The sequence below is a fragment of the Barbus barbus genome (assembly GCF_936440315.1).
Source record: "Barbus barbus genome assembly, chromosome: 18".
Lineage (NCBI taxonomy): Eukaryota > Metazoa > Chordata > Actinopteri > Cypriniformes > Cyprinidae > Barbus > Barbus barbus.
In genome coordinates this window covers 8994442-9138620 of record NC_136746.1, presented here as the reverse complement: position 1 = coordinate 9138620, position 144179 = coordinate 8994442, and the positions used below count along the sequence as shown (strand labels likewise).

The window sequence follows — 144179 nt, the reverse complement described above, 5'->3', positions numbered from 1 at the left end:
TCAGTTTCTGCAGAAGTTTTTATTGGCAACACAAATGCAATTCAGCAATTGGCCTTAACTATATATTAACCCCCTGGGGTCTGAGTGGGTTTTAGGGCCAACACATTAACTGCTAAAGTCTGATTAGACTGTATTCAGCTCAAATTGTGCTACAATAATATGTGAGCGGAATGTATGCACAACAATAGACCAACTAAATAAAAAATGTTTTCTTATTTCACTCTATTTCTAAAATACTATTGACAAATAATGGGTCTCATTGTGTAAGTACACAAAGATTTGTGTTAGAAATCTGTGTATAAACATTTTCAAGAATGAATCTTGATTCACCAATAACTTTTGTACTAACATTTATTCTAAATTTATTGAAAACTGTGCAACGGACACCACACAAATGCAAAAATCGCCTACTCAGGGTAGCCTTATAATTGTGTTAAGATTAAATTTATACATACTGATATAATTTGAGTGAGGTTTGTAAAAAAGAGTCACAAAAGGCTGTAAAGGAATGGCGGTTGCTCATTTCAAGTACTTCAATTCATTAAAACATTGTATTATAATCAACTGGTCAGTAATTTGTTTGGGAAATTAGACTACACACGTTGTTTATTTTTGTATTTATTATATTTTTTTCATTCACTAAAGTCAACCAATTAATTCGAGTATAAGACTACACTGCTTGTGCAGTCTATTATTGCACATTGTAGATTAGACTTTTGTGGCACCCAAATACTGTTAATGCACATTTACAATTGCTCTGCGAAATTTTGTGGGCAAAATCCAGTAATTTACTTAAAAATCCATGCAATCGGAAGTTCTGTGTGGAAAAGGTCAGAAAAGTTGCTCACGCAGATTTTGCTCACATTTAAGTTGGTCAAGCAAATCCAACAGGAAGCTGCTTGGTTTAAAAGTAACTTCGGTGTGAGCTGTGATTTATACTTACTCTACTGACAATAGAAATTTGACTTTTTGTCTGTGAAGTTGCTCCTAAATTTGTATTCCTAAAAAGTATTCCAGGAAATTCAGACATAGTATTATAGAAGCATGTGCGGGAATTGTTAACGACTTCATAAAATGGAACCAGTTCTTGCCACTTTGGCATCACACATGGTTTGGCCTTCTTGTGTGAGATTTGTGTGATATTCTGTTTTAAGCTGAGGGACCAAGTTGAAAAAATTTCTGGTAATACTCATTATTTCACAAATGCTGTGGAATCGATAGAGCTTAATGTGGACTCCTATTATTCCCTTTAACTGTCAAACAAGGCCTTTCTCTTTCACCTCCTCTTTTTGTGTCACTTAAAAGAGCATGGGATCAGAGAGGATGTGGATGTTAGGTCAGCAGTGGGCGGGCGTATTGATAGCCTTCTCTGCTTACCGGAGGCAAGGCAATGACACGGCCAATCCCACAGTACATAAAACTGTCACACACCAGCTGATAGTGATGAATAGCACCGCCGCCTTGCAGATCACTGGACATTAAATAAATCCCTGAAATGAACATTATGTAGATGGCCCAGGTGTAATATCCTACAAACCATACAGGGAAGGTCAGAGCTCCTAAAAAAGGCTATTACTTAAGATTTTTACGACCTGTCCAATAAAACCACTATGGCATTTTAATGTGGACTTAATCTAATGAGAATGTGGCCCTGCATTCTGTGCGCTCAGGGATTGTTTTATACATGCAAGCCAAAAAGAATTAGGAATCTTCAAAACACTCTTTATACTCATTGACCTGTAATAAAAAGGTTCATGTCTGTTGTAATAATGACTTGAATCAGTAAGCAAATTAGGGAACATTGTAAAACATGTGCTTTTTTAGTTAACGGAGCACTTGAGAATAATTAGCCTTGGTGTTGATTCCAAAAACCCTTTGGCTCATGAAGTCACACTGCCATTAAGAACATGTTTATCATGAGATTCCACCATGATCAAGGCCCAACTTGCTTATTTCACTTAGAGGGCCTTTCACCTCAAAATGACTCATTAGACCCATGTGCTTAATGAATATGGAGGATTTTCGAGGATTCCTGCTCATATTGCACTCTTCATTTTTGCCCGCTGGGTCAGTTTTGTTTTTCATGGGCTTTCCTGGGTCAAAGGAAACAAAGATGTGTGTGATGGAATGGCAGCTTTGAATGAAATCTCCATCTCCATCTCCTGTCTTCATAAACTCATTGTCCCCTTGGGGGGTAAAGAGGTCCTCCTGAGGGCCAAAGTCCTAGTGCCCCCTATAAGTGCTTCTTAAGCTTCCTGCCACGGCCTGGCTTTGTTCTGCTGTTGTGAGAACAGGGGCTGCACACAGAGCGCAGTGCCTGCGAGCATATGTTCTTCTAATTTGCTTTGATAACTGCCAGATGATGAGGCCGGGGCCCCTCTGAGTCTGTGCCGCGATGGCCAGGATGGGCTTTGTCTGGAAAGAGGGTCGGTGGGGAGCCTAGATATCTGTTCCTGGAATGAGGTTCCACTTTCTCTTCCTGTGACACGGAGGCTGTTTCGGTCACTTGTCTGTTGGTGAACCTGCATCTGTTGAGGGAACGTTTCAAGAAACAAGAACAAAATGCTGATCCTGTAAAAGATCTGTAATGGATTGGGAAACCATAGTGGAATATAGAATTCTTACTATAGATATGCTAGTAAAAGTTAGGCGTCAGGAAAGTTTAGCATCACTTTCTGCAAAGATGCATTCAATTGATCAAAAGTACGATAAACACTTATAATATTGCAAAAGGTTTCTAGTTAAAATAAATGCTGTTTGTTTAACTTTCTATTAATCAGAGAATCCTGCGAAAAAAAAATGACTCACTGTTTCCACAAAAAATTGTTACAGAAGCAGACTCCACACACGGGATACAAAAACAGGTAAGGTTTATTTTAAGGCAGATGAGCAGAGACAGAAGAATGTACTGTTGAAGGCAGATGCAAGGATGGAGTATGATGCGATGGGACTTCTCACAGAACCGTGGTGTATTCCGACAGGAGCTCGTGGACAGATGGGAACCACACACCTCAATACTTCGGGGGAAGCTTCCAGGAAGGACAGACAGGGGTCCAGGACACGGATGGAGACAACACTCGGAGGAGACACAAGAGGTAAGTTCACAGGGATGTAGATCACAGGTAAATCACAGAGCTAACACTTAGGAGTCCACTACGTACAAACAAGACCAGACATTTGGCTGTTGTGAAGTGTGTGGTTATATGGGGTGTCTTGATGAGGTGCAGATGACGTGCAGGTGTGCTGATTAGTATTCCGGTGAGCGTGCTCGTTGTGATTGGCTGGATGGGGAGCCTGGCCGATCTGTGACAAAAATATTAAGCACAATTTTTTTTTCAACAATAATGATGTTTCTGGAGCAGCAAATCCGCATATTAGAAATTATTCCTTAAAATTCAGCTTTGCCATTACAGGAATAAAATACATTTAAAATATATTAAAATAGAAAAAAGTTATTTCAATTGTCCTATATAAATTCTAATAATATTTCTGCATTTTATAATTTAAATAATTACAGCCTTGGTCAGCATAAGAGACTTATTAATAATAAAACCTTACTGACCCCAAACATTTGAACTTTAGTGTATATATTTATATATTAAGTGCCTCAAAACTCTGAACATCTTCCAGTACCTAACAAACAATTAAATGCCATGCAAAGAGCATAACTTTGTTTAAAGACCATAACTTATGTTCTTACATAACAGGTAGATTGAAAATGGCTTTTACAAATTGCTTAAAGCCACCCAGTCAGATTGGAACTGGCTATTTTTATCCAGCTATCGCCATTTTTGAATGCAATATACATCAGACAGTCAGTGAACAGACAGTGGGTGGTCTGAAGAATGAGACTAGTTGACTCCACTCATTATGGAGAGAAAGTATTTGTTCACAAGTTATAAGAGCGATTACGATTGCAGAACTACTCTATTAGAGCAAATCATGAGAGCAAAACTACTCAGCGTTTTAATATAATTCTGGATTTTTAATACTAATTTTACTTATATAACGATTTTGATATCTGTAAATATGACAAATTACATAAATTTGACAATTTTACCCTCATAGACATTAGCTAATTTATATAATTACTACTGAAAGACTGATCTAACTACAAATGAACCCAGGGCGCTGAGAATCTCTGAATCAGATTTATGGGTCTGGTTGAATTAATATTAATATTTTATAATGTTTATTTCTTGCTGTGACCTGGGTTCAAATTAATTGCACACAAAATGTGTTTCTTATGTGTGTTATAGTTTTAGTTCCTTCACTGGTCATGAAACTATTGCTCCAATATATGTCCAATACATTCTACTGATTTGAAATCTGCGCTCTAAAGTCCATCCGCTCTACAGAGATGTTTATTTTATGTATGGTTGCTCTGTGCTCTAATGGTATCATTTGTAAAGCGTGTAGCTAGAGCTGCTGATGTTCTTATTTTGTGGAGAAACTGAGGTGCTTCTGAGTGTGTCCATAACTCACGGGGCTCATGGATCTCTTCACTCTCGCAGCTGTCTGGGCAATTATGTCCTGCACACCCTCACAGCTAGACATACACAGAGCAGAGATGAGATGGCAAATTTTAGCAATCAGTGACATGTCTCCACTATGTAATTTAGTGCTAATGTTTATTTCAGAACTGAGTCAATCTGCTAGAAGGCAAGGTCACGTCATCCAGAGATGAGAAACGGCAGACGCTCACTGCAATTTGAATTATCTGTTGTGCAATTGTATGTCTATTTTAGAGAATTCAATTGCAGATATTGTTTTGCTAGCATCATTTTATACTATAAGTAATATTCATGTTATCTGTGCTTTAGCAGCTTTTTGTTCTTTGTTTAATATTTAATCTAAACACTTAATCTTGCAATAAATTGTATTTATTTTTTATTGCCTTTCTTCAAGATCAAAATATCTTCTTGCTAGGGGATCATAGTTAACAAGAATCTCGTTCTTAAGTAATTTTTTGTCCTTAAGTTTCTTTTTTTTTTAATGAATTTCCTACTTTTATTCAGCAATATTTTTAAGTCGATTTTTTGAATGAAATAAACACTTATTTAGCAAGGAAGAATTCAATTGGTCAAAAGAGACAGTAAAAATAAGATGTCTGTTTTAATGCTATTCTTATTAAACTTTTTATTCCTCGAACACTGAAATAATTTAATGAAAGATTTCGAAAGGATCATGTGACACTGAAGACTGGAGTAATGATGCTGAAAATTCAGCATTTCATCACATGGAATAAATTACATTTTAAATATATATTCAAATAGAAAACAGTTATTTTAAATTGTAAAAATATTTCGCAATATTGCTGTTTTTACTGTATTTTTAAACAAATAAATGTAGCCTTGGTGAGCTTCAGAGACTTCCAAAACTATTTAAAATATCTTATACCACAAATTTTTGAATGGTAGTGTACATACTGTATAGAGTATAAATGGCAAATTGTATTAAATAATTCTTGAAAGCACAAAAAGTGGCATGTAATAATAGACAGCCATTAGATTTTCCACAGAAATGACCCTACAGATGAACCTCCTGTGCATGTGATCATTTGAAACCATGACCAGGAAGCAATTAGTTAGGGCTGGAAGTCTGGACTGCAGGTCACCCCGACAGATATTTCCACTGTCTCAGGAGTGAAGAGCTGCGGGTTTCGCGCAATGGGGTTTCTGTAGGGTGGCGAAAAACAAAAGATGCTATAAATATCCACTGAAACGGCCACACTGCCATAGATAAGCAGTAAAGGGAATCACTTAAAGTGTGATGTGTCACTGCTACTATGTAATGTCGCGTTCAGCTCTGCTTCTGCAGTCCTGAATGGGTCATACATTTTTTACACAGTAGTCTATAAATCTGTTTAGACTTGGTAGATTTAAGACACAGAAAACATTAAATATATTCAGTAAGCAGAGGTCATAATGTTAAAGATGTAAACGTTAAGCTGAATCTTGGGGAAAAAAGTTTCCGTCCGTAATTAAACGACAGAAGTAAAAACATAGTATTTTACAGGACTGAATATAGCTGTCAGCATGGTGATAAAATGTGAAACATTTCCCTTCTGTTCTTCTGTTCTCACAGGACTTCACTCAGCACTGATCCAGAGGTGGTCAGACAGTAGTGAACCAGGATATGGGAAACAAAAACGGAGGCAGCCAGATCCAGGCCATTAAATGCTCCATTAAATAAGTTTTACTGAGACTTATTGGGTAAACACTGCATGGAAGGGCAGTACACAGTTCTCTGCTGTGTTTTTATATATACATATATATATATACACATACATATATAGGCCTATATATATATATACTTACTGTAAACGTACATGCAGTTTCAAGTTGAAATGAACACTAGTGGTAGTAAATCACCAACAACCTTTGTCCCTTTTCATACAAATTTTGATTACAGGTGCATATTACCAATTTATAGACTCATTGTAGTGCGCAATACTATGTTATGTCCTTTTACCGTAGTGCTTATTTTGAAAACTAATACATTTGGACCTTTTCACCACATAACCAGCCCCGTATGGCTTTTCTGAAATAGTAAACTTGCTCGGTAGCTCACCTGGTACAGCATTGCACTTGCGTTGTGAAGTGCTTGGGTATGAGTTCTGTAAAACATGAGTCGTGACTGTCAATAAAATAGCTTGAAGCCTCATAGGAGGAAGCTTAAATGGCATAGTTGCTTCAGCAAATGCATTTTCATCTTATGTTTGCTTTTGCTCACACAGGTCGGTTAGGTTTAGTGTGTCATGACAGAGAATTAACATTTTAGCGCCACTCGCCAGGCATTTTGTTTCTGAACTACCATGATATGTGCATTCCCCAACATAATAAAATGTTGCCACGTGTGCTGTGATGTATACATAATATTTTGACAAATGTGATAATCAAGGTAATTCACACATAAAGAACATTTTCATAGTGTGCACAGTATACATACTGCAATATCAATAGTATACTAGTCTTCTATACTACATAGTCAAACAACTGAAATTGCTTATACCTTTAAATTGTCTTAAAACCAGAGAGAAAAACCAAGCTCAGAGTAGTGAAACAGTTGTATGGTGTGTGTGTGTGTGTGTGTGTGTGTTGGATAATAAAAAGAATGATGGGGGTTCATGGAGCTGATGTACTGATCTAAATGATCATATAATGTCTACAACAGGTGATAAACAGGCCTAACTTTATCCTCTCTACAATACCATCTTATCCTCTTTTATGTTTTTTATTAACCGTGAAAGACATCACGAGTGTCTTGATTGATTGGTGCTGTGTCAGATGTTTGTGTTTGTTTGGCACTTTGTTATCGGTTCCCACTGGATACAGATCATTTCCACTTGAACTGTTTGAATGTAGTTCAGCTGTGCTGCTGTCTGTACAACATCCATCTAGTTAAGATAACACAAACATCCCTTTAGATATTAAGAGGATAGAAAAGTGTGTTTGGCCTTTTCAAGAGTGTGTTCATCAATCTGTTCACATCTAGCTTCCTCTTTACGGATACTTGATGAAAATGATTCATATTAAGTGAAGAGCAGAGATAACTGTATTAGCTTAATGCATGATACATGGATCATATCAGGTTTCTTCTTAGTTGTTTCTTATCAGTTATGTTTATTAGGGTTGTATGTTACATCTAATGTTGTTAAATTAATGTTTATAGCATTTTTCAGTTTAATGAGTCTCACCATGATGGTGTTTAGTGCTTGTGTGAATGACACTGTGCACCTTCTGAATATTCTATTGTTTAAAAGTTGCTTGTGATGGGCTTTGACTCATCATGTGATATTCTCATCATCACCTGCATTTGGTGGTTATCAGTGTATTTCAAAGGAACAAAACAGATTTCAGTACTTTAATAGGTTGGTATATTAAGATTATATCAGTTAAAGAAATTACGGTATTTAACTGTAAATTTAAGTTAAAACGTAAAACCTAAAACATTGCTACCGTATTTTTTACGGTAGAATTCTGGTAACCACAGCTGCCAGTTTTTTACCGTAAATTTTACAGAATTTTTTTTACAGTGTAGCCTCAAACTCTTTCTGACAAAAATAATAGACTGTTTTAGTAAAAAAAAAAAAAAGAATGTTTAAGTGATCTTATGTTTCTTGAGCAGCAAATCAACATTTTAGAATGATTTCTGAAGGATCATGAGACACTGAAGACTGGAGTAATGATGCTGTAAATTCACCTTTGCATCACAGGAATAAATTACATTTTACAATGTATTCAAATAGAAAAATTCATTTGAAAATGCAATACTTTTTCCACAATATTACTATTTTTACTGTATTGATCAAATAAATGTAGCCTTTTTCAGTATAAGAGACTTTCAAAAACATTAAAACATCTTACCAAACCTAAACTGTAGTGAACACATGAACATATATACAAGCATGATTTTATTATCAATAATTTAATCATACAATTTAAAAAAAGTTATCTCTCCTTTCAAAATTTCATGTGTTTTGGACCTGATCTGATATCTACATTTTCAAAACCAATAATTAATGCCTGTGCTTCATAATTTGAAATGTGTGAATAATTGAGTTTAGTGTTTAAGGGTGTATTTTGTTTTGACTAAGTTTAGTATGTATACTTTTTCATCTACTTTTACATTTATCATCACATACTGAATGTTATGCATGTAACTTCATGTACTTCTGGTTTAACTGTATCATGCTTGATAAGTTTAAAATTCTTACAGATAATAAGTTGAAGTATTCTTGCAAAGGTTTTTCCTGTGATCATATCTGTAAGTCTGCTGGCGGTGCATGGAAATTCTGCAGTTTCTGAATTAATAAGATGTCATGCTCTAATGTAATAGACCAGTATTAATGTAAACCATCCATCATTAGTTTTTCACCTCTGCCTCGTTTCTGATGCTAACCATGCATGTGTGTTCAACTGAATGTGATGCACTGAGACTGGTATCTGCTGCCTGAGGCTGAAGCCAGATATTACAGTCTGCATTTAAAATATGTCTGTGTTCTGGCTTTGATGTCTTACCCTACCAGCTCAATACGCCAATGATTTCTCAGCAGGGCAGGAAAAGTTGGACTCTACAGATGAGAGAATCACTAAAGCAAGGACCCAGGCATGGGCAGTCATTAAAGACTACATAAGAGCTAATGTTTCCACCATATGCTTTGGATTGTAGCCCTTGGATAAATGGAAAATAATTAAAATTTCAATCTTTAATCCATATGAAATGTATCTTATTGCTTAAAAGTTTTAATGACAGATTTAAGGACAGCCGAACCATTATAAAACCAGCTACTCCAGACAAGATGCTCAGAATTAATAGTATTTACACCATGTCTACAGTAAATTGAGCTTTCATTAGGCCACGATGTCAGGAACATACGCAATCGTCCTTTTGATATGGTGGCATCTGCAGTCGGTCTTTGAGGAGATTTATCATCAGATGAAAAGGTTACTGCATATTTTTTTTTAACCAAGCTATGCCTCAATTCACTCAAACTGGGACAAAGAACTGCACACTTAAGTTACGCTAACAACTAACAATTGGACCGGTGATGTTCCAGAGTGCTAACACAATGGATAATACATCTGCTACTTTTTCAAAGTCACCAAAACTAGTCCCAGAGACCATGAGAAGCCCCTCAGAGATTTCAAAAGTCAAAGTTACAGTTTGGAAAACAGGCAAAAACATCAAAGAAGGCAATTAGTTGATGCACCAGCGAGCAATACAAGCAGACAGTAAAACCGGCTGCGGTGGATCTGCAGGGAAACGTTAGTGCTTCTCAAAAGACAAATGCGCTGTAATCTGGGAAGAAGGACTCGATATGCTTGTTTTAAATTCATCTTTTTGTGTGTAAAAGGAAAGTTGTAGGGTGTATAACAGTACAATATGATGTCGGATTGTTGTCTGAATGTCAAGGTTCTTTTGACAGTTTGATACTATTAATAATGCTTTTATTTTTTTCCTTCAAAGAAAGTGGTATTTCTATCAGCAGGATATCCCTCGTATCAACACGAGTGCCACGGAAACTCCATTGTTTGTTCATTACTTGTGCAAAACTGGAGATTATATTGTTTTAACCTGCGTCATGTCCAGTATCTCATATGTTTTCTTGACCTATTATCCTTGAACGATGGCTCTCAGCAGTCACTAGCAATTACATAACACTTCGTATAGTGTTTATAAAGGGGTGGTGAATATTATTTTTTTAGTCTGGACATTATTTGTATAGGCACTTCATGATCATTCCCTCACAAAGGTTCTCTATTCATCATGAAGTGGTGTGGATTAGGAAGTTCCCCTTGTTCCACCCTCTGTGCCAGATAACGTTTGTCTCTATGAAATTACAGTCAGTGCATGCGGTTTTATAGTATACATGGCAATCTGCGGTTATCACAAAACCACTGCTGGTTATGTCATTTACTCATTCATCAGTGGAATGCCATTAAGTGCTCTCCACTTACATGCAAGATTACATGCATTTTACAAAACACAATGAGACTGATCACACCGAACTCACTTGGAAATGAACCGTAGGTAATTTACCCTGAAGCATATGTGAAAGAAATGACTGCAGCCCCACTGAAAACATTTAACATCTCTGAAAATGTCACTCAGGTCCTGGTTGGGGGAAGAAACTGTGAACAACAAAGCAAACAAGAGCCTCAAACTCTTTGTTTCAAGTTTTACCTCTATGATAAAGAACAAATTGCTGAAGCTAGAATAACATTTCAGTCATCACTCTAAGAGAGATACATGCCGTCTGTCAGGTCGAGTAAGATTAAGATGAAAAGAATGACTTTGAATAAAATTGCCACCCACCAACTGCTGAAGTGGTCATTAATGATAACTCCAGCACCTGTGTCAACAGCCTCTGTGCCTGGCGTAATGAGCGTCTTTAGTTCAGGCGGTTCTGTCAAGTCAAGTGCAACATGACTGCAGTTACCTGCCATTGACGTTCATCTAATGGAACAGCCGCCTCCCCTATTTACGTTTTTCTCCAGGAGTTCAGTTTAATGAAACCCAACAAAAAAACTGATTTGGTCTTTTTCAGTCACACAATGAAACTGCATAAGTGCCTAAGGATTGCTGAACCATCATGGAATAGGTTCTGCAAAATGATATCAACCTTTGCATTAGGAGCAGACAGCCATTAGTCTAGTTTAAGTGCGAGTAAATAAGAAGATGTAAGGAAGATCTATTTCTGGAGTATGACAGAAGTGCAGTTACAGGAACAGAACAGCTGAAGTTTATGCTAAGCATTATAATCATGATATTGTCTGTTATTAAAAGACCAACTTCAGCTGGATTCACGGCAGCACATTCAAGACCAGCAAATGAAGAGTTAAGTGTCATCATGTGGGTTCAGTAATTTCACTTTAATGGCAATGAATACGTTCTTTTCATTGTCATTAAAGTGGAATAACTGAACATAAACATAGGAGCCTGAGAAAAATGCTAACTTTAGAAGAAAATTTCAGACTGCACTTAGTGGCTTTTGCATCTGAACTCTTCAAATATCACATTGCAAAGAATATATATATATTTTTTTCTAATCTATGTTTTTGTGTTATTTTCCATGAAACATCTAAAACAAAAAACAATGTATACACTTACTTTTCAAATGTTTGTGGTTGGTCAAGATTTTTAATGCAAGGCTACATTTGGCGGTATAAATGCAGTAAAAACAGTTTAAAACTATTTAAAATAACAGTTTTCTATTTTAAAAAGTTTATTTTTTTACAGAATCATTAATCCAGGCTTTGGTGTCACATGATCCTTAAGAAAATATTCTAATATGCTGATTTGCTGCTCAAGAAACTTTAAAAAAATTATTATTATCAATAATGAAAACAGTTGTTCTGCTTAATATTTTTATGTTTTTATTGATTGATTTTTTTGTGGGAACCATGATTCGATGTGTAGAAAGTTCAAATGAAAAGGATTTATTTGACATATAAATCTTCTGTATCATTGTAAAAGTCTTTAATGTCACTTTTGATTCATTTAATACATCTACTTGAATAAAAGTGTTATTTCTTTCTCACAAGTAGTAAACTTCACAAGGAAAATAGTTAAATAATTGTGAAGACAATGAAACTTAATAATTTAAATGTATTAATTTGCCATAATACATTTTTATTTTTTTTAATCACCATGTTGACAAATATTGTTTTTAGGGATAAATGTAAGAAAATGTATTTTAGGTTTAAAAACAAATAGTACTGAACTGAATTCAAGATATACACTGAAAAAAAAAACATATCTTAGAATTTTCAGGTAAATGTATTTTTAGGATGTCTAGACTATTTAAAACGGAAAAAAAAACATAAATACACAATAAAAAGTGACATAAGTGTCACATCATAAAACTTTTTTGTGCCATTGGAAGTTCTGTTGTGATCAAATATGTGATTTTTTCTCAACACTTTTTGTTTAATGTACACCTATGTTCAACATCAACAGGTATATCCTGAATTGAACTTGTGAACTTCTGCTGCACACAAACTGCTCTGTGTCCATGTTTTGACACTTCCCCCTACCCCGATGGTGTACCTATGATACAGCTCTTGCACTTCCTCCCTGTGTTGATTTGGGCCTCTTTCTTTCCTGTGCCCTTTGGGGTCCAATAAGTCACTGATTTTGGGGGTAGATTCTTAATATTTTCTTACCACTCGTTTCGTCTCTGCCCTGAGCTCTGTTTGGCTCTCTTGTATGCTTTCTTGGTGAAGTTGGCTCTCCTTGTGGTTAAACTGAATTAAAGATGAGGTAACCAGAGCTGCACAGTAGCACTGATGCTGCTTAGCTTTGGGAAAATTAAATCTTTGTGTTCCATTAAAATCCCATTATGTCTTGCCCCTAAACCCCAAACGCATCCCACCCACTTTGCCAAATGGGCCCCGTTGTGCACCACTCTGAAGGCACTGATGGAATGTGTAAATTCTTTGTTTATTGCCTTGAAAACTCTTAACCCTCTTTTTGACCCAGGTTGGGTACCACATCCATCCCTGAGGACATGCTGAGATTCAATGAGCCAAATACTGCAGCCAATTCAAATGGAGCGTCAGAGCAATTCAGAGCTGCACTGACTGCACTGTTCACCCCAATAGTGGCTTGATATAAATGAATTTGTCTCTTCATCACTGTGACAAATTGGTCAAAAATAATACACTCTGCTAATAGAGAAGTGACAGTCATTTTGTTTACTTATAAGATAGACTTAGCTTTTCATTTTGTAATGCTGTGATGTGCAAGACCATCATCAGTCATCAGTTTGTCCACACCCTTAAATAATCGGAGTGTAAAAGCCATCTGGGATGGGGAAAGTTCCTTCATATTGCCTGGTTAATCTGTTCCCTGTGTTTGCTGAAGGAATGTGACGATCCTCTTTGGTGTCTGTGGATCTAGACACCAAAGAGGAGTAAACGAGAGAATAACAGCAAGTCGAAACATTTGTAAATTTGTATTCATTCATTCATTCATTCACAGGTTCAGAGAAAGAATGATTTTGCAATAGTGTGAAGATCATGCAGTGTTGCATGCAAAATATGGGAGAGACAAAAATAATGTATTTGGTACTTATTTGTTTATATATTACAATATATTTTGCTACAAAAATTGACTCAGTTTGTCAAAATTAGTTTAGAGATCCATTCTCTCTATTAACTTATTATTAGCCTGCATATTACTAGCACATTGGCTTACTATCTAAATTACTAACTAAGCAGCAACTAGGATTTTATAGAGGCAAAAGTTAAAGTTAATAGTAAAAATAGAAAGCCTGATTTATTTTTAATGTATATAAATATATTTTTAGAGCTTGATTTTGTGAAATAAATGGTAATGACAGTTCATATCTCTATAGCCTTGAAGCATACAATGGATACAATTGGGAGTCCTCAGTAGGTTATCAAATAGGATGCAAAGGAAGAACCATCTTAGTAAAAGATACTGAAATGAACAGATTACTCAAATAAGCCTGGTCTGTTTCCCACGTTCTGGTCATTAATTTAAGTGCGAATGAAAAATAATTATTCTTTATAAGGGACAGAGGTAGAAATGTAATGCACTGTAAAATTGTGAAGTTAAAAGTTTTTCTTCATCAAAATGTTGCATTGAATTAAATGTTACCTCATGTGTCTTTGTAATTATTTGTAAAAATGTACTAGCAATTTGTGAATAAAAATGGATTCAAAGTAAATCATACACAAATTTTTTTTCAGTGTGTCAGTCTGTGACTCTAAAATATGGAAAGATGGCTTGGCAGGAGGGTGTTTTGAGTAATTACTGGACCAGACTTTACAGCAACATCAGTGTGTTGAGGAGGAACTTTATACTGAGAAACACCTCAAGAGCAGTAAAGCTCACAGCACCTGGGCTTTAATAGTGAAGCACTGTTTGCGCTGTGAACTACACAGCAGGTTGGATTTCTCTAGGCTACAAATTTATGACATTGCCCTTGTTTTGCCTTAACACTAAATATAAACAGTGACAGCTGAGGTGGGATAGAGAGAGTGTTTCGAGGAGTTTGTGTGGAATCTGATTTATGCCACGTGAAGACTAACAAAGCCTTTAATTGGGTGTTCTGAGGGCAAAGGAAATTTATAGAGCAGCTGCCTGTTACACAACAGAAGTGATTTCTTTTCTGAAAGTCATGATGGCATAAAGATGAAAACAAACAATCTACAATCTACACATCTGTTTCTCATTTAGCAAAATATGGATTGCAACAGAAGTGTCAGGGTATAGCGGTGTTAGACATATAAGAATCTTTTCCTTCATCAAACCTAATGGTTGTCATTGTGTTCAGTGCCAGTCGAGCCCATTTGATACAGCCGCAGTTCATTTTTCTATTGCATTATGAAATACAGTAGATTACCTAGCTGATGCAAGAGTTGGCGACAGTGTGATATTGAAGGTAAACATTGGTGCCACGGAGAATAATCACATCATATAGTGTGGTAAAAGTTTCCTGACAACAAAGCTACAAAGGACATTTATTGACATATTATTATGCATACTATACTGACACATTATATGAGTTTTAATGAGCTGGCTAGTATAATTTACCATGCTGATGAAAGAGGCATAGAAAAAAGAGGCAGAAAAAATGCGATAAAATACTATATATATATATAAATGAATGAGAATCAGAATCAGAATGAGCTTTATTGGCCAAGTATGTTTACACATACAAGGAATTTGTTGTAGTGACAGAAGCTCCACAGTGCAACAGAAAGACAGTAACAGGACAGGACACAGGTAATGAAACAAAATAACAGGAAATAGCCAATAACCAATGTACAAAGCAGCAAAAAAAAAAAAGCAAAAAAAAAATAAAAAATACACAATATATAATATATAATATAGGCGACTATGTATGTACAGGTCAAGTATGTGCAAATTAGAAATGAGAAAATAAAAATAAAATAAGTGAGTGTGGTGAATGGATAATGAATTAGTTGTGTGTTCCACGTTTATTTATTGAGTGTTCATGAGATGTATTGACTGAGGGAAGAAACTGTTCCTGTGTCTGGTCGTTCTGGTGCTCAGAGCTCTGTAGCGTCGACCAGACGGTAACAGTTCAAAGAGGTTGTGTGCTGGATGTGAGGGGTCCAGAGTGATTTTACCAGCCTTTTTGCTCACTCTGGAAAAGTACAGTTCTTGGAGAGTGGGGAGGGTTGTACCAATGATTCGCTCAGCAGACCGGACTACCCTCCGTAGTCTTCTGAGGTCAGATTTGGTAGCTGAGCTGAACCAGACAGTTATTGAGGTGCAGAGGATGGATTCAATGATGGCAGAATAGAACTGTTTCAGTAAGTCCTGTGGCAGGTTGAACTTTCTCAGCTGGCGAAGAAAGTACAACCTCTGCTGGGCCTTCCTGACAATGGAGTCAATGTGAATGTCCCACTTCAGGTCCTGAGAGATGGTGGTGCCCAGGAATCTGAATGACTCCACTGCAGTCACAGTGCTGTTCATGATGGTGAGTGGGGGGAGAGCAGGGGGGTTTCTCCTGAAGTCCACGATCATCTCCACAGTTTTGAGCGTGTTAAGCTCCAGGTTGTTGAGACTGCACCAGACAGCCAGCTCCTTAACCTCCTGTCTGTAGGCAGACTCGTCACCGTCCTGGATGAGGCCGATCAGTGTGGTGTCGTCTGCGAACTTCAGGAGCTTGACAGAGGGGTCTTTAGATGTGCAGTCGTTGGTGTAGAGGGAGAAGAGCAGTGGGGAGAGTACGCAGCCCTGAGGAGCTCCAGTGCTGATGGTTCGAGTGCTGGATGTGAATTTGCCAAGCTTTACTAACTGCTGTCTGTCTGTCAGGAAGCTGTTGATCCACTGGCAGACGGAGGTGGGGACGGAGAGCTGAGTTAGTTTATTTTGAAGGGTTTCCGGGATAATGGTGTTAAAAGCAGAGCTGAAGTCCACAAACAGGATCCTCACATAAGTCCCTGGTCTGTCCAGATGCTGCAGGATGAAGTGCAGTCCCATGTTGACTGCATCATCCACAGACCTGTTTGCTCTGGAGGCAAACTGCAGGGGGTCCAGTGATGTCCTTCAGATGAGCCAGAACCAGTCTTTCGAATGATTTCATGGCTACAGACGTTAGGGCCACAGGTCTGTAGTCATTAAGTCCAGTAATTTTGTGTTTCTTTGGAACGGGGATGATGGTGGAGCGTTTGAAGCATGAGGGGACTTCACACAGCTCCAGTGATCTATTGAAATCATTGTTTCCCTTCAGGCTAACATTCTGAAAAATACAAGCTGGATCATACGCCTGACATATAAAATAATAGTAGTCAGAAAAATCTGTCTCTCTCTCTTTTCTTTTAATGGAACAGTTAATTGAGCCTTTAGACAAAATCTAAAAAATAAAAATCTAAAAGAGCATCATATTTGATACATGAGGCTTTTATTATGATGAGGCTATGATGCTTGAGGAGGATAATGCTCCTCATTATTCAGAGGAGCATATTGAGGAAAAACATGCAATTTGCTGGAGTTACTGATCTTTATATGGCCAAAACGTAAGGTAAGATGAAAGCTCGTAAAGTAAATCAATGATATCTTTATACCAGTATAACAGACTACTTTCATAAAATACAAATAAATATCAGTCATCATCTACAGTATATCTCCCAATAATATGTCTTAGTAAGATGATATTTAAGTGCTTAGTTTATGCTCAAAGTTATGTAGTTTAATCAATTAAACCTAAGTTGCTTCAGTCCAGTAAGTGTTCCTCGGGCAGCCATTAGGATAGAGAGTCAGACTTGTAACCCGAAGGTTGTGGGTCAGAGTCTCAGGTCTGGCAGGGATTGTAGGTGGGAGGACTGAATAGCCAACACTCTCTCCACCCTCAATACCACGACTGAGGTGAGACCCTTGAGCAAGGCACCGAACTCCCAACTGCTCCCCGGGCGCCACGGCATTGGCTGCCCACTACTCCGGGTGTGTGTTCACAGTGTGTGTGTGTGTGTGTGTTTGTTCACTGCTCACTGCTGTGTGTGTGCACTTGGATGCGTGAAATGCAGAGCACAAATTTCAAGTATGGGACACCATACTTGGCCACATGTCACGTCCTTTCCTTTTTCCTTTCCTCATGAAATATTGGAATTACTAAAAGTTTCCTTTATATAAATCAGCAAAGGTTTCACATAAAAAAACCCCACAACTTGAATGTGGATGTTTTTAGAATTATACTAAAAGGCCTTTTACTTCTAAAACTACCAATTAAACAACAGACGGCATGTAGTTTCAAATATGAAAATTCTGTCATTATTTACTCTCCCTCATTACGGTCTGAACTCATGCTGTTTTGTATGGAACACAACGACAGTATTGTACAAAAACACTATTAAGTATCTTAAATGTGGCTTATGCCTTATGTGCTACATTACAAGTCATAAGATGTGTATTCATCAGTGGTACCAATGTGCTCTATAATAAATAGTTATAAGAACTCAAAGTGCTGCAGATTCTGAATGTGGTCAGGGTGAATGGCTATATGCTGGTATTTCACTGATCCTGCCAATCTAATTTGATCTGATTAGCCATTGAATTGCTGTGATTACGAGAAAAGCTCTCATGTTTTCTCAGCTGACAGTCAATCGTATCTAGCTGCAGGCGAGCAATTAGCCATCCTCTGCCCTCTAATAGTAAAAACATGGCCCGGCATTCGAGGACTGCATTTAACACGAATTATCTCTCTGTAAAAGGGCATGTTTACTTTGCATTGCAGAGTAACCTTACATTATAGATTACATTGAGTTAAATAGTGGAACAATATTTTTTTCTAATATATTCACTTTTCACTCTCAGTGTTAAACTTTACCCTATTCAAATATTTCTTTGTATTATTTTGGCAATCTTTTATGTTAATGTCACAACTTTCCTTTGTGACAACTAGCCCCAGACTCTTCAACTCTCCTGCGTTCGTCCTCCTCCTTCCCCAAAGTGATGAGCAAAAGCTTAGAGCAGGCCATGATCTCAAAACCAGCTGGGAACAAATGTGTCCTTTGTCTTTGCTGCTACAAAAGGTGGGTGAAAGTGGCCAGGACATTTGTTTATTTTTTTAACTGCAATAAAAATCTCTTTCTCCTCTGAAACACAAACATTGCTGTTCAGTAACCGTTAAAGGATGAGGTGGGTTTGCTATTTGGTTTCGAGAGCATTTAATTGTATATTGCCAAAACTGACTTACTTAAGTGTGCAGTGTGCACCTTTAAGTCTTATGTGTCAGTATATTGATGTGTGGACATTTATATTTCCCTTATATATCCTCATCTGACTACAGGGTGACCTCACATTGCCAAATGCAATTTGTATAACTTTGCATAAGGAAATATATTCTTCTGTGCAAATTTGTGGTGCTTTTTCATATAAATCCTGTGTGAGATCCCATTACCAGGCTCAGATTGATTCTTTTTACTTTCTTTGTGGCGCTTTTGGATGAAATCTGAGAAAAGTATTTGAAAAAAAATGATACTGACTACACTCTTATTGACTGCTAAAAAATAACTGAATTAGCCAAAATATGAACTAAATAACTAAATACATAACATGCATCGGGGATGTGCCCTAAAAGAAGTGCACTTTAGTATACTTTTGAAAGAAACACTTTTACAGAGGTAATATACTTTGAAAGAATATAAAGTGCAAACTGAATGTAATGAATGTATTTACAATAAAGTTAAATGTATTATATTTAAAACTAATAAATGCAATTAGTTAGCAATTATTTGACCACTTAAGTGGGACTTAAGTACATTTTATATGTATATTTCATGATTATCATTATTAAAACAGTGATTTAAAACCTTTAATTTGACATTATTTCTAAGTACACTATTTAAAAGTCTACTTAAGTGTGTTATGAAACATGAAGTTGTGAAAATTAACTCTCTTTAAGTACACTTTTCATTAATATATTATTTGCCATTACAGTTTTTAAAAACTATACTATTAAGATATGAAATGCACTGTGCATTCAACACATTTAAGCACACTTATTTTTCACAAGGGTGTGCATCTAAGTGAGTAATGGAAGTTTATGTGCAGATTACATGTGGTCCTTCATAATTTGACCAGCAAATCCAGATTAGCCTCTGTCACTAGCTTGATTGTCATTTTGAAAACAGAACTATATTTATTTTATTTCATAATATCAAAGAAATGCAAGGCCGAGCTGAATGAGACAGTAAAACATTGCTGTTTACAGTGCCATAGAGATCAAGGATCATAAATGCAAGCCGCTGAGGAAAGATTCACTCGTAATAAATTGCAACATCCTCAGAAGTACTTTTGCAGCTCACACAGAACATTTCCTCTAGACGGTGAGGAAAACAAAACAGCTGTCATCTGTGTATGAAAAGATAGATAAATAGATAGATAGATAGACAGACAGAGTTGCAGAGTTACAAAGCTTTCAGTGCCAATTCCAGCTGAACTTTGTTCAACTCACAGCTGCAAGCTCAGAAATGCAGAAAAGTCTTCACTTCAGCTTTGAAATATATTATCGCTCAAACGTGTCAGCTCTTGTGAAAGACACGGCAGGCCCATAGTGAGCCAGCACTCCTACGCTGGACCCATCTTCTTCCTTTAATGGGGTATACGATCGGTCACAATCTGAGGAATGACAGGCTGTCTGCTTCAAGTATCATGGAGTTTAATGTTGGAAGTGCCGGAAGCATCCATTTCTCTGTCCTCCCCCTCTCCACACCTGTTCAGACTGCTTCCTTTCTACAGCGCCGATGATTTGAGCAGCAGCAGGTTGATGGAAAGCAGCACACATGGTCAGACACTCACACACGCATGCACAGCTATGCTATCTGGAGGTCAGCTAATACATTGCATATGGACAGTGTACAGTGCACAGGAGAGGTTTGCAGAGTCTTCTCCTCTTCTTCTAATCCGTTCACTGATTGAAAACCAATGCATTTCACATCTGGTCATTAACATGGGTGGTTAGAAATGTGCTTGGCACACGGTTGAATATTTTAATACAGTATGGAAGAGACAATCCAATGTTTCCTTTGAGAAAATGTGTATTGCAAAGTCAACTGCTGTGGGAGTGAAGAACAGAAAAGAAGAGAAGAAATGTGATGACGACTTTTCCCAATAATGCTCAACATCTAGACTGTCATAAAAAGACTGGTCAGTTAAAAATGTTTGATTTTCATTACATTAGATATAAAATACCAAACCAACAGGCCTGTGCACATCCATCTCTTCTCCGAATTAATTAAATTTTTCTGAGGCCTTGGATGAGCCATTATTTCTTATTAAAAAAGAAAGAAAATTACAATACTTGGTTTAACTTTTTGTTTTCTATTGCAAAAATATCCATACATGTTTCATGTTTAGGGGCCATTGTACTTTGAGAGATACATCTATACAAAGATTTTATCTTTTTCTAGTGATCAGTTTAATAAAATGTAATATTTTACTGACCAAAATAAGACTGTTAAAGATCCTAACCCTAATTTTAATGCATTCCTGTGTTTTTAGAGGGGTTGGATGCTATAAGAATACAAAAACAGCACAGGGATCAGGCCAAAAACAGAAGCTAATGCAGCTCTTTACAGAGAAGTGATGACCTCACTCACCACAGCACAGTCAAGTCATGTTTGGCCTATATAAAAGTAATCTGGTTTATATATGAACACTCCAAATAAAATTTAAAGCAAACGGAACTAAATTGGGGTGGGGTGGTGATGGCGCAGTGAGAGACCCGGGTTCGAATCCACTGTGAGACACCAATGTGTCCCTGAGCAAGACACTTAACCCCTAGTTGCTCCAGAGGTGTGCGACCTCTGACATATATAGCAATTGTAAGTCGCTTTGGATAAAAGCGTCAGCTAAATGAATAAATGTAAATGTAAATTCGTCTCAATTTTCTGAAATAAACACTTGAGGCAGTAAAACAACTTTCATTCCTTTTCACACAAATTATGATTTCAGAGACAGATTATTAACTAATAAAGGCTTATTTTCATGTGGTCCCTGCAACCTGAATTCCGGAAAAGTTGGGATGTTTTGTAAATTTGAATAAAATGAAAACTAAAAGACTTTCAGATCACATGAGCTAATATTTTATTCACAATAGAACAACAAATGTTTAAACAGAGAAATTTTACACTTTTATCCAGTCAATGAGCTCATTTCAAATTTGATGCCTGCTACAGGTCTTAAAATAGTTGGGACGGGGCATGTTTACCATGGTGTAGCATCTCCTCTTCTTTTCAAAATAGTTTGAAGACATCTGGGCATCGAGGTTATGAGTTTCTAGAGTTTTAGTGTTGGAACTTGGTCCCATTCTTGTCTGATATAGGTTTGCAGCTGCGGAAGAGTTTGTGGGTATCTTTGATGGGTTTTTTTAATTTATTTTTTCAAAAAGGAAAAGGAAGCTAAAATGGAATGGTAAATACATTTTTTTCTCACATTTGCTTTTGCTCGTGTTAATTTCAAAAGTGATGTCCACCCAGTGGACATTTCATTTCTGAACTGTCGCATTATGTACAACAACCAACAATTTTTAAACTGCTTAAACTGCTAATAAAAGCAGACATGTTTTTATGTCATTACACTGGTCCTGCATCTGCAGGCGAGAGAGAGAGAAAAAAAGATATCGCTTATTGCACCTCTTGTGGGCATGTCATTGGAAAAGTGCTGTAAATCTTTATTTTATTTTTTTTACTTTGAAAAGAAAAATGTAGCCAGCCAGGTATTTCCAAAGAGGAGCATATTTGCTGGACCGAGGAGTAAATATAATTTTACTATTGTCAAACCCATGGTATAAGCGATCCACATGGTACATATACTTCATGGCTTTTAAAAACTAATTTAGACTTAATTTAAAGCTTTGTCAAGCCAACATTGTGTAATGAGACATATGCCAGGCAGAGTCTTTAAGATTGCCATTAAGATTGTCAGTTTTGCCAGAGCACATGTGATGACAACTTACATTTCCTGTTCTAGAACCCAAATTACCTGAAACATAATCAATCATCAACTTCAGTTCATAACGCCTACAGTATGTGTTTAGAATTGAGTAAACTGGCAATTTAGCTCCACAATAACATCAAGAAATGGACATGGACTCATGGTGAGAAGCTATGGGGTGAGAGAATACAGCTGTGAAAATAGACCATAGATCACATGTTACCAGACAAATAAACAGAGATTCAAAGGATGCACTTTGCCTTAATATAAAGGATACACAGTGTGAGGGATTTCAGCAGCATTAAACCAACACATTGATTGTGTTCAAATGATTTGCACTGCACTGTTTATTGTTCTTTCTTCATTAAAGTAACTCCACATCTGCTTGCAGTACCTGTTTCTAATTTGTTCTTCCACACACTTTATTAAAGACAACTAGACCTAAATAGACCCAACAGCACAAGTGCAAGAGGAATGGTGAGAAAACAGAACGACAATAAGTAAAAACGACTTGAGGCACAAGCGAAGATGAAGAAAGATCAACAGTTTCATTTAAATGGTCCTTAAAGTCACTCACTACAATAATATGATCTGACTGAATATGCATATGGTTATTAAAGTGCTTCAAATGAAAAGGAAGCAGTGAATGATGTGATTTTTCTTTTTCAGTAACTTTCAACATGATAGATGTGCCAATGAGGGTTTAGTCAAAACCTCCAGATGAGTTTTGAGTCCACCAATTAGTTATGCTGTCAACCCTCTTTTCTATTTTGCACAAAAGATGTTGGCAAATATTCAGAGCGCGCTCATTTGTACAGTAGATTAAGAGCAGACTGTATTAGGGATCATTATTTTTGGTCAGCTTGTGCCATAGGCAGACAGGTGCGTACATAGAGTAAAGTGCTGAAGAAAATGAACAAAATCCTCTCTCTAGCTTCCCTTCGAAAGAAAAAAAAAATGAAATTACCTGACCATAAGTGCTCTAGGCCTGTAATATCTAAAAAGAAAAGAAGTTTGAGGGTGGAGCCGGGGCCTAATTATAGAAGTGTGAGAGAACCATACAGAGGGGCCTGAGGCTTGAGCTAACCACTGTAACCCAGGACCAGCCATCCTTTGCACCTCATGTCATTTAAAAAAGAGGGCAGCTCTGCGTTTTGGCCACTATTCACTGCGGAGAGGCAGGGGGAAATGAAACGAAAGAGGCAGGCAAGAAAGCTTGCACTCATTAACATCTGCACAGGGATTAGGACACTCTTTTAACACATGCAACCCATAACAGTCCAAACATGTAATAATACAGAGCTGGAAGCCGAGGTAGTAATTTTGATATTTAAGAGCCGCAGCTGTTTGATAGGCTGGTTAGCAGACACGTTAAAACGCAGAGCCTGGAAGATTAAGATGTTTTGCATGATGGTTACTCAGCATCACGAGAAGTTCAAAGGGGTCACAAAGAATCGAATGTTCCTTGATCTTATGAGATAAGAGTTTGATGTACTATGAAAATATTCTGTACACATACTATAAAAAATAATCAAGCACCTAAAATGACAAAAGAAACCAAAGTACCACAACGTGATTCTGTGTGTGAGGACAGTCAAAGACAGCACTCAGCACTGCAGCTCATTTCTCACACAAAGGGAAAGTTTCTAAAGGTGCAGTTAAAATAGCAACATTTTACAGGAAAAAGCCTACACTGTAAAAAAAAAAAAAAAGTTGAGCCAACTTAAATTTTAAGGCAATCATCTTCAGCAGATTTTTGAGTTCTCTAAGTTGGCTCAACTTTTTTTTTTTTTTTTTTTAACAGTGTATTAAACCTGTTTCTGCCATGGAATACAGGAATGAAAAAGGTAATTGTGACTTCATCTCACAAGTCAGACATTTGTTTGTGCAATTCTGAGTTTGTGCAATTCACAATTCTGCCTTTTTTAATATAAGATATAATTCAGAATTGCAAGATATAAACTTTTTAAAACTGACATTCATTCTTACAGTTCCAAGATTACATTTCTTAATTCTACATTTACGTCACAATTCCGACTTTTTTTTTTCACAATTCTGTTTACATATCAAAATTCGGACTTATTTATCAGAATTCTGTTTACATTTCACAATTCTAACTTTTCTCTTAATTCTTTTTACATGTTTACAATTTTGATATTTTGCAATAATGTGAGTTATAAACTCACAGTTAACATCTCACAATTCTTTGTTTTTACCTTGCAATTCTGCATTTATTTCTTGTAATTCTGAGATTCTTGTAATTCTACTTTTTTGCTCAGAATTGCAAGAAAAATTGTGAGCATTGTGAGATAAAACCTCGCAATTACCTTTTTTCGCATGTAAGTAGTACTCACAGAAGTTACTTTCAAACCAAGCGACATTCTGTTGATCAACTTGGTGAATCTCCAGGACCCATCACAAAATCAGTGGGGGGAAAACTTTTGCCCTCACATGAAATTGCATGGATTCCTAGGCCTCAAGGGAATTTTTTTTTTTATTATTTTTATAAATCATAAATTAAGCCTTTTATTTTTGCTTTGCGTATTTTAGTCTGTATCATCATACAGAATATAAATAAATAAATTAATAAATGAAACAGATTATAAAAAAAGGAAAGATAAAACTCCTGCTGAGTAAAAATGTTCGATTTTAGTTTACCTGAAGACCTAATTTTCAAGGTCAACCATCTGGGCCATTAATTGTGTTTACAAAAAGCTATTCTTAACAGCGTAATAAGCGATTACATTTTAATAAGATATCATCAAATGCATATGTGGTTACTGAGCCGGAATTTGAAGGCATAAAAAACCTTTGAGAATCACTTCCAATAATATTTATCCTTCAGAACCATGGATCTCCAAACCATATGATAAATGCACCACAGTTCTGATTTCTCAATCATCACCAGGAGTGCTCTTGAAACTGACTGTTTAGCATTAAATATTAGTTTAGCAGGCAAACATGTTTTTAGAGAACTAAATATTTTATTCCCCATTCAAACAAACATAACTAAGACCAGAATACCTATTAAATAAAGGAACAACCTGTTCTATCACAAGAAGGATGAAATGAAAACGATTAATGAAACAATATTTCTCTTGTCTCCTTCAGAAAAGTTGCAGCAAATAATTGCAGTACATATGAGAAATCTAGAAAACATGTCTCCGTTTAGATGTACGTCTCCCTAAGCTGCTTTTCTTGTATACAGTAATGAAGTATAGACATAATAAAATATTCACTCAACAGATCATTAGTGCTGGAACATTTGCTGCACTCTCAAAAAACTGAGTAATTGCTTAAATGCTGTCACTCTTAAAAAAAATACAATACTGTATATAATAAGAAATAAAGTTATTTTTTTTCATTTTGGCTAGACAAAACCTGGACTAGAAGATTACAGCAGTTTGGAGCTTTGGCAGCTTTGAAGATTGAAGGTTATAAGCCTTGTGTAGTTAAGCTTGGACAGTATGATGAGAGATTTAAAGTGATGTAGGCCTTTCTCTGTGCTATATAAGGTTCAGAGCGACTGCTAGTCAGTTGCTAGGGTGTTAAAGGAGGTTGCTCCAGTGTTTCATTTTCACTGTTTCCATCCATTTTATTTCATAATATTGAACAAATGCTGCAGAACCGAGCTGAATGCAAAACACTAAAACATTCTTCTTTAAGTGGCCATTAAATTCTGGGTCATAAATGAACACAGCTGAGAAAAGATTCACTTGTAATACACTGCATCATCCTCAGAAGTACTTTTACAGCTCTATTGTCTTTATCAGACAATAAACCACATTAAGACACAAAACAAAAGGGTTGCTGCTTCCATGCACAAATATCCAAACATAGATAGATAGATAGATAGATAGATAGATAGATAGATAGATAGATAGATAGATAGATAGATAGATAGATAGATAGATAGATAGATAGATAGATAGATAGAGGTCAGTCTATAATTTCAATGGTAGGTTTATTTTAACAGTGAGAGACTGAATAACAACAAAAAAATCCAGAAAAACACATTTAAAAAATGTATAAATTGATTTGCATTTTAATGAGTAAAATAAGTATTTGACCCCTTTGCAAAACATGACTTAGTACTTGGTGGCAAAACCCTTGTTAGCAATCACAGAGGTCAGACGTTTCTTGTAGTTGGCCACCAGGTTTGCACACATCTCAGGAGGGATTTTGTCCCACTTCTCTTTGCAGATCCTCTCCAAGTCATTAAGCTTTTGAGGCTGACGTTTGGCAACTCGAACCTTCAGCTCCCTCTACAGATTTTCTATGGGATTAAGGTCTGGAGACTGACTAGGCCACTCCAGGATTTTAATGTGCTTCTTCTTGAGCCACTCCTTTGTTGCCTTGGCCGTGTGTTTAGGAGCACGCCCTTTAAGAGAGTGCTCCTAATCTCAGCTCCTTATCTGTATAAAAGACACCTGGGAGCCAGAAATCTTGCTGATTGATAGGGGATCAAATATTTATTTCACTCATTAAAATGCAAATCAAAATATAACTTTTTTGAAATGTGTTTTTTCTGCATGTTTTTTTTGTTGTTATTCTGTCTCTCACTGTTCAAATAAACCTACCATTAAAATTATAGGCCGATCATTTCTTTGTCAGTGGGCAAACGTACAAAATCAGCAGGGAATCAAATACATTTTTTTCCCCACTGTAGATAGATAGATAGATAACCTATTTTATTATGTATGAAGTTGGGGTGAAGTGACCAAACTTCTGAGAATCCACTAAATTTAGAACGAGAACACACGGCATCTTTAAAGATCATTCGCTGTCAGTGGCCATACAAGGACACTGAACTCACTGCATGATTACTAAGTAGTTGACCAGAAAATTGTCATGTTCAAATTGTGTCCAGATGCCCTTGCATTATGGTGAACCAGATGAAATAGCTCTACTTTGAGAATGTGCTGGGATGTTCTCGAGTGAAAACGAATAACGGGTTGTTTCCTCATGCGCTGATACTCTCTGCAATGCTGGGAATTTGATCTGCTCCGTTAAAAGACATTTTCTAAGTTTCCACAATCTGTCACAGATGTATCTGACAGTTTGTGTTCACATTTAGTCAGTATTTCTTCAAAACTGATGTCTGTCTTGTATATATTCGGCAGGGTATGTATAATTGTGCAATACGTTGCACAACAATATTAGATCATTCTGAAAAGGAAGTCCATTGCACTCATTTCCAGATTCATTTTTCATTTCTACAATCAACTGGCAATTACACCGAGTTCATTCAGTTCCTTGGACGCTCTCCAGTTCGTGTGTAATGAACCTCTGTGGGGCCATCAGAGCTTCAGATGTGGTTGATAATGGAAGGACATCTCTTAGTTTGACTAAATTCACAGCTGCACAACGTGGGCAAGGAAATTCTCTATTAGCTTTTAAAAGCTTTCTGTGTGCCTGTGGAAAACATACTATAATCTAATCCACCCGTGTAGTTTTGTAAATGTAATTAGAGCAACAGCTGCTTGAGGTCGGCGATCTTGATTCTGGAGGTCCAAAGCTCATCTGCTCTGCTAACCACAGGCCTAGTTGCTACAGACAGCAAAACAGAAAACAAATGAAGTAGTAATTATGACTGGCATGACCTTTAATTTACAGATTAATGAAAATCTATTAAAAGAGGTATTTTGAAACCGATGTAAAAGCCTCTCACATAAGTATATGGCTGGCAAAAAAATACAAACACGCTCTGAGCTGCCAGTTTGACCGAATGACAACACTCACATCAGGCACTGCGCTCAGGCAGTCTTTGCGTCAGGAGCAGAATTAGATATCGTTCAGTCCACTCCAATAGCTGCGCTAAGCCAAATACTCCCCTGACAGCCAACTCACATGTGTTTTGTGGACAGGGGACAATTGTCCTTTTGTCCTCGTGCATGGACTGCCTGGTTCTGGCTCCTGTTTTAGAAACAACTATTTTTGGCCTAGAAACTTTCTTCTTTAGAAATAGTTGGTGATAAAATGCAAGTTTGCTTTGTCCTGTAGCTGCATACTTTGATTAGGCAGGACAATTTCTTGTTTGTTTTTCAAATGAAGAGCCCCTCCTATTCCCTCCAACTCACTCAACACAGATTGCGATGAAAGGAGGGAATAATCAAAGTGTTAGTGGCAGAGGTGGTAAAGATTGACGAGGGGGAGGCTAGTTTGTTTGACCTCATGCTGATAAAGTTTTCTCAAACAGATCAACCTAGGGTGACCAGACGTCCCGAAAAATTCGGGACAGTCCCGAAATCTAAGCTGCTGTCCCGAATCCCGAATCCCGCTCTAATTGTCCCGAAAATTATACTGAAGCAAAATCTTAAATAGTTATTGTCTGATAAAACATAAAAAACTGTCCGTGGAGCGAGGTTGAGTCATCCTGCAGCCTGGCAACCAGCCCCCGCCGGCAGCTCATTGGCTGCAGCATCTTGTTTTTTTTTTTTTTGGTTCATTAACTTCAGTTTGAAGTATAAAAATAGCCTAACGTTACTTCTATATTATATAAAATGATATGTATATGTAGGCTACTTATATTAATAAAAACATGATTGGTTCAGTCACTTTCGTTTGAAATTCATTATCTTTATTATTCATTACCCCCCCCCCGTCCCGAATTTCAACCAATCTCATCTGGTCACCCTAGATCAACCAGATTCATGGGAATTTATAGCTGCATGAAATTGCTAGAGGAATGTTTTGAAAGGAGATATAGTCTCACACTGTCATAAATTCATAAATTAATTTCCGATTCTATGACACCTTATGTTATGTGAAGCTTATCATTTAACATCTGTGTTGGAAATAAACTGGCAGATTATAGTTACAGTATCTAATGTATGTGGTGTTGTGATGGGTAAAGGGGGCTGGGCAGGTTACCAAAAGGTTGCAGGTCTGAGACCCATAAGCTCAATGACCCATCGCTGTTGTGTAACCCCAGGTTGTTCCAGAAGGATTGTCTCTGTAATAAGTGTACACTAAGTCATTTCGGATAAACGGATGTCTGCTAAAATGACTACTTACTTGTATCCAAGGCATTCATTAAAAGGAGGGACGGGAAATAAGACATAACCGACAGCAGTGTGAACTTACTTTGTGCTCTGGCTGCAAAAGAGACCTTTAGTTCAAAACAAATAAACAGTTGTAGATTGTTGATTGACTGATTCTGAAAGAAAGAAAAATGGGATCTAATATCTCATTTGTTCTCTAAGGGCGATCCATAATCATTTTATAGCTAAAATTTTACTATATGTGAAAAAGTTTTACACATATAGTAAAAGTTTACTTTTATTATTATTGTAGCTTAAAGATACATAACTGACTGACTAAATGAATGAATGAACAAATGATGTTTTCAACAAACCACTTGTCAATTTTATATATTTTTTATATAGCCTATAGGCTATAATTTTCTTTCTGTAAGCCAACAGATACCTTCCTCCTTACATGATGAACTTTGAATATTGACTTGACGGTCTTGTTTAAAGGTAAAAATAGTTTCAAAAGTATTGAAATTTGAAGGTTTTATAGCCTTACAGAAAGACATACAATTAAATGGCTTTACAAACCAGGGGAATAACCACTTAATTTCCCAGAATGCCATTACCCGTTGCATTGCTTCCAGTTTTAATTCATGAATCCCTCTTCATTCAAATTCAGCTTCTTGTGGAGTGTGGCCAATTCGATTAGTAGGTAGGGATTTTTGAAGCATTTAGCACTTTCGTTTGTGACTAATTTATAGTCTTGTGTTAAACTAAAACTTTGTTTGAAAACACACCCCTCTTAATTTGCACCTATGTGTGGATAAAGAGACAGTTTCTCTTATGATTGTGTACTTTTCACATTGATTCAGCGAGGCACTTAAAATATTGGTAACACTTTACAATAAGGTGTAATTTGTTAACATTAGTTAATGTATTAACTAACATGAACAAACAATGAACCATGCATTTATTACAGTATTTATTCATCTTCGTTAATGTTAGTTAATAAAAATACAATCATTCATTGTTAGTTCATGTTAGCTCACAGTGCATTAATAATGTTAACAAACACAACTTGTGATTTTAATAATGCATTAGTAAATGCTGAATATAGCATTAACTAAGATTAATAAGTGCTGTAGTGTTATTGTTCATTCTTAGTTCGTGTTAACTAATGTTGTTAACTACTGTTAACTAATGAACCTCACTGTAAAGTGTTACCAAAATATCGTTCTCCAGAGCCGGATCAAAGCCGGGGTCAGCTCCGTGAATCCCACCCTACCGTTTAGCCTAAATAAACCGAAAGGAGGGGCTTGTCCGCGACAGAGAAGCGAAGGGTCCCGTGGTGAGCGCTGCAGAGCCGTGTAGTGTGTGTCAGGTTTCATTCTGAGAGAGACTCAAGCGCGCAGCAGACAGACAAACCCGTCAAATGGCACGACCGAAGCACACAGACTCCCACTAGAGCCGGAGCTCACTCAACCATTATCTCCATGCACTTGAATGAGCAGCATGCCTCAGTTGAGGTCGTTTTGAAGATTGCTATTTTCACATGAAAAGCGGTTTAATTGCCTGAAAGGACAACTTTAATCTGTTTATCTGAGCACGACCCCGTTCAGTGGTGGATAAACATCATATAGCCTACATAAGTCTCACAGACATGGAGGACATGAAATTGCGAGTATCACCTCAGTCCTGTCTGGAGAGGACCTGCGTTCAGCATCCCTGCCAAAAGCGCCTTTTGACGAACTGGAAGGACGTGTGTGCAGTCTGCGTGTGTTTGATGTCGTTTGGAGTTTGTGTGTTGCTCTACCTGAGGACGTCAGATCTGCAGTCCAGGGTCCTCAGTTTGGAAAAGGACAGAGACCCCAGTTGGATCTCTCTGGAACAGGTGGAGCCTGTCCTGTGGAGTCGACTGGATCAGATATTAGAGGAGGTGAGCGGTGACTTTTATTCTCCAGACGTTTGTCTGTGGTTGTAATAATATCTAGTCATACATAGGCTATACAAGCTATTTGCTTGAGTCATGAGCGCGAGGACAGAGTGAAGAGAAGATGCTCATGTTGTCCCAGTCTCAAGGAGAAGTTAGAAGTGCGCTGTTCAGAAAGTGCAATGAGCAGAGAGACTTTAGAGATAGAAGATGAGGAATATGTTTCTGGAACTACGTTCATGTGTGTTAAAATATGAATTTGAAGGCGGAGAAACTGTCGACCAGAGCTGTCAATTTCCTCGCGCGTATTTTAGTTTGTTTATTGGCTCTAGCGCGTTTGTTTACGCACTTTCACTGAGCACAGCTTGAGCTTTGTGGACCTTCAAACGCTCATGCACATGGACCAGAATAATTCGATTCTGATTTCTGTGACCAGTTTTCTTGGGCTTTTGTTTAGTTCTGTTTAGTTGCGTTGATGGTCTTTTTTCTCGTTTTTATCCCAATTGCCCCTTTTTTAAAGATAACACGCAAAAAAAAACAAAACAAAAAAAAACAAACAAACTACTAACTACTTTCTTTTTTAGTTTAACTGACAGAGAAAATAACTTTTATACTTACTTTAAATAAACTTACCCGTTAATATTAATATTTTACCCAATAAATGTAATTTGCCATCACACATAATGATAAATAATTAAATCCTGATTATTGAATTAAGTTTAGTGTATCATAGCTCTTCAAATGCCAGATCAGACTCTTTTACATGGCTCAAATTTTTCACATCCTCTTTAGCATTGCTCTAAAATGAGTGTATATAAATAACATAATCATACTGCCAATATTTCCTGCTGCCATTTTGACACATTCATTAGTGTAGCTGTCTTAATAAAAGTGCACATAATTGATGTGATCCAGTAGATGCCCCCTATTATCCACATCAGACTGACTGAATTATAAGCAAAGTCTGTTCAGCTACTGAAAGCTGTGACTGTTGTTGTTTAGCAAAACTATTATTTGCAGCATGCAAGACCTGCTGAACACATTGTGTCACCATATGACCACCTGTTTTACATCAACAATCAAGCAGTTAGGGCTCTCGCCAACTTTAGCGCTGGCCGAGCACTGCGTCTGTGTAGAATAGGTTTGAGCTTGAAGTGGTGAGATGGAGAAAAGCGAGATATATATACACAGTATGTTGCCTGCGGCCGTGGTCCCTTCATACTGGCCTCTGCTGGTTCATCACCTAGCTGCATGTAAAATATTTGAGGTGTTAAAAGTATCTTGGGTAGAATTTTACTCAGGGAAAGCCTGCCATCTCACTATCTGCGGTTTAAAAAGTAATAGTCTGCAGAGGATGATGGAGGTGACTATTTAGTGTGTTAATGAGAGTACGCCAACTGGAGTAGAGACAGCCAAGTGTGAGGCTGAGTGTGATTACATTATCTGAATAATGTTGAGTCATTTACAGGTGGATCTCCCTTAAATGTTTCAAGAATATATCCAGGGCATAAAAATATGCATTTGATTTGCTTATTAGAAAATAGGCACCTTTCAGGCATTTTAACATGCAAAAACCAGATAAAGAATTACAGACTTATTGTAATGAGAATGTAATGAGAGTCATCCTTCAGAATAATGGCAATTACTAATAGTAAAATGTCCACATGCATTACAGTAATGAAAGTTTTGGGGGAAATGTGCTCAATTGTAGTGAAAAACATGCTAAAATAGGTTTCAGTTTTGTTTAATACTTTAAGACTGTATCTCAGGGGTGTTCTGTTATCAAGGGCAGATGTTTCTCACAGACATATTGACAACCAACGTTTCAGCATCACCATAAAATTGCATGTATATGTCTCCATTAAAGCTGAGAAACACATACATTGGAAGTGCCTGTTGAAGGTTAGAATGGTGCTGATGTCACAATTTATAATAGAACGTGCCTTTAGGGGTATAATCAAGATCTGTTAAGGGGGAAAGTAGCTAAACGTGAGTGAGCGAGAGAGAGAGAGAATGAAAGAAATGGAAAGAGCGATAGAGTTTGGCCTGCAGGCACAAAGTCTGGGGGTCTTAGTAGTAATCGGACATTGGAATTGTAAAACGTTTTGTCATCCTTTCAAAATAGATTGTTAAAACCAGATCAAATACTGGGCATCAAGTTACCATTAAAGCTGGGAGGCAGAGAATGTCACCTCCCTCCCAACCTATCCCTGCAAACCCTGGGGCATCAGCTGTCGCTTGCCATTACCGCAACCTTACCATTTACATCACGTCATTTTAAAATCAGCATGAAACATGTTCGTAAACCATTGCGCTGCCATAGAAGAACCATTTTTGGTTCCCCAAAGAACCTTAATAAACCGTTTTTCTTTCTTAGTGTAAAGAACATTTCAATGATTTAAAGACCCCTTTTTCCACTATAAAGAACCTTTGGTCCAATGGAAAAGTTCCGCGGATGTTATAGAAGCATATATTCCACTAAAGTAGTTTTGTTTTTGAGAGTGTAATCATTTTCAAGTTTTAATGAGGTATTTTATGAGAAAAAAATGGAGGACAGGACGTGATGTAGAATTGAATGGATTGTAAAAAGTGGGTGTTGCATTCCAAAATAAAGCCAGATTAAAAAAAAATAAAAAAACTTCTTCATCACATCAGCCGAAAAGGAGAGTCGTTTCAGAAGCGTCCCAGTTATTACTTTTTGATGAAAGATTACAAAAACATTTTTTTTTCTCTTTGGAATTACGTGCACAGATGAATTGTGCACAATAAGACCAGAGGCGCATATTAAGAAAGCAAATGGGGTCATTGTTGATTTCATGTTGACTTTAAGAACACCTTTATTCGAGCATAAAGGAACACACCCTACCAGAATTAAATGCTTCAGTAACTTAATGTGCTTCAAGATGAAAGCTAAGTCTTTGTTGCTTTAGATCTTGTTCAGGGTGCTTCCCATCAATGTAACCCTTCATGCTTTCTTTTCATCACTGTTATTGTTTGCTCAATGTGACACTGCATTATTGTTTATGAGAGCTCTTAGATTTAAGTAAAATGGGGTTTTGGATGCACGTTTTCAGGGTTGTATGTAAAAAATGAAAATGCTGAGAATATATTTTAAAGAAACATTTTATTTGGGAATGCAGCACTGGAAAATCATGAGTTAAAGCTCTGGCAAACCCTGTAGCATGTGCATTATCCCTGGACATTGCTCCTGTGGAAAAGCAGTTTACGCACAGCACAGGTTCCCCTCCAAATTGTAATGCATTTTCCATGGCTTCTGTGCTTGCGGAACAACCGTCTGTTGGTTAACCCTGCTGTCACACGTACAGTATATTTTCATCTTAGCATTCTTTAGGTTTTCCTTTTCTTCTTAACCTCCATTAGCTCTTTCTGTTTTACAATATCTGTAGAGCTGCCCAGTTCAGTAGTGTGGAAAAACTGCTACAATAGCTTGTAGTGTCTGAGAGCGGTTTGAGTGAAGACTTCTCCAGCTGGGAAGAGGGTTTGCCAGTATCAACCAAATAAAGCCCTGGAACGATTGATGGTTAATTTAAACTGGGGCAAGAAAAAAGTCCGATAGCAACCTCAGAATTATTTAGCCTCAGTGTTTCAATATTAGAGAGGCATGACCTGTAGTACCTCAATGCAGACGCCTGACACACTTTACAATTCAGTCATAAATGTAGCCAGTCAATGATGGTTCTACCAGTGAAATGGCACTGCATACAGTGGGTATGTTTGTTATAGCTGCGGTTTTGTAAGCTTGGGCTAAAAATATGGTAGTAGCTCTGTTTAATGTCACTTTTATGGAAATTTCATTTTTTAAAGAGCACAAACTGTTCTTTAAATCCTGTTCAACTACATAGTGTTCACTTTGATGCCTTCTCTACCCTGGAGTTTCTTCCATGTAGCCAATTTAGTTTGTTTCGAAAAGTGACCTACATACAACACGTCACCTGTCAGTGTCCTCACTGCTCACAGACGTGACGCTGCTAATAGAGCGAACGGCTCCAAAAGCTATGCAGAAACGATAGAAGTTGTGCCCTGGTGAAGGTCGGAGTGCCAAATATATTTAAGCTTCTTAGGTCAATTTAAAAATAGCTTTTCAATGAGATTTTTTAAAATCTGTTTCAAATGTCACATAATATATTTATATATTTAATATATATTTACAAATATTCAATTTTTTAATTGTTTGTTTATATTATGATGATCATCAAAAAAATCCTGAAAAAATATTATAATGTTTTCCACAAAAATATTCAGCAGCTTTTTATCATTAATAATAATAAGAAATATTTATTGAGCAGAAAATCAGCATGTTATAATGATTTCTGAAGAATCACACGACACTAAAGACTGGACTAATGATGCTGAAAATTCAGCTTTGCCATCACAGAAAAAAATTACATTTCAAAAACATACTGTATTATATATTTACTGTATTTGTAAATAAATGCAGCCTTGGTGAGCATAAGAGACTTCTTTCAAATGTTAGCAACCCAAACTGTATATTCTTGGTTAAAACTTCAGTGAAAGTATGGGAAATGTTTGCATGAATAACAAATAAAGACTAAGAAACTAACACCAACTACAGTAGATTTTTTTTTACATACAATGTGGCCGATTTCTGCAAGGCTGACTTCAAATGTCCTGTTTGTTTATTTCCAGAAATTAGCAGCACGTCTGCCGAAGATCCGGGCGGCTCGGGATTCACCTCACAGCTGCATCTGTCCACCAGGTATGTCTGTTAACCCCATTCATCCACAGCTCGCCCCTCCTCAATCTCTACACACCTGTGAGAGTGTGCTCCACCTGTCACGTCTGATATGCAGTTGAATGTATGTTGCGTTTAAGCCTTTTGAAGAGATGCTATTGTTGCCAGGATAGAGATGTGATTGACTAGATCTCATTTCCCATGTAATGTAAATGAGTGAAAAGAGCCTCCTCTCCCCGACCCGTTCACTGGTGCCCTCGGACTGGCATTGCTGTGGTGACAGGTGTAGTCGTATTTTCGGGCACTGTTGGCAGTCATTGCTTTCACTTCGTGTTTGAGCGGGTCGTGATGCAAGCTGGAGTGTTGGGATGGCGTCATCTGGCCGTTCCTGTGCGCAGGGAACAGTCAACAAGGTTCACGGAGTACGACTAACAAGTCACATCCGTATGTCAGACAGGGCTCGTTAACTCTTTGAGGGTTCAATTTATTAATTATACAGTAAAAGTAATTATACAGTTGAACAATATTATAGAGTATTAATTATTACATATCTAAAAATATCTTTGAAATGCACAAATTAGATTGTGTGTTTGTGTATGTATATATCAAATTAAATAAAAGTGGGATTAATATTAAATAATGATACATTATATAAGATGATTTATACAATGAATAATATTTTAGAACATTAAATATAAAAAATTGAAATGTATATATTAGAGTGTGTGTGTGTGTGTATGTATATATTAGTACTGTCAAACGATTAATTGTGATTAATCGCATCCAAAATAAAAGTTTTTGTTTACATAATATAAGTGTACTGTGTAAATTTACTATGCATATATAAATACAAACACATGCATGTAAATATTTAAGAAAAATATGTTATGTTTATATATTAAATATATTTATATAAATATATAAATGTATACACATGTAAATATTTTCAGTATATATATATATATATATATATATATAGTATGTGTGAGTATTTATTTATACATAATAAATATACAAAGTACACATACATATATTATGTAAACAAAAACTTTCTTTTTCTACTAACAGCGAAGCTTAGCAGCTACATTTTAACTTGCTTCCCTAACATAACCTCCAGATGTCAGTCATTAGACAACCTCTTGTGTTATAGTCTGTGCTTGTGTGTGTGTTAGTGTGTGTGTGTGTGTGTGTGTGTGTGAATTTACACATCTCTGAGAACCATGCCAGATGGTACAGACATCTCCTTGTTAATTAGGCAAGTCAGTAATAGTCATTGTTGTGTTAACTGAGTGGGAACTGACTTCAGACAGCGTAGTGAAACCAGTTTAAGATGGACATGTCTTGCATAGGCACTTTCGAACCAGGTGTGGGGACAATTTAACAGCAGGCATCCCAGATAATGGCCGTGTTGGTTGTTTATTGCTGTGCTGTGGGAGAGTGTCTGATCTCACAATACAGTCTGCGCTTTTACTTCGTTTCAATCATTTTATATAAACCAGGCAAAATAACGTGTCCATTGACTGTAGATACAGTACAGTTTGTATACATTTTGCAAGTTTTTTGCTTAATGTATGCGCATAAATACTATGTGTGTGTAAGGAAGTGTCCGCATATATGTTGTTCACCATGTCGCCAGCTGCCGCTTGTCAATCATTCCAGCACGCAGTGTTCAGATGGCTTCCATTCCATTGTTTATTTTGAGTGCTCAGTGGTGGGTAATAGTCTGTGACTCCTTCATCAAATGCACAGACTCACTTGTGTATGTGTAGCATTGATTTAATGTTTGAGCTACAGTTGAGGCGTAATAACGTTTCAATCCACAAAGGTGTAATTGTACGAACCCATCAACAAAATAGTGCATTAGCATATAGTTAGCGCTTCCTCTTCCAAGTTCATAAAATATGCTATGTGTATATCATGTGCAGTTCAGCCCAAGGACAGTATATTATTATTCTTGGCTTGTTTAAGTGAAGATGATGTGTGGTGTGACTGTCTGTGAGAGTACCTGGTGGTTTTATACACAGTTTAGTCCAAGCCTGTTCCTCTTGCAGTGCTACTATGCTCTCAAAACAGCTGGCATTTGGGCTTGGGGAATGTTTCAACACATCCAAATGAGTTTATTTTTTCTGATTTTGTGAATCCCAAGGGGCTTCAGAGGTTAAGTTCACTCAACTCGTGTTTAAAAACCCATTTGGCTCATTCTCATTCACTCGGAAATCCTCCAAGATTTGTTTTTATTAACCAAGTCAGCGTTGGTTCATACACGCAACTGTTTACCCTCCAGCGCTGCACATTTCAGCACTAAAGCAGTAACAGTGCTACACATTCTTACTGCGAAGAAAGCTATTTACCATCTCAGAGTCATCTTTACATTGCAGGTATGAATATGCCTGTGTGGATTATAGGGCTGAAAGATATTGGAAACAAGTGAAATTGTGATGTTTTGTTTTTCTGCAATATGTTTCCATAAAAAACTACAGGATGTTTTACCAGATGATTTAAATAGCTGTGTTTGGGGGGAAAAAATCAGTCTAGAATAACCGGGGTGTGCATCTGCATAGAAAATAAAAATAACTGTTTAAATTATTTAAATATATATATATTTAAAACCCTTGCCCTTTCTTATTTTTATTTTTTTTCCCCATTTTGCTTTCCTTGCCTTTTGTCTTTCTTTCTTTCGATCCTTTGATGCATGATTTGGGAAAAATGTGAAAATAAAAAATTATCTTTCCAAAAAATTTCATTCCAACTGTTTTAACTCATTCAAAAAAGGTTAAATAATAAAATATGAAACAAAGTAAGAAATACATTGTAATAATACTATTGCACTGTAATATAAAAAAATCAAGTATTTCATAAATAATGTTATTTTATTGCATAACTATAAAAATAGGCTACATTAATATTTGTATCTAAATTTCAAACATCAAACCATCTAGCTTTTATTTAGGCAGTTTGCTGGAAAGTAAACAGGTTTTCGAGTGAAATGCAGCACTGTGTTCATTTACACGCTTACAGCTCATGATACAGTGTGTAGTGACTGGTCATTACAATATCTTTTATTTTAATATATCATACAATCTTACACTCTAAAAAATGCTGGGTTAAATACTGGACAGAACACATGCTGGGTTGTTTTCAACCAACAGGGTTAAATGTTTAACCCAACCTTCTGGGCAGTAACCCAACCGCTGGGTCTAAACAACCCAATCACTGGGCTCATCCATATTTTACCCAGTTCTGGGTTGTATTTAACCCAGCATTTTTTAGAGTGTAGCTATTAGAATATTTGTTACATTCCGATTTTTTATATTTTATACTGATAATCTTATAAAATGTTTAAGTAAATTCCTCCCACTTGAAATGTTGCTATAGAATAAATGCTCTGATGGTGTATGTTTTCATTAATAATTTAAACCTTGATTTTTTTTTAGCCATTATGAGAATCATAATAGACAGATGTAAACATGGCAGGTTGTGTGACATGAACGAACAAGGTAAAACAAAATATGGTCCAGATAACATTAATACGGGTTCACTTGCAGCGAGGATAAAAATGATTTATGCGACCACAGCATGTTTGTGTGGTGATTTATTAGGTGCCAAGAGCATGAAACCATTGAAAAGACATTTAGAATCCAAACACTCAAACAAACCAGCTGAAATGACCTTAATACTTTAATAAATATTTAAGTAAATTTATGTCTTTGATTTTGTTTACTTCTGTACGATAAACAGTTTTTTGGTCGTTGAGTCGCCGCTTGTTAAAACCAGTTAAGCACCACTAGTTTATAAGTGTTTTAGATAAATTTTCAGCGTGTGTGTTGTTTAGCTGTGACCTTCTGAACAGATGTGTATATAAAAAAATGTAATCCGTGGCTTATCGTAGATGGCTGGATGTGTGACAGTTCTGTTAACAGTGACTGAGGCAATGTCGCTATTTAGTCATCAGAGAAAACAAGAACGTAGAGTGTATACATAATGACAATGATTTACAGCTCCAAAAAAGGTTTTTGGAATGGTGTGTTTATCTGCCCAGCCTCTTCGCTGGTGTCGAAGGGTCACGGTGACGTGAAAATCAAATGCACGCGTCTCGAGGTGTGAATGAATTGTGTAGACAATTGTGGCATACTGATGGATATGATGCTCTTTGTTCTAGCAGAGATTTGTAAAAATGATCCCGGAGGCACTTACTGCCAACAGCTTTGTCAGTGTACAGGAAAACTCCCATGACAGTTAGATTGAATCCAGGCCCAAGCACCCAGAACGCTCTTGAATCCACGCATTGTTTCCCGAGAAGCTGAATGGCACTTTCTTGGACGAAGTAGTAGGAAACAGAGAGAAAGAAAGAGACGGCCGCCCTCTCGGCTTCTATGCACTGCACACCCCCCATTGCTCTTATTTCTGAAAAACCAAAGAGCCGATTGCCTGAAGGATTTAGCGTCTTTGTGACTGGATTCCGACCGCAGACCAGCATGGGTGGCTTTAGTTGTGTCACCAGGGGTCGTAAGGGATTGTGTAAGAGTGCTATCTTTAAACGTGTGCATCACGGACACCTCTCTATTGGTCTTCTGGTGGATTGTTTTGGGTGCCATAAAGAGCAGCACGATGGATTTCATTGCATGGGTGAGTGAGAGGCCTCTAAAGCCCCAAGCTTCACTGCAGGAAGTGACATTTGGCAGTTTACCTGGATGCGGTCCGAAGAGAAGCCATATCTAGTGTGTGTAATCTGAGTCTGACTCTGGGAACTTTATGTATGACATATTTGCCATATTTAACATCCCCATCATCCCAAAATGCTCAACACAGCCAAGAGTAAAAGTGTGTTGCTCAGAGGGTAATTGAGTTCTCAGTCACAATTAAGTATCAACTCAAATGCTTTCCTAATATGACTTAGTAGAAACACAAATAGACACAAATGAGGCAATTGTTGACAAACCGCAGGAGTACTATAAAATGCAGATGTCTAGTATAGCCAGAATTTGGTGAAAAATATTTGGGATCTTTTGATTGCGTACCTTAGTATCTCGGCAAGTCTGAGCACAGTTTGAGACCTTGTTGTGATATCTTCTGAAATTCTCAAGACCCTAGTGAGATGACTAGGGTATTAGAGTCAGACAAAAGTCTCTACATTTTAATCTCATTGAAATTACAGAGATATTAAAGCAATAGAATTTGTGGGAGAGACTGTTCACAACTCACTGAGGGTTGTACATAACCCAAAACAAACCTTAAAAAGACTGGTTAAATATTTCTATGTTTAATTGCTTTAACTACACTCTAAAAAAATGGTGCCATATGACACTAAAAGTTGTTCTTTGGCTCGTAATCATAGGGGAACCACTTTTGGTGCTGTATAGCACCAAATCTAGGCGCTTCAGTGGTTCTTCAGCGGTTCTTCATCAGTTCTTTGGCATGACTGAGGGGTTATATAGCACCGCTACCATATAGAGAACCTGTTAAGCTCCTGTATGGTTCTTCAGTGGTTCTTTGGGGTGATTAAGGTGCTATATAGCACCACTGCCGTACAAAGCCCCTTTAAAGGTTCTTTACGAGACAAAGAACCACTGCTGGTGCTGTTTAGCACCATTTTTGTTGAAGAAATACAATGCAATATGGCACCTCTTATGGTTCTACATAGCACCATTTGACAAAGGTGCTGTATAGCACCTTTAAAGATATGGTGCTATATAGCACCAAAAGTGGATCCCCTATGATTATGAGCCAAGAACCACTTTTAGTGCTTATAGCACCATTTTTTAGAGTGTAGTGTTGTCACATCACCAAAAAAAACAAAACATAACAATCATAACAAAAACTATTGAACTACTATGAACTATGAAACTACTATTTTAAATATTTGAATATGCAAAAATTTGTATTCATTAAATGAGTGGATTAATAATGCTAATAATAATTCTAAGTAATATATCATAACATCAGATCTGTTGTACGGAGCACATTATAATCGAATGGATCTATTTTGAAATCTAATTTTCAATCTAGTCAATGCTTGTGTTTATATCAGCCACGCTGTGGCTGGTTTCAGAAGCAGCTCTCCGCACTGCTTCACTAAAGATAGGAGATATAGGCCTGTAGCCTTCGATTAAAAATAATGATTAATGCTGTGGCTGTGATATAGGCAAACCTAACAACATCCGTCACCAAGACTCATCACGAGAGGAAAAACTTACGTTTTAGTCGCATAACATTGGTTAATGGAAACGCCATAATTTTGCACGTTTTTTTTATCAACATTTATCACATATCGCAAAGATTTTGTGAAAACAATGGAAACAAGCCTATTGCCAGTCATTGACATTTAGGATGCAATCATGCATTTAAATACAGTTGTCACTTCCAAAACTTTGCTTGTGTACTTGGCAGCATGGATAATATAACTTTTATTCTTATTTTGAATGGGCCACATACAGATATAGCAAGTAATAAGTGCCTCCTTTGTCGTTACTGAAGTTGTCAGTCACTTAAGTTCAGCATCAGCTCATTCTTACAAAAACTTCCATAATAATAAATTAAGCTGTCTGCATTGCACAACAAAACTCTTGTTTACATAGTGTTTATGTTTTGTTGGAAAGGGTTAGCAAGCGTTAACTTGTGCTAAACAAAAACATTTTGAGCGTTATTGAGTTGAGTCTTAAACACCTTTGATTGGCCATTGCATTCACGTGTTCAACAGACATGTCTATGATTGGCTACAGTGCTTAATGCTGCAAAAAACAAGATGTGATGCTCCTTAAAGCATCTTTGATGCTCTTCAAAGATATCTTACACAAATACACATGGGAGTGTTTGAAAGCAGCTGCCCATCAGCGGGTACCAGGTACTTCAGAAAGGCTGGTATTTTTACATTTTTAAAATTTCAGTATTGACTGGTCATAACACTAGCTGGTCTAAAGACAGAATTGTTTGTCTTGGCTGAACCAAGCTTTTGGACCAATAAATTTTCAATGTGGACGGAGCTACCCTCTCAAATAGAAAGCATGCAAAATGTTTTTCAGCTCATTGGTTTTTGTGGTACAGAAACATTGGGATTAAATGGCTTTTTATCACTTGTTGCTTTATTGTGTCACACTTGTTAGAATACAGTGTAATGCTCTTGTATTATGGATGTTGCACAGTGTCAGAGATGTCAGAGCGTCTCCACAGCTCCCACATGGATATGGTGCACACAGCACATGGCATTCTGGGCACTCAGAGAACGCCCAATGCATTGCCTGATGACAGACCAATGCAGACCCTCAGGACTGGATCAAAGAGCTCTGCGGTGTATGTTGGTAAGAGAGAGGCAAATACACAGAAAGATTAGAAGCAACCTCACAGTGCTCAAATTAACTAGCACATTAAAACCAGTTGATACAATCTCTCAAACAGCACAAGAGAAGAAGGAAAGGAGAAACACTTTAGCAGTTGCAGTTAAAAATGCCTTAATGCTCTTGTAAACGAGGCTTCCTCTGATCCTCACAGCAGGGTCAGGTGAAAGGGTCGTGCTGCTGGTTATTTAAGTAGTTCCAAGTTCACCTTGACGCATCTGCTGACAGGAAGAGGGGCTTTGGATCTTGTTTCCTCGCCCGTGATAACTTTACACCATAGCTGCCAGAGAGCAGCCTTTACTTGGGAGAGGAGTAGTCTGTGAGTCATGACGGACACAGATGAGAGATCTTCAGATGGACAGAGAGAGGATGAGACTGTGAGAGAAACAGCGTTGGGAAAACTCAGATTTGGCTTCCTTCATGAGAGTGAAACTATCTATATTTTTGTTAACTTGAAATTATGAGTTTATCTGTTTCTGATCACTAAAAATATTAAGTTAAATTTGAAATGATTCACAACCAGTTGCAACCTGATAATTGGTTTTGTACGTGAGAGAGAGGGAATAATGTGTCTGTTTTTCACATAACACATGTTGTGCTGGATATTTATGTCTGATGTCCTCATAGAAGATATCCACATTGTATATTTGATTCTAAACAGTTGAAATCTTGTAGAAATATTTGTGGCTAGAGTCAATGACGGCATGAGGAATCTTCACTGGAAACAAAGGATAATGAAAATTCAGCGGTTAAATATGTTATTCTGGGAATGTTGCTGGAATAAGTAGTTTGAGGAAATGCACAGTCGTTCCACTGTGGTTGGCCAAAAACGAGCAGCAGTTTTTGATTCCACAGATGCATGATAGTGAATCTGTGAAGGTGAAATTATGTGTAATCAAAACCCAACTCCATTTAGCCTGTCATAAAAATACAGTTGGAATGTCTGTAATGAAAAAATGTACATTGTCTGGAAATCTTGCTGTAACAATGCTATGGCCCTCAATTTAAAAATCCTGAGAGGTATGAAAATTGTTTCCTAGAACTGAGTTTACATAATGGCTGAATAATGATGCGTAGAATTATGCACATAGCTGAATGAAAAAATAAACCAAACGTGCAAATAATTTAGCAAATTGTCATATTGTCAACAGTCCCTCTCTGCTTGTATATTCTGATTCACTAAGACTCCAAAAATAGACACTTCAGGACAAACAAACAGAAACATACAGCGTGATTTTGGTTTACAAACAATTCTGTCACTGCTGGTTTGCTTGAACAAACTTTAAAGTGAGCACAACATGTTGAAATCTGTGCAGACGTCATCAGGGACAAAAAACATTAATAATCAAATAATATTAGTAAGTAAATCCAGACTATAATGTCCCCATTTACAAATGAGAGTGCATTTTTCTCAAAGAGAAGATTTCTCACAAATATTTTGAACAAGGCAGAAATTCATGCAGGTTTAGATTTTCTTTGGACACGAACCAACAAACACAAACATCTTCCCACCAGGTCTTAGATTCAGAGACATTTTAAGCACTTTTGCAGATAGTGATAAAAATTAGAAGTAAACTGAACCGATGCAATCTCCCAGCTGAACATAGGAATGATATCAAATGCTGTGCAAACTCGTTGTGGTCACTTCTGGTCTTTTTAAAATTGGTTAGTTTAGTCACACGCTGGAAGAATAGCTAGTTTGGAAACCTAAATCTTTCTGCTCTATCATGTGTTTTTGTGTCCCCTGCTGAATTCCACTCATTGCACACTTTGTACACTCAGAGAGTGTGTTTTTGTGGCTGCTAGTATCCAGTGATCAGGCCACATAAGGTCAGGTTGGCACTGGTCCATCTGGTCAACCTTATCAAAATGTGCACTAATACTATAATTAAAAGAAACAGCATTTGGTTGCACAATAATCATCATAGCTTACATTTTTATATAATATAATATAATATAATATTACAATGCATTTGTACTATATTTCAGACTGTCATCTAAAGTAAATCCATGTTATAAGGCAAACTTATTAGTTTAAATTGCAAATAAAAAAAAAGAAAAAAAAAAAATATATATATATATATATATATTTGTCTATTAGAAAAATAATATGCTTTATATTCACTAATACTATTTACATTTCACAAAGGTTCACAACCTTTAAGATTTGCTGGATTTATTAATATACACATTATTAATATTATATGTTCATTCACTATAAAATTTATATTTGTAAAATTGCACGTAAAATGATGAATAAATAGCTTTATTTGGGGTAAGTCAGAATTGTTGGCAAGGTACAGTACAGATCTTGGAAAATGTGGTTACTGCTACAATGTCCCTTACGATAGATGTTAAATTGAAATTTTATTGAATAGGACTCTTAACAAAGCCAACACTGCAAAATCAAAATCTAAAATCTATTTACATTATGTTCCAGCTCATTGAAGCACTGGAAAGCAGTAAATTTCATTGTAGACAGACACAGGATCTGCATTTACTCCAGGAGTCTGATAGTCTGATATCATAAACCAGTGCGGTTTGTGTGCATATGTGTGTGTGCGTGTGATTCATGGTCCTACTCCCCTGAGGTTGAGTGTGTGCTGGCATCATGGGTTGAGGCCCCATGACTCGCAGCAGATTTCCTGTGGGCATCAAGATGCATTCCGCTCACTGCTGCTCACAGGGAGCTCGCTCACTTCTTATGTTAACAGCTCCGGGCAGACGTCCAAAAACAACAGTTTTTATTGAATTTGAAAGAAGAAAAAAATCCCCTGTTGGACTATTTTGTTCCTCAGGCTATTGCTTTAACGGTAGTTGAAATTGTAGTAGCACATTTCTAAAGGTCGTGTGTCACCTTTTAGAGTCTAAGACTAATTAAGTGCTTGAAAGTCTTAGCAGAAGAGGATGTCGCCAGCACGGCCCCCCGCTCAGAGGCAAATCTCAGCCCTTAACTCCTTCAAATATGGCTAGGTTTGTTTTACATGGCATTCAGAAAGTATTCACCCCTCCATACAATCCTTATCACTTTGCTGTGCTCAAGTCAAATGATAGGCCTACCATTAATTTGCACAAAGTCATGCTAATTATTGCACTGCATTTTTAGTAATTCACTACTAATTTAATCAACTCATATTTGTCATTTATGTCCACAAGAGAATGATGCATCACATAAGATAATATAATGCTTTCATATGCTTGCATATTGAATTAATTTCTTTACTCCTTTAAATGTTAAACAATTTTTATTGACTTTTCGCAATGGCAAAATGACATACTTCTGGGCATTTGCAAGTACAGTATTAATATAAATAATGATTATTTTGTTACAATAGGTATACTAAATAAGATTTTTACTTGCCCCAATCTTATTTCAGATTACTAGAAAATATAATTACCTTGACCTTGACCTTGAACTGTGCTGAGTTAAGTTTGAGGAGGTTAATGGTTCCTGAAGGCATGTAAATACAGTATAAATGTGATCTGTTAAATTCTGTATAATATTAAACATTAAAAGGAATGAATATAACACGCAAAGCACAGGTTTTTTTTTCTCCTGCGCTGTGGATCAAATCAGACAAGGGATTGCTTGACAAGTCAGATACAAATCTCATATCATCAAGCTTCTCACTAACAGAAACAACAGAGACAGAGCAGGAATCTGTGCACCGTCTAATTTAAAGATTGTTGTTACTAGATTTTAATCTCTGTATGGTCTCTGGATTTTGAACAGTTTGAAAAAAAGGTAATTTTATAATGATAAAAAGGAGTTTTCAGGCATAATCCTCCAATATTTCAAGCATGCTTGGTCCAAAATAATGAAGAAATCAGTCCTCTTCTGACTAAACCCTTGGCATCAATGCTGCTTTTAGGCTAATAAGGACTAAAACAGATGGCCCAGTATGAAAAGACTCACGTAGATGACTTACCTCTCTCTTTTATGTCCACATCAGGCACTTATTTAGTAAATCGTCCTTGGAGCCATGCTTATGTCATTTCCTCTGAAGTTCAGTCACCTTTTCATATGAGACCAGAACTCATTAGATCAATGACGTGCACATTACTATTGAGAGGCATTTAAAAAGGATTAGGTCACTTGAAGGCAACAATTATTAGTTTTAATTTAAGGGCATGTCATAATATGAGGTTAATTTGACTTTTACTACTAGCGAATGTATTCCACATGATTCATAAATTTTACTTCATCTAAATGTGTATTTTGTTGAAAGGACACACTGCGGTGGTTGAATTTGTATTCTCAGCTATTTATATAGCTTGTTGTATAGCGTTGCTCAGTTGAACTATTCAGTAAGTTCAGTTATGTTTTTATGAACTATTTTCTAATATTGTGAACAATTTTTACAATCTAAAATTGTAAACATATTTTAAAATGTATCCTGTGATTGTAAAGCATCATTACTTCAGTCTTCAGTGTCACATGATCCTTCAGAAATCATTCTAATATGCTGATTTGCTGCTCAAGAAACATTTTTCTACTTGATCTAACCCATTGACAAATTTTACAAAAGTAACAAAGAATTTAATATAGCTTAAAGGTTTGCAAATGTTTTTGAGTCTCTCTGGGTCTGCACATTTTGGATGTCTCCGAACATCGTATTGACTCCTTTTCCACAAAGTGACAGGTTTAAGGTTGCATTGGTTTATGATTGTTGATAACCACAAAAGACTGCCGCTAATTCAGCAGAACAATATCTGTTTCAGGCTAAAGGAACTCCTGGAGGCTCACATTGAGCTCTGACCTCTCACCCCCCTGCAGTCAGTGCTGATTACCTATAATCGTGTGACGTACTTATTGGAGTGGACATTGGAGCCTATTTTATTTTATTTAAAGGCAAACTCAAATACACGAAAAAAACACGAATACAAAAACTACACATAAAAGAGAAGAAATAAGATAGTAGAAGACCAGATAGATGTTATGGACAATGGTCTGCATGATTGTTTGAGGAGAAAAGAGCAAACAACTGAAGCAGAAACAACAGAATTATCAGTGGGGAGAATTACTTTTCACAAGGGATGTACAGGCTATTCTGTCAGCATTATCACCATTTCTGTCCAAAATTAAAACATTCAAATCTCTTCAAACCACCCCTAGTTCCACTATCAGTCGCAGCAAAAGAGACCACCTCGCAATATTTACTATTGCATCCATGAGCACCATCCTTCCACAAATGGGCCTCCTGGACCAAAGCAATGTCAACCCTATTTTGCCGCAATAGTTCTAAAAAACTATTTTTTAACCATTGACATAACAACTTAGTATATTAATTTCAGTCATTACTATCAAACAAATGAGTGAACTGGACAAATGAGAGAAAGTTATACCACTGAAAATGAATTAACTCAAGTCTACCTTTAAAAATCCATTAACATAAAGAAAACCCACCCCATAAAACTTTACAGACTGGGGTGAAAACCCCAGGCTACCGCCTTCCCCTGTCTTAATCAGTGACAGTAACATGACAGCCAGTAACATTCTTTACAACACCACCATTAGCCCTATTATAAGAGAACAGAATAACTTCGAATTCACACGAGTAATAAAGTGGGGTAAAAAAAAAAAAAAAAAAACGAGCATGCATGACATTGGAGCCTTTTGATTGTCACCACTACACAAATCCAACAGTTTTTATTATAGACCTTGTACTACTTTTGATTACATGAACTTTATTTGCCCTACTGTTTCACTGTGTTCCACTTCTGTGTTCCTAATGTCCAGGCCCCATAATCCCCAACTTTCTCCCCCCGTCCATGTAAAGCACTTAAGAACTAATTTGGCCCATTAAACAGGCAGCATTTCCTTTCCTTTGTTTGTCCTGTCAAGTCTGAGAGCTTTGTCACCTTCTGTCTCTCTATGGTCTTTTACCTTGTTTACCTAAATCAGCCATTTTCTCAATCCCTCTCCTCCTCTGTGCTTTCATCCCCCTCTCTCCTCCACTCATTTTTTCCAGCATTTGCAAAGACATATTAAAGAATACGTCTACCTTCAAGTCAAAACGAGGACAGAGTCATAAAAGAAAAACTTTTGGGTTCAGTTCATGTGTTTTGCCACAAAGTTACGGTTTTAAGGTCTTTGATGTTTTTATCAGCATACCCTCAGGACATTACCAATTTATAAGTATGAAATTGCCTACATATTTTTTTATGTGTAACACAACCAATTAATGATGACATTTCAGGCATTTTTAATAAAGTTCAAACACATTTATAGACTCTGTGAAACACTTATCAGTAGGGAGCACATAGGTATTTTTACCTATTTATTTTACACATTATTTTACTACTTTAAAATATTAGAATTTTGGCCTTTTTAAAATGTTTTAAAACAATTTTTTGACATTTTAAGCATTTTTTTATAAGGTAGCAAAGTTGCAAGTAAATTTAGCCTTGGTGGAGGTTCATCGGTTATATGGAACTACAAGCATTTTTTTTAAAAGTGAGTTTTATTCAAGAAGGAATTCAAATACTCCCACAAAGGAATTTCTTTTTGCTTTTTACTTGGAAAGCCATTTCACAAATGAAGTCTATGTGTTTAACAGGGACACTGGACACTGACTTAACTTCCACTCTAATGTCAAGAAGCTCAAGACCTGTGGTTGACTTCCTGGTCAGGGAGATGGGGAAAAGGCGAAGAAAGCATGAGGAAAAAGAAAGTGGAAGAGACTGAGGGAAAAAGTTGCCTCAGAAGTTTTGGGGTCCAATTACCTTCAATCAAAGCATTGAGAGACCTGTGACTGCCACGTAACGTGTTTTGACCGTCCAGTATGGATGCTTGTGAATGTGTCTGTTTGAGAGTGAACACACCAGAGCTCCATTAACAGTTAAACTGCCAGAGAAGCAAAACAGATGCAAGCTCAGCAGAGGGTCAAAATGTGGCCCGAGTGTGATCGTATCAGACACCCCTGTTGTTTCTCTTCCTCACTGTGCAAATGGCTGACACTTATCAATTGCAATATCCCAGACAGGGACGGAGTTCACGGGCTGCGGAGTCAGACGAGCCTCCTGTGCTGTCAACATGCTTCAGGCTTCCCAGAAATCTGCCCGTTTACTCATTTTATAAGACCTTTGGATCTTGCCAACCAGCATGAATTTTAAGAGACTCTGTGGGAAATTACGTAAAATACTCAAGAAGGAAAATGAGACTGCTGCTAAATTGTACAGAAGTTTGCTTTGCTGAAATAAGGGAAAATCTATTTGTTAATGCTAAACTGTTAGGTATGTAATCCATCAAAAGGCATATTCATGGACTCGTTTATGAAATATTTACTTTAGACAAATGAGCTTTTCAACTTCTTACGCAGCCAACAGATGGTTTACCAGTTGCATTGGAATCGAGAAACTTAAAAGGTGCATTACATTTATGTTGTTTATGTGTCACTGGCTCTTTTCTTAAACAACCAGTATGATGGTGGTGTTGGAGTTTATACTACCACCTATTGGTGTGGAGGCAGCATTGTGCAAAAGCAAAAGTTTTCAGATACCGATATCATTGTAGAATACCCTAGTAAAAAAGTTATATATTTAAATACATTTCATACTGAGTATAGTTCAAATCTGACATATCGCTTGAGACTTACTGATATAAAAATTATAATTAAACTTTAGTTGGACTACCACTTGTGCACAATGCAGAATACTTAATGTTAAACCTAAAATGTGTTTCAGTGTCACTATTGATGAGAATTATATGCTCTTTAAATAATATAGGTCTTTAAATGCAAGATATTTCAAGTGTACCTGATATACTTGCAATAGTTCCAGTTCAGCACAATCAAATATACTTCAGTATTTCTTTAGTTGGACCTCAGAACTACTTCCACACTTCAAGTGCATTAAGTACACAATTAATTGTCCCAACTTAGCAGACTTTAAGTATACTACAGTTCAGTATACTAAAAGTACAATTGCAGGGTATTTTTATTAAGCACATAAATATGTAAATGTTTTTGTAGTATACTTAGCAGGAAAAAAATGTATTTCAATTACATTTTAGTATATTTATTTTTCACTAGAGTAACCGTATACACAGCCATACATTCACTCATTAATTTATTCTACACTTTCAATAGTCATCTGATCCCAAGGTTGCATTCAGACCACTGTATTCTATACCACTATTATGAGTAAAGTAATTTAAACTTTAAAAAGTATTTTTATTAGCCTTCTCTAGGTGACACAACCCTGGTGTTTGTCAAAAACAGTTCGTAACTTTTCTTCTGGGCAGCTGATTTGGTGACCTTGATGTCTAATTGATGTTCTGGTTATGGTAAGAGCCATTTAGCCTGAGAAGACTCTGGTTGTGTTTACTCCAGATTTATCTGCAGGTATATCTGTGATTGCATGCTGTACCTGAGGTCAAAGTTCAGCTGCAGCTCTTCATCAAGCCACTGTTGTTAAGGCATATCTGATGATGCCCTACGGGCCCTAGGGAATGACTTTCCGAGCTGTGAAACAGGAGTGCGAGTGACCGCTTAGTTTGGGTATTGGGGTATTGGGGGAACCGATATGAGCAATCAAACATGTAGAGGCCAGAGGAACGAGGGGGTTGTAATCGTCTACAACTCCTTAACTATCTTACCTTCCCCCAGCAGAGCCCCAGTTGGTTTGCTCATCTTGCTGTGAAGCATCCGTTTGATGTCCTCAAGATAAACAGGATTATTTACAGTGCCGAGGGCTTTTACTCAGGGGCCCTTTTCTGGGTTGTCAGGCAGAGGTGTGTGCGTAAGCGTGAGACAGTGTCAGAACCTTGTTCTCGATTGCCGTGGTCAGAGTAGACTAGTCAAATATACACGTGATCCATCAACGCTGACCTTAACTTGCCCTGTTGACCACTAGATTCTTTGTACACTACATTTTCTTTTCATTTATAGAATAATGAAAGGGTGGCGTAATGACTGGATGGTATTTAGCGTGACCTCCCCTTTAATCAGGATGCTCAGCAAATTAGAGCAAACCTCAAATAAGCACCAATAACTACACTATGAGTAACCCCTGTGACAATAAAGTGTAATCAGACTACGTACAATTAAGTTTTTAAAGACAGCATATAAATATTCAGTCTTTAGTCTTTAGCTTAGTTTAACATTCAAAGTTGTTCAAGGTTTTTGAGCTTTTTGCCTTGTCTTTGACACCCTGTTTCCTCTAATATGATGCTGCTGCCAAAGGCGTTTCCACCAAAGGGTGGTTCTGGGCTGGAAAAATAGACTCACCTTTTAAACCGACTGGAATTGAACCTGGAACCAGTAACGGTGGAGACCAGAAGAGGGGATGGATATTGTCCTCATCAAGTACCTTGCAGTTGAACTGTAATTCAAACAGACAAACCAAAACTAAATAGTACACAATTTACAGTGCATTTAGTGGCAATTAAAAAAAAATCTTGATTTCAAGAGTAGTCACAACTTCATGAGAATAAAGTTGTGATGTTTCGCGAATTATGTCTTAAGCAGCCTTATACAAGAATGAATTCAATACTTTTAAGAATTATTTAAAGAATAAAGTGCAACATTACACAAATAAACTAGTTAATTTTTTTATAAAATTAAAATATTAAAAGAATAATTATTATTCTTTTTTAAAATTTCTTTAGGATTTTATAACAGAATGTTTTTTTTTTATGAAATTTTGTACATGTGCAACTTAAAAAAAAAAAAAGCCTATTATGATATTATTCTCAAAACATCATGGCTTTGTTCTTGTAATTATTTTTTGTTTTTGTAATTACTTTTTTACACATTCTTATTTGCACTAAAATACCAAATCACCCCATTATAATCAATAAAGTGGCAAATTATTATTAATTAATAAACACCAAATTCTGTTTTGTTTGAGCTAGAAATATTTATACAATATTCATATGATTTATTGAATTTTGTTTTATAGTTAAATTTTCACCATTGCACGAGTCAGCCTATCATGACATAAATGCTGAATTAAATTATTCAAATAATAAAAAAATACATTCTCAAAGACTGTGTTGCTTTGTTTATTTGTAGTAAGTTATGTAAGGCTGTTATGTCATCATTGACCCCCACCCCCCCAGACTATATCAGGGGCCAGTGGTTGTAACAGTGAATGCTTGGAGATAAAATTAAGCATATGTCTGCAGGCTCCAACCCTATATTTACTGTACCCCAGTCCAAATGCCGCAGGGGAAGAGAGGGGGGTTTAATCTTGGTCTTTCACAGTCACAAGTGAGCTAGTATGGGGATTGTGTTATCAACTAACCAAAGTGCACTATAGTAATCCAGGATTAGAGCACAAAGTGACTGTGTGCATGTGTGTTGTGGCTTTCTTTTTATGTGCCAATCCGCTAGATCCCCATGTTTGCCTTCTCTCAGTTACGGCTCTTACTGTGGCAAGAACTTGCTAATTGAACTTAATCCACAACTGAAGTTAAAGATGGAAAATTAGACTTTGCTACACTGTTTACACAGATAATAATAAAAAATATATATATTGGTTTTGTTGGAGATAGGTTACCAAATGGCAATTATGAACCTGTTAATTTTGACCCCTGGTACAGGTTGAGTTAGTGTTTGTTGCTTACCTTATTAAACCTGATATAAATCATTTATAGCAGTGTCTCATTATAATGTTCGTCTGTTCTTGGAAGGCAGAGATTCAGCTCAGCACCTTTGTCTTTTAGCACCCGACACCATAAGTTTCAGACTGTCGAAAATGTTTGGCTAGGGTTCATGGGTATCCGTGACATGGGAATGGAATGGATGTAAGAGACAGATACACAAACACCTGCAGTTTTACTTCTTTTACAGACACCACACACTTGAATAAACTCTCATGCACACTTGCAGGCCAATGTCAACAGTTGCTAATGACCTTGTGTTTTTCTTTTCTGATGGACAAAGTGATCTTCAAGGGGCCTAAATTAATAGTATAAGACTTTATTTATTCACCCCCATGTTCCAAACTAGAATGCTGTTATTTTATTTGAACACAAAGTAGAGATTTGTTGAATGAATGTTACACGTTGGTTGCAAGCTATTAAAATAAAGTAAAATTGGTTACATTTTGTGATTCTTTAGGACTTTATGATAGTATGACTTTAATCTCATAAAGCTACTTAATGCATAATTTAGATTTAATTCTCAAAATATTACTACCATAATCTCATAATTTTGCATCTTTATTCTTGTAAAAGGCCTATTATAAGATTATTCTCAAAACATCATGACTTCAGTATTAGAGTTTTGTTTTCTTATTTGCACTCAAACAGCATTGTAAAAACAGTCACTACTATTATAATCAGCAAAGCACCATGTTATGGTTATTTGACAAACACCAAATTCCCATTTTTGTGGCTACGCCAATCACTTTATTTTCCCGTTTTGTTTGAGTTTAAAATATTCATGCATATATTAATACATACTTATTATTCATACATAATATTAAAGGACTTAAATGAATAGTTGCCCCCAAATGCTCTATTTTGTATTCACCTTAATGATCCAAACTCTTACTGCTATTTTAAAATTGAAACACAAAGTAGAAATTTGTTAAAGAAACATTATTTTTGGGTTGTCAGGTACAAAAAAATTAATCACAAAAGTGCATGCAATACTGTTTTGGTGTTAAGTAATGGGCAATTGAGGGAATAAAAACTTAAATTTGAGCTCTTTTGTGATCTTTTCGGTCTCTTTTAGAGATTAGCAACCTTTGATCAGTATGAACTTTAAGTTCTGAGGAAACAACAGTACGGTTTTAACAGCATGAGGAATTTAAATTTTTAGAGTCCTTTAAAAACAGCACTCACATTTACTCACTCTACCAAAATGATAGTGTCAACACACCGTTTGTTTAACTCTTTTACCTTCTCCATCAGGCTGTTGTGTTTATAGTAAAGTGACTTCCGAGAGTCTGGCCGCTCACATGAACTCTTACTCCTGAAGACTAAACATTGCTGTCTTTGTTAGAGGTTGGTGATTTTGCCGTCATGGCTGACACCTCCACCTCTCGCTGTCTCTGTGTGATTAGTGGTGTGTGTTCAGAAGGATTTCCCCACGTGTGAGGCCCAGACGATGGATTGGGGAGGACTCCGCTGAGCGCCAGCGGTGGGCCCGTGTGCTTGAGCAGAATATATTGGCGTCCCACATCTAACCTGCATTGTGTATGTGAGGTGCTGTAGGTAGAGGGTGCAGAGCAGCCGGTCAGCAGTTGAGGTATTTGGTTCAAAGTTCTGCATGGCTGATCAGAGGGACAGAGAAAAAGAATAGGCCACGATGTGAACAGGGGATCACATTGTTCTGTGCATAACAGGCCAACAGCAGATGGTGGATGAGCCAATATGGCTTACACACACACACACACACACGTTGACGTGAGTATGCTGTACATCACATATATCCAGTATATTGTCTGTCATGCAGCCTGCAGGAATTCAGAACCTGCATTTGAGTAGGACTCGCCAGGAGCCTTTCGCAGTTAGATGTTTTTATTGGATTACGAGCTTTAACACTTTCAATGCTTTGAAGTTTGATTTTTCCTGGACTTCATTTACTAGAGCTTAAAATAGCACCATTCATACTCAGGATGTTGTATTTGAATAAAATGTCAATTCCCATCTGCTGCTCAGTGATGGATTTTAAGGAATAGTTGACCAAAAGAACCACAAAAGGAACCTTTACACCACTCTTTTCCTTAAAATGGAAGTAAATAGGTACTTTGATCTCCAAAAAAGCACCAGTAGTCTGTTTAACTTTTGTGCAGTGTTACCAAATCTTTCAAAGAAATATGATAGCTTTGTTTATTGGTGTAATTCAGAATTAGATTCCACATCTCTGGATATGGGTAATCTTTAAAAAAAAAGAGTAGTTTAAAGGAATAGTTGACCCAAAAATAAAAATTTTGTCATCATTTATTCACCCTCATGTCGTTCCAAACCGTATGAGTTTCTTTCTTATGTTGAACATAAAAGAAGATATTTTGATGAATGCTGATGATCAAACAGTTGATGGTCTCCATTGACTTCCATAGTATTTATTTAGCTACTGTGGAACTCAATGGCGACCATCAACTGTTTGGTTCTTCAAAATATCTTCTTTTGTGTTCAACATAAGAAAGAAACTCATATGGGTTGGAACGACATGAGGGTGAGTAAATTTAATTTTTATTTTTGGGTAAACTATTCATTTAATAAGTTTAAAAGTTTAATAAATGTGATGTAAAGATTTTGCAAATCTCAAAATGAATATCCATTTTTCATGTTGTATAGTTATAATGTTGTGATGTTGTGTTATATTTTTAATTAATTTGAGTTTTTCAGTTAATTTATTTTAGTGTTATATTTTTCATTTATGTAGACATTGTAGTATAGAAATTTAATACAATATATGCCATTTGTCATATATCATTCATAACATCAAAAGCTGTGTGTCCCTATAATGTCTGGAGCTCTCCTTCTGTGCTCCACTGAAGAAGGAAGAAAGAAATGTGGGTTGAACAGCATGAGGGTGAGTAAATGACAACATTTTTGAAAACTGATGAACTACTCCTTAAATTGAATGCCAACACTGATCTCTTACAATAGTAATGAATATATGTAGCAGCCTGAACAAATATGAATCCAAGAGAACTGTTGTGTTGTTATGTGCTGATCTTTCAGTTACAAACTTGTTGGAGGACAACATCTGTCATCAGAAAATGCAGGTGTGCATATCACAAATCATGTGGCCAAGAATACAGGGACAGTTTAGCCATTAGAATGGTGGCGAAGCAGCGGGTTACTTGTTTTCTCTGACAAGCTTTCTGACTTCCCGCTGCTGAAATGCCTGGAGGGCAAACATATAGAGGCCCCCTCACAAACTGGCCTGTTCCTCTCCACCGAATGTGAGAGCCTCCATATGCTAAACTCTGAGAGGCTCTAGACAAACAAGGCCTGTTCCCTGTCTATTTATGTTGTGTAATGGTTTTTGAGTGTGTGCTTACACATTGTATATGCAGAAGAGGTCACAGCTCAGTGCGATTTCCCAAAAACCTAATGAGATTTTCACCCTCTTCCCTTGAGAAATATTCAAAAAGCATATTTAAAATATTTAAGATCAGCAGTAGTGTGAAGTGTAACACGTGGAACTTGATTGGCTCTTTTGGAATGTTGAATTTCATTCCTTCATCTTTACACCCACTACATACTGACGCCGGTGTCTGCAGTAACGCTTGGCACCAGCACCCGCTCCTGGTCTGGTGAAGAGAGGGCGGTCCTGGCCAGTTGTGCAGGCAGGGATGGTTTATGCCTTCGGTGAGACAGCGTGTTTGGATTCCAGGGTCAGGGTGGCACGCAGTGGTGTAGGGTGACCTGCTCGGCCTGAATAGCGTCTGGACATTGCCAGAGCTTCCAGTGGATCTGATGAGCAGATGGACAGAGCAGTCTTGAAAGAGCAGCACTGATTCTAGACATGCAAGGAGAGGAAGATACACTAGAGGGGAAAAAAAAAAGAAAAAGATGGGGTTCATAGGGTTGAGGTGTGTTTGTGTGTTTTGTTGGAACGCGTTCTGGGAAATGGCAGTGTGTGTGTTCTTGCAGCATGTGACAGGAACTGAGCTGAATCAAACCTCTCCAAAGCACAGAACATCTCAGGATAAGTACTTCCCCTGCTTGAGATCTCCATGGCAATGTAACATTTGTAAGTCAAATAAACACACATGCATATACACACATGAGTTCTCAGTATTATGTTTGCATAAAATACCACATTCATCATTTTAATTGGGTTTGATATCTTTTAGCATAAAATCATAAAGAAAGAGATCATCCAACAATTATTCTGTCATCATTTCTCTTCCCTCATGTTGTTCCAAACCTGTATCACTTTTGTTTTTAAATTATTATTTTTTTTTTATTCTTCTGTATGACTTTTTTCATGCAGTTACAATTCCAAAAGTAGTTTGGGCAGTTCACACCAAGGACTACAAGGACCCTTTTAGAACTTTTCCAGAGAGATTTTCATGCTTGTGGATAATAAAAATATTGACAGCCAATCAAAATACACCCAACTTGTGGCAGATGACGCAACTGCAGTGGGTGCTTTTAATATACAATATTATTGTCATAGGTGTGGACGCTAATATGATGTGAGAGTACGACATTAGAAAGAGTAAATGTTGACAAATGTTTTATTTTTTCAATAACAAAGCAGGATTTAAAAAAAGAGGTGGGTCAACTTCTGATTTCAAAAATCCAATTTGCTTGATATCAAAATGGCTGGTCTTTCCACCGAATTTCTTGTATCCATCACAGCTTCTCTAGTCCCCTCAACTCTGGTGTAAGTGATGCAAAACAGTCCTCACCACTGTTGTTCATGTAAATATATTTACCCTGGTATAAAATAAGTAGAAGTAGAACCTTCCATTAACACATTACTTTTGTACGCAAAGTCTACTTTGAAAGTTCTCAAAGGAAAGCTCAGCTAGTTAAAAAAAGTAGTTGTACAAGTTTCTCACATATTGTTCAGTCTGGATAAAAGTTTGTGATCTTTGTGACTCTCTATGACTCTTTGGTTTTGTGCCACTGAATATTATTTTGAGGTGTAATAGAGAAGGGTGTTGAAAAGTTCTCTGTCCTCGTCAACAGGCCATAACTTTGGCGTAAAGATCCGAGTGCACCGCAGCAACAATTTACAAGCGCATTACACGTGCCTCATGTTTGATTATTTGGGTTTGTGCTTCAGTTTAGTCTCATTTCACTTTGGTTCCCAAATGTAAATCTTAGATGAATGGGAGTTACAACACCATGCTTACCAGCTTTGGGTTTGGGGAACAGAGGAATGTCGGTATTTCAGTCACTCCTGACTCGTTGGATGCTGTTCTGTGTTTGTGGCTGAGCCTGTTTCTCTCATTTGAGTTCGTAACATATAACGGAAACACAATCCTTTGTGATTTCTCCCTTTTATTCCGGTTTACTTCTTGTTTAGGCATGTCATCCCTCACCAAGTCTAGGTTTATTATAATGCCCTGTTTTGGTTTATAGATTTGTACATGCTTCTGATTGGGGAACAAACTTGAGGTTTCCGTAAGGGGTTAAGTGGTGTACAATTGCCCCAAAAGTTTATAGGTTTTTTACATCTGCTGAGTGTTGACTGTTTTATTTTTTGTATAACTTCCAAATTGTGTAAAGTACACAATTTGGAAAGTACTCTACTTCCTTTGTGGCACACATGGAGTTCAGATCAGGGGAAAAAACGTAAATTGGGGGAACTTGGCTTATCATAAAAATGCATTTTACCATGTTTAGTTCTTTTTTTTCTTTGCAGGATATACTCTTTCATTAGGGTTTCAGACATACATTGCTTTTCTCATTAAATAAGACTTGAGTTGCTCTACTAACTTTTTTGTTGAACCAATTTCTGTTCCAGTGGTGTTAATTGATTTAACTGCCCATCTGTGATGAAATGAAGAAAACTTGGAAATGTTGTAGTTGCCACCCTAGTAAAAAAAATACTAAAATGTATTTGAAGCAGATTTATTTTGTGCTAAGTAGGCTATACTACAAATACATATTTATGCACTTAATAAAAATTCCCTGCAATTGTACTTTTGTTATACTAAACTGGTATACTTGAAGTCTACTAAACAGGAACAAACTATTTTGTGCTTAATGCACTTTAATTGAGCGGAAGTAGTGCTGAGGTCCAATATGCATTTACCAGTAATTACTTATTTAACAATAAAACACTAGGAATTCTAGACTTACATATTCACCGAAAACAAACAAACAATCAAACAAAACAAATGAGAATTTAAAGAGAATCAAAATGGTTCAAATGCTTCTTTGAAGAAATGAAGACATTCATTGGGGAATCTCATTGCTGTGAAAACCCCCTTTTGGAATTTCTAAGAGTGAACTTCCATATTTTGTTTCTGACTTAAATGCATGACAAGTCTTAATAATGACTGACCAATTTGTAAATGTAGCAATTTCTTGGGTGTACTTGAAAGCAGCATAATTCCACGTTTGTTGACCGCATAATTGTTGCACTCACCAAGTCTGTCACTTTTTCTAAGTCCTCATTACCACCATGGGTGTGTATTGAAGGTGCTGTATGCAGTATTTTAGTTTTTTTTTAATATACCATACATAATATGTCCCTGATTGCAGCCTTATTTCAGGTATGATCGAAATATACAAAATAGCCCTTAAATGTAGTCTGCCTAGTAACCCAACGTTAGTCCCGTTAACAATGTCAGCGCATGGCTATTCTAATGTGTTTTTAGCTGTGTAATGTTTATTTCAACAGTTCTGCTTTTGTAATCAGCCGACAAACTGCATTAATTTGATGGCCACTTTTGACACACCAGCCACGGTGTGTGTTGAGAGCCGCTGGCTAAACGCCAGCCCTGTAACACATATGGGAAAGTCATTGAGCTGCTGCCTGTTTATTTCAGCAATGCCACTGAAATCTCCTTGTCAGGCTTCTGTTTTAATAACTCTTGGCATGGCATGCCTTTTTACCCTCAGTAACCCAATATCGGCGGACGCCGGCTCTCTGAGATCTCATCACACTTCATTTTTTCGCTCTTGGCCACAGCGTGAATGGGAGCGGTAAAACCCTCACCGTGGAGGTCCTATGGGAGCTCAGCAGTCTGCAGTTTTTCGCTTAACCGATGTGACAAAGCTCAATAACGGATTTGTCTGCCTTGAGTCTTGGGAGGAAGCTGATGCCATGTTGGGGAAACCTCCCCAACATCTTTAAATTTCTTTTTAAGAATGTGTGGTAAGGAGCAAAGCTATACAGATTAATTGGTATTTATGGAAGGAAATTTTGCTGTCCATTTGTAATTATGATGTCAGCATTAATAAACGTGTTGTTTATAAACGAGTGTACTTTAGGTCAGATCTTTTTTCAAATCAGACACACTAATCTTGCCCTTTTAACACTGTGTTCATATAGTTGTCGCATTCAGCACTCCCAAAGGTCAAAGATGGGCTCACAAGCGTATGCATCGCAAATACAATTGTCAAGGCAAAAGCATAAAACATCCCTTAGGCTTCCTATAAAGTGTCATATTTTCTGTTCTGCAGTAGTGAAGGTGTTGGTTTAACCTTTCCCTGATGGCCATTTGTCTTGTGTAAGTAACGTGTTTGTGGCTTTGGGGGTTATGAGGTGCAAGGAAACAAAATCATGCTGCAGTTAATATAAGTAGGAAAATGGTATTGTACACTCTTTTTGAAAGTTTTTTTTTTCTCCCACGTTTGGAGATGTAACCCTTGCCTGGCTAGAGCACAAAAAACAAAAAAATGGTAGCACTGTAAAACAACAATTTTAAGCCCAGTCTGAAATCTGAACTAGTCATTACATCAGCAGGTGACTGAATGATCACAAAGACGCCAGGCTGGCATCCTAATATGTGACCCTGGACCACAAAACCAGTCATAACGGTCAATTTTCTGAAATTGAGATTTATACATCATATGAAAGTTGAATAAATAAGATTTGCGTTAATGTATGGCTTGTTAGGATAGGCCAATATTTAGCCACTCAAACTCTCCTTCTTAACATGCATTAGGACGATATAGACACACGTCCTCTTCCAGGTAGTTTCGTAACATTTTATGTTGATTGGAAATTCTTAATTATTGCCCTGATGGTGGAAATGGGAATTTTCACTGCTCTAGCTATTTTCTTTAAGCCACTTCACTAATTTGTGAAGCTCAATTATCTTTTGCTGCACATCAGAAATATATTCTTTGGGTTTTCTCATTGTGATGGATGATTAAGGGAATTTGGGCTTTGTTTTCCCTCCTATTTATATTTCTGTGAAACAGGAAGCCATGGCTGGATAATTTCATGTTCATAATCCCACTGGAGTGCTCAAAATTGTGAATATGAATGGAAATATATAATATATAATATATCAAGGCATTAATGTTTGCCTACAGAACCACCACTGGCTCTGCACCCCTTTACCTAAATTCATTAATTCAGACTTATATGCCCTCTAGAAGCTTGCGTTCTTCAAGTGAACGACGCATTATTGTACCATCCCAAAGACACACAAAAACACTTTCACAGACTTTTTCATTAACTGTTCCCATCTGGTGGAATGACCTGCCCAATTCAATCCGATTAGCCGAATCCTTACCCATCTTCAAGAAACGGCTAAAAACTCATCTGTTCCATCTTTACTTGACCCTCTAACTCTAGAACTCTCTATTCTAATTTAATTTTATCTGTCTTTTTATATAAAAAAAAATAAATAAAAAATAATAATAATAATATTTATATGTACTGCGTTAGGCTAACTGTGACTTGTAATAGCACTTGCACGTTGTTGCTCTTTTGTTGGTTTTGATTGCTTCTTATGTCCTCATTTGTAAGTCGCTTTGGATAAAAGTGTCTGCTAAATGACTAAATAAATAAATATATATATATATATATTCCCATTCATATTCACAATTTTGAGCACTTCGGGGGGATTATATATATACTTCATTTATTCATAAGAATTTCTAGGGGTGCCAATAATTGTGTCCAACATGTATTTGAGAATTTTTTTTTTATTTCATAATGACATTTCCCCCCATTTTAAATTCTTATTATCCAATGAAAGGTTAGATTTTTGTAAACATTTTTAATAAAAGATTAAAAGGATTAACAATGCAGATTAATTTTCACAGCCTACTTTGGTCATATTTACCAAGGGTGCCAATATTTTTGGCCATGACTGTATATTTATTTTTCAGAATTTTTTTTTTCTTTTTTTTTTTAGATTCCAGTTTGTTGAGTGTCAGTCATTTCACATTTTGAGTTATTTTTAGTTGTGCTGAATAAGCCCAGACGAGACTTTCTCCGCTGTTATTACCCACACAACCTGTCTTCTGACACTCATCCTGCTTATTGGGCAGAGATCCAAATTCACACCGGATATCTTCACACCATAAAAGCTGTTTGATGCTTTCTCACGGTTACAGTGAGCATCTGACACTCTGCAAACAGCTTTGAGGTTAGCGTGTACATTCAGCATTCCCCTGGCTAGTTCATTGTGGGTCAAGATTGATCATAATTTTGAAGAATCGCTTTATAAATTGGCATATGTGAAAGTTTAAAGTGTGAACACATTTCTAGAACTTGACTGGTACATACGCATTTCCACACACATATTCTTTTCATTTCATAGCACTTTTGCTACTGAAGTATAATGTAATGACTTCAGCATCTGTGAGGGCTGGCAGGTGTTAATGCAATTCTTTCTTTATAATCTGCATTTTATTTGTCGTAGATAAGATGACCTCAGAGCCAGTAACAGAGGATTTTTCCGATGGGTGTGGATAAAAAAAAAATGGAATTCAGTCGCTCTCAATAGCCCTATTGAGATTCCTGATGCTTAAAATCCCTCCTGTTTCTGCTAATGAAGTCAAATGCTTGTCCTCCTGGCTTTACCTCCCTGATTCATTGAGCAGGACCCAACAAAGGTTCAGAGAAAATAAAAGCCAACCCTGTCAGCCTAAGTGAAATGCCAGTGGATCTCAATTCAGACCAGCAAATTGGCCAATTAAAGAGGAAATAAGGCAAACTCTATTTAAACCAAATGCCCCTTGCACTTCCTGACCACACTTTTAATGTACATCATGGCCCAAAAACTTAAATTCTTGATGAATCATCTTACACTGCTACTTTGTTCATTTTAATCTGGTAATTCAACTAACAAGATATATGAGTGTGGTGTTTGCAGGATAATTAATAAACATTCACAGCTTGACCTTAATAGAAGACGAAGCGTGCCACTTAAAAAAATATATATAAAATAAAATAAAATGAATCAATGATCAGTCTATTATTGTAACATAACACTGTAAATAGATGAAGTACTAAAACACTAAAAATTCTTAGTTTATCAGTTGCTCCCATGTGTGAACTCGCCACATTTATTAACAAAGCAATTGCTTTAAGCAAATTCTTTAAGAAAAAAAAACAATTTATAATTTCCATTTTAAATTTAACTATTAATTTTAATTACTTTATTGCCTTGCATTTAACTGAAATTAAGTTTAGATTATATATTTAATAGTTATGACACGATTATTAGTCTAATTATTTTTCTGTTACATTTAACATACTTTGGCAAGTTTTAAATGTTTCTAGTCAATTTTATAAGTGATTTATATGCTTATTTATTTATTTAAGTGTCCTCCATGAAGTTATAAGTTGTTCAAAAAATGGTTGTTCTGTTGAAAAGACCAGCATGGATCATCAGCAGCAAATGTTATATTTTGCACACTTGTCTCTAGCAAGGGATGCTGATGTGCTGGTGTCCCCACTTAACAAGCTTAACTGGTAAGACTTCCTTGGTTATGCCAACATTGTTGACCAGCTTGAGCCAGCATAAACCAGCCTGGACATTCATGCTGACCCACATTGATCTTTTCAGCAGACCAGTCAATTGTAATGGCTCCGTTGGTCGTTTCTCAGATTCCTAATCATGAATTAATTTCTTTAGGGCCAAATTTCAATCTGGTGATCTAAATCACCCATTTAGATGGAAAAACAGCCAAAGAAAACTCACGGAAAGATTTATGTGGTGCTCCAATTCTCCACTTCACCACCCAGTACAACTGGAGTAGGAAACCTTTCTTCTACCCAGAATGAAGGAGATGGGGTTAAATTTTTTTATGTATATTTTTTCCTCCTGGGAGCAATTTGAGAGAATAATGGTAAAGTCAGGGTAATAGTGGTTTTTCTGGCATCATCACAAAAGCTTCTTTGTAGTGATCTCCTGTAAGTGGCTCACCGTAATTATTTAATCCCGGACATAATGGGGCACTTTTTCTGCTCCAGGGATTGCTGGGGAAAATATTTCTCCACCTAGCCACATTTTGGCATATGAATGAATAAGATCTCTGCACCAATTCAGGCTTTCTGGGAATGCTGCAATTGGCCAGAAGTACAGTATACAGGGGTGAGGCATACGTTGACTTGCAAAGTTATTTTCCCAGCCTTCTAATGTTGTATGTCTCCTTTTTATAAGCAAAATACTGTGTTGCTTTTGAGCCTATTGTATGCACATCATGTGTTTTTTTTATTGACCGGTAGGTGCAAGTGTAGTCAAGCGTTTGCCAAACTCTTTCAGCAGAGAACTGGCTGGTGTGCTTCTGAATCGCCGTTCCTCGTGGTAAGCACAGCAGCGGCCAAGAGCAAGAATGAAAAATGACTTGTGCTGTGATCCTTTTTCAAACTGTGACTGCAGTTTAACAAGGTAACAAAGCGGCGAGGGATCGTCGTGAATGGGTCAACTGTCATCAGTGGGCAGACGCACTGCCGTTCGGCTCCTATGACCGGGCCTGCGCTCTCTTTGGAGTGGGAGACTGGAGTCAGTCATCTGGATTGCACCGGGTTCAGCACGGGTTGGGGTGTGTGATGGACTGTACGTTTTTCTAGGTTTGAAACTTTTGTGGACCTATCGGAACTTGATAGGGCCTTTGTTTAAGGTTTATTAGTTCCCTTAGAATACTGGAGGTGCATGGAGCACCACATCCCTTTTTCAAAGAAGTCAACTAATCTTCTCGGCCTTCTGGAATTGCCACATAACCATATTTTTATTTGGAGACCAAGAGAACTTACATTTGACAAGGTTATATATAACACTTGTGAAAAGTCATGAAATGTGTGCAGTGATTTTTCCAGATTTCAAAAGGTGTGGGGAATCCTTTGTTCAACTTAATAGACAAAAGTGCAAACGTTCATTTCTTTCTTTTCTTTTGACCGCCACACAACCCAAAGCAGAACTAGTTTACTGTTGCTAAAATTGTAGATCATAGTTTATCATAGTTTTGAATTGCTCCATCTATAAATTATTTTCTGTTTTAAATTTTTTTTTTTTTTAGTTTAACTCATTTGAATAGTTTAAACTTTACAATGTATTTTATTTTATTTCATTTCATTTTGTATATTGTATATATTCATTTTATGAATTGACATACATACATGTGTGACATACATGGTACATAAACAAACATAGTTAAAATTCCCAAGTATTGTTAATCCAATAATGCATTTGAATGCTGAACATCAAAATATATTTTATTATGGTTTAAGACAGATTTATTTTTATATATTTTAAGATTAGTTTTTATGCCAAATTTTCATGCCTAAATACATACTAACAAAACACTTAACACTGAACACTAAGGAATAGTTCAGCCAAAAATAAAAATTCTGTCATCATTTATGTATTCTCCAAACCTCTATGATTACTTCCATGAAAAAAAAAGTAGTTATTTTAGTGATTTTAAAAAGACTGTTGGTAGCCAAACAGTTTTGGCTCCATCTGACTTTAATGGCATGGAAAAATCTTTAGATATCTTCTTTTATGTTCCACAGAAGAAAGTCAGGTGTGGGACTGCTTGAGAAAGTAAATAATGACACATTTTTGGGGTATCTCTTTTAGGACATTTTGCCTCACAGAAGCAGTGATGTGTTCTTACACTAAAGTTGTCCGTGTATGAAAAGCAGTCCATGCTTTGTTAGCCCAACATTTGCTGTTTTATTCATATCCCTGTCTCATCATTTGCTTGGACTTTTGCTGTGCTGCGCTTGCAGTTTGGAGGTCTGGAAGCTGAAACATTCATTTTTGGGCACTATGGCAAGTGTTCGGGCACTCAGAGGACAGAGCATTTGGAGAAATTGGCAGATGATAAGGGGAGTGGAGCTGGCAATGGATGGGTATTTTGGGCTGTATGGTATTCTTGAGGTTATTCCTGGGTCTATATAACAGAGCCCAGATCCTAAGATAGTGTCCTGGCTGGTTAAACAGTTGAGTTTTACCGTTTTTGAATCCATTCAGCCGATCTCCGGGTCTGGCGGTAGCACTTTTAGCTTAGCTTAGCATATATCATTGAATCCGATTAGACCATTAGCATCTCGCTCAAAAATGACCAAAGAGTTTTGATAATTTTCCTATTTAAAACTTGACTCTTCTGTAGTTACATTCTGTATTAAGACTGACGGAAAATGAAAATGGGTGCAGCAGGCGCAATGATATTACGCAGCGCCTGATAGTTGTCCCCAGCTAGGTAACTAGTTACGATATAGCTGGGGACTACTTTCAGGGGCTGCGTCATATCATTGCACCTGCTGCACCCATGGTACAGCAGCAAAGTTCCTTGATTATTACGCCGGAATGAGAGTATAGTTCCTAGCCATATCGGACTAGACAATCGCAACTTTTCATTTTCTGTCAGTCTTAATACACATATTACCATTGGATGCTATTATTGCACAATTGTGCTGCCACAAGGTCTATCCAGTACTGGAAAATTGTTTGGAGGGAAAATGATACCAATAATTATGAATCTATTTGGATCATCATAGTTCAATATTCAGGGTTCAATACTATGAAACGAGGTGGGGCAGGTGGCTCGGGTGCCTTCGTGTCAGCATGCAACAGAAGATCTCCATTTCCTATCACTTTCCAGTCCTCTTGCATAAGGCCGGTAACAGGTGGTTGTGATATGCGGCTTGACATTAATACTTTAACTGACATAGCACTGCCTAAACATTTAATGGAAGCATTAAACTTTTCTTGTGTTTATAGTTCAGTGTTGTTGTTGTGTGTAGCACCACACGCTCTCTCACATAAACATACTCCTCTAGACACGCATAGTTTTACACCTAGAGTCCTCTAGGCATCATCACATGGGGTATTTTTGACGCCCCGGCTCAGTTCGCATTTGGATGAAGGTTGTCTGCAGAGCAGGAAGTGGACACAAGTCCAGAATTCATCAGGAATCAGAACACATGCTTCCACGTGTCTGTGTGCTCGGTTTCGGCTTTCACTTCAGGGCTTTAAGGCTCTCCACTCCCAGTCTACCAAAGTGTCCACTCATCCTACTGCTGGCTGTGCTGTTGCAGTTTTTGACACGTTATCTGCTTCTTGCTGCCACCACTCTGTGGTGATGTATTTTTAGCCCCGTTTTTGCCTTTAATTATTGCAGCCACAGGGAGCTTGGTCCAAAGAACTGTCATGAAATTATTATACTACTGTGTTGCTTAGCAATAAAGCATTGTAATACAATTCTTGAATAGCTCTGCTAGTATAAATCATAGCAGGGAAAGGCATTACTGTGGTGTGGAGCTATTGCTTGGGTCTGTGGAGCTATTGCTTGGGTCATTCAATACATAAATGTAACTGTGGGACTAACTGTAGGTTGTTTTTCAATCAGGACCACCTGGTTTGAGGGCAAAGAAAGGCCGTAATGGGGCTCCAGGTAGGTCTACAGTATGCATATGCCTGTGCCTGCAACACCACTGCTGTTGTGCATAAGCTGCTACGTATGTGCACACCTAAAGCTTTCAATAGCAAGAGAAGCATGAAAACACAATCCTCCATTGAGATTTCAAAGCATTCAGAGATTCTTGGACTTTACAGAAAATATTATATTATAGATAAACCTAAGGTAGAATTAGTGGTATTAATACAACATTTTGGCCACAACATTTAAAGGTGTTTGGGGTCACATCCATCAAGATGGTATTTTTAATAAGAGTATAGACTTGTAGACTTGCCCACTTAGGAAGTCACTGTTTGTTTAGGTTTTATTTATCATTTAGGGTAGGTTTACCTAAAATGGATTATTAATAGATAATCACAATAATAACTGGTGCCGTGAATTCAAATATTAGTGCAGAACTCTACAAACCTGTCAGAAAAATATGAAACAATTGTAAATTTAGGGGGCAGAACCTTTGAAGGGACAACACTGTACCTTATCTACCCCTAAATGCTACATATTGTATCCTTGAGGTACTACTATGAACCTTTTAGGTGTAAATAACTTTTGAAGTACTGTACCATATGTACCCATAAATGTAAAATTTTTCGGACAGAAAATACTGTAAAAATAGCTTGATTTCAGCCATTTTTGTTTCATCCAATATGTATTAGATGGTCAGTAAACTGTAAGCAGTCTGTAGGTGATTTGAGGCTGCTACTCTATAACCTATAGATTCCTCTATATTTTGTGCGTATGAAGTGGTTTCATGTAAAGAGTTATGGATCGCATGGGTAAAATGAGAACGTTTATGATGACAAAGATTGATCTGGAATGTTCAGAGAGCAATTCTTGCGTGACCACACATATTTTGTGTGTGTTGTTCACTCGTTCTTTAACATTATTCTTGCTTTTAGGCCTAAAATAGGGCTTGCTGTCTCAGCAACAGCTTTGATAAATGCAGATTCTGATTTCTAAGAAAATACAGGCTTCTCAAAACAGGAAAGGAAAGAATAATGATGGACCCATAGGAAAGCTTTGTCACCGGTGTGACTGCGCCATTACTTAAGGCTGCCATATTTAATGTACCCATTTGACTGCAGAGCTCAGTCGAAATGTAGATCTTCTGCTTGTTGAAGAATTCGAGCTCATGTTTGCTCGAAACATTTCTCCTGCTGTAAACAATGGTTTTATTGGGACTTTTGTTCTCTCTTCCATGCATTACATAGTTATCTTTTAAGTCAAAGGTTCATACTGTTACTCCCCCAAGTTTCTGGCCATGAATCAGAGAGGTGTTGCCTTTTCATACTCTTTAGAGGACAAAAAAAAATGGTTTCTTTATGAAAGAACTGGAAAGAAACCTTGTGATTCTGGTCAGATTGTTCAGTATTTCTGTAACAATTTGCTTCGACAGACTGGTTTCGTTATTGCAGTTGTCCAGATATAATAAGCTATAGAAGAGAGTTCTGAGTGATTTTAAGTGACATAAGCGGAAAAGATTTGTCATCAGCAATTTTGAGTTTGTTCTTCCTTGATAGAGCTTGAGTTGTTAAAGCTATGATCTCAGTTCTGCTGGATTGCTGTGTCTTGCTTAAAGAATGAAAAAGAGGCTGTGCATCCTACTAATGCATGTGCATATAATTTGAAATTCTTTGCTGTTTGTAATACTTAAAATGGCTACTTAACTCATTTTACATCAAGTTGCATTGTTCGTTTAAATTAGACATCCTTCCTGGCCCACATTATAATATTAAAGGACAAAACCTTTCAGTGCAACTAACCTGACCAGGTCCACATGGAATCTGCACCCTTGCATGTTCGTTTATTAAATATTAAAGCATATTTTCATTATGCTTTCAGCAACCAATAAGAGTGTAGAAATCTCAATTCCATTTAACATATTTTCCTCAGGGTTTTAATCTATCCTGCGTTTTCCACCAGAATCACTGAGAAAAACCTTTAACCTTTCGTGACTAACGATGTTAGTGAAATCTGCCTCCACTGTTTATTACGCTGCTAGTGTATGATTTAGCATTAGCTATGAAGGAGATGGACAGTTTGTGATGTCTGGGTGGGGTTCGCGTGCTCAGAAAGGGTGTGATTTATCTGTGCAGGCAGTCTTCCAGTGATGTGGCTTATTCTCCCACTCAGTTCTCAGTGGTCTGTTGTTTGGTGGGCTGAATGCTCATCCGTGGACCAGAGACAAGCAACACTTTCCCACAAAAAGCTTTTCAATCCTGTCATCAACTAAATTATAAACATTTTTTTAACACTGTATTTATGTGCCGAACCTATGCTGTGACTCACTCAATTAAACTAGCTGCGTGTGAACTCTAATCTTCCTCAGAGGTTGTGTTACGGTAAGAGAAATTGGAGGCTGTGTTCATCAGTTCAGTCTGAGCTGGACAGCCAGGAAATTCACTTCGGATTCTGGTTGGACTACGCAAATTCAGACTTGCGTGACGGGTTTTTTTTCCCTGTTCTTGGGGAAATGAAATCCGTCAGGGTCAAATGTTTGATGTAATGCGCACATGGTCCAAACAAGATGATTTTTTTTAAATGACTAATCTGTCTTTCTCTCTGTTTTTATTGCAGGTCCTCCTGTAAGTAGATGTTGGTCCCTTTGTTGACTGGATTGTGGTAATGTGACCCAAACTCTGTGGCTTTCTGTGCATTTGTGTGTTTTGAGAGTGTGAATTTATCTTTCATGTGTTTCCTTATTGTCACTACTGATGGAGTGCTGATTACACAACTTCATTCATACAATGGAAACTGTTAGTTTAGTTTCCTTCCGCCACACATACATACTGTCATCTGTCAGAAGAAGAGCTTGTGTTTTGTACTAAAGGTGAAGTGTGCAAATGTCTGATGTTGAGATACTTTATAAAATCCAGTTTAATGTGAAGAGATTCTGTGGCCCTATCAAAACATTGATTGTTTTAAGCATTCTGAGCAGTCCAACATGGCAACTCTGACTCAGACAATAATGTGAATTAAGGGCGGGGTTATCCATTTGGGCAACCAATGACATATAGAGGGGGCGTGTTCTGGAGACTTCAATCATTATTTTTCCAGTTTTGTTTGGTGGCACAAAAATGATACACTTCACCTTAAATCGCATGCCTTTATCTTGGACATAGCGATGTATTCTTCTGGGAATTTGGGCACGGATGTAGAAGACGACAGCGTTGGCAGACACAGCCTGTTCAACTTTATATATCTTTTGAGGGCTAATGTTACAGAATGAGGTTATAATGAGAAAGAAGAGAAGTATATAGTAGAGGAGAAAAGAGAGTCGAGCAGTATAAAATTAGGTGCGGTTGGACAGCTGCGTCCCTGTAGTTAGAGGCAGAAGGTTGAGCTTAAGTGATTAATGAAATACCAGCAGCCACAGATAAACAGTGGCCACAGAAAAGACAAATCTCAAATTAGATATCTTAACCTTTTTCCTAGAAAGCAGTGAGATTAAATAAAGAGAAAATTGAGTCTTCTGCTGAAACCTACTGTAAAAGTGATCCCTGTAATCCCATGTTTCTCCTCTAACATTTTAGAATGCATCACTGTTTCAAGCTGTTGTAAGATTTGCCAATATACCAAAGACATTACTCATCAGACTGTCCATAAATCTATGACAGGTTAATTGGAAAAATGTGCCTAAACATACATTTTTGCAAAACATACCTATAAATAACTATAAAACTGAACTACATTACAGTTTCCAGCTGAAATTAACACTAGAGGCAGTAAAACATCAACAATTTAACTTCTTTTTCACTGAAATTATAATTACAGGGGCAGATTATTGATTATTAAAGGCATATTTTTGCGTGGTTCCTTGCACAGTACTATGTTATGACTTCAAAACGGCTACCGTAGTTAATGGTTTATAAACTATTACAATTTTATGGTTGCATCACATAACCAGCTCCATATGTATGGCTTTTCTGATGTGGTAAAGTTGCTTGGTAGCGCACCTGGTACAACGTACGGAGCACTCGGGTATGAGTCTGTGAAACATGTAATAATAAAACAGATCAAAGACTTGTATAAGCAAGCTGAAATGGCATGGTTGCTTCAGCTAATACATTTTTATCTCACATTATATTTAGGTTAAATGTACGGGATATATTATTTTCAAAAGCAGTGGAGCATTAACCAGACATTTCATTTCTGACCTGTCACAATTATCAACAACCAACATAATAAAATTCACCTGTTTAGATGTTAAATGCCGGAAATGTCACCACAGGTATGTTTTTTCAGTGATCCTGGGTTGAAATTATCTGAGCTTTGCTTGTTACAATAATTTAATAGTACTCCACTCGTACTGTATGACAATAGTTCTCTCTTTTTTCTAGGAAATTTCAGGAAAAACATTTTGAGATAAATACTAAATGAACTCCATTAAAGGGATAGTTCACCAAAATAGGAAAATCTCTATTCATCTTTATTCATTGTTATAAAATATTCAATAATCATTGATGTTTATTATCATTTAACCTCAAATCTGGCATGTCATGTCTTCATGAATGGACCACTTATTTGACATTTTAAGTAGTTTTTTATGTGATTGTTGGAGCTCGGATGATTCTGTCTGCTCTCCCATTAATTCCCTTTTATTCTGTTTTTGGAGCGAACTATTCCTTTAAGTCTCTGAGCTATGAAAGCGAAACTTATGAGCAATAAAATATCCACATGAGTGAGCACGTTCCACAGCCCAAAAACTCATATATGTATACGAACATTCCAACACCTGCTCATATAACCCATAAATTGAAGGCAAATTGAGGAGAACTGAAAGACAGGTGAGGGAACTGTCAAACAATGCGCATAGTCTGTTAACCAACTTAAACATTAAGTTGATATTTCTACTGTTGTCAACTAAGAATGTTTAGAGATAGTTAGTGAATTCTTTTAATCAAGTCATTCTTCTTTAAACAGGTTTGGTGATCTATTGGCAATCAGTGTCAGTAAGTCTTTATCTACAGTGTTTGTTTTCAGTAGGAGTTTGACAAGCCTGATCAATGGTCCAAGAGTGCCGTCCCATCACACTGACCTATGGCAATTTTTAGAAGAATGTATACTGTAGATTATCCAACAAGATCACTAAGACAACACTCGTGATGATGTGATGGCAACTGTAAATCTTCAACAAATTGGCCTTTTCCTGTGTGTTGAAAGTTAATACTTTGAGAAGTTTAAATGCATAATAGTCTGTGGTTCTTCACAGGTCACCTAACAGGATCATAGCCTTTTGCCTGCTTTTGAGGCTCGGCTGGCCTAACCCAGCCTTAAACAATTAGTAGTGACAGGAAATATTTTACGTTGACAGAAAGCACCTCAGTGTGTTGAAAACTCCTGAGGAACATTGTACTGGTCAGTCTCAAGTCTCATGGACATAAGGATTGAAAAACTTAGACCAGGGAACCAGCAGGGACTTGTTGATAGAGTAATATATAATTTATGTTTAGTGTAAATTGGGAATCTTTTACACTTTTCTTTCTTATTTATTTCTTATTTATCTGGAACAGACTTTATGCTTTGTGAGTTTATATTTATAGGTCAGCCTGAGGTTGTGTTTAGATAAAGAGAAAGAATTAAGTATGCATGACCTCCACAATATATTTTAAGGTACAGTCAAATGAGCAAATTTTCACAAAAAAAGTCCACTGCCTGTTGTCAACAGTGTAATAATGTACGAAGCGCAGCTCACGAAGAAGTCACTTTCAAACCAAGCAGATCTGCGTGACCAACTTTGAATTGTGAAATCTGTTGATTCCTATTGAAGTGATTGGATTTAGTCTTTGAAAATTTTCAGATATTTACACTGTGTCCAAAATTGCATACTTTCTGAGTAGGTACTTCTTTTGAATAAGTAATTAATTTATGACATTCTATATAGTATGAATGTGCGTAGAGCAAATTAAATCTGGATGTACTGCATGGTCATGTGACCAACCAGCGTCAGTTGCGTCACTTCACAGCAGTTCACAAGCCCTGTCCCTTGGCCTCATAGGATTGTAAAGCATCCTTTGGATGCACATTTCAGAAGTAGTAATTCATCCGGTTACTTTTTGCCTATTTTTTTAAGAATACTATGCATACTACTCTTTTCACATACTAGGAAGTAGGCATATTTAGATGCTGGGTTAGTAAATTCTCCAAAAATGTTAAGTCACAACTAAAAATAAAAAGTCTTGGCATTGTAGTAACGACATATTGTGAGGTAAAACATCATAATACTTTATGCTGTTTTGCTTAGCATAAAGGAAAGCATAATTAAATAGGTTTTCCCAAGTGATATACTTGCTGAATTCAGCATTTTTACTGCATGTGATCTGTAAGTGCCTGTGTCCGCTGAATATATCTTATCCGTGCAATGTTGGACTCTAGGGAAGCATTCGCCCCCGTTTCCCTCTGGGGAGCCCCTTCATTTACCCAGCAGTGCTGTGGGCTAAATGAGAGCCACATGTACCCTGCTACCGTGGATCACAAATGAAGTGTTCTTCCGGTGGGTGACCTCTGACCTCGCCAGACGCTCCTTTGGGCCGGCCTAAGCAGTGCCCAGCAGGCCTCACTGGCCTGTTCCCACTCAGCACCTGAGCCTGCACCTTAGACCTGCTTCACATACTTCAACACGTTTATATACACACGGCACATGTAGATCAGCTTACTCATACACACGCAGACCACTACACACACTCCTGATCTCAGCAACATCCAGCGGAGCTCTGTTCCTCTCTCTACACACCACCGCTTATAAACACCCGGTCCAGCTGCGTCTCATATATGTTACACCACTCCTCTGCCACATGTATGCCTTCTGAACCTAAAGATCCTATTAATGGTCTTTCATGGTTTCCCACACACTTCAACAGTCTGCATTCAGTGACATACACGTTAGATTTAAAGGGAGCAGGAATTTCGTGATTGCCCAGTTACAGAAATGCAAAATCTTGTTTTATGGACTCTTGCAGTAAACATTGCAATAAATTATGAATGTATTAAAATTGTTTACTGGTTATATACTTTTAACAATAATGCTGTTTTATGCATACACTACTGTCCAAAAGTTTGGATTGAGTATGATTTTAAAATGTTTTTGAAAAAAAAAGTCTCTTCTGCTTTCCAAGGCTGCATTTATTTGATCAAAAATGCATTAAAACATTGTGAAATATTATTGCAATTTAAAATAACTGTTTTCTATATGAGTATTTTTTTAATGTAGTTTATTCCTGTGATGCATACCTGAATTTCAGCATCATTACTCCAGTCTTCAGTGTCACATGATCCTTCAGAAATCAGCTTAATATGCTGATTTGCTGCCCAAGAAACATTTCTTATGATTGCTACAGTTGCTTAATAATGCTTAATGCTTAATAAATAGCGTTTATTTGAAATACAAATCTTTCGTAACATTATAAATGTGTGTAATGTCACTTTTGATCAATTTAATGCATCCTTGCTGAATAAAAGTATTCACTTCTAAAAAATAAAAAAATCATACTCCAAATAACTCAGGGTAATGATATTATAGCCCAACGATATTATCTACACCTAGACATAAACCTTACACAAATCTGTGTAAAAATCAGTGTTCAACAGGTTTCATTATATTAGTAAGGACATTTTTGAATAGTAAGGATATTTTGGACCTCACAAGTACAGTTCAAATTTTACACAGAATCACATGTTGGTAAGTATTTAATATACATAATAATCAAATAATAAAAAAAACAAAACACAAATATACATTTGATAGATTTTTTAAAATTCTTCCTGCATTGATGAAAAATACAAATTGTTTAATAGGATTGATTATTATTATTATTTATTTATTTTTGTCTGAATGGTGTATGGTCATATCAAAGCGTATAGATAGAAGAAAGTGCCACTGATGTTTTTGCCCGTCTCCAATAGTTTCCTCCCCTGGGCTAAGACTTGATAAATTGCTTCCCTCTCCGCAATGTAGTCCAAGAGGAAAGCCAACACACACAAACGTATAAAAGTATGCACTTCCACAGGCTCATGAAATGAGCTATAAATGCATCATCAGATAATGAAGAGTGTCACGGCGGTCTTAACAGTAAGGATCTTTCTTTGAATGATCAAGCAGCTGTCAGGTTTTTACCACTTATCCTCTGCAATGAAAAATGTACACAGTTTTTTTTTCACAGCGGAATGGTGCTCTGTGAAGGAAGTGAACTTGTTATTTGATTTGATTTAAACCAGAGCGATATCCACAATCGACTCTGAAGTCAAGCATGAGATAAGGATTTTCAGCCAGCACCTTCATCTGTGAAGCCATATGTTTCATGCAAGCGTGGGCCTCTTAATGAACATCTTTTTTAATCAGACATGTGGTACTATTTAGTGTTCATGCTGGCACTAAATGCTTAGTATTAAATGCACTGAAATGATCTTACTGAAATATAAGTCATGATTAGTAATGACTTCAACTGAATTGACTTTCACACTGAAAAAAACAAACAGTCTTGTATATAAACACCCTTAATAAAGATAGTTTTTATTGAGAAAAAAATGTGTAAGATGATCAGACTATTTTAAAATATTCATATAATTAATGTTTTTTTTTTTTTTCATAAACCACACTAAATTTATACTTAAAACAAGAAAAAAATTAGGGTTATAAAGTTAACTTAATTTGAGATTTAAGTAAATGTGTCTTGTTTTCAGGGTGTTTATATTTTATTTTTACAGGGAAAAAATACATTAAAATGATTTCAATGAAAATATCAAATAAACACGTCATTATATTAAAAAAGATTTTCTGGGGTCCAAAGAAAATTCTGTTGTGGATGCATTTGATGGTGTTTGCGTTTGTGGAATGCTTCTTTGGAGTGTTTTCCTGCTGCTACCTTTGAGTCTTGGCACAATGAAATTTAATGCTGGATCACAAAGTTCCTCAGTAAAATAGTTTTCACTCTTCAATATTGAAATTGTAAAAGCATACTGCATTTCATTATGGCTTGGCAGGGTGTTGTGTTCTTCTTAATCAGTATTGTTGACTGGTTCTTTCTTTATTCTGTACCCACATTTTTCTCACCCCTTTTTCAGGGTCCACCTGGACGAGCAGGCTTTCCGGTAACTGTCTCATAACGTGTCCTATTGTCTGTCTGTCTGTTTGGTTTTCTTGCACTTTGCCTTTCTTTAGTAGTGTCTTTAAGAAGCTGTATCCAAACAATTCAACCTGAAACTTCAATATGAAAAGTGCTTAATCATATATTTTGCAGTATGACATATATATAGCTTCTTTATTTGGACACACTGAGACCTCCTTTTAACCAAAGGACTGAGGATATACAACCAATGTATGTACAGTAGTATATGTAGCTTATTTTCTTCAAAATGTATTTTAATATGACCAGTGGAGTCCAAGGAATTAATAAATAAATAAAAACAAGAAAAGTTATTATGTAAAATGGAGAAGTGTTTTAGATGGTTTTTTATGACATTGTTAATGTAATCTCAAATGATCTTGTATCCATTGAAGCTCAAGATGCTCTTTAGATCCAACGAACATTCTCATCAGGTTTCAGTCCATAGTTATGCTTGTAATATGATTTGTAATGGAAAAGGCATTAAATGAGGAAGGAATCCAAAGTGGTCTCATACTTTTAGACCTCACTGAACATCCCCTAAACCAGATAAGCTAAGCTAGGCTTAATGTAACGAGTCTTTTAGCTAGGCTCAGTGGACGAGTCTCTATTTCCTTCAAGTTAGCACGTTGTATTTTATACTTGATTGTATTCTCTCAGGCCCTTTGGTCTCTGTCTGGATCCACTCTTCCAAATTTCTCCTATAATTCTAATATTACTGACCAAAACTCAAACACATCTGTCTTTCATCATGGCATGTAGAAGAATCCCATCTAATGTGAACTATAGTCCCACCTGCCAATTAATGCCCTAAAAACCCCCATCAGTCATGACAGCTATTCTTGTGAAACTTTGCCATAAAATCATTTTTGCGTACTTTTTGTTTAAATTGTTGACAGGTCTGGTCAAAGTGTGGATGTGATCCCTGCCAAAGCATTTGACTGATTGCATCGTCAGGAAATGAAATGAAATTTTATATTTTCTTAGGATAGGGAAGGGTGGCAAGCGTGTTACACGAAATGTGTCCATTAGATTAGTTCTTCAAAAAATATTGATACTGGCGTTCACGCTCCGTTGAACTATTAAGGGATACTTGTGGTTTGTGTATTCAAGCTTTACTGCTCATTCACATGTATGCATGACTATTTAACACTTCTGATTTGTAGTTAAGTACTTTAGGGCTCATTTGGAGAAGTCTGGAGTTTTTAGTGTACTTCATCAAGCTATTTCTAATCTAAAGCTCTAGATGATTTTACATAGTTTCTATAATAGAAAGACTCTCTTTCACAATGACTCCGTTGAATACTGGCAGTGCTGTAGTGACTTTTATAATTTTTTTTATTATACTTAATTTGTGGATAACAATGATATTAAATAAATAATTTAAAACGTATATTTTATATAACAATGCATATAATTGTTAAATGTCAACATAATTCTTAAACAGTGTACAGTATAAGCCTGTGGTAACTAATTAATGCCATAAAGCAGTATTAAGTTATCACAAATCAGCACCTTGGACAGAGCCAAGAGAATATAGTCAAGTGACTTTCCTCTTGGGACATTCAGCAGCAGGCAGCAAATTAACTCTGATGGTCAAACTAAATGAACATTTCTAATATGGGAACCTTTATCTTAATAGCTTTAGAGCTTAGTAAAACAACAATACACCAGAAAAGCTACAGTTCATAAGCACATTCATTGTTTTAGCAAATGTTTTGTTGACTTCTGATGAGTTATGGGTGCTTAGCCAACCCGCCCCTTAGCCAGCCCCCCCCTTTTCCATTACATGTTACTCGAGTGAGTCGTCAGCAAGCTGTCAACGCTCCCAGACCTTCTAATACACTGACCTGCAACGTTAGGAATGCAAATAAAAACAGCTGTAGGAATGGACGGCCTTGCATAATAAGTCACTTCAACGTCGCAGGAGTTTATAGCCGTAAAGCTCCAGGAGTATAAATGGTGAATCTTTAAGACCATTTGTTATATCAAGATCTCAGGTTTCTACCCACATATTTCCATATGTTCGGATTTTTGCCTTAATTGAAAAAATTGGTCTAATTTTTAAGTAGGGATAGGATAGCTATAATTATGATAGAATGGGATTCATAGTTTTTAAAGGGATAGTTCACCCGAATATGAAAATTCTGCTGTTTTTAAGACTTTAAGGCTTTCTAAACCTTTCCCTGGAACTTAAAAGGAGAACATTCTGTTGTTAATCCCAATGTTCATTATACGTGTATGGTGCTTTTCTGTCATTTTTCAAGTTTGAAGGTTTCAGCTTTTGTTCATTATAACTGCACGGAAAGTAGCATGGAAAAGAATCCACAGGGTTTTTTTCCCTTTTGTTTTCAGAGGGAGAAAGGGAATCATGTGGGTTTAAAGTGACATATGGTTGAATAAATCATGACAGGATTTTCATTTTTTTAGTGAACCTATTCCTTTAAACACTTCCAATAGGAAACAAACTGTCATGCTTCCACACTTCTGTCTCTTTCAGTCACTTCATCATCTGTCATATGGTCAGCTAGCAAACGTCATCTTATGCAAGAAGCTTAATTATGAAATGGGACTTAATACAAAATATGCTGCATTAACCCCATGCTTTCATTGGTATCATGTAACCACTGGTGATGCTTGCTGTCTGACCACTGTACATTCATCTTCAAATTCTTGAGTAGCTGACTTCAAGCCAGTATTTGGCATGTCTGCATCATCACCTTTCAATTTAACAGTACAGTAGGTGAATGCTTAGTAATATAGACATTTAGAATCACATTGGTCATCTTAACTTCACTAACTCTTCATAGCCATACCGTCTGATTATGTGGCTGAATGTCACTAATAACTCTAGACTGTAGAGATTCAGTCTGTCAGATTTATTGTTCCTGATTTTCCTTCTTGACTTTGCATTGACCACTATAGGGAGACAAAGGATCAATGGGCATTCCCGGAAGAATGGTGAGTGTTTTGATGATATGCACTAAGCCCAACCAGCTAGTTTGTAATATATGGCTACAGCCTTAATTTGTTATCAATGCTTAGTGTCATGCCATTGACATTTATAACTGAACATTTCTAGCTGTAACTCTACGACACCTTTGTATTTATGCCAAAGGTCACATTCATAATATAAGGTCAGACTCAACTTAAGAGTAATGCTTGCTTTAATTACCAGAGTATGTTATATATACAACGTTCAGTATCCATGGTTAGTATCACTTCCTAATTTATTTTGACCTGTTTTAGCTTGCACTGTGAATGTAAGCTTTCACAAGCTGTCATATGAATTTCATCCAAAAGTTTAATGTAGCGTTTCAGCTTTTTAGCACAACTATATGATATAAACCAAAAACTATAGCTTATTTATTAAGCCAGAAAATGGTTCCCATTTCATCACCTCCATTGATAGTTAACAAAACGTCTGACTGTGAAGTCTGAAATATTTCACGGCCCCCCTGTCACATTTGAAGTTCTTTCTGGCTGCATTTGATGAGAAACCCTCTCTCCTTATTACTCAATTTGTCTTGGCTGCTCAGTCATGTGAAAATGCTTTACTTGTTGAACTTTAAATAGAAAATAGACCTCAAAGAAGCCCTTTTGCTTATCAGTTACACTCTACATGCTGAGAAGTCAAAATGTGCAGCCAAACCTCGAGGAGATCTTGGAAGAAATATTTTGGATATATATCCACAGAGAGACGATACGTACATATTCAAAATGAGAGAAACAGATTGGAAAACCACAGACAGTTGTGAGCTCTGTTTTACCTCCTCATTCGTAAGATTTGTGGATTTGGAACTGGCCATTTTTCAGATTAGCGCAATGCATGATATGTCGCAAAATAAATCGACCAAAATCTGCATAGTCATATAGATGTCCCCCTGGAGCGTAGCATCTACTCCTCATTAAACATTTTTAGCAAGAAACCGATAAAACTGCATTGTCCTCAAAGGAGACATTCCATACTCTAAGCTCACCCTAATGCTTTCTCTTGAAAAACAATCCCTACCTAAAAGCAGGTTTCAGCAGTGTTCAGCTCAAACTGTGAGCCCCAAGCAGAGCTTTCCATATTTCACCCAGTGTAAAGCTACATTGTGCTCCTTTAGATTCTCACAGGAAGTGTTTTTTCACCCTTCATGGCTTATCCTTCCCCCCTCAAACCTCCTCCACTGACCAGTCTGTCTGTGAGAAAAGTTAGCAGCCCCCTCATCTACTATCCATTACTCCCCACAGGCCAGCAGTGTAATACTCCAGTGCTTCCGTTCCCCTGTAGCCTCCACCCCTCAACAACCCAAAATGCTCCAGTACATCAGTGTGTACCATTCTCCCGACCTCCAAACGCTCCGTCTCAGGCTGCTGCATGCCTGTGTCCTCTCAGAACCTCGCTAACCCAGGTTCCTCTCTCTGTCTCTCTCCTTCTCACTGTGCATGTGACTGTGTCTGCTGTGACTGACCAGGGCTTAAAGGGAAACCTGGGGGAGAAGGTAAGTGCAGGATGTTGGCCTGCATGTGCAGAATTGCGACTCTCTCTCTCACTGCGGTTGGTTGTGTTGAACCTGGGTGGGGGGGGGGGACCCGAACCTATTGTACAAAGTGCGCAGGTATTGTGATTTATATCAGGAAGGCTTTGGGCTTTATTTTGAAAGGCCTTGGGGGTCACATTCGGAAGACGTTTCCCACAATGCTTGGATTACCTGTGTTTATTCTTGGAGCATTCTGAAGTTTTAAGACTCCCCCCTCTAGACAAAGAGGTGTTTGGAATGGAGCAGCTTACGAAACCCTACCACTTCAAGACACGTCCAAAACTATCTAAAAGTTGTGTAGTCACTGGATGTGTCCTCGAGCCTGTATTTGGTATGAGTGAGCACTCTATACTGGATTTAGTGCACTGAGCTTCAGTTCCTGTTGTGGCAAATGTGGTTTGAGCCGTTCTTAAACCAGCCCCTTTTGGCAGCTGCGCTCAGTGTTTGTACAAGCCAGCAGTTCTGCGGCCTCCCTTCATCAAGCTGGAACGATATGTAATGTCTTAGTCTGAACAAGCATTGTGAGGAGAAACATGTTCCTCATCCTTCACCATCACAGAAAAGTAGTGAAATTCTGGATGGTTACCCTCACTTGCCAGCAAAACACTGGGGCTCTAAAGAACTTGGAAAGGAAATAAATAGCGATGTGACCACCGAGCTGACAAGTAGAGAAGCAGACGATATACGACCTTGGAAAGACCCACCAGATTCTCATCCAGAATAATCAGTGGGCTTCCCTTGTTGTTTCAGGGGTTTACTTTTTATCCCCTTATTTTAAGGGTGGTCATGTTTTACCTTCCAGCAAGGGCTTCAAGTCTTGACCCAACAAATTTTGAGTGAAGAACTTCACTCCATTATATATCAAAACAAACCCCCTCAAGATGAATGGGCATGCGAGCCCTGAAACTGGCAGCCTTAGGGCTTCAGTTCTCGAGCAAATTCAGTTGAATCTTAATTAGTTGCGTTGGAACGCTCAAGCTGAAAATCAGGCGAATTGCTGATTGATTGGTTGAACTTTGCAAGAACTTGAGACTGTGTATTCTTTACACAGAAAGGATTAGTTGCTGAACAAAATGAAATCTGTGAAGATCGTGTCATTCATTAGTAAGTCCAATCCTTAAATATCAGCAGAACTTGCTCCTGCTTTGGCTGATTGTATTTGGACTCTTTGTCCCGTTCCTAGCTGCCAAATGCTTGTAATGTAAGCCTGTTCAAAGGGATATCTCTAGATCTTCGGTTGTCCTGTTGCACAGATCTCTGCAAGATTCTGTGGGTAACCATAAACCTTGGGGGCAAAGATTAGGAGTCCTTTCCTTCTCCACAATCTGAAAATCAGTTTTGTACTTTACCCCTTTCACGCCCCAGTAACCTTTGTAGGCGATTCAAAAAAGTGCTAAAACATATACATCTCTATCCTGTGATAAAGTGGGCATCATTCTAAATTGTCCACAATTTGATGGATGGCTGGGTCGTCAAATGTGTCTTCCTGATAGGGTTTCACATGAGAGAGCTAATTAGGGAAAGTGCTGGAAACCCGAGCGCTTTCCTGTCTGACCACAGAGCGTTGCGGGATTGCGCTTGGATGTTTGATGCAGCGCTGCGGACAGGCCGACACCGTGAAAATCACCTAGTTTGCGCCAGATAACCAGCCCGCCGGGCCGTATGCTGTTTACTCAGCAGTGATCCCTGACCCTCTCAACTCGCTGTCAAGACGTAAACTACGACCCTGAAATGAGAACCGGGGTCTGCTGACATTGTACTTGCAGACCGAAATACCGTGTTCACCTCTGAGCCTCATGCAAGCGCTCTCCGTGAGGCGGCTTAGCAAAAGAGTTATGTTAAACAGATGTTACAGGGTGTTTCAGAAAAGGTTTTTCTATTCTGCAGATACAATATATTCACTTATACGTTTGGTTTTGTGTACTAGGTGAAGTTTAGTGGATATCATTCTGTCTCTTTCCTGTCAGTTCCTCTCCTCACTGTCTTTCTACCTCTCTATCTGTCCGTAGGGAGCGCCAGGAGAGCCAGGTCTGTCTATCATTGGCCCACGAGGACCTCCTGTAAGTTTTGCTCTGCCACTGCTAAAACTCTTCATCATCTCCTTCTAATGTCAGGTCTCCAGAGTAGATACAGGTCATAGTGCAGATTTTGGCCTCAATCCTTTTATGATTCCAGGGGTTCTTGGCAAAGGTTTCTTCTATTGTTTTTCTTCCCGCACTTAACTTACAGACCACCCCAAAATCAGCGTGGTGTAGGATAGATAAGCAGCATCAGCGTCATCCAGCACACTACTGTATGTGGAGCAAATCCAACAAATCTCTGCTAATCAAGACCCAATCTCTAATATGCACGAACAGGACGGGAATCCCGCAGCAGCTTGTATGGAAGCACTTACACTTCATCAGAGTATTTCGAGGCTGCGACTCCCACGTAATGACGCCCATTTGGAATCTCATCTTCATTAGCTAGAAGGAATGAAAACATCCCAGCCCTTGTCATTATAATCCAGACATTAGACATGCAGATTGCCCTTTTATCTGTTAATGAGTGGTCAGCCATCAGGCGAAATGGGGCTTGTCCCCAAACTGGCACTCTTTCCCTTTCCATGCATTCCACTCAGTAAGACAAAAACGTAATGTTATGCCGTCAGAAGTGCAATTTCCTTGCTGATTATGCCGTGCATAGCCTGTGGTTTCCCCATTTATCCCAACACACTCTTATGGGGGGCCTTCAGACTGTATAGACATCTGTTTTTCTGCTTGCTGATTATACACTTCATTATACCTCTGACCCATCACCTCTAATAAGGAGTCAAGAGTGGACATCAGGCATAGAGAACTGGTGACAGGGAGAAGTTTCATTGCAGGGAATCTCTTCAGCAGGTGAGCTGAGAGCATAGGCTTTGTCCTCACCTTCAAAAGGGTCACAGAGGTTGATTTGAGGCAAAAGTGTGGAGAGGCCAGCGGAACTGACCAGTTTCTTTCTCACACATATGTGAGGCAGTTAGGGAACAGACAAGAGGGATCATTAGATGATGTATTGAGTTGTCATTAGATCTACAGTTGCTGATCAGGCAGGAGACATGGTTTCATGTCTTAAAACTGAAAGTACAACAAAATTCATACTATGTAATTTGACAGGTCTAAAAAATACATTTTGCTAAATCCATAATTTTTTTTCTTTGGATAGATTAGCATTCCTGTACCCCAGTTTGAAAACCCCTGTCTTAGGTTGTCAAGTATCTTTTGTCATGTTTTGTTCAAGATACACTTTGAAAAACTGTGTCTGTCCTGAAAACAACTGAAAAGTTGTTTTTAATATTGGGTTAATTTCTAAGATCAGACTGCAGTCAGGAAATGGATGTTGTATCACTCCTGAAGAATGTTATATATTGCGGCCATAGTGGATTTTTGGTTTAGAGGAGTTCTTTTCAGTAGACTAGGCTTGTTTTCTGTTACTTTTTTGTTACACTGTCATGCCAACAAAATGAATGTTGTCAGTTCTGTTTCGGGTGATTCTGAGGGGGCACATGCTGCTACTTCCATTACTCCAGACCTGTAGGTTCCCAAGGCAGAGAAAATCAACCATGTTCCAATAACTACCTGAGACCCAGACACACAATCCCCTTCATTAGCTCAGTTCACCTCTTCCTTGTAATTTTCTCTCAGGTCGCTCCAACACAGTCCTTTTTTTGCCAGGCATATTGAATGACTTCCTCTTTTCCCAAGGGCTACACGCTTTTTTCAGGAAAGCAAACTTGGTATTGTTCACAGGAGAATGTAGCATTAATCATTACTGACATTTACTTATTTAATTTGTTAGCCTTGTCTCATTGGCTCTCACGTACTGAATAAGGACAACTCTTTAATGTTTTTCAGTTTGTTCTTTCCCGTGTTGAATTTCAGTCGGTGTCCCACAGTTTTTAGTGCTTTATTTGTCTTTGTCTCCTCATCCCACACAAAGTGCTTCCTACAGAGCAGGAAGGCTCCTGTCCTTCAACCTCAATTACGATACAACTGAGTATGGAGGAACAATACTGCGTCTCTCAACACAGACCTCCTTTCATCGAGCTCACATAATCCTCATGTTTTTCGTATAGAAAATAACTCCTCTTCTTTTTTCTTTCTGTCTCCCCTCAGGGACAACCCGGTACTAGAGGATTTCCAGGCTTTCCGGTAAGTGACTTTCGTCTGAAGCCAATTGGACAAACTTGTGTAGAGTTTATGTGTGAGTTTATAAAAGCCATCAATTAGCCACTGCTTCTGTGGTCCCTTATTTAATGGATGCATGTGGAAATGACTGAAGTAAGTGAAAAAAAAAACGTACAGTAGACTTATGCAGCTGTAATTCTAGTAGTTGGATAATGTGAGATTATATACGCACTGTAAGGTTAAAAATGTCCTAGGACCCTTTCTTTGGGCATTCTACAGGGTGTTAAAGTCCTTTAAGGTGTTTATTACCCTGCATGATCACTGATCTGCTGGACATATTTGGTAGACAGTGATAAAATACAGTGTTTCTAGTGAGTCAGTGTGCTTCACCATGCTTTGGCCTGACCTTCAAGGAAATACATTTTTTCCTTAAACATTGTCATATTAGCTAGTCTAGACAGGAGAATTGGAGCTGTTTTGTGCCTCCACAATGTCGCCAATCTGTTCTCCCATTTTTTTTTCCAGGGCCCCATTGGCTTAGACGGGAAACCCGTGAGTTTCGCTTTGTTCCTTACAAATGTTTGAGTAATTGATGCTTACACAGGTTTGGAACCTCTGAACCCTTGTACCAAATTATTTGGCAGTAATTGATAATTGGTCATTTTGGCAATGAAGAGGATAATTGTGGTAATACTAATTATGCTAATTATTGTAATAAATTCACTGTTGTCTCCATAATGACATAATATATAAAGAATATATAAAGAATGGAGTGATTTGTACTACCTAAAAAGATGAGAGAATGGATATTTTTCCTTTGCCAAACTTTTTTTTTTTTACTTCACAGGGACAGAATGGTCCAAAGGGTGATACGGTAAGCAATTTCATTACCATTTTAACATTTTCAGCCAGAGGTGCTGACTTTAGAGATGCAGTACAAAAACAATTTCCAATGAATGTGCTCTTAAGAAAATACATAACCTTGGCTGGAATTAATTGATGTGTTCAATCTAAATCTAAATACTTTTAGTTTAAAAGGACACACATAATGAGATCTGTCATGTTTGCTTTCACTAATGAAATACTGTTGGAATAAAAACCATATGTCATAAAGAGAAATATGTAAAAATATAAAACATATCATAAAGAGAAATTTGTCAGTGTCTATAAAAATCACCAGTTGAGCCATTTGTTTTCAAGATGGCTTGTTGCAGTGATGTTAATCTAGGCTGTAATCATGGCCATATAAATTCACAAGAACAACACTCTTGTAGTTTGATTTATGGGAAGAGTGAATAAACGGTAGTGTGTGTGTGTGTGTGTGTGTGTGTCTGTGTGTGTGTGAGAAAGAGAGAGAAGAGAGGCCACATACCCGTTTCATTCCGTGGGGTTTGTCAAAAGTGACTTTATGTCAATATCTGTATGACTTTGGCCACCTGTGGTATTAAAACAAGGACATTGGGTTGGCTCTGTCCACTTAAGTGTGTGTTTATATATGGTAGTATTACAGAAATTGATTTGTTAGTGTTTCTGGATGAATACTATGGCTCCTCTGAAGGCATTTTATCAATCTGTCTGTCAGCTCTAAGGCTGTGTGTTACGTGTTTTTAGAGAGCATGGTGCATTGTGGGACATTGTTTGAAAAAGTGCCCACTGATGCCCTCCATACAAGCACATAATGACACTTGTAACCTACTAAAGCTTCCTTGAGCAAAATTTTGCTTCAGCCTAAGCACTTTAAAGTCAAAGTTTTCTTTTTTGTTTTTACTTTTCTAACATAAGAAATTAATTCATAAGGAATTGTTGTGCTTGTTATGGCTGAGAAGTTTTGTAAACAGGAAAAGTTAGTCATGGACAATCCAGTAACACATCCATATTGTTATTCTGATTATTTTCCCAGGGTCCTCGTGGTCCTAAAGGAGTGCCAGTAAGCATTTGCTTTAATAATGTGTTATTATATAGTAATCATTTCACAGGAGTTTTCACATGGCAGTGGAATGTTGTGCATGAATTACATTTTGGATGGACTTTAAGTTTTTGTTCAAATCTTATTTTTCAGGGTGAACCTGGTCCGAAAGGAGAGAAGGTAAAATCATGCATGAAATGCATTAAAATAGCAGCTAATTTTCTTGTGATTTGTGAAATGGCCTTAGAGGACTGTGTGTGATTGATTTTTATTATTTTTTTCTAGGGTGTATGTGGTGACTACACTCACAGGGTGAGTGAATGTTTCATTGAACTTATTGAGTTGATATTGTGATATCATAAACACTGTTCATTTATGTTTTAAAATAAGCTATCGGATAGGTTATCTGGTGTTGAGTGCTGGAAAATCCCAAGCATATGTTTTTATTCCAGTTTTTGTGATATTCTTCTATTTGTCAAAGTGATTTGTCATGTTTACCCTTAAAAAGACATTTACAACGTGTTTTCGGTTAATTTAGAGACATTAAACAGGGGGAAATGGGCAGGAGCAATAGATTGACAGCTTGGATGTTGTCTCTGATAGGTAGCACATGAACACATGCCAAGGCAGGGCCTCAAAGTTGATCAGCTCTCTCTTGGGGAAATCACAGTTTCATGTAAACAAGGCAATTTTACCAACAGCCTGCTGAATTGGATTTGATAAGGCTCTCTGTTAAAGGCGGCCAAGTTTCTTTTGTGGTGGATAGGGGTTTTGGTAACAGCCCTGGCCTATTTAAAAGTAATTTTGGCCTTTTGAAGCTATTTTATCAATTATGTAATCTCAAAAACAGCATGCGATATAAAAGCAGAAAAATAGCCTTGGCAGTAGATGTTTCTATCTGAAACTGTGTTTGGCTTGAAAAAGAAAGAACAGTAATAGCAGCAGGAAACAAGCTGATAGTCTTGTTTCTAAATATTTAATCACTGTTTTTATTGTGTATAAGTAAGTGTATGAAGTATATCATACAGCAATATCACATCAAAACAGAGCTGTTTTTCATGCATGTAGGCCAGGCCACATGGGAGTCAGTAGACTATTTTGAAAGCTGCTCATAAGGGTGGTCTTTTTGGGTGGTTGTGTACTATAGGGTCTTTGCAGTTAGGGTTAAACCTGAAGGTCACTGCGCTAAACTGAAAGGATACACCCTGCAGTGGTGGAACAAAAATGGGAATTATCACTTGAGTGTGTGTGTGTTTATGTATCCGTATCCATGTCCGTGTATTTGTATGTTGGGCCATTTTAAGCAGGGGCTCCCATTGAAAATGTTGCCAGCTTTGCACTCCAGTCAGGCTCTAATGTTGAAGTTTTGTGGGCTGTTCGCTGTCCCTCACCCCTAATACCGTGATATGTGTGTTACAGTCCTGCTGCAAAGAGAGATATAGCTGAAAACTGTGCTCTAGTTTATCCACATGCACTGTTGGAGGTGCAGAAAGGTGCCTGTTATTATAACTGATTGAAAACACTGTGGGAATGTATAATGACACATCTTAACATGCAGCTGTTCTCCTGCTTTTTCTTTGGCCTTCTCAGGGAACTTTTATGGTTGTGGTATATCATTTTAAGGTACACTATGCAACTGTAACTTTATACAGCATCAGAAATGCATCAAATTTTTAAATACATAAATACCATGTGCCTTTCATATTTTGATTGGCCTCCTTATGCATAGAGTACCTTAACATAATGTAACTTTCTAATAAAATTGGTGAAAAACCTTCTGCAGGGAGATAAGCTCGAAAAGCACTTGCCTTCTTGGTTTGCTTGTATTTTCCTCTTACTCTAAAATTCGGCGAACCAGTATAGATTTTCTTTATTTGGATTGTGCATTTATCAATGCACTTTTTGCTAAATATTGTTTTTTAAAAATATATATAAATATATTTATATTTTGTATTTGAATTATTAAATATTACTGTATATGTACACTACTGTTCAGCAGTTTGTGGTCAGTAAGATTTTTTTCAAGGATGTATTAAATTGATCAAAAGTGACATTAAAAACATTTATTATGTTATAAAGATTTGTATTTTAAATAAATTCAGTTCTTTTGAACTTTCTATTCTTCAAAGAATCTTGAAAATAAATGCATAATTGTTTCCACAAAAAGCTCAACTGTTTTCAACATTAATAATAAGAAGAAATAAACAGAAAATCAGCATCTTAGACTGATTTCTGAAGAATCATGTGACACTGACGACTGGAGTAATGATGCTGAAAATTCAGCTTTGCATCACAGCAATAAATTACATTTTAAAATATATTACAGTAGACAACAGTTATTTTACATTGTAATAATATTTCTATTTAAGGCTTACTATTTAAATATTACCAACCCCAAACCTTTGAATGGCAGTGTATTTTTCATGCACAGTATGATCCAAAAATCTGAAACCCCATTAAAAATGTGGTATTTTTTTTTCCATTTAAACCTGGAAATGAACTAAATGTATTAGGGTTTTTAAAAATTTAAACCAATGTTTGATTGAATTAAATTTAAAATGAAAAATAATTCAAAACTGAAGCATTTTCAGTAGTCTTTAGTCCTTTTGAATGCATTTTAATGTGCAGTCCATTGCATAGAGGTATGAAATACAGGCACCTACCAAGAAGGCACGTTGTATTTAAGGTAACATCAGTTATTAGTGGTGTATCTATGGGTCAATAACTCTTTAATCTGTACTTTGCAATGCCGCTGATCTCAACAGAAACGCCGTATTGTCAACGCCTGTGCTGGAGGACAGGCCACAGTAAGTCTGTTGCGAAACTCTTTGTGGCAAGACTGAATCCAGCCTGATCTACACAGCATTGCTGCAGAGTCACAGGTGCCGTCACAGTGGAAATGAAGATAGAAACATTATCACTGATAATGATAATGTTTGATATGTAAATGTTTTAATAGGACTGTCAGTCGATTATCAGAATTAATTCAATGGCATTGCATAGACTTTACAAAAAGGGGATTAGGAAGTCAATACAGTTTGTACTTTATCTATGTATTATTGAACATAAATCTTTTACCAGTTTTACATATTCATTTATGATTAATTAAATAATCACAGTAAGGGAATGCATTACATTTCCAGCCCTATTAATAAGAAACAGTGTAATAATATTTGTGAAAATATTTGAAACTAGCAAACTTACTGAACTCCATTCTGATGGACCCGTGACTCTGTTCAATGATGCTGAATCCTTTTGGTTCTCTCTTTCCCTTCTTCTACTTCACCTCTCTCTTTCTCTATGCCCTTGCCTTGCTTTTTCCTCACTGTTCACTCTCTTTTTCACTTGTTTTCTGTTTTTTACCTTCCCCTCCTCTCCTCTTTCTGGCCCGTTTCCTTCCTTTGGCCTCCTGGTGAACTTGTTGGCCTGGTGGTTTTGTGCGCCGTGGCCCACCTGTGCTTTGTGACCTCAGCAGATGTTGCCCATCACCGTCCGCAACATGCCCTCAATAAGCCCTCTAATCCTAAAGCGCCTCAAGGTACATCTCTCTCTGCCACCCTCGCACTCCTTCCCTACGGATGCCAACCTTCGTCCACCCATTGCCAGCATTCACGGAGGCCATTAACAGCTACTGTTAGCCAGTAGTTTCATTGTCATGATATGACATGGTCCACTTGAAAAACACTAAAACACTTATTTCATAATATGTTCAATTCACAAAATGTATAGGCATATAAACGCTACCCCACAGGAAGAACTTCGGTCAGGCCTTCTCTGGCTTTTCAGACATTGTCCATCTGGTTTAACGGCACGTTAGCTCAATAAAAGTCACTAATACGTAATGGATTGTCCTTATACTGTCTAGTCATATTATAAAGTTGGGCAAATTTAGGGAGTGTTCAGGTATTTTTAGCTCAATCGTACCAGAAAATTTTTAATACTTTTTAGAGACTATTTTGTAAATAAAGCACTTAAAATACAACTACTAGAAAATTTTGGATGTGAGAAATATTTTAAAGACCCCATGAAATCATAGTTTTTAGGTCATATCTGTTAACTTTGAGGCTAAATTTACAAGTAACATTTACAAACAAGTACAATTTGTTAACATTAGATAATGCATGAACAATAAACAATTTTTTACTGCATTCTATAATATAGGTTAATATTAATTTATAAGCTTGCTATTGTTTATTGTCAATTCATGCTTGTTGATATTATATTAACGAACACACTTTATTTGAATGTATCCTGGTTACAGTGTAATTACACAAATAAGTAATGAGTAATATTAATTAACTACCTGTACTTACTGTAGATTTAGGGTTTGGTTTAGTGATTTTTGTAATTATGCATGCTTTACTGTTATTTCTTATAATGCATTTGACCTGTAACAAGAACACATTAAAAGTTCCCATATAAACCGATGTTAATAGTTTATACAACATGCTAAAAAGGTACTCATATGTGCATATTTAACCAATAAATAATGTATTTTTTTATTTAATTTTAGGTGTTGCATTCATATAGAACCATTTTGTAAAGTGATACCGTTTAACTTTTAGCAAATATACAGGGTCCAAAAATCTTGATTGCATAATCTTGCATTTTTCATCATGTCCTTTTTTTCTTTTTTGTAGTCCAGTCAGCTGCTCTCCAAAATGAAAACTAAACTTCATTCGTTAAGCCGTTTCATGGGATGTTTATAAGCTCACAATGTACATTTATATCCTCTGTCAGTCTACACTTACTCATCAAATCCCTTAAGAACAGTGAGCAAGACTCCTGCCATATTAACAAAACAAAACAGAAGTTTGAAAATCTTATTCTATAATCAGCACAACCACAATCAAAAGATAACAAAAGAATGAGAGAGCTTATTTGGCAGCAAAGTGAGGCTTTCCTAAAGGGAGATGTCAGCCCTCCACTTCAGCCTCTTTAACAGGATCTCTGACTTCACTGCCCGCTCCACGAAGTGCCCCTGGCATAGGTTGACCACGGTTGGCATGCGTCCTCCATCTTATTTCTACAGGTGTGTAGTCTTTGTGCACCGATTTAGAGTACCATGTTTGGAGGCAATAGTACAGACTGTCGAAGACCACAGTGTTGGGGAATGAACTTATAGCAGCTGATTGGCTGGGTCTTCAGGTTGGGTCGGGTCTGTGCATTGGATGGAGATCATGGAATATCTCCATTTAATGGATCTACATCTGGCCTCATAAATCAAATCTAGACAAGTCCTGTCAAGAAATAAATGGATAAAATATGGATCTGAATCTGATGGATGTGTTCCGGATTTCTCTGAGCTTCAGACTGCTACTGAACAGACACAGCTTTAAAGAAAGGCTTTTCTTTTTCACGGTATCTGCACTATTTGTGGTTAATCAGTCTTGTACACGGTTGCCAACATGTAGGAGGTCTTAATTGTCTGTCTATAGTAGCAGACTTGAAATGAATGCTGTTAATAGAAGGGAAATTATTCTAACTTACACCGAGTTCTCGGAGTGCAAACTAAGCCTCTTTAATGTTGAAAACAGACTTTTTAAAAAATAATTACACAGCAGAAATGTTAAATAATCAGTTCTCCTTATGGTCTCTTCTCAGGAATAGCAGGATATTGTTTAGTCCAGTCTTATTTCCTATTTCCACGTCCCTCTTGCTGTGTAAATACCGGACACTTTCCTGTAGATGATTTTGTTTAGTCTTCTTCTGTGCAGAAGGTCTCCTCTTGCTGAGAAGTACCCGAGATTTTAGAGCGGTGATTTTCAACTGGTGGATCAAAAAAAAAAAAAAATGGCTCAGCATCATAAGCATAAAGTAAATAATAAAATGCAACTGTCTAGAATAGTGAAATAAATAGACTTATTAACCATTAAATGGGAGAAAAATCTTCTTATATATTTTGATGTTCATGTCAATGGTTGGACGTCTAATCAAACTCGCCTCAAAAAAACGACCTAGACTACATGGAGTTTTGAGTTCACTTACAATGAGGATAAGCATGGTTTGTGCCGACCACAGTGTGTTTTGTCCCAAGAGAACAAAACCATCAAAATTCAGTTTTGTACAACAAACAATGTTGGGTCGCCATTTGATTTTCAATTTTAAATTGTGTCTTGAAATAAAACCAGTTGAGAACCACTGATGCAGACCTTACTGAAGAAGATCTGTGAGGCCACAAGCGATAGTATTGGGTTTGCAAAGTTGAAGCTGTAAAAGCATTAAGTGTAAATGTGTAATTTTTTCAAACTTTTCCCCAAATTTATAAAAAAAATATATATATTTTTTCCAAACATGGTACTCTATAAACTAGATTAACCACATCACTCGTCTCATCCTGACTTTCAACTCAACCTTCAGGCCTGGGTTCCTCTCAGCTTCAAATCCACTGTTTCACCAGTAAATATACATACATATATATATATATATATATATATATATATATATATATATATATATATATATATATATATATTAGTATTTTTCTAAATATAAATTTATGAAGGATTTTGAGTATAATAATCATAATCATATCTAATTATTGTAAATTACTGGATTTGAATCAGAGTGGGCCCTGCCTCTGATGTTATGAACTGTACCTTATATCCAAATGACCTCTTTATCTCAGATGCTAACTTCCTGTCTCTCAGCAGGGCGAGCCGGGAGCTCAAGGACCACCGGGACCTCCTGGGCCTCCAGGGAATCCTGGCCTATCTGGTGCTAGTGGGCCCCCGGTAAGTCACTGAAAATCATCTGCATGAGGAAATGTTTTCTACAAAACTCATGCTTGTTGTTAATTAAATATTTTACATGGTTTTCTGGAATAAATAATTGTGATTGTTCATTTATAGGATTATGCATTCAAATATTTTTGGTATAATAACCATTATCTGTATAATTGTATAAGTCATGGTCTCAGGCCATAATATTGTGCCCTCTTTTTTTTCTCACATAATAAAATGTATATACGTATGTATGTATTTATTTATTTATTTTTACCCTTTTGTGTCACCTGTGATTATGGCTACACATTCTTGCATTTTCGTTTTTAACATTTGCACTTTTGCATTTGTTGTTGTTGTTTTTTTTGTGTGTGTGTTTTACTGTAACCATCTACCCCCTCATATAGGGTAAACCTGGAGAACCTGGAAAACCTGGGAAAGACCCAAGAGTGAGTGTTTGAATACATGCGTTTTCTTCTTTGCCTTTCTAATACGGATACTCGACATGAAGTAAAATAAACTCGGAAGTCTGTAATGCTCCATATGACAATGTAAACTTCAAGCTGAAAGTATGTTTGACACAGATTCTTGATATTATTTGACATGAAATCAGACGTCTGTAATGCTCCATATGACAGTTTAAGCTTCAAACTGAAAGCGTGTTTCTATTTCTTTCATTTGTAGATGCTACCGGGGCTGAAGGTAAGCTTGAAAAGCACACAGCTGTCCAGCTGCTCTGCAATGATAGTATTTTCCACAGGCGAGTCATAAACAGGCTCACATGAAGTTCACACACAGTTCTACAGCCTACAGGGTGGGTCTGCTCTGTCGTTGCCAGTACAGAAGGGGTGGAAACGCCATAATTGATTATCCGTGTTGCTGTTGGATAAGTATGTATTTCCCCTGATGCGTTAATTGCCATTGAGTTTAGACTGGGGAATTGTAATTGTACTCCATTTAAAAGCACTAGTCCCTTATAGAGGCACATTTCAGCTCTCTATAAAGATTGTCTGCCAGTCTATATAACAGCAGTAACTAGAGGCTTTCTCCTTTAGACACAAAGTTCCCAATAAAGGAATACCGATCTGCTTATTGTCCGTTTTACAACTGGATAGCTCCAAGTATTTGAAACAAATAAAAAGGCTTTTTGATAAAAGCCAAAGAGGTTTATGAGGTCTTTGATTGTTTTTGTTTTTTTATAGGGTGAACCCGGTGTACCTGGACAAAAGGTGAGTGTGTCTATCAAAGTACGTGAGCAGACGTTTATGTTTTCCGAAAGGCCATTCGTCAAATCCCACATTTAAGGATTTGGCACTGCTGTTGATTGCTTAAACAAAATGGTTAGAAACGGATCCTTCTTCTCAGAGGAATTTTCAGGAATTAGGCTGAACTGTGAGGGAGTGACGTATCAATTAATCATTCAACAGAGTGATTGAAAACCACTAAGCTACAGGGCAGAGCCCTGAATGTGAGGCTCATCAATCGCCATGCTAGATGAAGAGTTTCAAAGTGGAAAAAGAAACTCGGCACATCTCTTTAAAGTCATGCTAGAGCACACATAAAATATTAGTGGATTAGAGAGAACACAATTCATTGGTTCAAACTCCATTTTTCTTTCTGCATGGCCATTTTTCTCTAAACGATTTTGTCCTTATCTCTCAGGGTGATCGTGGTGAAGCTGGCCCAAGTGGACCTGAAGGCCCCGAGGTAGGAATCTGTAACCTTTGACTGGTTTAAGCATCTTAAATAATTAATCTGCTCCACAGGTCACCCATCACTTCTGGGTCAACTCATTACATAATCCCAATACAGAGGGTAACTTCAGATTGACAGCCCCCTTTGAGTCAGATTCAGAGATTGCTAGCTTTTTATAGTGTGTTATTGTTTCAGTCAAAGTCTTGAAGTTTATGAAGGATGTAGGAAACACAGATGTATTACATACTCGCTTCCGTCTTTAATCAGGCCTTCAGCAGAAGAGGGTGTTATCCAAAACAGTCTGTAGGTGTGACATCAGATACCCAAATCATATAGTTTTGATTAAGCCAGTGGGACGGCACCTTTGTTGTTTGGGTTACAAAACTAAATACCATTGGAGCACTGGAGGAATTGCTCAAAGTTGCTGATAACAGCATCTGTTTGGGGTTTTACTGTCTTCCCCTTGAGCGATATGCTTAACTCTAAAGTCACTGAGTGCATTACCCCTGAGGTAATGAAAGATTGAATTAAGATAATACATGGGGCTTAGTGTAATGCTATGAAAAGCATAAAATACGCTACAGTAAGTTTTTATTTTATGCTTTTGAAAGAAGTCTCTTATCTTCACCAAGGCTGCAAATATTTGATCAAAATACAGTAAAAACACTAATAGTGTGAAATACTGTTACAGTTTAAAATAACTGTTATTATTTGTATTTTAAAATGTAATTCTTAAATTAAAATTGTATGTCTGTGTTGCCAAAGCAAATCATTCCTGCAGTCTTCAGTGTCACTTGATCCTTCAGAAATCATTCTGATATGCTTATTTCTTTATTATTTATCAATATTTTTGTGGAAACCATTGTATTTTTTTCCCTTTTCTTGTCTTTGATGAATAAAACGTTCAAAAGAAGATTTGTTTTTTAAAAACAAACAAACAACAACAACAACAACAACAACAAAAAACATTATAAATGCCTTTACTCTCACTTTGGATCATTCCTAGTGCCCAGCTAGGTAACTAGTTATGATATAGCTGGGGACTACTTTCAGGCGTTGCATAATATCATTGCGCCTGCTGCACTCATGGTACGGCAGCAATGATTACGCCGGAATGAGAGTATACTTCCTAGCTATATCGGCCTAGAAAATCGCAACTTTTATTTTTCCATCGGTCTTAGTACACGATGTAACTACAGAATCAAGCTTTAAATAGGAAAAATATCGAAACTCTTTGGTCATTTTGGCCAGACCTGGAGTTTGGCTGAAGGGATTCAAAAACGGTAAAACTCAACTGTTTAACTCTAGGGGAGTTGTAAAATGAGCGTATTTTCAAAAAAAGTGGAGTGTTCCTTTAAGGTCCTTGCCCACTGAGTCCGAAATTTTCGTATGCTTTTTTTTCGTATTCGATATTCGTCATCCTTTCCTATCAAAATGCTTGCTACGGATGTGAAAACGCAGAAAATCGAACCTGATCAGAATTTTTTGTGAGGTCATATTTATTTTTTAACGTGTGAAAATTTCAGACTCAGTGTGCAATGTCCTTTAATGAAAAAAAAATATAAATTTCTTTAAAAAATTCTTAATTTCTAAAAAAAACTGACCCCAAACTTGAACTGAACTGTTAGTCTTCTTTTTTTGTTCTTCCTGCACACAACAATCCTTCTACCTCATTCCAATCTTGTTTCCAGAATAGCACAGAACAGTGGGTCAAACAGCTTAGCCCATGTGCAGTTACAAGTGCATTGATTGACACTTTGTGAGGGATACATGTTGGCACAAAAACCACATGTAATCTTTTCCATGTGAAATTGAATTTGCTTTGCTTTGATACAACCTATATAGTTGGCAATCTTGGATTTGTGTTATGCTTTTACACATGTGAACTCTGGAACAACCTGCATATCCATCCCCTTCCAAATCTACCTTAGTGAACTTGAGCTTTCTTCCATCAGCCACATATCAGGTCCAACACACGCACCCAGTCAATAGTTAAAGCTAGATTGATAGTAAGCATGTCATACAGTGAGTTTATGGAAAATTCCTCTATACGAGAGACTGAAGTAGCTTTGTGTTTGTTACGTTTACATTCAATCTCATTTTAGCTCAGGTGAAATCTTTTGTGCTAAAGCAGAGAAGCAGTTATTTTGCACGACTGCACCACCTTCTGGATATTGTCAGGTGCTGCGCTCATGAATGCTCACAAAACTGGAGATTTATGGAGGGAGGCTAAAATGTGTTCTCCCCTGTGAAGTGAGGTTGTCTCCTGTCTGGCCTACCATGTTTTTCTACTCGGAAAAGAGACATCTTCACATTCATCTGTGAGAGAGGCAAAGGGCCAAGTCAATGGATTTACAATTAAAAGGTTAAAATCAGAGGAGACACGTTATTCGGCACATTACCAACACAATTAATCAACGGCTGACTTTGCCTTCCTCCCATGAGACTTTATTTCTGAAAAATTACTGTCTGTCGCCTTCATGAATGTTTAGCTATTTACTCAGCCCTGCCAAGCCATACGCCATTGAATATGACAGAACAGAAATGTTTGCTTTAATAATTTCTTCACTAAACGAGACACTGAATGGGTTGTTTAGATAAATGATGTTGTGAACTGAATCTCTCCTGACTTTAATGTTGCCCTGTTGCTATGATAAATGTAAATTAGTTGCTTTAGACCAAAGAAAAGCAGGTCAACATTACCTTTATTAGAAGCTTTCATTTTGCATTTCATAGCATATTGACTACATCACTTTGTTTGTTGTGTTTCTCTTTAGGGAATTAAAGGAGATGAAGGAATAAAGGTAAGGAACACATTTGGTTCTTGTTATTGCTGTTTTTACTGTTTTTTAAAATAATGGTTGGAAGTTTAAAAGCAATGTGAGCTATTTTGTTGATTTTAAAATGCTTTTAACTATAAGCAACCTGTTTGTAGGTTGACTGCCCCGTCTTTATGGTGCTATCAAAACATTGATGATTGATATCAAAACATTGATATCAAACTGTTTGTTTGATGTTGGCCAGCTCGACATAGCAACATTGACTCAACCAATAGCATGAGTTTGGGGGTGGGGCTATCTGTTTGATCGGCCGATGGCCAGTTGCGTGTGGTGATGCATAAATTGCACACTTCACCTTTACATTTATTGTTATTCTGTGTATGGAAATCTCAGATTTGCATTTAGATTTTAATTATTGTTAGATTCCAGCCTGTATCTTGAAGGAGCAGTTCCTATTCAGGAACTCGAGCTGCATCCTGAGAACACTAGGGGAACACCTTCAGCATGACCGGCTCTGAATACAAGTGTAATCTGTCCAAAGGATGGACGAGACGTCACAGGCGAGGTGACGTAATAACCTGCTGGTATAAAAGCACATGCGGTGAAACCGGCGTCAGCTTTCTGTCATTCAGCTAGCGCTCTGTGTCTGAACTGTTTGTCTTATTTGGTGTTGTCTGTCCTTTGCATTAAGCATGTCAAAGAGCCAGTATAAGGCTAAGCACATCAAGGGCGAGAGCAGATCACAGTACAAGCTGTGTGTTCCTCCCTGCAAACGCTACATGTCTGCCTGTGATACACCAGGGGTGGGCAAACTTTTTGACTCGAGGGCCACATCAAGTTTTCCACATTAAGTGAGGGGCCGCATAATATGAAGCTTTGATTTATTTAATTTTTTTTTCTAAATTGACACTCACTTATGATATACTTGTACCTACATGGCAGTTCTATTCTTGTACCATCTCTACCTATTTTTATGAGCACTTTATGACACACAGATAAGTTGCATCAGTGTGTAAATCAATTAATGTATAAGACACATTTTATCATTTCATTCAGAAATAATGTAAAATAAACTAAACGTTTACAAACATTAGAAATATGTATTTATATTCCCTACACTCCACAAACAATCCTGTAAATTTAGCAGTGTTCAGAATAGAAAAAAGAATGAAAAAATAAGTAAAAAACAAACACAAATTATAGTGGCATTCACTATAAACATATATTATAACAGCCTAAACATTTAAAGCAAAACTGAAACTAGCGGCGTGGCTGCTGGAAAATGCACAATACAAACTCAAAACAAACTCACTTGCCTTTTCTCATTCACCACCAATCCTAATGTGTCCGCTTTGCACTTGACCTTGATTGCTTTATATAAGTCGCCTTGGAAATTGCAGCACATTTCAGATGAAAAAACGCAATTTATAATCCAGAAAAACAGTACTAAATCCATTTTCATAAAAATGTGTGTGGAAAACAGAAGAAAGCATATCTTTGCAAGATAAAACGACAAATTATTTCCATGTTTTCCCCACAAAATTACAGCACCCGTGAGCAGGAGGATAACACTGGCATTTGTTCTGATACTTGAAAGTATTTTAATCATTTTTAAAACAGTTCCAATACAAGGCATTTTTCAAAACAAATGAACACTTTCACATTTTTAAAACATGTAACTTATTTACAATGGTGCCACTTTTGTAGTGTATATAGCTATTTGACTTTTTATTTTGTATTTTCTGTGCGGCTTGAACGCGGCGTCCGTCAAAAAATAGACTAGGCGCCTCTCTTTAGAGAGCCGTGCGGAGAGCCGCTTCTGAAACGTGCCGCGGGTCGACTGGAGCGGCGGGACAGTGTAAATCAGGGGTTATATACTGCAATACAGGCTACAGCGCCATCTATTGGATTTTACTGATATTGCATATTGGAACAACTGCCTCACGGGCTGGATGAAAATGCCCGTAGTTTGCCCACCTCTGCAGATTCTTATCATTTTTTTTTTTTTAATTTTTAAATGATAGCGGGCCGCAGATGGCCCGCGGGCCGTAGTTTGGACACCCCTGTAATACACACAGCTTGTGTGTGGTTTGCTTGGGAGCAAAGCACGCAGAGTCGGCTCTCGAGGGAGAGTCTCCCGCACTGCGAGAGTCTCCCGCTGCGTACGCTTCGCTCCCGAAAGGCTCTCTTTTCGGGGGGCTCTTTCACCAGCGTTCCCCATGGTGCTGGTCCCGCTTCCGCTGAGGCGGAGCAGCGTCGGCGCTCGTGGGGTTCTCAGCTGAATCTGATGGAGGGATCGGAGAAACATTCTGTCACAGAGGGAGTTTTGGTTCCTTGCCACTGTCGCCTCTGGCTTGCTCAGTTGTGGACACTTAATTTCTAGTTATTCTCGTCAATTTGATTTCACAGATACTATTTAAACTAAACTGATCTAGACAATGACATCTCTGAATTCAATAATGAAATGCCTTTAACTGAAAATTGAGTGTTTAATCTTATTATTATACATTACTGACAATCTATCCTCCAGTTTGATACTGTTAAGTGCTTTGACACAATCTGTATTGTTAAAAGCGCTATATAAATAAAGGTGAATTGACTTGACTGATGAAGGGATCGGAGACGAGCGATTCTCTATCTCCGCCCTCACTCATCAGATTCGGTAACCGCTTCCCGAGATCGGAAGCCCGCCATGCGGATACTTCCCCTCGGGCAGTGGGTTCAGCACTTCTCCTCTCTTCTTCTGAGGAAGTTGACGTGGAGAGCGTCGAGAATGTTTCACCCTCTCTTTCGCCCCAATATGAGGACCTCGAGGAGGTGGTCACTTGTGCTGTGGCTAAATTAGATATTGATTGGCCAGCCGAGTGTCAGGTTGAACCGCAGAGAGGCAAGCTGGATGAACGCTTTCTGCGGTTTAAAACCCCACCTTCACATCGGAGCCTGCCTTTCTTCCCCGACCTCCACACCGAGGTGTCGAGGTCGTGGGCTAGACCTTTTTCAGCCCACCTCTTCGTTCCCTCGTCCGATTACTACGGTAATGTGGTGGGGACGAGTGAGCGTGGTTACAGAGCAATTCCTCGGGTGGAACAGACGTTCGCGAGCTATCTGTCCCCCGATGCTGCGTCGTCTCTGAAGGCTCCAACTTTGCCCTCCAAGCTTCTGCGCACATCGTCAGCGCTGGTGGGCAAGGGGTACGCGGGTCGGGTTGGTTCGTGTTTGCACACCATGACGGTGCTGCAGGCGTACCAGGCTGACCTGCTTAAAGAGCTAGATGAGGGTGAGGGGATCAATGCGGAGGATATAAGAGAATATCTTATATCTCTCGAGAGGCTAGAGGCCAGTCTCGAGAGACTGGTTCCCTTAGTAGACCATTTGTCAGTGTGGAAACTACTGCCAAATGTGTCTCAGTGGGTCCTGCACACTGTAGAGAGAGGCTACAGAATCCAGTTTGGTTTTCCTCCGCCTCGATTCAACGGGGTGAATCCCACTCTGGTGGGCCCCAAGCAGGCTCTGGTAATTGAACGAGAAGTAGAAACTCTCTTAAGGAAGGAGGCCATCGGGGTTCTCCCTCCTCACGAAAGAGAGTCCGGGTTCTACAGCCGGTACTTCATAGTTCCCAAGATTTTAGATCTACGTCAGCTGAACCGCTCAGTCATGCAACTGAAGTTCAAGATGCTGACACTCAAACAGGTCATGTCTCAGATCAGGTCCAAGGACTGGTTTGGACGCATACTTCCATGTCTCCATCCTTCCCACTCACAGGGAGTTAGCCTAGCACTCTCACCCCGCACTTTTACAAAGTGTGTGGATGCCACGTTAGCCCCGCTGACAAGGCATTTGCATACACAATTACATCGGCGATTGGTTGATTCTCGCTCAGTCAGAGCAGATGGTGGTTCAACATCGAGATGTTGTTCTCGCTCACATGAAAGTGTTGGGGCTAAGACTGAACACCAAGAAGAGTGTGCTTTCTCCATTACAGAGAACCACTTATCTTGGTATGGTGTGGGATTCGACCACGATGCAGGCATGTATGTCCCCTGCTCGGATCGAGTCGATCCTCACAGCAGTCAGGAGAGTGAAAGAAGGCCAGTCACTCACTGTCAAGCAGTTTCAGACTGCTGGGTCTGATGGCAGCTGCGTCCAACGTGATACCTATTGGCTTGCTGTACATGAGACCCCTACAGTGGTGGCTCAAGACCAAGGGGTTCTTCCCGAGGGGAAATCTGCTTCGCATGATCAAGGTCACGTGGCGGCGCCTACGTGCCTTAGACATGTGGAGACAACCTTGGTTCTTGTCTCAGGGCGCGGTGTTGGGAGCTCCGTGTCGACGTGTAACGCTAGTGACAGACGCGTCCCTCACCAGTTGGCGTGCGATCATGAGTGGCCACCCTGCCCGCGGTCTGTGGAGTAGTCGCCAGCTCACATGGCACATCAATTGGCTGGAGATGCTGGCTGTGTTGCAGGCTCTGAAAAACTTTCTCCCAGACCTAAGAGGTCACCATGTGTTGGTGCGCACCGACAACACAGTGGTGGTCTCTTACATCAACCATCAAGGAGGTCTGCGGTCACGCCCCCTGTGCAGGCTGGCGCACCAGATCCTTGTGTGGTCCCAGGGCAAACTCCTCTCGCTGAGAGCAGTTTACATACTTGGGCATCTCAATGTGGGAGCAGACATCCTGTCGAGGCAGGGGCCGAGGCACGGGGAATGGATGCTTCACGCCGAGGTGGTGAAGCAGATTTGCTGCTAGTAGCCCCGTTCTGTCCGGGCAGAGCATGGTTCTCGGATCTGATTTCTCTCCTCGATGGCGCTCCATGGGAGATTCCCGTCAGGAGGGACCTCCTCTCACAGGCAGGGGGCACCCTGGTGCACCCCCGGTCGGAGTTGTGGAAGCTGTGGGTGTGGCCCCTGAGGGGGCACAGCTCATAGCTTCTGGTCTCTCAACTGAGCTTGTTGAGGCCATCCTCCAATCCAGAGCTCATTCAACGAGGAAACTGTACGCCCTGAAGTGCAGACTCTTCACTTCATGGTGCAGAGACCGCCAGCTCGACCCACTTAACTGCCCGGTTGGTACAGTGCTGGAGTTCTTGCAGGCTCGACTCTCCACAGGCTTAACCCACTCCACCTTGAAGGTTTATGTGGTGGCAATTTCGGTCTAACATGCCTATCTTGGTGGACACTCAGTGGGCAGACACCCCCTGGTTACACGTTTCCTCTGCGGTGCACTGAGGCTAAGGCCTCCAGTATGGTCCCGTATTCCACCTTGGGACCTGGCTGTGGTGTTGGAAGCTCTCTGTAGGCCTCCCTTTGAGCCTATTGAGGAGATCTCTGATTGCCATCTCACAATGAAGACTGTATTTCTTCTGGCGATTTCTTCTCTAAAGAGAGTTGGGGATCTGCAGGCCCTCTCAGTGGCCCCTACTCACTTGGTCTTTGCGCCTGGCATGGCCAAAGCCTTTTTGTACCCTCATGCAGGGTACGTCCCCAGAGTTCCTTCCGTCATGCCACAGCATGTCGTACTGCAGTCCTTTAGTCCTCCTCCCTGCAGGGAGCCAGACCAGCAAAAGCTTAACTGTATGTGTCCAGTGCGAGCACTGGATGCATACGTCCACAGAGCTGCCCTGTGGAGAAGGGTGGACCAACTGCTGATTTGCTATGGTCCCCCTAAGAGAGGTCTTCCTGCTTCCAAGCAGACCCTCAGCCGGTGGATTGTGGATGCCATTAACATTGCCTATGAGTCCTCTGATCTCCCCTTGCCGATGGGAGTCAAGGCTCACTCCACGAGAAGTGTGGTGGCCTCCAAGGTCTTCCTCGCAGGTGTCCCTATACAGGACATCTGCAACGCTGCGGGATGGTCTACGCCTCTGACCTTTGTCAGATTCTACGGCCTTGACATGCGGGCTACTCCAGGCTCTTCTGTCCTTTCGCCCTAGATGTGCTCCGCAGGGATACACACTGGGCAGGGACTTGGAGGTCTGGTGGTGTAGATATCTCGTTCCACTAGCGTTCTCAAGACACAGCTCAAGTTCCTGAAAAGGAACACCTCATGTTACTATTGTAACCCTAGTTCCTTGAGGGAACGAGACGCTGCGTCTCGAGGCCATACTTCTGGCATTCCTGCCAGCGCTGGCATCATTCCTAGAAGCTGACGCCTGTTTCACCGCATGTGCTTATATACCAGCTGCTCATTACGTCACCTCACCCGTGACGTCTCACCCATCCTTTGGACAGATTACACTTGTATTCAGAGCCGGTCACGCTGAAGGCATTCCCCTAGCGTTCTGAGGACGCAGCGTCTTGTTCCCTCGAGGACCTAGGGTTACAAAAGTAACCTGAGGCGTTTTCTATAGAGAGTAAATATAAACATCTGAAGATTTATGTTTGTATGACTGTATCACATGTCTGAGGCATTGCTCTTAGTAAAGACACACATCTGCTGGAGTGCTTACACTGTTTCTTACTGGGGAGACGTTTGCCCTGTAAACAGGATTGGGACACACGTAAAGTTTACACCTGCTGATGCACAAATAGGGTACCGCTATTCCGACTGTCTAACTGCTTAATGCCGAGTATTGTCCTGTAAAGCTAGCAGTGATAGATGAGCAGAGCCTGAATGAACTCATCTGTGTGGACTGGCCAGGGAAAACACAGGGTGTGATATCTTAAAAGGGTCATATCAGGAGGTAGCCAATTTTTTCTTGATCTTTGAAAAACAAGCGTATGTCCAATGAATTAGGAAAATATACTGTAACTTTCATAACTCAAATCTTCCTTCTTAGTCTCAAAAGTGCATTTACAGAAACTAAAATGAAGTTAAGCAACCTAAAGGCACAAACAATAAATAAATAAATAAAAATGATTAATGAGTTTTTGGTGCAAGTATTTCATTAAATGACTAATTAACTGGTCATGTAAACGGGCCTCAAGGGAAAAAAAATATGACTCCATGAAATCAAAGTGACCTTTTCTTTTTTTAAATGTCTGTTATCTTTGAGGTCATCAATACTGTCAACATCTGTATCTTCTCTCAAAAAAAAAAAAAAAAAAAAAAAAGAAGCATATACATGTACATTTACAAAAAAACAACAACTCATATGCACTGTTTCTTAAATGAAAATTAGAAATATTATCTTGGCAACTAAAATAAATAAGTTGAAGTACTAAATTTACTAAAGCTAAAACTGAAATAAAACTATATTTAAAGCTAAATAGAAAAATGACAAAAGCACATAGTGTTTACTAAAAAATAAACTTGAACACAGTGTTAACTAAAAAATAAACTTGAATTACTGAAATTTAAAATGTAATAATAAAAAAAAAGGATAAATAATAAAATACTGTAATTATGGAAGCCCGTTTCCGCCACTGAATAATAAAAAAAAAGGTTATTGAGACTTTTTATCTCACTATTCTGACATTTTTCACAGAATTGTGAGATATAAACTCGGAATTGCGCGATATAAACTCACAATTCAGAATTTCTGACTTTATAACTCGCAATTCTGACTTTATAACTCGCAATTCTGACTTTATATCTCGCAATTCTGACTTTATAAGTCGCAATTGCGAGTTTATATCTCACAATTCTGTGAAAAAAAGTCTGAATTGTGAGATAAAAAGTTGCAATAAGCTTTTTTTTATTTTTTTATTCAGTGGCGGAAACAGGCTTCCATACATATGTAATACTTTAGTAGTGTATAAATCACATATACTATACATAATATATATACTATATACATATACTATAACCAACTGTCTTTGACTAGCAAATAACATACCATGCTGTGGCTGTGATGTACTGTAGCTAAGGACTTTTTTATATACTGTATGTCCTGCCCAAACCTGTTTCAGTAGAAACCACAACAAAACAGGAAAGAAAACTGTGCTTGCCAAACAATTTCATGGGGTGTTTAATAAACCCAACTTCAGACGAGAGAGGAAGCAGAGGCTTGAGTCCATGGGCCAGACATCTTATGTGATCTCTGTGTCTCACAGAAATCCTTTACTATGAGTTTGATGGAATTTTCATTTCCTCTGCACATCCCTCCACCTTCCCCTCGACCACCCTGTATAGTGAACCGTCCTGATGCTCACAGGATCTGAGGATTACTCTAGATCATCATCTTTATTGATTTATTGTTTCTGGCTTCTTAATTCAAAGTGTGCCAGAAGAAAAGTCTTTCTCATCTCATGACTTTGTTTGGGATCACATGTCTCATGTCTGCGTATGTGCTCCGGTTGGCTTCCACCATTTGTGTGTATTTGTGGTGTGTCTGTGTTGCTCTGCTGAAGATGTCCCCATCTGTGCATTTGTATAGGGTGAATCTGGGATGGATGGGCAAAGAGGAGAGAAGGGGGAGAAGGTACTCTGCCTGAGAAATGTAGTTTGTTGTGCATTTAACTTTGGGTGGTTTGTTTGTATGTGTGTGTGGACAAAGCTAAAATATAACTATCGTAATATTTTTAGATGCATGATCAGCAAAGTTCTGATACTTCTTGGATACACTACCAAAAGTTTGGAATAATTTAGTTATTTATGTTTTTGAAAGAAGTCTCTTATGCTCACCAAGGCTGCATTTATTTAGACAAAATTACAGTCAAACAGCATTGTTGTGAAATATTATTGCAATTTTAAATAACTGTTTTAGTATTCCAATCACATGATCCTTCAGAATTCATTCTAATATGCTGATTTGGAGCTGTTATTATTATTATCATTTAACATTTGTGCTCAATTATTAATAATTATTCTCATCATTATTAATGTGGAAAGCGTCTTAATGTTTTTATATTTATATTAATGTCTTAATATTTTTGTGGAAACGTTGACTTTTTCAGTATTAAAAACAGCATTTATTTGAAATAGAAATCGTTTGTAACATTATTATTTGTAACTTTATTGTAACTTGATTAATTAAATGCATCCATACTGAATGAAAGCATTCCATTCTGTGGTGATATCAAATTCACAAAAATATGAAGCAGCACAACTGTGTTCAATGTCGGTAATAATCAGAAATGTTTCTTGAGCAGCAAATCAGCATTTGATTTCTGAAGAATCATGTGACACTAAAGACTGGAGTAATGATGCTGAAAATTCAGCTTTGCATCACAGAAATAAATTACCTTTTAAATTAGATGCAAACAGATATTTTAAATTGTAATTGCAATAGTAATTGTCATTTAAATTGTTATAGCAGCCATATCACCCTGCAGCCCAAGACTGGTTGCCCACTGAAGCTAAGCAGGGTTGAGCCTGGTCAGTACCTGGATGGGAGACCTCCTGGAAAAACTAGGTTGCTGTTGGAAGAGGTGTTAGTGAGGCCAGCAGGGGGTCCTGCAGTCTGTGTGGGTCCTAACGCCCCGGTATAGTGACGGGGACACTACACTGTAAAAAGCACCGTACTTCGGATGAAACTTTAAACCGAGGTCCTGACTCTCTGTGGTCATTAAAAATCCCAGGATGTCTTTCGAAAAAGAGTAGGGGTGCAACCCCTGGCCTCTGACCATCATGGCCTCCTAATCATCCCCATACACTGATTGGCTTCATCACTCTGTCTCCTCTCCACCAATAAGCTGGTGTGTGGTGGGCGTTCTGGAGCAATATGGCTACAGTCGCATCATCCAGATGGATGCTGCACATTGGTGGTGGTTGAGGAGATTCCCCCCCTCTATGTAAAGTGCTTTGAGTACCCAGAAAAGCGCTATATAAATGTAACTAATTAATTTAATTATATAGTAATAATATTTCACAATATTAGTTTATTTACTGTATTTTTTATCAAATAAATGCAGCCTCTTTGAGCATAAGACACTTCTTTCAAAAACATTAAAACGCAATTATTCCAAAGTGCTATACAAGAGCCCTGTGGCTGAGACCTACAGTGGACAGTAAGATTTGGTCCGTTCATCACACAGAGAGGCACCACTGGTAGACACCGGCTTACATTACCAAAGCGAGGACTCGCAAGGGCTGAGGGCAGGACAAATGCTTTGCAACTGAAACCAGGATGTGCACAAAGACATATGACTCAGTCCCGGAGTCATGCTGAGAGACCAGAGGGATTGCACGCTAAGAGAAAAACAGGCCGCAAGCTCAAGACATTCCCTACTTCCTTCATCTGAGCACCTGTGCGTCTGATTTACAGGCCTCTAACCCTGCTGTTTGTGGAGAGTCCCCTGGTACATGCTGCTTGATGGACTTAGCACACTTATTTTTGCTACCTGCCGTTGTCCCTGCCAAACATGTGCTGCCATTCTCTTCGATTGTTAGGTCTGTTGTCATGACAGTGCTTTGTGTTGCTGCATTCGAGTGCTGTGTTTGAATATATGAATGTTTTCATCATTAGACTCAGCAGACATAGCATCTAGGGAGCTGACAGATGAATAAGCACATCTGCAGCAGTGCTATATTTAGTATTTTTTTATACATTTATATATATACAACTTGATCACTGCCTCTAATTGAATGCAGAAACATTTTTGCGTGGGTTTGGGGTTGAAGAAGGATTTGTTTGAAGACTGGGATATTGCTTGTTTTAATACATTGGAATGTAAATAACACGATACACTGTTATTCAAAAGTTTGGGGATGAGTAAGACATTTTTTGATGTTTTTGAAAATCCCTTATGCTCTCCAAGGCTACGATTATTTCATAAAAAATACAGTAAAAAATGTGAAATATTATTGCAATTTAAAATAACTGTTTTCTATTTTAATATATTTTCAAATGTAATTTATTCCTGATATGCAAAGCGGAATTTTCAGCATCATTACTCCAGTCTTCAGTGTCACATGATCCTTCAGAAATCATTCTAATATGCTGATTTACTGTTCAGGGAACATCTATTATTTTTCTTTTTTACTACTATTATCAATTAACATTTTAGAATAATATTAATGGAAATTATATAGTGACCAAAAATATTAAGCAAAACTATTTAAGGTGACTATATATGAGCTTTGTCTACATTTCTGACTTGTAACTGACTTCCCAGTTATCCTGGGATACGTTTTAAACCGTATTGAAGATCACATATGCAGTATGATGCACATTTGCTTTTGCATCTCTATTTGTTCTAATCCATGCATTAAAAATGTTTAGAGTTGTTAAATTTGAAGCATTTCAGCCTAATAATGTATATAATGTATAATAAGTTTTAAAGATCATGAGAAACAGATTGGAGAGTCCCGTGTGTCCAAACATTTAACTAGTATTGTATACCAACAATATTTAACAATGTGTGTCATCACTTTACTATGGTATCGCCACAGTAACATTTATTTGGGGGAACTGCTGTCTTGCCTCAGTCACATCTGTCTCTGTCATTACTAGTCAGTATTAGGTTTTGTGTAGTGAAAGCCAGTGAAAATTTATGAGTTAACAAGGAGTAACACATGTGATTCCTCTGCCATTAGACTCTTATGTCAAGTAGGAGCGAGAGATGATGACGTGACATGAATTTAAAGTGCAGCACATCAGAGATCAAATGAGAGCTTTGTTTCGTTCTCTTTGACATTGGCTCTCAAAACCTCTCAGTTACACACTCCCCTTCAGACCAGTATTGATAAAACAGAACCCAAGGGCTAATAAAGCAATAAGTCAGGAGAAGCCATGCATTACAATGATTTTACAGTGAGTTTTTATGTGCTACATGTGGCCGCAACAGAATAAATGACTGCAAAAAGACATTTTCTTTATCAGAATTTTTCTTCACATCCTAAAAATACATTAATATGAAGTAAAAGTATTGAAGTACAGTATTAAGGCATGTTGTCAGAGAATATACTACTGTATTTTAGGTCAGTAAGATTAATACTTTTTTTTAGCAAGGATGCATTAAATAAATAAATGTTAAGAGTCATTAAAGACATTCAAAGACATTTAAATTGTTACAAAAAGTAACATAAATCAAAGAATCCCCCAAAATTGTATTATTGTATCCAAACTCGATGGATTCAACATTGATAATAAAAAATGTTTCTTGAGAAGTAAATCAGCATATGAGAATGATTTATGAAGGATCATGTCACACTGAAGACTGGAGTAATTATGCTGAAAATTCAGCTTTGCATCACAGGAATAAATTACAATTTAAGATGCATTAAAATGGAAAACAGTTATTTGAATGCGCAGTAATATTTCAGTTACTGTATTTTTGATCAAGTAAATGAGCCAATGTCACAATGTTAAATTATGCTTTTTTTGAAGCATAAATCCAACATTTTATGAATTTTGTCAGAATATTAAATCAAACAGATTATTATTACTCTTTTTGCTGCTAAAAATGACACACTGCGTCTTTAAGACTCGGAACTAAAAAAAATGTATAGTTGTTTTTCTCTTCATACAAGGACCCTTTGTGCAGTATATGATGCATGTTGATGTATATAAATGGAACTTATTAGGTTTAGTTTGGAAATTCCATTCATCCGTTTTCTCTTTATACCTCGGGCCAAGCACGTATACCATGCTCTCGTATTTCATAGGAGCCAAAGTAAGTCATTACTTATTACGAACTGTCCTGAAGGAATCAAGTTTGTCAGCAAAGAACGCAGCCACTTCTCCTCAGTGCTGATGACGGTTCTCTTCACCTTCCCAGAGTTCCCCTCAACTCCAAAGGCTCTGTCCTCATCGTTTTTAGCTTGAAGATTAGCACTCCCATAAATCACTTGAAGCCTCTGTCAGTCCACAACTAGCCTCTGCCTCACCAAGCGCTATTCGCTCTAAAATAGAAACGGATGGGGTTGAAGGAGACATGACGATGGGCCTATAAAGGAATGGCGTGAGTTGATTGGAAATGAAGAAGATCAAAGAGACTTCCTGCTTTCAGCATGTGTCCCAGAAGTCTCTCTTTCATGATTAAAGTGATCAACAATCATTGCACTGTTTTATTCCCTTAACGGGACGGTAGCATGAAGTCGGGCTCTTTCATCTACTGGGAACATGGATAAACTCACATACGACTCTCTGCCTTGTCCAAACCCTGCCGTCCGTTCTATTGCCTGATTGGACAGAGTTTATGAAGGCAGCTGAGTATGACAAGCAGTCTTGTCTCAGGCCAGAAGCACACTAGAGTGCCTTGGATCGTTAATACCCTCTCAAACCACACTCATATGGTGTCTGGCTCTCTTGATAACCTGCAGCTCTCTCCAAGGTCTGACCGGTGCACCTGTCAAAGTGGGTTATGCCACGCTAGGCTCTGCCACCTGCCCCCTGCTCAGACTCACTGGAGTCTTCATGCCATCTTTGACCTCTGCCCTCAACTGCCTGCTGTCTGGCCGCCAGTCTCCAAATGGCATGCGTAGTTTTCTGTAGAGGCTTTCTGGACATGTTGTAAAATTCTTCTCTTGTGGCACTAGCATGTAATGTAGTGACTGAGTGCTGGCTAATCTACCTGTTTGTTTGTGTGTTTGATAACCCAACTAAAGAGGCCAGCTTAAACTCGAATTAAAATGCTTCTTTCTATAAAAGTTATGCGTTAAGATAGTATTGCACTACTTATTCTCACTGAAGCTAAATTAAACTCTCTTTCCTCCAGTGGAATTGCTATGCTTGCCATTTCATACATTAGATGTATGTTAGATGCATTTCATACATCATATGTCAATGTATTTGGTCCATACAATGGAAGTTAATGGAAACCAAAACTGTTTGGTTGCCAACTTTCTTCAAAATATCTTCTTTTGTCTTCAAGAAAAGAAAATAAGTCATACAGCTATGGAACGACATGAGGATGAGTAAACGAAGACAAAATTGTAATTTCGGGTGAACTGTAGCTTTAAGAATCCAAAGCTCAAAATACAGTCCAGTGGTGAGCAGATGTGCTAGGAAATACACGTTTGTCATCATGTCTAACAATCTGCTGAAGTGAAAGTCTTTCAGTGGTGTTTTGCTTGCATTATGAGTGTGATCTTTGGTTTTGGCTCGTGAATGTGACCGTTTAAGTATTGAAAAGATGAGTAATTAATGCTGATTTTTCAGGGTGAGCTGGGGATGCCTGGAATGCCTGGGAAACAAGGAGTGAAGGTAGTTCACTTCTGCTGCAGCCTCTATCTATCCCCATTTATTTATAATGAACTATCCTTTTTTTCCCAGAACCCTGCATGCTGTTCCAGAAGCATTCCACTGCTAAAACGCTCAGTCTTAACTGTTATGATTGTATGTAAAGCTGCTTTCACACCAGAGCGTGATTAATTGCTCATTATACAGGCACCTCACATATAAGCGTCTCACCTTCTGAAACTGTAAAGTGGCGTCTGAGACTTGAGGAATGAGATGGCAGGAGAAAGAAGGATGGTGCCACTAGCAGTCAGACCCCCCAGCTGCCCTCGAGCTCGATGGGTCGAGTGTCCGCATGCAGCCGCAGCTGTGTCTGTAGATCACTGCCTTCATGTCTGCTCATTAGTCTGAGATAACAGACATGAATTAAATAGCTGTCATGTGCTCTTTACTATTAATAACAATCCAACTGTGGGCCGGCTCTTTGCGGCACTGCTAGTGCACTGCAGCTATTTGCGTGCCTTGAGAGCAAAAACTTCGACATACCAATCTAAATATTGATACCAGCGCGTGCTGTCTAATCGCTTCAATAGAAATTATGACATCTGATAGACCCATGGGGGTTTACGATCGACTAAATGATTACAGAGAATAATCTTCAATTGAAATTACGAATGACTTTTTCAGCCCAAATATATGATGCTGATTCCTTTGTTGATTTTCAAGGGCCAGGATTTGAGGACATGTTTAGGTCTGTTCTCACAGTTTTTCTTTTCTTTCTTTTTGTTTTCATAATGTTGATGCCTCTCAACCTTCAGGGAGAGCCTGGTTTCCCAGGTGTCCCTGGACGAAAGGTAAAGGCCTGGTTTGGTGTGGTTGTGTCTTTAACACATTTTGCTGATCATTCTTAAAGTAATGAAGATTTTTCTGTCGCTATGAAGGGTCAGGCAGGTGTTTCTGGTATCCCTGGAAAACGGGGCTACAAGGTACACCCAAATGTGTGCTGTGGATATTTCTCGCATAAGTGCTTGTTCTGATACTGGGCTTAAACCCTCAGGAAGTTTTTTAGATGTGATGTTGAATATTGAGGTAGAATTTTACTCCCCATTTTGCAATTTCAAACACGGCTTTCTTCCATGCAACACAATGATTTTTGGCAATTCTTTGAAATTTTATATTTTCAAGCTTCAAATTGAGAACATAAAGCGCCAAAAGTGGTCCATACAAATCATGCACCTTATTTAACCAACTGAAGTGTTATTTTAGTGTTATTTATGTAATATTATATTATTTATTGATATCATGTTTTACTGTAAATTTAAGTTTTAGTAAGTGTGCTTTTTGTTGTTTTCTTAATATTCAAATATATTTCAATGTAGTGTGAATGTATTCTTATTTTTTAGTTTTAGTAATATTTCAGCTGCTTTTTTTTGTTTTTGTTTTTTTGTTTTTTTCCTAAGGCAACATTTCTAATTGAAGTTTTGAGGGGTTTTTTTTCTTTTTCTTTTTTTAAATCACCTTTAGAGTTCCATGGAAAAAGGAAAGGGTTTAGAATAAAAAGAGGCTGAATAAAAATAACCATATTTAAATTTTTCAGTGAATGCATTGATTTGACTTTAATTACACATGCATGTCTAAAAGACGTCTATGAAGTGGTGACCTGACTGCCTGCACTAAATTCTGTTTTGGTGTCTAAATGTCTCTGTTTCATGTCATTTTCAGATATAATTTTGTCTGTACTGAAGTTTAACACTGTGAAATTATTATGTTGCGGTTTCACTAGACTTTGTGTTCCATTTATTTTCATATGCACATGCTAGTGAGCATTAAATCTGCATGGTTTGCAGTGCTGCAGGCAATGGAAGAAGACAGACTGTTTTAACATTTTTAATGTGTTAATTGTTATGATTTAATTAGTGTTTCTAAAAAACAGAAGCCCTAGAAGATGACCTCATATTCTGCGGCCCATTTTTGTTGTATTTCAGTGACCACACCTTTATTCTCACTCCCTGTGTTTGAGTACTGCAGCTGTGGTGAATTAAAGACATCAACTGTAATGCTTCAAAATGAAATGGGAACAAGATGCGCACACTAGAATGTTTTATACGCCTTCTTTATATAGATATGCATCTTGAATCTTTGAATGTTAACTCCTATATTGTTATTTATTGCTAGGGAGAGAAAGGAGAGCCTAGTGCTGCAGGAGCTGGCATCAAAGGAGAACCAGGTGCCCCGGGACATACCGGACAAGCTGGACCCAAGGTACCTTCCCCTCATTCTCCACCTTATATCCACTGCTGAATTTCTTTCTTGATGTGGGATGACATGCGCAGTCTAACAAAATAAGCTCATGGTTTTCATTGTTGCATGTATTTTCACAGGGTGAGAAAGGTGATCAAGGCATGAAGGTGAGCAATTGACTTTTTTATTAAAAAATAGATGAGTGCTGGTTCATTGCAACTCTACATTGTTATATTTTAATAATGTCCTCTGAGAAAACAGCACAATTAATGTTTTTGTCCTGTAGGGTGACCCTGGCCAGGAAGGCCCATCTGGACCAAGGGTGAGTAGAGGCCATGTGTCACCGACAGAGAAAATAATGCAAACATTTCACCAGATTTGTTTAACAGTGTGATGTGAATGGCTGATATCAGAAATAATGATATATATTAATTGATTGTTTCCCCATTGCTCAACAGGGTCCACCAGGTCCAACCGGGGAGCCCGGAAAATCTTTAATCAACAACAATGAAAATGTATGTCTTTATTTCTGATGTATATAAATTTCTTCAATTTGATTATGATTTAGTTGTAGTGCATATTTACCTATCTGCCTCATATAGCAGGTTCAACTGATTAATTTGTATTATGTGAAGGCACTAGTTTTATTTTATTTTTCAGGATATACGCAATGTGCATTTAATGGTAAGTGTCATTCTTTGTTGTGAAACAGTATTTATTGGGAAAATGGATAACTTGATATTGTTTGTGTATTTGTGCACATAAATAGATGAATAGACAACTGCTTTCAGTTATTTAAGTATATATTGTATTTATTTTAGGGCCCTCCTGGACTGCCTGGAACTCCAGGGCTTCCTGGGACCCCCGGTTTGAAGGTAGCTGGCCAACTTCTCTCATTCTTACCCTTTCTATCCTTAGTGTATAAATTTAGGAGAATTTTAGATTATATTCATATACAATTCTGGTGAGATCTGAACAAGTTTTTCAGCAGCATGCATACCATGGTTTAAGACATGTCACTGTTGGCTACCTTGTTATTTTGTATTAAATTGCATTAATTTTTTTTCTCAGGGTGATGTTGGACTTCCAGGTCCCCCTGGTCTTGATGGGGAAAAGGTAAATAATAATTAACATTTACTATAAATGAAGCACATTTTAGCCACTAATCTGCCATTAGTCCACTGGTGGATGCATTTACATAACTCTCAATCCTTCATAATGCTGAGTGATTGTACCTGTTTGCTTCTTAGGGTCCAAGAGGAAAGCCAGGAGAACAGGGACCCATCGGCCCTCCTGGACCTGAGGGACCACGAGGAGAAGGAGGAGTCATAGGCTTACCTGGGCCAAAAGGAGACAAGGGAGACATGGGCCCATCAGGATCAGCTGTGAGTGACTATACCCAGCATTCCCATCATATACTGTATAGTCTGTCTGACTACATCTGAATTGTTAAATAACCACAAAGGGTCTTGTGTCCTTTACCACTTGCATGAAAGAATATTCTGATATCAAAATATCATAATATTCAAATTATGTACACATCATGTAAATACATTAACCCAACTGCCAAGTTAACCAAATAAAGCCAATATTTCAGTTTCTAGAAATAAATAATTTAATTGGTATATGGTATAAAGAAAAGTTTGGATCCATGTAACTCTCATTTGGAATATTGACTGTAACTGAATTAGAAAAATAAAGCACATCCAGGATTTCCAGAGGACAATGCATTTGGCTTTTTTTAGGATAATTTGGTTAAAAGAGCATATTGCAATAACTGCGAACATGTAAATATATTTTTCAGATAAAATGCTTAACCAGAATATAGACCTTAAACAGAAAATGAGTTGCATGTAAATGTGGTCATTGTTATTTGAACAAGTGGGATCATGCTGAGTGCTTTAATGAATTTTGAAAGCGTTTGTGATGGGTGGGCAGTATTGCGTCTTGAGAGCCTACAGTTTACTAATCATTAATCCTACATGTTGGTTGTTATGAATTCAAAGGCCTCTTGTTTGTGGGCCTTGTTTACAAGGCTGTCAAATCATGTTCATCAACCCCGCCCCCCCAATTGACTTTTCTGCCAATTTTAATGTCTATTTCCTTATTCTCTCCTCATTCTGTAGGGTTTAGATGGCCCTACTGGAGAAAAGGGGGTTTCAGGGCCCCCTGGCCATATTGGATTGCCAGGCCTAATGGTACGCAATGGTGCCCCTCAAGCAAACAGATTGTTGTCATTGTTGAAAAGATATGGCATGACTTTGGGATACAGTGTATTTCGTCATGCCAGTTTAATTACTTCTGAATGAATGGTAGAATTCAGTATTCCTATCCTTTTACTTTTTCATAATGTCTTCAGGGTCAGAAAGGTGAACCTGGGGAAAAAGGAGATAAAGCAGAGCTGGTATGTTCCACACGTTTTAGCTGCTGATTGCACATTTTAGAGGGTTTTATGTGGTTTCATTAGATAATAGAGCCTATGTGTTTCATAAGTTGGGAAATATATTGAATGAAATGTCTTAATGACGACTCCCCTATCCCTATCTCCCCTATTCTCTCTCAGGTCTATGGACCTGCTGGACCTCCAGGACCTGCAGGGCCAGTTGGGTCATTGGTGAGGACAATATCTACTCCATAAAAGCTTATGATAACAGCAAACATATTACAGGCATATCTGTGCACCCAAGGAGCATCAGTGCATTTTGTGTCTTCATTTGATGGTGCATTTATGAAAAGAAACTCATTTTAAACACCTCAAAATGGTCCTGATTTCTAATATTTATTATTATTTTTTTGCTTATCAGGGACCTCCAGGTTTGCCAGGACCAAAGGTAAGTATTCCAACCTAATTTAAAAAGATAGAGTTATTTGTCTTCTGTCATATGCTAAACAAGGCATTAAATCTCATATGTTCTTTTTAGGGAGAACCAGGAATAGGCCTGAGAGGAGAGAAGGGATCACCTGGACAGAAAGGAGATAAAGGAGACAGGGGCCATCTTGGACTCCCTGTAAGTACATTTCTGATTCTTATAATCCATTGTTTGATACTTGATAAACATGCATTGCATTTATATTCAGTTCAATGTAAGATAAAAAGCTGTCCGATCTATCAAATCACTCATTATGAAAAATGAATTGAGTACTTCACACCTGTGATACCAGTGCATAATTAATTTGATAGTTTTCATACAATCTTGTCAACTGAATCAAGATGTTTTTGTCTTTCCTGAGTGCAGCATTAGTGGAAAAAGCATGTTTTGTGTAAGGTTTGTGCTTTAGCCCCCCCTTAATGCAAATATCAATGTGCTGCAATTTCATGTGTCTTTGTAACTAGGCGTCATGGTTCATGGCTAAGTGTCGTCACATTGCATGAATCAGTGAATATTCGCATTTGGCAATCATATCATGTAATCATCCCGTCACATTGGTTTATACACATTTTAATAGATTACCAACAAGTTCCTGATAGTTGTAGATTACTGTAACTAACGTTCATGTTATTATTACAAAATACTGTATGTGGTTGTTTATTTAATGTTTTCTCTCTGCTCTGTAAATAGCATGCTAAAGGTTTTGTTACTATGAATTTCAGGGGTCTTTTCTTGACTTCCTGACTAGTGTATATCTATGGTGTCAAAGTCATTGATTATCTTATTCTAGTCACATTATCAATGGCACAGTAACTCCTTTACTTTTGTTTTGAATCTGAGATATAGAAATTGAGATATCAAGAAAGTTATGCAATTTGATGTAAATACGAAGTAAAATTTAATTTATTGATTTTTATTGAAAACTAGATTAAAATGCTGCTTAAGAAAATGCAGCATGGATGGGTAATGTTACTTGGTCCATAACCTAGTGAGCTGCCATACTTTTAAAGCATTGTGTTCATTTCTAGCAAAAAGGCTGCTTGTTTTGTTAGCTTAGCAACATGCTATCATCGAATTTAACTTAGCTGCATGCTAAATCAAGTCTCCTGTGCGCGTCTCGTGAGGAGCTCTAGCCTATTTGTGTGGCACGCAAAGTTGCTTTCTATGTATAGCGTTCCAGTTCAGTCACTTGGCTGCGTTTCAGTTAGCATGCTGCCTTAGAAGGCAGCAGGCGGCAATGTAGCTCGCTAGGTTTTGGAACCGAACAACTATTTACAAGTATTATTTTTAGTTTTTGCATCTCTTCTGGAATTTATATGCCACCTGTTGTTATTTTATCACCATCTATAGGATGAATGGACCACTTTAGGTCCTGTTCACTAGAAGTCACACTTGCACTAAGACAATAAGATGCTAAAGTCACGTTATAAGGAGTTACTGCTCGTCTCTCACATCATATCATCTTCAACACGTCACCCCTCCATCAAAACTAGTTTTGTTTTTATGTGGCACACGAGTCACTGCTTCACTCACCTCCCCCCACACTTCTCCCCTCCTCCCCTCCTCTCCTCCACCTCCATCTCTCCTCTCGCTCTGTAACTTTTTACACACTGTCCAGGGGGCTCATGGTTTAGACGGCAGGCCTGGTCCAGTGGTGAGTGGCGCAAGACCCGTTCCCATCATCCACCCCTCTATTTCCATCATCCCTCTCTCGTTTCCCTCTCCGCCTGCTTCTCTCTTTCTGTCTGTCTGCCTCTGCTTGACCTGTTGCTTGCTTGCTTCTGTGTTTTGTGTCTTTTCTGTGTTGTCTAATGGTGAAGGCCTTGTTTAGATCTCTATTGAGGCTGCATCAGCATGAGTATGACTTTGATTTGACTTTGTCCCTAAGCCTGTTTGGCTGTTGCCTCTTGCTGTTTCCAGAGGTACCACACTCGATTGATTCCTCAACCTTTCAACACGCGAGTGAAGAGCATGGCCAAACACTTCTCTCTCTCTCTCTCTCTCTCTCTCTTTCTCTGAAACGCAATTTCTCCTTCTTTGAAAAGTATGCACATCGTGCTCTACAAAAGTGAATAATCCTTTCTCATTTCATGCCGTCGCAGCCCTCTATACCTTTGCAAAAAAAAAAATTCAGACATGCTTGACCTCTGTTGACCTTTCGAAGGCTTAATTCCCTCCAAGCTTCAGAGCTTTTATTTCATTCCATGACAAGCTTTGATCTTGTACTGTCATACCAGGAGAGAGCATGATGGGATGCGGCTGCATGAACAATGATTTCATGGCATACAACTGTACAAATGGCTGCGAAGCAAGGCTCCTGGAAAAGCAAGATGCCTAACAGCCCTTCTGTTGAATCCTCTCCAAGTCATGGGAGGAAAATGGAAGATGGATTTGCTGTTATATTTACTTGTGTGTCTGTTTACTTCCGCTTAGATCAACAAACTTTGGAGTTTTGTGGAATTCCTCTGCAGATTGGTCCTCAGATAGCTCTTTTTAAACATATATAAGGAGTTTAAATAGCTCTTATTCGGCTCAGTAAAGTTTGTTGATCTATTGGTACTCAACTATTATTAGTTTCTCTCCCTCTCTAAACTCTTAACCCACCGCTGTGTCCTCTGTTGAAACTCATGCATGCCGTTTTCTTTGTTCAAAGGGTCTGATAGGACCAGCTGGAGTGCCTGGGCCTGCAGGACCAAAAGGAGAAATGGTTAGTGCTGTAAAAACAAATGTATGAGGCTCCAAAATAATATTTTGTATTATGGAAAATTATCAAAACCTTGATGATGCTGTAGGCATGAATGCAATCATCATGACAACTGACCAAGTGTAATTTGAATCACAATGAATTATATTCAGTGTTGGGGAAAGTTACTTTTAAAAGTAATGCATTACAACTTATGTTACTACCCAACACTGATTTCAATATTGCTTAGGTGATAAATAACTTGATCAATCGTTGAATTAGTAGATGTTTAATGCACATGCAGGATAGTAATGCAACTAGTTGCTCTGTGAGTGTCATCAATATTTCAATGACCTGTTGTCAACTAGTTAAATAAAGTATTCACTGACTGTGTGAGGAGTAAAGTCCAGTGTAATACAGTTTGGTATAATACCAGTATAATGTATAATGTCTTTTATACTTTACAGGGGGAAAAGGGTGATATGGGAGTAGCTGGACCAATTGGGCCTCAAGGCATCCCTGTAAGTGCTGAACCAGAGCACACTTTAACATTTCAAATACTGTAATGTTTCCAAACTAAGTGCATTCAAATGAAAAATGGACAATCGGTAACTTTTATCCCCTATTAATTCAGGGTTTAGTAGGACCACCAGGATTAAAAGGAAACCGGGTAAGATGATAAATGCGTTCTTGATCGTAGTTTGTTTGTAGAACATGTTATTGTGACTTTAAGGGACAATAACATGAGTCCACTTTCTTAAAATAAAGGGATGGACTATATTTCTAAACCAGCATGAATCTGCCAAACTTTTAAGCATTAGCTACTGTCCATTATTTAAAAAAAATGTGGTTATTTAATTTGTTAAATTAAAAATTATGCAATATTAGTTGTAATTTTTATGTTTTTTTTTTAATTAATGAGACAAGCAGAAGCATGCTGGGTATAAGAAATTAGAATGGCTACTGCTTACTGCTAGAAAACGTGTGTACATATACAGTGAGGTCTAAAAGTCTGAAAATAAGACATTTTAAATCTTAAATGCTTAAACCTGAAAAAACTGAAAACCTAAAACCTGAAAAACACAAATGTTATGCCATAAATATTGAGTAAAATTATATTTTTTTGTACAATTTAATTATCATTAGATAGTCATTAATGAAATTATAAAATGTGTGTGATCATGTGACTTTTTGTACAGATTGAAGCATGCCCTTTCATTCTCAAATCATGATGATTACACATAGACAAATTAAATTCAAGTTAAATTGATTAAATTCATTGAATTTATATTTTAAAAAAGTATTACATTTAAAAAAATGCCGCTGTATATGTTCATTGATCATGATTTAAACATTCTTATTTCAGAACAGTATATTTGTTAATCCTTGTATACATATATTTATTAGCAATTATTCTCTTTGTTTTAGCGGTTCTTATTTTGTTAGTATATAGACACATTTAAAGTATGTAGACACATTTAAACTATATATATATTTGCATGATTAACACAAAAACTGACGTATGATATAAATGGCTAAAGTTAAAATGTTCAGCAAAAGAGCTATTATTATAAAAAGCATATGAATAGACCATTGCTTTTCTATGCTTTTCCTATGCTTTCATCCTCCTAGACTGTATGCCTCGATCCTATTAACACTAATTTCCTCAGTTAATGACTGAAAATCTCCCACCTTGAATGTCAGGACATGTCAGTGCTCCTCCCAGCATCGTCCACTGGTGATATAGTAGTAAACAGGATCAAAAAACTCAATCAAGTCTTGGATAATTGTACTCAGTGGAAGGTGCTGTGGAGGACCCTTGGACACGGTGCTGTTTTTACTCTTGTCCTTTCCTTGTCTTCCTCTCTTTTTTTCCACAGGTCTTCCTATCCCCTTTTCCTCCCCCCGCACCCTGGCCTGTGTCCGTGGCTCTTTTTGCTGAGTCGGGCCGGGTCGTCCTCTCTGTCCCCTTCTCACTACCTGGCCTCCTCCTGCTCCTCCTGCATCCTAATGTTGTAGCCTGGGTTAATACTTCTCCTCTTCCTCACCTCCTAGTTTGGTTCATATCCTTCACTGACCTCCCTACCAACCTGCATTCATTTTCTCCCAATTATTCTAATGCACAGAGTTCTTATTGTTCCACGAAAGCCTCATCTGGATCTCTTTTGAAAAGGCACATAACCAAGAAATGTGGGAAAAGGCGTTATGTCAGTGCGGAGCTCATTTTCAGATCCTGATGAGAGTATTTAGAAAAAATAACACTCCAGTCTGGAGCCAAAAGTTCAGAAACATCTTATAGAATCAGTATTTGTCAAACAGGATTAGAAAATGAGCTCCATGTTGATTCATAATGTAATTCCACTTAGATTTTTTTCTTCTTCCTCTGTTAAGTGTTAGAATAACAGTCATGATGAGGGCTGTGCGGAATGTTAGAACTCTGTAGCCTAGCTTGGATAGATCCCACTTTGGAAGACTTATAAAGCTTAAATGTAATAGTTTCCTCCAAAGAACCCTTCAACTTTGCGTGCAGACTTGAGGATAAATCATGAAACACTCTAAAAGCAGATCTGGTTTTAATTAGTAATAAAGCACAGGGATTTTGATTAAACTGTTTTAGTGCCTCTTCATCTTTTGTAAATTAGCCTTTGTAATTATATTTCATTGACTCGAGAGTTCTATATGGAATCAATCACAGATTGTCTATTTTTTGGAGCCAATATTTGATGGCAGGATCAGGGAATAAAAATATAGTGTTCTTTCAGAAGTGATCACCCAATACAATATTTACTCCAAAGGTTTAGATATAGATCTAAAAAATAGCACATTTTAAGTCATCTTTTAAGGCACTTCTAGTTGGAATGACCCTACAATGTGGATGCCAGTGAAACATTTATCACATTTATCTGTTTTTTTTTGTTTAGTTTTTTTAAAGAAATCAATACATCCTTATTCAGCAAGGACACATTAAATAATAATATATATATATATATATAGTAAAGTAACATTTATAATGTTACAAAATATTTCTATTTTGTATTAATATTTCATTCTATTTAATATTAACATTCTATGCATCAAAGCATCCTGAAAAAAAAACATAAATCATTAAGAAATCATATTGATTGATCGATTTCTGAAGGTGTGATCGTGTAACACTGAAGAATGATTCTGACAATTCAGCTTTGCATCACAGGAAAAAATTACATTTTAAAATATATTAAAAAAGAAACAGTTATTTGATATATTTTCACTGTGTTTTAATCAAATTAATCAAGCCTTGAGACAAAACAGACTTCTTTCAAGAACCTTTCTTAAAAAATCTTTCCAACCAAAATCTTTACTGTAGTGTATATGTAATTGAGGCAAATAAATAAATAAATACACAGACTTTAATCTTATTTATTCATTTTTGAACATTCATTACATGTTTAATAAATGTGTTTTGGTATTTTTCCCTCATTTAAACTTTTTCAAATAAAAAAGTGATATTAAAGTGATATTAAATAATAATCATATAATAATAATTGTAATATATAAATTAGGGCTGCCCCCTAATAGTCGACTAACCGTTAGTTGACCAGAAGAAGCTTGGTCGACTAAAATTTTACTAGTCGCTTAGTCGCAGAAAAATTATTATTATTTTTTTTTTAAATCCACATTGGCGAAGCCACGCAGATTGTTAACGGTTGGCAGGGGCGCGGGAAGGTGTTTTATGTAGGGGCGCTGGGGGGGGGGGATTTGAGTAGTCAATTTCTGCGTATAAATATTACGCCAAATAGAAACAGAAAATCGTGCTATAGCCTATGCACTTTCATGAGATTGTGTTAGACATCAATCAGCTATTTTACAAATGGGAATAGGCTACAATGAATTCATAACAATGTTTTACATTCAAGCTTAAAAACCCTTAAAATGTATAGTGAAAAGTTCTTTAAAAGCATCTGGAATGCAGTAAAGTAATTTTAAAGCATTTGCTGCATGGATTAAAGGCCTATCAGTCAGACAACATTGCGTCGCAGCAAATCCTTTAAATTTCAAGGACAAATATTACATACTTTTTTTTAGAATTGAATACAATTATAAAATAAAACACAAATTATAATTGGGCCTGTTTTAGGTTTTCCCTTATTTGTATATTTTAGACGGTGATGGGGAAAAAATGACTTGCCATCTCCTCATTGGACACGCAGAGAGAAATATATGCATTTTAATGGGTTACATAGGCTAATGAAGAGTTTTTGCTTTGCTTTGAATTATTTCGTTTTAAAGTAGTAATTTAAAGCTTTCTATAGATATATCTGCGAGCCAGTTTCGAGTTGCCGAGTTTCCGAGACCGGCAGAAAGCGCATTCTCTGTTTTCCTATTTTATAAAAGCACAATGTTGAGATTGTGAACGCACACAAATAAAAGTAGACCCTTTACATTTCCAAATGATATATTATTCTTACCTTTATGAGCAAAAATCACACGGCGTAATTTAAGTTGTTTTTACTGTAAGATAAAAAGATACAAGTGACCCCGCTGGAGCCTCCGTGTCCTAAACTGTTGGATACGCGTCTAACAGCGCACATTTATATAGGTTAAACATTTAAACTAACTCTGTGATATGCTTCAACTGTTTTATAGGCCTAGCTATCGATTTTATTTTAGTCAAGTCGTGATGATTTGATAAGGCTAAATTAATCAAACATAGGCGATCAACTCTTGGTCGTTGCATAAAAGAAAGAAAAAAAAACATTTAACGAACAAAAACTGCTCCCAATGTTTTTCTAAATTAACTTTATGAAGAAAAAAAAACGAAACATGGCCTAATCACTTTTCAATTACATACAAAACTGAACTATTTTAATAGGTAGCTATAAGCTGTTTCGGGAGAAAGGAAGACTCATATCGCTGAGAACAAAAATAAAAGTTTAAAACATATTTTTTTCCCAGTACATCCATGATATTTCCATGTTCCGCTTTGAAGCCACAACCTACAGATCCCACAACACAAACATAACACTCACAAACATAAGGGCCGCCGGTGGTGGAGCTGGACACGGAGTTGGTGGTAGTCGAATCATTCACGCTCGTCCTTGAAACTTTTATATTTTTAGGGTTTTTGAAAAACTCATAAATTATCTTTTGCGACATGCTCATGCGCTTCGTGTCTAACTGAAATTACGTCCCTCAAGGTAACCTTAGTTACGCGTCGTAATCGGCAACAACAAATCTGATTGGTTAATAATACACATCGTGATTTGATTTGAATTATTGAATAACTCGAAAATCAAACATAATCAAATCTCTTTTCATAGTCAAATCCCAAATATTCAAGTATAAATATACAGTATATAATATATATATATATATATATATATAGCCTATCTATTTTTTTTTATTCACAACAGTTGCCCACAGAAAAAACAGGGGGTGCTGTCCCCGCGCCCCTGACGGTTGGTCTATGTGGTAGGCTAATACAGTACATTGGGCAGGACATCCAAACACTCGCCTATCATTCATCAACCTCAAGTATGGCTTATTATCTGAAATATGCAAGTAGCAGCAACTTTACATGGTTGCTCAATCTAATGTTAACCCAGAGAAATGTGCGCTATCAAGTGTCTGTGCGGAGTGTGTTAGCTGAACAGTAGCGCGCTGACTGCAGTACAGATGGAAGCGCTGCTGCGCTCACTTGCTCTTTAAATACTCCGTCATTTTTGGTCATACAGATAAGAGTAATATACCTTTCGAATCTGTAAAAACTCTACGTTTATTTGTGTGCACTCACAATAGCAACAAAACATTGCGCTTTTGTAAAACAATGAAAGCAAACAGGATGCGCTTTCTGCCGTCTCTGTGAACATGAGCGAGAAACTACAAAACTCAGTGTATGCTTGCCTCACAGACATAAAAATATATAGTTTATATATATAATATATATATAGAGAGAGAGAGAGAGAGAGAGAGAAATGTCTACTTTCAAATAAACCAATTCAAATGGAAAACAAATATTCTCAAATTATGTAATCCATATGAAAATCAGTGTCACCCAGTTCATCTCTTAAACTGAAAACAAAAAAGCACTAGTTTATCAATGAATTATTAAAATGTTAGTGCAGCCTCTATACTATTTTCCCTGACATATTCATAATCGTTACTTCTGCCGGTGTGCCATGGTAAGTTTTATGCTTGCGCTTGAGCACTTATAAGGCAATGTAGGCAATTAAAGTTGCATTAATTGATGATTAATTAATTAATTAATTAATTGATTAATGATTGAAATTATTTATTAATAAACGTGCGATTAGTCGACTAATGCTTCAAATGAACGAATACTAGTCGACCAGAAAAATCTTTAGTCGAGGGCAGCCCTAGTATAAACATTATATTTATTGTGAATAGTGCTATACAAAAAATGTGCATTAAATGAATCAAGCAAATGAAAGTCTGCACACTAACCACACTGGCTGATCTCCTTCTCCTTAACCCCTCCACTTACCCTCCTTAAATGATCCCATTACTTATCATAGCTCCATTCAGAAACACAGCTACTCTCAGAATGTCTTGTAGAGCATCTAAAGTCTCTTACAGTTATTCATAGTGATAGTGCTTTTCTTACTAGTACTGCTATAGTAGACTAGGAGGACTAAAGTCTGACTTTTTTGAATGCACTGTTGTTTGCAGGGGGAGAGGGGCAAGAAAGGCAACAGGGGGGCCAAAGGGGATAAGGGAGACCAAGGAGCCCCGGGATTAGATGCCCCGTGTCCGTTGGTATGTCTTTCGTTCAACGTGCAGCACTAAGGCAAAAGGAGACTTCCCGAAAGCCACGTCTCCTTATGTCTTTGTGTAATAAACACTAACAGAGGCCCAGAAGAGTTCTGGTCGAAGTCTGTGAATTACAACATGTATACAATATAGAGACTCGTATGTAACATTTGTTATATTAGAACTATTATAAATGGGAATTTAAATAGGCACCAGAACTCTCAATGGGATGTTTGCTTTTCAGGAGTAAGACTGACAGGAATATGGTTCTGCTGAACACAGTAGGATGGAGCCACTAGTTCAGTAACTAAATGATGTGAGTCTCCAGCCCTGTGGATGCAGCAGGTCTCTTCCTGTCAGTCTCGGGTTCGGAGTGCTCTGGGCCAATCAGATGCTGGAACAGAGCAGCCAGTATAACTGGACAACAGGATGCTTATATGATTGATTTCATGAACAGGGTTTCCGAGGCTTTAAAGGAGAGAAAGGTGAACCGGGGCAGCCAGGCCTGGATGGGCTAGATGCCCCGTGTCCCGTGGTATGCTGCTGTCTATCCCTTTCCTTTTTCCGCATGCTTCCTGCCTTCCTGAACCAGTAATGCTTTCTAACTGCATAATGCTTCAGCATAGCCCATTTTAAGGAATGGAGAGAGAAAAGTTGCAGAATAGGATGGAAAATTCTTGCATGCATCAGTATTAATATCTATAATTAACTCTATCTATATATTTTAAAGGAATAGTTCACCTAAATATTAAAATTTACTCCTACTTCATCCAAGGTTATCCAAAATGTAGATAAGTTTGTTTTTTCAAGGAAACAGATTTAGATAAATTTAGCATCACATCACTCGCTTAGCAATGGATCCTCTGCAGTGAATGGGTGCCGTCAGAATAAGAGTCCAAACAGCTGATAAAAACACCACGATAATCCACACCACTCCAGTCCATCAGTTAATGTCTTGTGAAGTGAAAAGCTGTGTTTTTTTATTTTATTTCCTTTTTTTTTTTTTTTTTTACTTTAAACCATCGCTTCAGGTTAAAATACAAGTCTATAATCTATAATAATAATTTCTCCATTGAAACAGTTTATCCAATGTTGTCCTCTCAAATCTAAATACACAGACATATTTGTTTAGAACTGTTTTGTAATGTTTTTTCCTTGTAAACGATGCTTGATCTGTGCATATTTCTCTCCTGATTCAGACAAGAGAACTTTTTCACTGGCAAAAGCAATATTATGGATAGAGGACTCATATTGTAGTTAAAAAATTCTTAATGCTGTAAACAAATTTCACTTCATGGACTAGAGTGGTGTGGATTATTGTGATGTTATTGTGATGATCAGCTGTTTGGACTCTCATTCTGACGGCACCCATTCACTGCAGAGGATCCATTGAGCAAGCGATGTAATGTTAAACTTCAACAAATCTGTTTTTATGAGGAAACAAACTCTACATTTGGGATGGCCTGAGGGTACGTAAATTTCCATTTTGGGGTGAACTATTGCCTTAATTTTTAGCCATTTTAAAAATGTTTCAAACCAATTAATCGATTTATATAATAAAATAATAAAAATCTAACAGTTTGTTTTCACATTAGGTTTAACTTTCTAGATTTCTGTTGAATATGGATAAAATATTTAGACTACTTGTAAAACGGGATTGTTGCTACTAAACTAGTTAACTTTTTCAATGTTTAACATGACTGCATGCATTCCAATTTCATTTCACTCATCTTTGTATTCAATTTTCTTGCACTAACCCACATTTTGTCTAAATAATCCTCCACTACATTTCACCACATCTGTTTCAGTCCAGTAAATTGGAGCTCCCTGGGTCACCACAAATATCTGCATGAGAGAAAGTGTTTACTGGGAATACATTGTTGCAAAAAGCAGGCATCTTGACTGGTCATTGTTTTCATGTTTTTTTTTTACCTGATTGAATTGTCAAGAATGAAAACACTTGGAATTGAATTAAATATCCAGGTGCATACTGTAGATGGATAGATAGAACAGTATAATTATTATAAAGTTATCAGTTTAGTTGCCACTATGTATTTATGTTGGTGTGCACGGACAGTCATCTATTGATTGATTGATTGATTGATTGACTGCAGAGGGAAAATGGAAATGTATGTTTCAAAAGAGACTTTTGAAAGGAGTATACACTGTAAAAAAATAGTTGTTTCAACTTAAAATAATTTGTTTCCCTGCTGACTTAAAATGTTTAGTTTATCCAACTAAAATATTCCAGTTGTCCCTTAAATGAACACTGAGTAACTTATAAAGACATTTTTAAAATTGACTAAACTAAACATTTTAAGTCAGCGGGGTAACAAATTATTTTAAGTTGAAACAACTTTTTGGAACTGTTTTTTTTACAGTGTATATACTATATGTGCACTGATACGGTTATGTTTCCCTTCTCAAGACAATAACTAATTCTTACCGTTCTTCACCACTCCTTTTCCTTGTTTTAGGGCGATGATGGTTTGCCAGTACCAGGGTGTTGGAATAAAGTGAGTTCTATTGACTAATCACATTAACATGCCCATACTGTCCTTACCATGATAACTCATGCGCTGAATTTGTGATATGGAGGTATAGATTTAAAGTGAATATATTAACAGTCATCTATAATACATTTAGAATATGTAATCATAATGTAATACAAATTTATTACTCAATATAGAACTAAACATTTTCAGTCTGCTAGAATATGATACTTTATGATCAGTTGTTTAGAATATGAGTTGAGATTTACTGTCGATTCAGCATCTCAGGAATAACTCTATACCTCCATTTGCTCGGAAGGTGTGTGCTTGAAAATAACACAGTCTTTTTGCCTCTTGTTTTGCAGTGACGTTAATTCCTGAGTGCCATTTGTGATTGTAAATAGAATATTTATTTTTGTACTTTTTTTTTGCCATTGATCTGTTTTATTGATGGAAAATACAGCAAACCATTAAAATACTGGCAGGACTTTTGTACAGATGTTTATTTTTATCACTGGTAATGTTGTTTATGTAATGGACTTTATACTGTACCTATGCATTATGTCAAAATGTTTTTTTGATGGAGGAAGAAATATACTGTGCCAGCATATGCATGATATTTGTGCATTATGTTAACTGATAAGTGCCTATTAACTTATTGTATCATGGTGTTTTAATGTGTTGTGTCGGACCACGCTGCACTGATTAGTGGGGCTGGAGTTACAAATTGGCCTTGTGTGTAAGAGGAAACCCTTTGCTCTGAGATAAACATGTTCACACCACAACTAATGAGCTTACACTGTAACTGCATATGTTTACTGAACATTAAAATGACTTATTTCAAAGTCCATACTAGATGCAGTAGAATTATCAAGTCAGTTGTTTTATGCTAGTTTCAGTGCATAAATTATGAACTATGTTCAACATTATGAACATAGTGAGTTTTCTCCATATTCACCTGCCAAATATATTATTGCGAAAACTGAATTAGTGAATGGCTTTATGTAAAGGAAATAATGACTTAAGTCCACACGCAGTGCTTTGCCTTGATGGGCTTCATGTAAATATGCCTAAACCTTGCCCTTTGAGCAGCTAATCTTTATTCTTATTTCTGGCAATTTAATAGCATAGTCGATAAATGTAATTTACATACTTGGGCAATGAATTTAGTCTTAATTTATCTCGTACATATTGCTGCTCACTTTCAAGCACATATTTGTGTTTATTAATAAGCATCAACACAACCATTCAAAAGTTTGGGTTGTGTGTTTTTTTGTTTTTTCTAAAGATAATAGTACTTTTATTAAGCAAGGATGCATTAAACTGATCAAAAGTGTCACGTTTTGAACTACAAATCAGCAAATTAGTATGATTTCTGAAGGGTCATGTGATCATGAAGATGAGTAATGATGCTGAAAATACAGCTTTGATCCCAAAATTAATTACAGCTTATACAGTAAATTGTAAAAATATTTCACAATAGTACTGTTTTTATTGTATTTTGACTAAATAAATGCAGCCTTGGTGAACATAAGAGGCTCCTTTCAAAAATCTTACAGACTCCAAATTTTCGAATGGTAGTGTACGTCCCATTTCACCTCATCCTTAAGTAAAAATGAAGAATCACACCAACTAGTTAGCAATATAAACATGCCATTTACATCGTATGTTACCCCCCCCGAAAAAAAAATAAACAAAAATTATCAGGGTCATAAAAAGGCCCTTAGGTAAAATAGGTTTGTTTTATTTGTTTCATGTTCATTCAGTGTTGAAGTGGATTGTGTAGGATTGCTGCTGCTTACATTAACAAGCTATTCGGTTTCCATTTTGCCACTTAATATCAAGTTAAGCATGGTTTGTAATCACGTGTCTATAAACATTTTATCTGTCTGTAATACCTCATACTAACATGTGCCTTAATGCTTTTACTCTGCCAAAGTAGTCAAAGAAGCTATGCTGTCAACATGAGATAATAAAAGGCTATAAAAAGCCGAAACATTTCCAAACACGTCTTATTTATTCATATGTTCTCTCTTTGATTTGATATCCTTAAAAGATTCTCATTTTTAACTGTTTGTTTGCATAGCTATGACATGGCGTTAACACAGAGACAGAAAAATTAACACCCTCTGGATGTTTACATGCTGAAGTTGTGCTTGTTATTGTGACGGAAGTGTGAAAGCTGCATCAGTGGGTTTCAGGATTGTGCTATGTTGTGTGAGGCCTTCTCCGTACGTCATTGTTGCAGACGTCCACTACAAATATGTGTTTCTTTTATTAAAAGGGCCAGAATCCGTTCCAGCTTGCCAAGAAGTAATCCTGCAGTGAGATCCACGAGATTCTGGTTCGATTTCCTTCATAAGCAAACAAAAACTTGAAGAGATTTTGGGAGATCTTTGAGTTTGGCCTGCTCTTTGGTGGCTGTTTGAAGGGTTTTTTTCCTGTATAACCATCATGTAGTACATGAAAGGCTCCAGAGGGTGGGAAATGTCAGCAGACAGACACTGACTGACTGGACTACAGAAAAGGCGATAATGCAAGAAGTAGGCCTGTCGTTTCTCCAAGTTTTACACCTTTTTCTTTCTCTTTTATATTGTTCACTATGTGAAAGAAACATTTTAGCACATTTCGTTCCTTGTTGATGACTATGTTAAATAATGTTTGTGATCAGTGGATCCAGCGCAGCTCGTTGAACATGGAGATGTGGTTTGAGTGTTCTTGTGTTTCCAGACAAACCAAAGAAAGACAAAATCTTTGATGATTCCTGATTCAAACTATCACTGCCTTCTGTTGAATGTTGCAGGTAGAATGTAACCTCACACTTCACTCGAACTCGCGTTTAATAATAGTATTTAACATGGATGTGCATAACCGTCCTGCTTTATAGTCTATAGACTAATTGAACAGCTAAAAACAAAGACTATCACTGTAACTTTTTTGAGTACCAACTAAACGTTTCATCACAAAAACAGTTGTCTAAAATTGGGCATTTGATGGTGTTGCAACATGCATGCAACATTTCACTGCTGTAAACATAGATGCCAATGCTGACTCCATCTGTATATTTTGCCAACTCTTTGAAATGCAAATAACTGCAGTTTGTTTGAGTAAATCTACCCGTGCAGAACGGCTGTACTTTTCAGATTGTATTGGGGCAGCTAAAGCAACAAATTTAAACCAGCAGTGACACATTGGGTGTTTAATTTATCATTGGTTCAGCACTTGTTTGAACTTCAGATAAACTATTTGTTTATATTACGTTTTTATGCCTACAACTGAGTAGAGTAAACCTCTTTTTTTGACATGAAAGCTAATTTTGGTTGTTGTTATTACCAGAATCACAGAATATACAGTACTGCTATGGAATGACAGCACCACATCAGCCATAACAGGGAAAATAATCTTTCATTTCTTTTAAAATCGCAACCTTGGATTAAAAAAAAAAAAAAAAAAAGAAAAAAAAATTTGATGTGGTGTCATATGTAGCAGCAGCTATGTTTTTTAACCTATATAATGCAAGCATTCCTTATATTATACTTTGATTGTTTCAGACTAAGATTGGTTGTATATAAACCCACTGTAAATGTAGAGTTTAATTAAATCTTCCGTAATGTCAGTTTTAATAGATTAAGGTGTTATCCAGATAACATGATAATTATTATTTAAATTAAACGAGTTTGCATTCAACTCATTAAAGCCTCCTATTTTCTCATCAGTGTAGGTTATTGTTTTCATGGTAATCTGAATTAAATGCTAAAAAATGAAAGATAATGTTAAAATGTGTTTATTTGAAACTTTGATTATTGGATTATACATTACTGAGAATCTACTTTTATTTGTTTTAAAGACATTAAATTGAATGACACAGTATGTGTAAAAAATGAGCATTTCGTAGTGATACGCTCTTAAAAATAAAGGTTCTTCAGTGGGTTATTGGGGCACAGTTTCACTGTTTAAAGGTCTTGACTATATGATATTCTGGAGATTTAGAAAGCTCTTGATTGATTTCTAGGATCTTTAAATCACAAATCATCAGTGGCATAAATAGTTTTTTAAAGAATTGGCATTAGGCTGTAAGTCATGCTGATTTATGGGTCAAGCTGTAAAGCCCTTCTAACTGTTATCTTTATTTTTAAGTGTGTTGACATCTGTGCATTTACAGACATGCATTATTTAATGCCAGTAGATACAGAATAATTTATATTTGCAACACATTTCAGATTATAATAACTGCCAAAAAGAAGATAAATACTTTTTTATTTGTTATATTCTCAAATTGGTTGCAAGTATCACTCATTCTGGACCTACTCACATAATGCTATATATACAATGCTCAAAACAAAGGATGAATCTGATCTTATGCATTCTATATTATATTAGCATTGGGTGATTTCTTTTTACTTTAGGGCATGTTGTAAAGTGTTTTTCAATTTATTGTACACAAGGCATCATTTCTTTTCTTTTGTTGTTCAGTATAATTTTGCACATTGAAGTGTGTGTGACTTTTTCCATGTTTTGAACAAGAATATAATATTTGTACTGTACATCATGCATTTTCTACACATTTCTCTTTTGACAAATGTGGTCTTGTATTGTCCTTTGTACAGTGTACTCTTCAAATCATGTCACTCCAATATAAATATCCAAATCTGCGACGCAGCATTTAAAGGAATACAGTAGTTCACCCAAAAATGAAAGTTAGCTGAAATTACCAAGATGTAGACGAGTTTGTTACTTCATCATAACAGATCTGTAGAATTTAGTATTACATCACTTGCTCATCAATGGATCCTCTGCAGTGAATGGGTGCCGTCAGAATGAGAGTCCAAACAGCTGATACAAACATCACAATAATCCACAAGACTCCAGTTCATCAATTAACATCCTGTAAAGAGAAAAGCTGCGTGTTTGTAACAAACAAATACACCATTGAGACTTTTTTACTTAAAACAGCTGATTCTAGCTAAAATATGACACTCTAATAATTAATTCATAATTATTGCTTGTGATGTTTTTATCATCTTTTTGGACTCTCATTCTGACGGCACCCATTCACTGCAGAGGATCCATTGCTGGGCAAGTGATGTAATGCTAAATTTCTCCAAATCTGTTCTGATGAAGAAACAAACTCTACATCTTGGATGGCCTAAGGCTGAGTACATTTTTAGAAAACTTTCATTTTTGGGTGAACTACTCCTTTAAATATCACCTCTCCAGATAATATTTTGATCCAGCTTTTTTCTTTTGTAAGATTTATGTAATGTATATATATTTGTTTGAATAGTCAGTTATTTCCTATATTATAAATTGACTTTTAATGAGGAGTACACTTTCAAAACAGCTGTCAAGCTGAGCTAGGAAAATTAACCAAACTTGTTTTTGATGCCAGTTTATTCTTGGATCATTCTGATCTCTGCATCACACACTGCCATATGTGAGCACTGCTGTCTTTTCAAAGAAGTTCAGACTTTGTTCACCTGCTGCTCACAAACACATTTTTCTTTACATCAAGCATGTTTCATACCAAGAACAAATATGTTTTCAAACATTTTGTGTGATATCTTCGATACTGTTGTTGTTGTACGTAATTGAAAATGGATACGAGGGCATTTATTTCTGTGCTTGTACAGAAAGTGCAAATGCAAGATAAATTGCAACCACTTGCATGGATATTATGCACCTACTTGTATACATTTACATTTAAAGTGGCAGTCTGACTAACATGTTAAGGTCTGTTTGACTAAAGGTTGACTTGATTATGTTTATCTTTTCCTTCCATTGTCCTTCTTTAAAATGTTCAAAATCAAGCATTGAATAAATATGTAAAAGTTCATTGTTGTTGCTTCAATATATGCTTCTATTTAAAGTTTTGTTAAGGACTTTTTTTTCCATAATGGAACATTCTTTTTATTTAGTTTATTTATTTTTTAGCTTTTGTTTGTTTTTCAAAAAAGACATCAAAACTGTATTAGCCAGAGAAATAAAGGAAATGGAATTATGAAAATGCACGGATTGAACTGTTCTGTTGGACAATCAAAAATCCAGAGACATAAATAAAAATAATAATAATAACAAAAGATGTTTGTGATCAGGGCCACATTAACACTGTAAGGGGCCCCTGGGCTTTACCACTTGTGGGGCCCTTCATCCACCAGAAATACAGCCTACATTCACACAATCTTAATAATCACAAAGTGCAAGTTATCAGCCTTTTATTTTGCTGAAATAAATGCCATAACAAAATATCGAAACCAATAAGTCATCAAGATTCATGTACAACATATACAAATATCATTGCATGAACTATGCACATATTTTGCACAGGCTATCGACTCCTTGCAAAAAAATTGGCCTTTTGTTTTCTAGAAATAAATGCGATAAACTTTCATATAAAAAAATTCACTGTTTCATTTATAATTTCAAATAAACAATATACAAAAATGATACTGTCTGAACATGTTTCTATTATTTATATAAATTAATCAGATCATGGGCACAGGCTACTTAGAACTACATTCTACATCGGCTCCATCTTGCAAACAAATTGGCCCTTTGTTTTTCAGAAATAAATGCAATAAAGGATCTAAACTTTCATATATAAAATTTCACTCTTTCATTTATAATTTCATATAAACAATTTACAAAAAATCTTACTGTCTGAACATGTTCCTTTTAATGCTATAAATCAGGGGTGGCGAACGTCGCTCCTGGAGAGCCGAAGCCCTGCAGAGTTTTGCTTCAACCCAAATCAAACACACCTGAACAAGCTAATCAACGTCTGAAGGGTTACTTGAAAGCTACATGCAGGAGAGTTTTAATTAGGGTTGGAGCTGAACTCTGCAGGGCTGCAGCTCTCCAGGACCGGAGTTCGCCACCCCTGCTATAAATTAATCAGATCATAGGGAGTACATTACAAAGGTTTCCTTCGGCTTTTTTGGGATGAAAAATCTCTTATGACATCAGAAAAGTTCAACCCCCTTAGTATGTCACTTTCGATTGACATGCATGTCAGATGATTAAGTCTTTCTTGTGCCATTGTCGATCTGAGTCTGTTTTTTACCAATGACAACTTTGAAAAAGAACGTTCTCCAGTTGCATTTGTTACTGGTATAGTTAAAAAAAGCCTCAGGGCAATGTCCACATTTGGGAATACGGTGTGAATGTTCCTTTTTCGGATTAGCTGTAAACACTGACTCGCTGATTTTACATCTGTATTCCTGATGTATTCCCTAAAATGTTCGAATTCATCAACTAAATCTTCTTGTAAGTCACAACTATATTTCTTTTGAAGCAATGTGGCAGATGAACGAATTTGTTGTGGCGAGAGTTCAGTGACCTTGTTCAAAAATCCAAATGTGTTGTCCAGTTCTTTGTAGGCCTCACATCTCTTGCTTACCTCTGCAACAAGTTTATCAATGATGACATTAAAAACTTTGACAACAAATTTATGTCTACCTGACATTGCAATGTCACAATCTGGTCCTGATGACTCGTCTGCTTGTTTCTTGCGCCGCCTGGTTCTCTGTGTGTCTGCCTTGTAGTTTTGTGTGACACTTTGTGACATTTTCTTTGCTCTCTCCTCAAACATGTCAAACTGATCACGAAGACCAGAGACGAAGTCTCTTAGTGATGAAATGAGCTCATGTGCTTGTGAGAGGTCCATTTCCACTTTTTGCAGGTACTCACTGACATGCTGAAACCGCCTTAGAATAGCGTCCCACATAGTAGTAAGGAAAGCCACCTCAAGATTGTCCATTTGGTTATGGAGAGTTTCTGCCTCGCTGCGTGTAGTCATATTTTGGTTTTCATCTTCTGCAATTGTTTTAAGAGTGCCATGAATGCATTCATAGTTTACATACAATGCGTGTACTGCCTGGGAATGTGCTGACCATCTTGTCTCTGATAAAGATTTAAGTGTCTCTACTCTCCCTCTGTCATTGCACTGTAGTCCAGCAGTTAGAATTTGCCAACGCCATGTAGACTTTGAGAAAAAGTTGAAAAGATTCTGAATAAAAGCAAAAAACCCATTTGTCTCTAGGCAACAGTCTACTGTATTTACTCCGACCAAGTTTAAAGAATGAGCAGCACACGGAACCCATTCTGCCAATGGGTTGATCTCCCGTATGCGAGCCTGGACTCCTTTATACAAGCCAGCCATGTTGCTGCCATTGTCATAGCACTGACCTCGACAGTTTTGTATGTCAATGCCCATTTCATTCAAAACTTCAATGACTGAATTAAAAATGGATTCACCTGTGTGACTTGTTATTGGCAAAAAGGTTACAAACCGCTCTTGAACCACACCTTCAGGTGAGATGTAGCGCATAATGACAGTCAGTTGATCAGTATGTGCAATATCTGGAGTTGAGTCAACACTTACAGCAAAATACTTAGCCAGTTTGATTCTGTTAATTATTTCTGAGTAAACCTTTTCTCCCATTAATTTCACAAATTCTTCACAAGTAGTGGTTGACAAGTATGATGGTGTGCCTCTACCGGCATTTCCAAAGCGAGCAATGTGATCACTGAGAAATGGATCAAATTGACTAATCAGTTCGAGCAATCCTAAGTAATTGCCATTGTTTTGCTGACCAAAAACATGCGTCTCCCCTCGAAATGCAAGTCCACGCTCAGCTAGGAACTTCACAACAGCCACAACCCTTTGGAGTACACTAACCCAGTAGTGGCATTCTGTCTGAAACTGTTCTCGTAGTTCGTTGTCAATCTGTCCTTTCTGTGCAGTTCGACATGTCCAAACATACATACACCTGTGATGTGACTCAGAACTCTCATGCTCAGCCACACGCTGTTGTGCATGCTTCCAGTCATTAAAGCCGCAGGAGGAAAATGGGGAATCTTTCTTCTCAGAAAACAAGAGGCACACAAAACAAAATGCACATCCCTTTGATGGAGAATAAAGCATCCATTCACGTGACACAGATTCACCATTTGCAAGCTTGCGTGAGAAGAGACTTTTGGAAAAACTCCGTTTCTGGTGTTTGTACTGTTTTTCTGACACAGAAAAATCAGAATTTCTGTTCTGGCATATTAAAGGTCCTTTCTCAATCCAGTATTCCCTTGCTTCTTCTTTAATGCAGCCCCAGCAACCTGGATCTGTGTTTGTGTAATCAGGTTGATTTGAGGGTGAAGTTAGAACTTGTTCACTTGCTGCGTTACTCTCCAAGCTTTCCTCAATGCAGTCATTTAGGACGTCAGAGGTGCGTGGTTCATCATGCAGGGCTGGGGCTATGTAAGATAAAAAAATTTTTTTAAATAAAAACCACACACAAAAAGGCTATTTAATATTTTTATTTTTAAATATTTAGGAGCACAGTCAAAAAATTCAGAAGCACCTTCTGATCAATGACAAAAATCCCATTCCAAGGTAATATTTGTCTCAAAGTGATTTACTGTGGCATTTTTTCTAACTTTATTAAAAGTATATAATTTTATGTCAAATTCAAAAAATCTAATGAATAATCTTTTCCAAAATTTCTAATTAAAACAATAGAATAAGAACAAGTAGAATAAGAAGAATGAGTTACCAATCAAAAGAAATAAATAATAAAATTAATTTCCACTAAAGATGGCACAGAAGAACAGAGGCATATAGGTATATTTACAGACATTTAAAGAGGCTCAGAGGTGGCGTGGGTGTTTTAAATTCATAACAATGTTGTGAGATTAATGTTTTAAATATAAAAATTTGAAATTGAAATTTGTTTTATTGAAATGATTTAAATAACTGAAATGATACTTTGAAAAAATAAAATGGCCAGCAGGTGGCGGCAAGTCACTGTTTTCTCACTGAATCATTAATTCAATTGATTCGTTCGAACGGCTGATCATTGGCTCACTAGATTCCTTTAAAAACGCAGGTTCATTCATAAACAAAATACCGCTGTGTTTGCTTGGCAGAGGCTCGGCTCTGGCAGTGTGCTCCCTAAATCTTTGGGGACTTTGTTTGAAACTATTTACCTTGACGAAATAGAGCAAAATCAATTGTTATTGTCAGACAATGTAACGTTAAGTCCCTTAATATTAACTTCTTGTTTAATATTGCAAATGCGACTGAAATGGTCGCATTGTAGAGCCCTGAAAGGCATACACAACTTGTCTTTATTAATATAGCCTATAACAAGAGTACTTTATTTGTTTGTTAATATGTAGGATATTCCTATTTAATTACATTTATGCAGAATCGTTCACATCAGCATCGCGTTTGGATCATAAAAAAAATATTATCCACAGCGTGTGTAGTGGCTACTGCAAACTCAACTATTTTAAGATGAGAAACAAGTTAATTAGTTGACTAATTATAGCCTACTGAATCTAGCTACTGCTAGCATATGACCTACCAGTAATTGGTGGTGATTGCCTTCCCCCTTCGCCATGATCTTCGTCTTCATCTTCTCCTATGCCTGTGTTAAAATATGCCGTGAGCTTGGGAATTTTTGTCAACAAATTTGACTGACGTTCAACTTTACTTTTTGCTATTTTTCTCTTTTGAGACCCGCTTTCGTATTTTCGAGACATCTCATCAACTCATCCATTTGACTCGATGGCGGCAGTTTGCTTATTAAGAATTCAACGTGAGTACGTCACATGTGAATTCGATACAGGCCAATCACTGGACGCGTTCAGAAACGTTAAGCAATAATGGATATTTTTATTGGATTTCAGACAGAACATATAAAGGCCACTGATGATTGCAGGGTTCAGTAAGTGAGAGATTTTGACTGACATTTGTCGCGCAGGAACTGCATTCAAGCACAGGCATTCAAAGCAAACCGATAAAGCGTAATTTTAAAGGGACTGTCAATTTATTATAAAATGCGGTTAATTTTTTTTTCCGGCATCACCGGGCCCCCCCGCCAGCCCGGGGCCCTGGGCTTAAGCCCAGGTAAGCCCGTGCATTAATGCGGCCATGTTTGTGATGTATTCATAAAAACAAAATATGTATCATAAATTGTGAGACGGTGTTTATCTCTTATGACGGGTTTGTGGACAGTACGTTTATCCTGTCCTGTGTGATGCTGCTCTGTCGGTGGAACAGACGGTGAGTGTGATCGGGGAAGCTCTCGTCCTGATGTCACTGCGCCGCTCCGACCGATCGATGCGCAGCACCGGCGCTTCTCAATCATCCACAAATAAACACCAGTGGAACACTGACAGGTGGTAAGTAGCCTGCTGCATTTCATTTCGTTTAATATCAAATCTGCAGATAATTTACGCCATTGTATGTAATTTAAGAGGCGACAGAGTTCACAATCTTAAATGACAATGTAGTTGTTAATCAAATGTTGATGCTCGAAGTCTCGGTGAATTAGACTTTGAATGGGAATATTTCAGTTACTCGGGTCAAAGAGTTATTTATCTGCTATTCGTGTTGCTGTGTTGCTGGTCTTTTTTCGTTAATATCACATTTGTATTGTCAGATGTGTTTTCAATGTTACAATTAATTAATTAAACTATCTTTACTAAAAACTGCAGCTATACTTTCCCTGGACAATAATAGTGTAAACAGATTGTATTATTATTATTGTTAATACAATAATTCCACAAAATTCAGCCTTATGTGATAAGGTCTTAAAATGTGTTTATTGGCCATGTGTGTGTGTGTGCATGTTTATGTGGTTTATGAGGACACACATTTGTATAATGACATGGGTATGACAGAGGTATTACAATATGAAGGTAGTTTATGAGGATTGAGGACACTGCCTATGTCCCCGTAATTCAAAAGTCTAAAAAAAACATACTAAATGGTGTTTTTTTGAAAATCTAAAAATGCACAAAGTCTCCTGTGAGGGCTAAGTTTAGGTGTAGGGTTGGTGTAGGGCAATAGCACACACAGTTTGTTCAGTATAAAAACCATTACGCCTATGGAGAGTCCCCATAAACCACAAAAACCAACATGTGTGTTTGTGTGAGTGAGTGTGTCTATATATACACTCACCTAAAGGATTATTAGGAACACCTGTTCAATTTCTCATTAATGCAATTATCTAATCAACCAATCACATGGCAGTTGCTTCAATGCATTTAGGGGTGTGGTCCTGGTCAAGACAATCTCCTGAACTCCAAACTGAATGTCAGAATGGGAAAGAGAGGTGATTTAAGCAATTTTGAGCGTGGCATGGTTGTTGGTGCCGGTCTGAGTATTTCACAATCTGCTCAGTTACTGGGATTTTCACGCACAACCATTTCTAGGGTTTACAAAGAATGGTGTGAAAAGGGAAAAACATCCAGTATGCGGCAGTCCTGTGGGCGAAAAGGCCTTGTTGATGCTAGAGGTCAGAGGACAATGGGCCGACTGATTCAAGCTGATAGAAGAGCAACTTTGACTGAAATAACCACTCGTTACAACCGAGGTATGCAGCAAAGCATTTGTGAAGCCACAACACACACAACCTTGAGGCGGATGGGCTACAACAGCAGAAGACCCCACCGGGTACCACTCCTCTCCACTACAAATAGGAAAAAGAGGCTACAATTTGCAAGAGCTCACCAAAATTGGACGGTTGAAGACTGGAAAAATGTTGCCTGGTCTGATGAGTCTCGATTTCTGTTGAGACATTCAGATGGTAGAGTCAGAATTTGGCGTAAACAGAATGAGAATATGGATCCATCATGCCTTGTTACCACTGTGCAGGCTGGTGGTGGTGGTGTAATGGTGTGGGGGATGTTTTCTTGGCACACTTTAGGCCCCTTAGTGCCAATTGGGCATTGTTTAAATGCCACGGCCTACCTGAGCATTGTTTCTGACCATGTCCATCCCTTTATGACTGCCATGTACCCATCCGCTGATGGCTAATTCCAACAGGATAATGTACCATGTCACAAAGCTCGAATCATTTCAAATTGGTTTCTTGAACATGACAATGAGTTCACTGTACTAAAATGGCCCCCACAGTCACCAGATCTCAATCCAATAGAGCATCTTTGGGATGTGGTGGAACGGGAGCTTCATGCCCTGGATGTGCATCCCACCAATCTCCATCAACTGCAAGATGCTATCCTATCAATATGGGCCAACATTTCTAAAGAATGCTTTCAGCACCTTGTTGAATCAATGCGACATAGAATTAAGGCAGTTCTGAAGGCGAAAGGGGGTCAAACACAGTATTAGTATGGTGTTCCTAATAATCCTTTAGGTGAGTGTATATATACATATATTTTTATTATTTTTTTATTTATTAATTTATTTATATGTACTAGTGGGTGCAGGGCACTATAGTTGATTTATGTAAGTGAGGATAGCAAAAAGTAAACTGTGACATATTATACCCAAAAATTCTTCATACAGTGGACTGGCAGTAAAATGGATAAAAATTTGCTATAAAATTATTCAGACACTTTGACCTGACCATGTTTTGCTTAAGTGTTTTTATTTTATTTTATTATTATTATTATTATTATTATTGCTAATGCAACCTTTTTACAGCAAAGACTGAAGAAAATTAAGCATTGCTTGGTAAATGGTTGACCTAAATTGGTCTAATTGTATAGGCCTACCTAAATTTAACAGCTGACAGCTATTCAGCCTAATTCATTGCATACGTTTCTATCAAAGTTATCTGACATTATCAAGATGAATTTGTTAGTTCT

The 144179-nt window shown here is 37.4% G+C and overlaps 1 protein-coding gene across 11 annotated transcripts; it reads left to right on the top strand.

Moving 5' to 3' along the window:
* The first annotated feature begins 30738 nt into the window (after positions 1 to 30738).
* Positions 30739 to 132571, top strand: LOC306883907 (uncharacterized protein). Of its 11 annotated transcripts, XM_079439416.1 has the most exons (39): positions 30739 to 31350; positions 36013 to 36090; positions 77708 to 77734; positions 80674 to 80709; positions 82209 to 82235; positions 84284 to 84334; positions 86414 to 86449; positions 86951 to 86977; positions 87273 to 87299; positions 88326 to 88352; positions 88485 to 88511; positions 88617 to 88643; positions 91097 to 91138; positions 94982 to 95065; positions 95461 to 95502; positions 95738 to 95755; positions 96256 to 96282; positions 96716 to 96760; positions 99526 to 99552; positions 115708 to 115794; positions 115914 to 115940; positions 116060 to 116095; positions 116232 to 116288; positions 116434 to 116457; positions 116595 to 116648; positions 116845 to 116889; positions 117024 to 117158; positions 117900 to 117971; positions 118133 to 118177; positions 118337 to 118387; positions 118578 to 118604; positions 118695 to 118781; positions 120262 to 120297; positions 121297 to 121350; positions 121794 to 121847; positions 121961 to 121996; positions 127996 to 128082; positions 130554 to 130592; positions 130934 to 132571. In XM_079439416.1, the coding sequence occupies exons 1-39, from the start codon at positions 31075 to 31077 to the stop codon at positions 130934 to 130936; spliced, it is 2007 nt and encodes a 668-aa protein (XP_079295542.1). In that variant the 5' UTR covers positions 30739 to 31074; the 3' UTR covers positions 130937 to 132571. The 11 variants fall into 11 exon arrangements, with proteins under 11 accessions (XP_079295542.1, XP_079295546.1, XP_079295548.1 ...); XM_079439420.1 differs by lacking the exon at positions 120262 to 120297 and having other exon boundaries at positions 94985 to 95065; XM_079439422.1 differs by lacking the exon at positions 117900 to 117971.
* Positions 132572 to 144179: the final 11608 nt, after the last annotated feature.

Bases quoted from the DNA above. Each gene is read 5' to 3' on its own strand.
- LOC306883907 (XM_079439416.1), top strand. From the start codon at position 31,075: ATGGAGGACATGAAATTGCGAGTATCACCTCAGTCCTGTCTGGAGAGG. The intron at 36,091-77,707 runs GTTAACCCCATT...CCCCTTTTTCAG, and splicing joins TCTGTCCACCAGGTATGTCT to GGTCCACCTGGACGAGCAGG. The intron at 77,735-80,673 runs GTAACTGTCTCA...TGACCACTATAG, and splicing joins CTGGACGAGCAGGCTTTCCG to GGAGACAAAGGATCAATGGG.